The 107,943-nt window shown below is 41.5% G+C and overlaps 2 protein-coding genes and 1 long non-coding RNA gene across 7 annotated transcripts; 1 reads left to right on the top strand and 2 right to left on the bottom strand.

Moving 5' to 3' along the window:
- Positions 1 to 12,913: 12,913 nt before the first annotated feature.
- LOC121854146 lies at positions 12,914 to 17,161 on the bottom strand. Its single transcript, XR_006086488.1, has 2 exons — positions 17,075 to 17,161; positions 12,914 to 12,958 (listed from the first exon to the last, which is right to left on the bottom strand). It is a non-coding gene; the product is annotated as an uncharacterized LOC121854146 (long non-coding RNA).
- Positions 17,162 to 25,454: 8,293 nt separating this feature from the next.
- Positions 25,455 to 78,517, top strand: LOC121854141. Of its 5 annotated transcripts, none has more exons than XM_042348547.1 (14): positions 25,455 to 25,544; positions 31,238 to 31,368; positions 43,301 to 43,348; positions 46,339 to 46,526; positions 53,045 to 53,165; positions 53,564 to 53,817; positions 55,637 to 55,750; positions 55,992 to 56,152; positions 59,532 to 59,737; positions 64,074 to 64,190; positions 68,966 to 69,086; positions 71,292 to 71,508; positions 76,306 to 76,478; positions 77,498 to 78,517. In XM_042348547.1, the coding sequence occupies exons 2-14, from the start codon at positions 31,238 to 31,240 to the stop codon at positions 77,624 to 77,626; spliced, it is 1,980 nt and encodes a 659-aa protein (XP_042204481.1). In that variant the 5' UTR covers positions 25,455 to 25,544; the 3' UTR covers positions 77,627 to 78,517. The 5 variants fall into 5 exon arrangements, with proteins under 5 accessions (XP_042204481.1, XP_042204485.1, XP_042204480.1 ...); XM_042348546.1 differs by lacking the exon at positions 25,455 to 25,544 and adding an exon at positions 25,552 to 25,680; XM_042348551.1 differs by lacking the exons at positions 25,455 to 25,544; positions 76,306 to 76,478; positions 77,498 to 78,517 and adding exons at positions 25,551 to 25,680; positions 74,300 to 75,840.
- A 10,198-nt stretch (positions 78,518 to 88,715) lies between these two features.
- Positions 88,716 to 105,359, bottom strand: LOC121854144 (CD63 antigen-like). The gene is made up of 7 exons (XM_042348571.1): positions 105,250 to 105,359; positions 100,681 to 100,814; positions 97,938 to 98,129; positions 95,837 to 96,016; positions 93,634 to 93,750; positions 91,277 to 91,408; positions 88,716 to 89,632 (listed from the first exon to the last, which is right to left on the bottom strand). The coding sequence occupies exons 2-7, from the start codon at positions 100,807 to 100,809 to the stop codon at positions 89,567 to 89,569; spliced, it is 816 nt and encodes a 271-aa protein (XP_042204505.1). The 5' UTR covers positions 100,810 to 100,814; positions 105,250 to 105,359; the 3' UTR covers positions 88,716 to 89,566.
- Positions 105,360 to 107,943: the final 2,584 nt, after the last annotated feature.

Genomic DNA, 107,943 nt, shown 5'->3' with positions numbered 1-107,943 from the left:
CTTCTCCTCTTAGGTAATGTTTGTTCTATTTGGAATTTTCTTCAAAATAATCCACTCATCCACATTAAACATCTCTGAAAGTTTGTAAGTTGAACGTTCTTAAGTAGAGAAGCACCTGTACTGTATATGCCTTTTGCTATCATATTATTAGCGTTAATCATGGTTATTAAGTTAAATAATTTTACATACTTAAGATCAGACAAAACCAAATGAAGTTACTCCTAGTATGCCAGGTAAGGCAATGTGTGAAGCTGTAAACTTCAATCCAGCAAATATGTGATACACCACTTGTGTTGGCCCTGAAGAGGTTAACTAAAGTAAGAATTGGCCCTCGAAAGGTTTTGGGTTTGACACCACTGGTCTAAGGGGTCATTATACCATTGAGTATATGGAAAAGTATTCCTGATGACGTTATTTTTTACCTATGAGATACATTCAATTGTTTTTATGAAGGGTACAGGTATTAGTAAACACAGATTATTACAGTAAAGTATCTTTACTAATTAATAAATAACAAATAAACAATATTGTATGAAGAATGACAGTCGTTTGATGAATAGTAATCATGATTGTAGTAGAATGAGTGTGAGAGGCAGCGTGTCAGTGAGACCTGGTGGGTGGGTGGCAGTGGATATTATATGGCTCTGCTCTGGCTGAAGCTAATCCATCTCTGGATCACTGAAATTATGATATAGGTGGTGATAATAGAGGTAATGGTGGAATTGTGTGTTAAGTGGTGAGTGTTTTTCATCTATCAGTTTCCTTGGTAACACTGCACTTGCATCACTGCCAGACACTATTGAACCGCTGATCAACATTGTTCTCCTTCAACATTACATAACATTTTAAAATAAGGAGTGAAAAAGCAGAAAGGTCTGGGTGATAAGAGAGATGGGGTGGAATGGAGTGGTAACACGCACCACTGTATCCAAGCGATAAGCTCCCCAACAGCTGATCTTTATCCCGCCACCACACACTTGTGCTTCACCTAACAAAACACTAAACCAGCAACACATCACAAGAGCAGTGTTGTCTCTGACTATGCTTTAACAGTCATCACCCTCACTCTGAATGTACTGGAGGGAGGGTGAGGGGTGTGTGTGTGTGTGTGTGGGAGGGTGATGTGTGTGTGTGTGTGTTGAGGGTGTGTGTGTGTGTGGTGTTCGGTGTGTGTGTGTGTGTGTGTGTGTGGTGTTGGAGGGTGTGTGTGTGTGTGTGGTGTTGGAGGGTGTGTGGGTGGTGTTGGAGAGTGTGTGTGTGGTGTTGGAGGGTGTGTGTGGGGTGTTGGAGGGTGTGTGTGGGTAGTGCTGGAGGGTGTGTGGTGTGTGGGTAGTGCTGGAGGGTGTGTGGTGTGGGCGGTGTTGGAGGTGTGTGGTGTGGTAGTGCTGGAGGGTGTGTGGTGTAGGGGTGGTGTTGGAGGGTGTGGGGGTCTGTGTGAGGGTGGTGGTGGGGATAAGCCGAGAATGCTTGGTGCTGATTGGTCAAGTCAGTAGAAACATGTTGGGAGGGTCCAGACTCAATAATTTTGACTACATTTTTGTTTATTTCTTTATTGTTTGTTATTTCCAAGATGCAAACAAGAGAGCTATAACAAAACAATGCTCTACAGGGTATTACTGTACAGTATACAATATTTTATATACAAAGAATAAGTTCTTCCACATGCAAAGCTCCAACCATCCCATGTGTTATGTCTTTCCTTAAGGTAATGCACCAAAGTTAAACCGTATTTTTATTATTTTTTTTTCAAGTTAGGAGGTAATTTCATGTGTTAGATAATAAATTATAATAGTTGTGTACTATTTATCAGTAGTTAAGTAAGCTTTGTTCACGATTTTAAACTAATTTTGTGTTTAGAGTGATGATATTGGGGTATTTTTGTCATTGAGAACTGACTTATTTTTATGTTCTTTTACTCGAGATGAGAAAATTCACCTAACGATTTATTTTTCACCAAACCCATTTGTATCTCGAGGGATACCGGTCTTAGTTAAATCACAAAGTTCCTACGAGTTGTGAAATATGTGAACCCCTGATTAGCTAAAGTTAGATTGTTTGAAAGAGTAATTGCCAATCTTCAGAATGTAAATAAATACAGGAGCCATTAAAATCATCGTCAAATCATCGTCCTACGGTATAAAGAGTGTATCATAAATATGTTCATGTTATGTAGTCAGTCCTCCTCCTTGCAGGTCTTCCTCCTCTTCCTTCAACTCATTTATGGTAGTTATGTGTGATGTAATGAATTTGTGAACTCATGAAAAATACACCAATTATACCATATTTCTCCCATTTATGATTATATTCTCCTTCTCCCATCTCCACTTCCTACCTACCATCAGTGTGGGTGGGAGGGGGGTCTTGACCACAAAGGGGGGCTAACCAACCACTCTCCTCACACACATTGTTCCTTCATCCTCAGTTAGACAATTTCCTTCTCTCGCACCAGAATAGAAAAAAAAAGAATTCAAATTAAAAAAAAAGGAGTGAGGTGGGGGACTGAGGAGTAAGAGTGAGTGGGGGATGAGGATGGGGGGAAGTAGTGATGGTGGGGAAGTGTGAGGTGGGGAGTGAGGTGGGGGAGTGAGGTGGGGGGAGTGAGGTGGGGATGTGTAGTGACTGCAGGGCTTCAGCTTACAGGAATCTAAACATTTCTAGTTAAGAGATTGTTTAATTGTTATACATTTATCAAAGGACACAAATGTAAACACAACATTATGAAAATATGAATTAATGGTCCCAGGCAATAACAAAATATCTGGTACAGTTGATGACATGATCAATGTTTTTGTTTTGTTTTTAATATTAAGAATATTAAAACCAAACAGTTCAACAGAGCAGTATTTGTGCATTAAATACAATATGCACTGAATAAATATAAATTAGTATTCACCGAAAATGTCTCAAGAGAAAATTGTGAGAAAACGTGGTGTCAGATAATGTCTTCTTGAACAAAATCATGTTTATTTTGTCGTTTTTCTGTTTCATTTGATTGATTTATATAATTGTATCTATTCATATTAGTATACTAGTGGAGTCATGATAATTTGTGGGTTAGGTATCTACTACAAGACATCATGAGGTATCAAATAACAAATTATAGTCAAACTGATTTAAATGGAAATACCGTAAAGCACAGGTACAGTCGGGGTCAAAAGTCTTGAATACTTGACAGTATTTGGCATGAAAATACCTGAAGATCTTAGGTATTTAGGAGAGTTTTACCCCATTTTGTGGTTCAGGCATAATATGTGATGACAAGTAGTGTTATTACTATATCCCAATCATATAACTCACAAGTACATGTCAGATATTGCTAAGTGTTCAAGACTTTTGACTCCGGCTGTACCTGTGCTTACTAATACTCCAGGGGCCAAAAAATACCCATAAAATGTTCCAACACTGCTTTAATAAACACTAAACATCGTACATAATACAATACAGTAACACTTAGATATTGTACAAAAAGTAGTTCTATAATACATAAACAGCTCCTTCCCTTGTTATAGCCATCCTGTGGGGACAACAACATGGAGACAGGCAGGTGCTGGAGGGGGCTGGCTCATCAGTTGTTCACCTATGATGTAAACAAACCACCAGCAATTTAATACAACTCAATAACTCATCGGATGTAGTGTTGTTTTTTGTGGGGTGGGGAGGAATTGATTATTTTACAATAATGTTTTATTAACCCAGTGCCAAATGAACCTAAATAATATGAGAATTATGGTGAAATTGCATACTGTTATTCTAAAGGGATCGTAAAAATTAGGGGGGGGGAACGTAGCTCTCCCGGAGCAGAAGGGAGGGAAGAGGATTTTCCATTGCAGCCACTCACCTTCTACCTCACATATTTTACTTTATAATTTTTTAAGTCACTAAGACTGTAATTGCTCTAAGTCTCAGAGCATTGAAAGATATTTCCAATACTTTTATGGCTTCTTATATAAATAAACATTGAGTTAGTTAGCACTTCGCTGCAAATTATGAATATTTGACAGCAAAATATAAAAAAAGGTAGTAATGGGCGTATTTCATGAACTATCACAACTCCACTGTATTCACCTAAATCTTTCACATAAACTATATCATGCATAGGAGTACAAAAAAATTTGCACCAAGTCGTGACAAGTAAATCGCTGGCGGAGCCGACCTTTTGGTGAAGAATATAAAGGAAAGAAGGCGTGACCGATCTGGCCCGGCTAAAAGATCAGTGGCAAAGAGGATAGTAAAAAAAAAGTAAAAGTAAGCACACCTTTTGTTAAAAGAAACAATAAAAGAGTTATATTTTACATGAAAAATAATAAATTATTAAATGATCAGTTCTATGAAAGAGAGTGATACATAGCTAAACTTTTGGTAAGCCATTCATTACCACATCTTGTGTACTCCACTATACTGCAACTCATTATGCATTCTAGGTGGTGGGGCGAGGTATAACACCTGGAGCAGGGTGATAGTGTGGTGTTGAGGTGCTTTAAAAGTGATAAAGGAAGACCTCGATTTACAGAATGAACCCTATGTTCCCATCAAACCCATTATATAATGAGAGACAAGTCCCTACAGCAGGGGTCGGCAACCTTCTGAACACACTGCTCCAGTTTTTAACATTTCTACTGCCCTGAGTGCCAACTATTATTTTCAGTATGCAAATTATTGTCATGTATACTGTATATTGATAAATAATGCTTTCATACATATTTCAAATACACACAATTACATATGAATGGTAAGATATATAATAAAATACTTTAATATGCTCTCATCATTTTAGTGTGATCCCTGTCCCTGCTTTCCCTTGCTCAGTGTTGCTATGTCGGGAGTATATCTGGACACCTTAAGTTACACACACCCCTCGGAGTGTAAGTCGGCTGTGATGAGGATATTTTTCATGCGTGATAATATCTGCTCACAAGAATTGTGATCCATAGGTTGAAAGCAGTGTGAAGGCAACCTTCTTCCATCAAATTTCTCTGGTAGGGATGCCCAGCAGCTTAGGGTGGAGACCTCATGATCCTCACAGTCGTTTCAATGATTCGGTTCACGGAACTTTACTACCCATAATGAAGATGATGTTCTGGCCACCCCTTCAGGTGCGTGAAGTAGCGGAAAGTTGTAGTTTCAATATCCACCAAGTAAACTGTCAGCTTTATAACAAAAAGTCTTCCAAGTGTCATACAGATCCACACTGTTTGTCCTGCAGGTGAAGATTAAGGTCACTGAGGTGTTTGGTGATGTCTGAGAGAAACATAAGTTTCACTACCCATTGGTCATCTTCCAGTTCGGGGTATTTTTGGCCCTTTTCTTTCAGATAGATCCTGATTTCATCAAAGCATTCCACGAACCATTCTAAAACCTTCCCTCAACTTAACCACCTAACACTGGAGTAAAGGTATATGTCTCCATATGCACTATTCATCTCATCAACAAAAGACTGGAACTGTCTGTAAAAGAGCAGATCGTGGAACCAAAAAATTCAAAATTTTTGTCACAGTGGCCATTACTTTATTGAGATCAGAGTTTGAAATTCTGGCACATAGATTTTCCTACCATAGCAGGAGTGCCATCCGTTGTAACTGCAAATATGTTTTTAATATCAACCCCTCTCTCCTCAAACTAATCAATGAACGTTTTAACAATGTCATCCCCCTTGGTAGTACCATACATAGGTCTTAGGCAGCACAGCTCCTCGTGTACCTCCGTGTCACTGTACCTGGCGACAATAGCCAAATGTTGTATGTCATTTATATCAACACTCTCTCATCAGCAGCAATACTGAACACAGTTACATTTGTTAATGCAACAGTTTGCTTTTTTCTTATATTTACAACCATGCCTGATATGTGCCTCTCTACAGTCCTGGCTGCAACAGGCATGTCTTTATCCATGAGGTGATTGTATATAACCCTTCAATAAATGGTTTTCCATGTTTAGCAATACACAAAGAAACTTTGTAGCTGGCCTCAGTTGGATGATCTTTGTTTGCACTCAGATTCTTCATAACGCTGCTTTGTTTTTCATAGTGGGATACTGCCTTCTTAATTGCTTCAGTCTTGTCTGCATTGTCCTTAAATGTCTTCTCATGCTTCGTTTCATAATGTCTATTTATATTTGATGTCTGACAAACAACATTCTCACATCACAGAGCGCACACAGCTCCCACCATTCTTTAGAATAAATCCAAAGTCTTTTGTTAAGAGGGTTGAAACAATCGAACGTCTAATTTGGCTTTCTTGGCAGCTGCCATTGTGGCTCATTAATTATGAGCAGCTTCTGTCACCATAGCAGAAAGTACACTGACCGTGCCTGACGGTCTGAGTAACCAGTGTTACCGCCTAGAAATAGAAACTCCCGCAAATAAAAAATCTGGTAGATTGAATACTATTAGAAAGATGATAAGTGTAATTTCAATAAAAGTGATGTAGATACATATAATTATACAGGGTACTCCAATTTATTAGATATAAGAAATATCCCAAGAAAAGTGTAGCTAAAATGGCAACATCGTATCTGACGCGACACAGGCTACACCTGAACAGACAGGTGCTGGACGCGTGAGTTGTAGCTCTAGCTCATCACAGTTTGTTTATTTCAAATGGTGCTCTTATTTTTTATTTTGTTATATGTTTTTAAAATCACTTGGCGTGCCATGGTCAACCCTCTCGCGTGCCAGGGGTTGCCGACCCTCGCCCTACGGAATGAAATTTCGACCGAAACTTCATAATATTTATAATTTTTTTATCGTTTTAAACACTTTTAATTAAAAAACAATAATATTTTAATACATTTTATATATCACATGGTACTGAAGGCAATAAACTGCATACAGTAAGTCCTCGCTTAACGTCGGGGTTACGTTCCTAAAATGCGGACGTTATACAAAACAACGTTAAGTGGATCAATTTTCCTCATAAGAAATAGATAAAATACGGGAGTTACGCCCTGAGCCTCCCTTTACCCCATGAAATACATTACATACAAAATCATTGCCATTTCTATAGAAAATAATGCATACCGTACATATACAACTACTAAGTTTGTATTGGTACTCACCGATGGGCGGAGGTGGTGGGGCGTGTGTGTGGTGGAGTGAAGCAGAGGAGGTAGATGGCGGAGGGAGGAGTGTGGTGGGAGCGGAGGAGGGCGGCGAGTTACTAAGACTGTGTCAGCCAGAGAGCATAGAGGAGCCAGACGAGAGCCGGTTATGCACCACAAAATGTAGTCCGTGACGACGCAAAACGACGTAGTATCGGATCACCGGGACGTTAAATGAATTTTTGGTCTCTTAAGTTTACACGTAATCGAAACAACATTAAGCGCGAACTTAATGCATCAGTAATGTCTAGGTTAGCCAGAATACCTCAAACTCGAACTCTAATGACAGTCAGAATTTAAATTTTATCGAGTCGCCATGAATCTACCAAAACGTCAGTTTTTTCTGCTATGTTTTTGAGATGTTTGCATATTTGTGACCCCAAATTTATTGATGAAGAACTGAAACACATTCAGTCCATAGCACAAAAACTTGGGTACCTCTATTGTTTGCTGATCATTGTTTTAAAAGGGCTCGAAAATCCTTTCATTCTACTCAAACCAGGCAAATTCCTACACTTAAGAATATTTTGACTGCCTTATCGCAATGAATTTGTCCCGTTAGTTCAGTCCCTTAAATTATTAAACAATGTAGTTTTTAAGTATGACTCAACTATTACCAATATATTAATTAAAAATAACCCAACCTTGAATGAAAATGTTAGTGTTTACTGTATTCCATGTAGTAACTGTAATGGAAATTATGTAGGACAGATTGGGAAAGCATTACAACTCAGAATTAAACAGCACAAGTACAATATTAGAACAGCATCTAAAAGGAAGTGCACTGTTCGTTCATGTTAGGAACAATAATCATCCCATAGATTGGGAAAACAGTTTAGAAGTGTATAAATCATCATGTGTCACAGAAAGACTTCTGGTTGAAGCAAGTTTGATTAGGGAATGAAATTCTATAAACCTTATTGATGGTCAATACAAAACTGATATGTTACACAAATTTATTTGTCAGTGGCCCAAGAATGAAAATGCTTTGAAAGCATTTGAGTTAGATGTAGGATAGATGATTAGTGGGTCCCATATTTTTGACCTGACTTAACCTGACTAGTTACGCCGCCTTTCTCTCAAGCTCCTTTGTGTGTGGTGGTGTTGGTGTGCGGATTAGTGGAGGTCATGTTTATGACCTGACCTCATGTGTAGTAAGGTCACCCTGTGTACTTAAGCCCCTCTCAGTCCTTGTAATTCAGTTGCCTCTGAAGATGTCTTGAATAAAGACGAAAGCTAAGATACTCCATTGTTTCCTCCCCGGCTTACAACCTACGACTAACTTACGACCTGCCTCAGTCGTATTAAAATTTGGTCAAATTACGCCTTTTTCAAGTCCCAAAGTCAGTACACAAGACAAAATTTTCGTTTGTAATTCACTTTAAAATGGCTGGCAAGCTTAAAAGTGAGAGTTTTGTGCTGCTGAGAAGAAAAAGAGAGACCCATTTTAGATTTTCTATGTACAGTATTATTTAAGCATTTCCGACTTACAACCTGGATTTGGGTCCCTAACCCAGTCGTAAGTTGGGGAGGAGCCGTATTTGGGAAGTAACGTTAACTGTGATGGCAGATGCACGGAAGAAATTAGAACAAGAATATGTCAACCCAAAACAGTATTTAATAATATATAAGAGAAGAATGCTGCTGATAGGCTTTATATGGCAAGGACTGATGTATGGGTCAGAAGCGTGGACACTTTCAACAGATACCAGAAAGAGGTTGGAGGCCTATGAAATGTGGTGTTATAGAAGAATGTTAAGAATAATTTACACTAACAGGAAAACAAAAGTAAAATACTAAGAGTAGCAAAATCTTCAAATTGAGGTAGGAGAGCCAGGGGAAGGTAGAGACTGGGGTGGATGAACGAAATTAAAAACTTGGTCCCCAGAGAGATACAAAACCTTAGAGGATTGGTCAAAACAGCCCGAACGCGTTTAGAGTGGAGGACTGTGGTCGCCAACCCTCAGATATGAGGACCGTACTCTGATTGATATGAAACATTCAACAAATCCCATGTTTAAGAAATAACATGTGTGCTCATCAGTCTTGTAGTTTGTGCAGCTATTATAATAACATTGAATTAATATTCCTATGATGCAATATACAGTAGAACCTCGATAAATCGGACCAATTGGGGCAGACCCCAGTCCGAAAAATGCTTAAGTCCGAGAAAAGCGAATATGGAGGGGTGGGGGGTTAGATAACACTGCTTACCTGAACGGTTTAAAGAAAATCAGTTGTCGTAATGTCATTACTACACTTCAACAACTAAGGTCTTTCAGTATTTAACAAGGTTATTAAAAGAATATTACATCAACAATAGAAAGAAAATAGGAAACAACTCTGTGGGTTGAAAATCAGATATATAAGTCTGGTTGTCACCGAAATGATTGTGATTTACTGTAAAGTGTTATATGTAAGTAACCACAGAATTTGTCCTAGAGAAAACTGTATACGGTACTGTACAGTATTATAAAGATAAAAATAACAACAAATAAGTGTAGAAGTATATTGTACGTGGAAGACAAATGTTCATCTGGGAGCAGCTGGCACAGGTGGGTGGCTCCCAACCCCCAAGATTCCTTTAACATTTCTTTATACAATTTCACCACAATTCTCATATAATTTAGGATCACTTGGTGCCAGGTTGATAAAATATTATCCTAAAAGAATCAACTTTCCTGAAAAAAGAATCCCACACTGAACACCATGAGTCATTGTTTACAAAGAGCAAACAGCTGATTGGCTTACCACAATAAGTACAGTACAGTACTACTATAGTGCATTTATCATCACTTAATAAGTAATATTGTAAAGTATTATGCATCAGCAGACACTTCTGGTTTATTCATTAACCATTTGTCCAAGTCTACTAGTGGCCAAACTGAGTCATCATGCAACACTCAAAGGCAGTAAATAACGTTTTTAAGAAGGCATCTTCCTATCAAATAATATACAGTGTTTTATAGTGACCCTTGTTGTAAGCTGGTCTGTTGAAAGCTCTCACAGGAACACATCTTGAGTAAACAGCCTTATGATGCAGCTTATCCTTTTATTTTCAAGTCATATTACAAATTACATACAGTATTGTATTTTTTCTCAATTACTGAAGATGTTATATTAACCATAAAAGGCCAATCATATGAGATATAATACTGAATTAATCAATAAATAAACCTGATGAATGTGGCAACACCTGATCAGCCCCAGCCTGCTTACATACTCAAGTGTTTTAGTTCTCAGAAGGCCTATGGTATAGCAAATCTTATTAGACCACTGTTCAGTATTCAGTAAGTTGTCTCATTAGATTTTATTTAATCTTCCCCATCTCTTAACACTTTTTCTTTTCCTTTTTTTACTTGGTAACTAGTCCCAAAAAAGCATTTAAATATTGAAGTCCGATTTAAGAAGGTTTTACTGTATTTTATTAAATCTGTACAATGCATAATATAAAATCAATTACTACTTACTAATTTTTGGTACAGTTGAGGTCTAAAGCTGAAACCTCCCACAAAGGAGGACTGATGAGAAGTGTTATAAAAACATTGTCAAGTGCACTGTCCACACTATGTACTGCACGCTGATGTATATCAATTTTATAAAACATTCTGTACATCACTAATGTGTTCTAGGTTGGATGGACCATGAGAAATCAAAACATTCTAGAATGGGACTGGAAACCAGGACTTATGTGGGCAAGATGGAATGTTGATAAATGATTCCTGTGTATTTTTTGCATTATATCCTCTGTCCTCTGAGAGCAAAACAAGTCATCACTAAGATTTTAGGCTCCTACACTGCATGGGATTTAAATAGCATAACTTTTTGCTATATTTACCTAAACCTTCAACACAAGTGTGACATACTTTGGTTATGTGGTTTATCTAAATCACCGGAATCATGTTATTTCGTCGTTGTTTATGCACAACAAAGCACCTGTACATATGTAGTAGAGTCGTTTGGATTTGTTCAAACATCCTGTGAATATTTACAATATAATATATCTTAGTAGAGCAAAACAAGGAGATTTAACACTACATCCATTTGTGTAAAACAACTTGGTTAGGTAGTTCAATAAAAGATTCTTCTTACGACTTGTAATGAGGTTTCAGCATTAATTAGATATTTTTCCTTTCATAATGATCATTCAAGAAATTTACATTGTCTAGAAGAGGGAGAATTCTCACTAATATAAATCACATTCTATCGGGTTCATTGTACCTATTGAATTTACTATTGAACTTAAATAAAAAGAACTGAAGACTTAGTAAATTAAATTAAAACTTAAATGAATATTGTATTATCATTTACTAGCCTCTTATACCACTTATTCACTGGACTGGTATTTAATTATTTCCTTCATTATCTATATTTTATAATATTTATGGGCTCACTGATTTTCACTTCCTGCTAACTCAATTATATTGACTTATTGTCCATTCACATGATACTGTCACCACCAGCCTTGCTCACTCAAGGAATCTCAGAGCATTCTGCGGGAATGCTGCGTATGTTAGGCAAACGATTTCATCTTTACCTAGACTTCACTTTGCTGCTACACGGGTAGTCTTTGCCCCATGTTAGTACCCTTCCGTCATTAGTCTAATTTAACTTTGACATGGACACCCACCTACTCAGTCTGGTGTTTGTTATTGTGGTCGGGTGTGTGCTGGCTCACCCACCAGCACATGGATGTGGGAGTGGTGTACAAACACCCAATATTTTGGGTATAAACTACTATACACTGCAACAGAGTATCTAGGGCAGAATTAATTATCATCACTCCATGGTAAAATTGTCTGTGCACTAAACCAACAACCCTCCCCCATACATGTCAGGCCAGCCACTGTATGCAGAGCGTCTCAACTATTATGGAATCCAATGTCAGTTTATTTTATTTTCATTTACAGTTCAAATTATTTAATGTGAATCTTCCAGGTATCCCAACTTTGGTCCCTGATAAAAATTCTAATTTAGTCCAACAATCTGAAAGGCTGAAGTCATTTATTCGTGTGTCTGACATCTGTAGCGCTATAACCACTCTTTAACAAAAAATTGGTGTGATAAACAATAAATTGATACATAGCACATCATAAAATACAATAACACATATTTGATGTATAAAAAAATAGCTCCTTCCAAACTCAAAGTGATGGCACAGTTTAGCCAGGCAGTCAACCAGCTGACTGATACATGTGTGTGCCGTGATGTCACATGGGAGGGAGGCGGGTGAGTTGGCCACAGTAAGCTCACTTAGTAGCCTTCACATACATTCAGCTCCACCACACACACACACACACACACACCTATACTCTTCATTTGTCTTATTTTATAATTTTATATTATATTTTCTTTATTTCTAAGCTACATTAGAGTATTTTAATTTTTACTCTTTTGTTCTGTAATAAAAATGGTTTCTACTAGGGTGGACTATAATATCCTTAGTGATATAAGTTACATGTTTATTTACATTACCCTGCATCACCACACTGCATCACCACCACCTGTTCATTGAAACCAATTGATAACTTTATATTTACCTTAATTAAGAAAATATAAATAGTTACTAGCTAGTTATTTTTGTTTAATCGACATACAGTATGTAGACTCTGTTAAATGATAGGACTGGATAAATACCTGTATGCCCATGTTTTGCTAATGTTCAAACATAATATCACATGAGAGCTAGTGTATAAATAAGGTGCTTACAAAGTAAATTAAATTTTCTAAGTTTCTAAAAAAGGACAGGAGAAAACTAACCTTTGTGAGCCCACTTGTACTTGGCTCAGACTCCCCATTAACCACTGGACCTTCACTGCCATCTTTGTCTTCTTTAGATTTGTTCATCTTTTTATTCTTCTTCCTGGAAGAAATTAAGGGATTCAATGTTTGAAACAAAAATTGAAACACAGGAAAAGTGACAGTAAATTATAAGTAAGTATGGTGTAGGTGTATAGTCTTAGAGTACCTAGCCAGCTTTGCTTCAACATGCCTGATGATAGACCGGTCAACTATTGTGCCCATCATCTAGTCTCTGCTACACTTTTTGCTTGCCTACACCGAGTGTACCGGGTAAGTGAGTCATAGGTTGGCATTTCTGCTCGATAGCATAGGAGCCTCAACTAATGCCCTGTGAAGATGCTTCAAAATCGTGCACATAAGACCACAGTCAGCTTTAGTGCCATGTTGCACAGGGAAGGGTGTCCCTGAAACTGGTCAGGGTGGGTCACTCCAAGGCCACTGGACTGCTTTTGCTACAGCATGAGACAATGCCTCCACTTGTGGAAGAACAACAACAATAGGCACATGCAGTTCACCTCAAATCCAATGTAACTCAAGACCAAACTCATTCCCTTGTAACATAACCTGTCAATGGTTAATTCATAGACTTACGTACATGAGTGGCCATCTCTGAGCGGTCTATTAGGTAGACCATGGAATGACTTCTCAAAATTCTCTCGGTGTCTAAAATGGCCCAACAAATGGCAATATCTTAGGACGCATCAGCCTGCTTCAGCAAGCTCTGTTCCCCCCCAAAACTCTTTTCTAAGTCATATGATACTGTTATGCAAGGAGTGATAGGGAGATGGAAAGTGAAGCTAGGTGCTCATGAGGGGAAATTGCAGGGCTTTGTTTACTGGGTATTAGCCCCTGTCTAACAGACGGTAATACAGGGGACCCCCAAATTCGCAGACTTTTATTTCGCAGTCCTCTATTATTCGCAGATGACACCCTGGATGTACCTAAGAATGTGTGTGTGTGTGTGGTTTTAAAGTTGCCGGCATTTTCACGGAGGGGACAGGGAGCCATTCGTTCTTTTGACAGTAATTTCCTTTACCTGTACTGTATGTGTGTGTCTACACACACACACACACACACACACACACTGGAATTAGTAGTTTTCAAGGAAATGAGGATTTTACATTTTCCCAGTACCCAGTAACTTAAGATTCCCATGGAAATGAAGGTAAAATTTGCCAGAAACACACCAAATAAAATAGCCAACCATTACTAAACTAAGAAAAAATAATAATGATAATAATAATAACAACACTGCAATAATAATATTATTAGTAATAATAGTAATAATAACAATAATAAAAATAAAAATAATAATAATAATAAAGAACCATAAAGAAATAAAAAATTAAAAAAGATCAAGAGTGAGAAACAATAAAGTCTCTCCTCGACTTACAACATATGCGACTTTCGACAACCCGGACTTAAGATGGTCATTGTCGTTATATTTTATTAAAATATTTTCCATTATTTTCGAGTTCAGACGTTTGGTCGTAATGTCTAACGACTTCGGCTGGCACAGTGCCGCGAGTGTACAGCATCCACGTCGTATCCCACTCAGTTTGTGTATTAAAAAGATAAAAGTCTTAAAATTATTACCTGTACTATGTATTTCTTTCCTAGGTTCGACTTACGACCTGGTAGTCGGAACGGAACCCCGTCGTAAGTGGAGGAGAGACTGTATGTATGTTGTTGTCAATGGTAAGAGAAACAATTGAGGCCCTGCAATTGTGTGTAAATGAGGTCAATAGTCTGATCATCAACCTGGGACTTGGTCACAATATGGCAGCAGGGTCTACCATTAGATAATAAATTATGCTTCCAATATCTTCCCAGGCAGTAGTACCTCCATGTTTGGTAGCTGCCTACTACCTAACTGAATACCGAGTCTTATGGAGAGTTAAAGAAATATAAATAAAAATAATTTATTCTATAACATATCCTTCGAAAATTTTAACTTTTATAATATTTGGCCAATCAGCGTGAGTGTTGATATGACGTAACAGTCGTGCTCCCCAATCAGCACGAGTCCCAATGTGACATAATACTCATGCGCTAATCAGCAGTCGCAGCCAGTTGGAAGATGGCATCTGTGTGAGATGGATGTACAGTCGGGGACAAAATTTCGCTCTCCGTGGTGAAACCGAGTCACGGGAACGAGTCTCCGAACTGACTTACCCTTACTGTTTTATCTCATTTGGGGTCGATGCTGCTTCATTTTGGGCGGGAGCGAACTTTTGACCTCGAATGTACTTTGGCTGGTTGCCGCATTATTCAGCACATTTTAGACAATGAAGCAGCAGCCATTGTCATTTTTAGGGCTCACTGTGTTTATGTAAAGTGTCCAAGATGTAATTCAGAGTGTCAGTACCGTGATAAGACAGACACCACTTCCTCATTCAAGTCACATCATTCTATCCTCCTGTATCTCTTACTTAAGGTAAGTTTCTTTGGGGATGCTCGTTTCGTCATCCCTACTTTACCCATTTCGTCACCCTCGTTCATTCCCATCAATATATAAACGAAAATAACTGTTGCTTGGGATAGAAAATAATAAAAAACACTAATACAATTTATTAAAGACGAAAATAAATAATAAAAACATTATTAATACGCCTGCAATCATCTCACTTAAACAATATGTGAAAGACTAAAATGTACTCATGGAAGCTTGGCAGAAGACAATGACAATTTTTTAGGAAATTAGAAGTGGTGATATTTTTTTTCTTCATATTCATCCCACAGCTTCCAGAGATGGACTTGTTTGTCATGATTTGCTTTTCTTGTGCACAATTTTAGCTTGAGCTCAGCAACTATTTGTAATTGCAAATCAACCATTGAGGCTTCTCTGTGAAGAAGAGGGACAAGGAGATATAGAGCGAGATTGTTCTTTGCTGCTCGGCGCTTTATGCGATGGTGCCATATCACCTTCATATGTTCAGTATTTTGTTTATTTACCAATATTTTAAACGTTTTCTTTATTGAATAATTAATATTCATGTATAATAATAACACAATAATTCTCCAGTCGTCTGTATACATGTGTAATTTCTATTTGTGTAAAATAATAACTTGCAATTTGTCACTAATACCAGCGACTGTTAGTGGTGACGAAACGGATTTGATATTGGTGACGAATTGGGGTTTTGGTGACGAACCGGATTGGTGATGAAATGGGGTGTATCCTTAACTTACACTCTAGGGGTTAGGTTAGTTTTTTTTTTTAGAGGTTTTTACACTGCTTGACTTCCCACTTTTTTTTTTCAATATCTCAACTACTGCTCATTTCCGACGGCAATGAAGATCGTTTTTTGTATTTAACACAATTATTTACACTATAAAAACCCCTTTTCAAAAGTCTGCTCCACCATTACCACCAATTTACCTTGTAAAATTCTTGGTTGACATGTGTGATACCGGTCCGACTAATTACCCAAATGTAGCCGCAATTAAGTCAAATAATGGTCCTACATTAATAAATCGGATTGCCAATCACTTCTCGACTAGTATTTGGTGTCACAAAGTAAAAAAAAATTAGAAAACTTACTTTAATCTGAGTTAATAGATCGCGTGCATGTACCGAGGGAGCGAGGAATTACCCAAATGTAGCCGCAATGAAGTCAAATGATGGTCCTACATTAATAAATCGGGCTGTGAATCACTTCTCGATTATTATTTGGTGTCATAAAGTCACAAAAAATTGGTAAACTTAATTTAATCTCAGTTGTGTTAGGTTAGGTTAAGTTAGGTACATGCACTCGATCTATTAACTCAGATTAAATTAAGATTACCAATTTTTTGTGACTTCCTGACACCAAATAATAATCGAGAAGTAATTAGCAGTCCGATTTATTAATGTAGGACCATTATTTGACTTAATTGCCTCACCTGAAGTTAAACCATCACCAACATTTTAATAACAACTGGTGTCCTTTACCTACAAACTTTATCACACTCATTCCATATAGGTAAATCAACAAATCCCAGGTAACATATATATATACTTAGACATTACTTAAATCATCCTTAATAATAACAACAAACTAGTATCGTCTATAGACCATTTATCCCCATATATCAGACCTACATACACTACAGGATCTATCTCTTTATCATTACAAGTACAAACACACAAATAATAGTTTATAAAAAAATAAAACAAAATGGAAAAATGACTTACGACTTGTTCTGTTGCCCTTGAACAGCATTGAACCCCTGTGAACTGTCGGGAGTCGCCATGTTCACTGACAATATGGAGTGGTGATGGTGAAGTGAGGGCCAGGATGCGCCTCACACCCGGGCCACGGCTACCAGGTCAAACACTTACCTCAGTCTATACCTGGTCAAACACTTACCTCAGTCTATACCTGAAAAGTAGGTTAGTCTCTTATGTTTCTATATTTCATTATATTTTTAGGATTAATGGTCTGGATGTAGGTGTTAGAGCAGTGTGTCAATTGCTTAGCTCATACTTTCTTCTTATTATACTTATACAATTTACATCTTTGGTTATATCTTTTTTTTTTCTTTTATCCTCTTCACCACTGATCGGCTCGTTAGCCGCCCGGGCGATCAGTCACGTCTCTGTTACACACTGTTGGCAAATACTGGGCATGCACCGGCTCCTGAATGTACCTGAACCTGCTCCAGTGTTGGTCAAGTCTTCTCTTGAAAGAGCTCACACTCGGTGCCGTCACAACACTCTGGTAGATTGTTCCAAGAGTTCACAACTCTCACTCCGAAAAAGTTTGCCCTCACAGTTTTCTGGACTTGCGGCTTCTTCAATCTTGAGTTGTGACCCCTTGTGGGGCGAGCGTCCGCCAGCTCCAAGTAAGGACACTCGACTGAGTAGTGCCCCCTGAGATGCTTACACACCTCAACTAGGTCCCCCCTTGCCCGTCTGTAGTATAAGCTAGGCAAGTTCAGGCGCTCCAATCTCTCAGGGTAGCTGAGGTGCCGAAGTGCAGGCACCAGTATGGTGGCCCTCCTTTGAACATTTTCAACCAACTGACAGTCCCTAGCATATCTCGGGGACCAGACGGGGTGACAGTACTCCAGATGGGGAAGCACTTCACTCCTGAAGATCGTCACGAGGGACGGACCGTCTAGATATCTGAACGACCTTCTTATAAGACCCAATAATTTATTTGCCTGATTTACCTTCTTCTCACAATGGCCCGAGAACTTCAGCTCCATAATATTAGAAACCTTCCATATGAAGAAAGACTGAAAAGCTTAGGCGTACATTCATTAGAGAGGCGTAGAGTTAGGGGAGATATGATAGAGGTGTACAAGTGGGTAAGTGGGATTAACAAGGGTAAAATGGAAGATGTTCTGAAGCTCAGTAATAACGAAATAACTAGAACAAATGGCTTTAAATTAGATAAATTCCGATTCAGAAAGGATATAGGCAAGCACTGGTTTGGTAATAGAGTTGTGGATATGTGGAATAGACTACCGAGTGCTATAGTAGGATCGGGGACGCTAGGGAGCTTCAAGACGAAGTTGGATAGGCACATGGAAGTGCTGGGATGGGTGTGAAAGGGATCTGCCCTGTATGGGCCAGTCGGCCTCCTGCAGTATCCCACTTTCTTATGTTCTTATGTTCTTATATGATACGCCTCCTTACCGTTGGTACGCCCCAGGTGCATCCTCTTACACTTCGTGACATTGAATCTCAGCAGCCATTTCTTCGACCATTCCTGGAGCCCACAGAGGTCCTTCTGCAGCTCTTCACAGTACTGTACTGTACTTTTTAATTACCTTTATTCTCTTCACCACTGATCGGCTCGTTAGCCGCCCGGGCGATCGGCCACGTCTCTGTCACTCACTGTTGGCAAGTACTGGGCATGCACCGGCTCCTGAATTTACCTGAACCTGCTCCAGTGTTGGTCAAGTTTTGTCCTGAAAGAGCTCACACTCGGTGCCGTCACACTCTCTGGTAATACATTCAGGAACTGGTGCATGCCCAGTACTTGCCAACAGTGCGTAACAGAGACGTGACCGAGTACCCCAGCGGCTAACGAGCCTATCAGTGGTGAAGAGGATAAAAGTAAGTAAAAGTTCCGACCCTCCTCCATTCACCGCTTACCTAGCTTCTACCACTGGTTACCAGCGGCTAGGGTCGTATGTACAGAGCAGTATATATTTCACAAGTGTTGTCGAATTACCACTGGCTGTCCCGCCAGTCTCCAGTAATTCCCCGACAATCGGTATCAGTGAACAGACAAACAACAGGCAGGTGGATTTCCACCAGGTCACTGTAGTCGTCTTTAATAACAGTAATTCTTCACAACACTGTTAACAGTGAGACTGAATGTGAGAAGGACCAAGGTGTGTATGTTGACGATGAGCTGAAGTTCTCGGGCCATTGCGAGAAGAAGGTAAACCAGGCAAATAAATTATTGGGTCTTATAAGAAGGTCGTTCAGATACCTAGACGGTCCGTCCCTCGTAATGATTTTCAAGAGTGAAGTGCTTCCCCATCTGGAGTACTGTCACTCCGTCTGGTCCTCGAGATATGCTAGGGACTGTCAGTTGGTTGAAATGTTCAAAGGAGGGCCAACAGACTAGTGCCTGCACTTCGGCACCTCAGCTACCCTGAGAGATTGGAGCGCCTTAACTTGCCTAGCTTATACTACAGACGGGCAAGGGGCGACCTAATTCAGGTGTATAAACATCTCAAGTGGCACTACTCAGTAGAGTGTCCTTGGATCTGGCGGACGCTTGCCCCACAAGGGGTCACAGCTCAAGACTGAAGAAGCCGCAAGTCCAGAAAACTGTGAGAGCAAACTTTTTCGGAGTGAAAGTTGTGAACTCTTGGAACAATCTACCAGAAAGTGTTGTGACGGCACCGAGTGTGAGCTCTTTCAAGACCAGACTTGACCAACAATGGAGCAGGTTCAGGTACATTCAGGAACCGGTGCATGCCCAGTACTTGCCAACAGTGTGTAACAGAGACGTGACCGATCGCCCAAGCGGCTAACGAGCCGATCAGTGGTGAAGAGGATAAAAGTAAAAAGTAAATAGGTCATTCTTTATAAGTATCAAAAATAGATCTTCAGTTATCATTTACAACACTCAATAATTATACCTCCTAAGGGTATTATTACACAACAGTGACAATAGTGATGACCAGTAGCACAAAGTGATGGTATTGTAGTGGATACCTCCCCTACAAACGCTGTTTGTCGCTGAGTAGCCGACCTCGCGAATTCCCCAGTGTAAGCCTCAGGGTCTGGGTCAACCAGCGCCGCCTTACGTGACGGAGGTCGACTACTAAGCCGCGCCTACCTCCGCTATTTAAGACCTGACCTCGTGGTGACCGCTTTCTGTTCTACCTCCACCAACCAGCCAGCAACACCTCCTCCTCCTCCGCCGCTGCCTGGCGGCCCTCGCTCCCGCCGGCGAGCATGGCGACCCACAAGCTGGTCCTCCTCTGAGCATCCTCACCAACCAGCTCTCTCTACATCACGCTTGTAACCGTGCTGCCACTTCCCAGCACCAAGCTGCATTCTACATCCAATACAACATGTATACAGAGAGCACATTGTGAGTTTCCTGTATTACTTAGAACACCATGCTATTCCTTGATTAACATGGAAACATATACCATCACATCTCAGCTGTGAGTACAGTTGGTTAACACTCATATACATCACAAACAATAAGACTGGTGATACTAATATTTATGGTCACAATTTCATAGTCACAATAGCATGGCTAGTCTGTTTTATACTTAATTATTCATATTATGCTACATCGTCCACAAAACATGTGAACCTTTTGAGTCCCCCAGTTAAAGCGTTCGTTCTCTAATCATTTCAGGACGTCCTAGTTCCTCCGTTTTCTATATTTTAGTCTATCAGGGACTAAGGCATTTTTGAATACCTCATAGGGTGTTCACGAATTTGAAATTGAGAGATAACAGTAAAACACCATTGTTTTGCGTCAAATTAAATATGTCTCATTAGAGATGAAACATTCAAGATCCCTTGTGAGTGATGTTGAAAGCTTCAACTGTATTTACTGTTAGTGAAATTGTCAATATAAGCCAGGGTAGAGTCTACTATAAGAATGAGGTATCATCGTCGTCGTTCCTAGCAAAGACTATACGAAAGAGTGAAAGACGGAAAGCTACCATCTGTATCGATAAAAAAATGAGCTTTTTGATCTGCCTAGAAGCGCCATCAGTTCAGCCGACCTGTTACTGCACTAGAAATGTTTTAAATATGGTATTAGGCTTTTGATTTGATCAGAATTATTTAAAACACAATTTATATACATATATATATATATATATATATATATATATAAATTGATAATTAAAATTGTGGGCAGATAATCTGAGGTTCAAATGCGTGGATGCAGCAAGGAGGAGCACTTGTGGTGGTTTCCTGTGCTCAGTAGCCGACCCCACCAATTCCCCAGTGTATGCCTCGTGGCCTAGGTCAACCAGTGCCGCCATACATCACGGAGCGGGGGTCAACTACTAAGCCACGCCTACCCCCGCTATTTAAGACCTGACCTCGTGGTGACCTGTCTCTTTCTACCCACACCAACCAGCCAGTAACACCTCCTCCTCCAACGCTGCCTGGCTGCCCTCGCTCCTCCTCCGCCTGCCTGGTGGTCCTCTCTCCCGCCGGCGAGCATGGCAACCCACAAGCTGTCCTTCTCTGAGCGTCCTCACCAACCAGCTCTCTCTACATCACGCTTGTAACCACGCTGCCTTCCCAGCACCAAGCTGCATTGTACATCCAATACAACATGTATATAGAGAGCACATTGTGAGTTTCCTTTCTCCATCCCATCCTGAGTGAACACCAAACATCCCATTACCCCACAAATGGTGACCCCCGGAGATTCGCACTCACACAGGATGGAGGAGAAACCGATCACTCTCCCAGTCTTCAAGCAACATGGAAAACTGGCTTATCCCCACAGAAGCAGCTCTCATCGGTTCTACAACTACTGTCTCTACACCGCTGGTTAGACACCCTAGAGCAGCACTGCTTCTCTAAGCAGACACCAGCTCCTCTTCCTGCCCCAAGCACCATGTCCTACCGACCCCAGCACACCCGTCCTGCCTCAGACGCCGCCCCCGGCCCAACAGTAACCCCTGCCGCCGCGGCCCTGTTCCTGAGTGCGGACCCACACACCCCTCTTTTATCCCTCAGGTACTCCCTGCTAATGTCCTGCACCCTGCTGCTGTCGTGGGCCCAGCTGCTGTCACGAGCCCTCATCTGCTTCTGCTGACGCAGCCCCTGCTCCTGACCCAGGCCCACACACCCCAGCAGGCGCATCTGACGACTCTGTACCTGCCGTGAGGGAAGCACAACATTCATCGCCTCCACACACCCTTTTTCGCCCTCTCTACTCCCACGGATATTGCGTATCTAGACAGTTGTCTCCAGCGACCGGCTTACAAGTACCCCTAGGTCTCTTTCACAAGTCGACTTCTCTAGGTTGATGTTGTTAAGGCTGTATACATTATAAGTATTTGTTCTTCCAATATTAAGTACGCTGCACTTGCTGGTGTTGAATTTCATTTGCCATTTTTCAGACCACCCCTGCAGTTTATTTAGATCCTCCTGTAATGCATTTGCATCCTGCCCTGAATTAATTTGCCGCCCTATTTTGTGTCATCCGCAAACTTGCTTATGTCACTGCTGATCCCAGTATCTAAATCGTTTATGTAGATTATGAACAAAGTGGGCCTAGTACTGACCCTGGGGAACCCCACTGGTTACACGGCCCCACTCAGATTTAACACCATCTACGCTGACCCTCTGTGTTCTATCGGTGAGCCATGATTTTATCCAATTTAAGACTTTCCCCTCGATACCATGAGCCTTAATTTTTCTCAGAAGCCTCTGATGCGGTACTCTGTCAAATGCTTTGCTAAAGTCTAAGTAAATAACATCGTAATTTTCGTCATTATCTACTGCCTCGAAGACTTTCCTAAAAAACGTTAGCAGATTTGTTAGACAAGATTTTCCCTTTGTAAACCCATGTTGAGAGTCGTAGATTAATTTGCTTTTCTCTAGATGCGATCGGATGCTATCTGCTATAATTGATTCAAGAAATTTCCCCACTACTGATGTCAAACTGATCGGCCGGTAATTTGACGCTGATGCTCTGTCTCCCTTTTTGAATATGGGTACTACATTTGCCTGTTTCCACAACTCTGGCACAACTCCAGTGTCTAATGATTTTGTAAATAAGTTTACGAGGGGTCCGCTAATCTGTTCCCTACACTCTTTTAAGACTCGAGGAAAAATTTCATCCGGCCCTGGGGATTTTGTATTCTTTAGTTTACTTATCTTCTTAAGAACATCCTCTTTTCTGATAGTGATATTCTTTAATTTCTCTTCTTCCTTTCCCTTAAATATCAGTTCTACCTCCGGAATTTCATCACAAATTTCTTCTGTGAAAACAGATAAGAAGTAGCTGTTCAATGCTTTGCTTATTTCTTCACTGCCATTTATCACTTCTCCCCTCCCTGACTTTAAAGGCCCAACTTTGTCCTTGAACTTTGTCCTATATACCTGGAAAAATCCCTTGGGATTCGCCTTGGATTCTCTTGCCATTTTGATTTCATAGTCTCTCTTTGCTTTCCTTACATTTATCTTAACATTCCTAGATAGTTCATTATACCTGTTTCTGAGCTGCTCCTCCCCTCCCTTTAATTTCTTATATATTCCTTTCTTTATTCCTATGTCATGTTTAAGTTTTCTGGTCATCCACCTTGGCTCATTCTTATTTGACCTAATTTTTCTGTGTGGTATATTTTGTTCTTGTGCTTTATGTAGTATACTAGTGAATATATTATAGTCAAGATCAATTGTTGTGTCATCTATGACCTCACCCCTTCCTACTGGGAACTGACGTGACTGTTCCCAGCTGACCTCACCAAGGTACCTTCTTAACCCCTGATAATCCGCCAACCGAAAGTTTCGGACTCTGACCATATTGTCATTGTTTTTCGTTTCCCAATTTAAGGTGAACCTGATTTCTCTGATCACTGTTACCTAGTTCTTCCCCTACTGTGATATCTCTGATAATATTTTCTTTATTTGTTAATACTAGGTCTAATATATTGTCACCTCTAGTAGGTTCTGTAATTAGTTGTTTCAAAAAATTGTCCTGTACTGCGTCTAGGAAGTCTTCAGATTCATAGTCGCCTACAATGTTGTCCCAGTCAATATTTCTGAAGTTGAAATCCCCATAATGCATAGGTTGTTATATTTTGCTGCCCTACTCATTTCCTGCCCTACTTCTTTGCCAAGACTTGGGGGCCTGTAAATCACTCCCATAATTAGTTTTTCTCTTCCTTCCGTGATTTCTACCCACACAGACTCGGTTCCTATTTCACCCTTTATTGAATTATTAGTACAACATTTTAATGTATCCTTGACGAAGAGTGCGACCCCTCCCCCTTCCTACCTTCCCTGTCCTTGTGAAAAAGGTTGTACCCTTCTATGTGGTACTCTGATAAAAAAATTTTGCTCGCCAGATTCATCCAAGTTTCGGTGATTGCTATGACGTCTACATTCTCGGTACATACAACCGCTCTCAGCAAGTCTATTTTATTTCTAACGCTCCTACTGTTTGTATAGTATACATTTAAACCTACTCTTCCCTGGTCCTGTTTTACCCCTTGTCCTGAGCAACTAATTTTACTTCCCAGGACCTGCTTGTTTTTTGACTCCCACTTTCCCCGACCCCTCTCTACTGGCGAAACCCCCCCTTCGGAGTGACAATTTCACGCTCCAGGGATGCAGACAACGTCTTTACCCCCTCACGAGACAAGTGTACTCCGTCGCGACAGTACAGGTAGTCGTTGCCATAGAATCGTTGCCAGTTATCAATGAATGCCCAACCATTGTTTGCACAATGTTTTTCCAGTCGGCAATTTATAGCAATTGCCCTGGACAGCCATTCACGACCAACCCCTCTTCTAGGCAAGACACCACATACTATCGGGATCCCTCCCCTATCTCTAATCTTCCCCAGCGCCTCCCTATACCTCTTGAAAAGTTCCTCACTCCTAACCTTACCTATGTCGTTTCCTCCCACTCTAAGACACACTACTGGATTGGTACCCTCCCCTGACAAAACCCTGTCTAACCTCTCGGCTACATGCCCTATCCCAGCCCCAGGAAAACACACCCTAGTCCTACGTTTCCTATCTCTCGCACAAAAAGCCCTGTCTATAAACCTCACACTTGCAGAGCAGTTCACCATCGTATGTTATCTTCCTACACAACTATTTTGTTTTAGAATAACTGGTCTCATTACAGTATTCAGGGAAGAAAAAATAATATTAAGTTTTAAAGAGACCGTCAGGTAGCGGCTTAAAGTAGAACATAAATTGATTTCAAGAGGGCGATGAATTTTCGAACAAGTTGCTAAATGAAACAATTCGTTTTCGTCTCGCTGTAAATGAGTGGAACGCAAAGTCTGTCAATATATCTAATCTAATCTAATCTTTCTTCAAAACACAGCACTCTTCGATTGGGAATGGTAAAGCTCAGAATCTAGTCTTTGTGTGTAGTCTGAGTAAGATCCAATGAGAAGGCAGGGAGGCAGGTGTAGGAGGACAAACGAGGTTGAGCGTGCGCATCCTACTGTGCGAGAGAGGTTGCGCTGGTGAGTACTGAGTCGTCCACGCCAGTCTGATATTGATTCTCATAGGAGGTGAAAGATTGGTGGTGCGTCCCGTGCTAGGGAGTCGACACTCCTCTAACTCAGCCCACACGCTTTAAGCGGACAGTAACACAAACAGGTAAGGTTTTATTTATTGGAACTGAGTTAAGCTTGACGTTGTTAGCGATTTCAAATTGGCAATTCCAGTCCCCCAAGTTGTCACCTACACAAATTTTCTGGTATTTTACTCGTTTTTGTAACCCAGCACCGGCTACCTATCTGCGTGATGTGCTATTATTCAGTATATTTCGGCTTTGTTAATTGTCTTGACACAAACGTTAGCTGTCGTGTAAGTATTATAAGCATTTACACTGCACAACGCCGCCATGACTGTTAAGAGACATTCTGACGCATGACTCCAGCACGAACAAATATTTCCTATGGATTTACGGCCCAGTTACCTCTCAAGTACACGAACTTACTGCACTTCAAGTCCGCTACGTGGTCACTGTTTATAGAACCAGGTTTGAAGATACGATGTGCGAAGCTTTTATCCTTCAATGTGCAACGTCTGCGAAACTAGGCAACTTTACCAATGAGCTTTCCGTCTCCTCCGGAGCAATAAATTAAGAGCTTAAGAGATAAATTAACATCTTCGTGAAACATAATAACTACAGTATCAACACAAAACAGTTTAGTACATACTGAATTTTAGTCTATTTATACAGACATTGGTTAAAGATTACAAAAAGATAAAAAAGTGTTCATGTACGATCTGGTTTCATTAAAATGTAAATCGGCTTCAGAATATAAACCACCACCAGCTGATGTAATAGTGTAAAATATGAGTTTTTATCGTTCAGGTGGGCAGAATAATAATGAATGTATGTACACACATTAGTAGGTTTCCTATAAATACTGAACTTAGAGGTGTTACCTATTCTGTGGATCAGACAGTCTAGGAAAGGCAATTTACAGTCATGCTTTAATTCCACAGTGAATTTGATCGAGGGGGCTAAGTTAATAAGTTGTGGCAGGAAAGCTTTTAGGTCCTCATTACATGGCCAGAGACAAAATACATCATCTACATATCGAAACAATTATTATTCTGCCCACCATAATAGAGTCAAACAGTCAGTATTTTCATCAATGTTTTTACGTGTTTTGAGAATTTGCAGTCCTGAATTCATTGATGAGGAATATAAATATATCTATAATATTGGCTTGAACCTTAAGTACCCTAGATCTTTTATAGACAAATGCCTTAACATTACTAAGAAATTTTTATAGAACCGATCCCAAGCCCACCCATGACCATAAGAATCTCTTAGTATTACCATTTCACAAAAATTTCTCTCAAATTCCTTTACAACTAAATACCTGGAACGTCAATGTGGCAATTAAAAACTCATGCACTGTTAAACAAATGTTAATCAAGAACTCCCCCAACAATGCAGGCTGCTGCATTTACAAGGTTCCTTGTAAGGAATGTAATATGTTTTACTTAGGCCAGACAGGTAAAGATCTTGTAACTAGACTTAAACAACATATAGTGTTAGGACAGGCCAGGAATCCAATGCTCTGTTTGTTCATTTGAGGGAAAATAAGCATTGCATTGACTGGGACAATGCCTCCTCAATATTACCTTGTAATTCAATTGACAGTAGGAACATTATAGAATCCAGTCTCATTAAACATACCGAATCCGTTAACATGAATTTGAGTAATGGTATGTACAAACTGGATAATTTCGTAATTAAGAAGATTTGTAACCAGGTGAGAAGGTTGGGTCATCTTACCCTCTGACCTGACTACAGACTGTTGCTGTGCTTATGAAGATTAGTAGGGTCACCGCCTAGTGACCGGACCGGTGGCGGCTCGTGACAAATTCATTGGGGTGCTACTTCAAAACATTTTTAAGAATTGTTTTAATATTGTGTAAGATACACACACAGAAACACAGTAGGTATATATATATATATATATATATATATATATATATATATATATATATATATATATATATATATATATATATATATATATATATACACACAAGTAAATCACTGTAGGTGCGCGTGATCTAGGTATATGCTGATAACCACAAGGAAAGAAGAAAACACGAAGTTCCCAAGCGCTTTCGTGTAATTCACATCTTCAGGGGTGAGTACAGACTAGAGAGAGAAATACAAACCAAGGTGTATATATACAGAGGAGGGTGAGACCAGGTCCAGATAAAAATAATAATAATAACAACAGCACTAATAATAATAATATTTATAATAATAATGTAAGAGCCTTCCCGGCGTTTAAAGGTTAATCAGACTCTTCACGTTAAACTCGAACGTCATAATTGGGTCAAACCTGTTGAATACAATTCATTTTAGTATTTCAAATAAATCATACATGGGCAATCATACATAAATGTTTAATCCAATATATATTTACATAACAATCATAGCTATGTAATTAGTCTAATCTTAACACTTACAATGAGTACTTAATTTGCCATATTTTTATGTTGTCACAATGATAAACGATGCAATGGACACAGTCTACCCGTGTAAACAACAAGTACAAATTAAACTTACGTGTTGAAAGTCTCAGGAGAAACAGGTTAGGTGTTGGCTCTATGATGGGGATAGCCGGACTGGCGGTATCCCTGCCTGGCATCACATGTCCAGCCCGGCTGGCCAAACTCGCTGGTCAGGCGTGTTATACGCAAACAAGCTCCCCTTACACCACCCAACACCTCAACCCACTCTGGGTCTCTCCATCTCCACCATCTCAACACTGTATACCCATTACTGCTTGCGGTAACAAATAACAACAATATTAATAATAATGGAAGACATACATAATTGAAAAGGGCCCTCCTTTGAACATTTTCAACCAACTGACAGTCCCTAGCATATCTCGGGGACCAGACGGGGTGACAGTACTCCAGATGGGGAAGCACTTCACTCTTGAAGATCGTTACGAGGGACGGATCGTCTAGATATCTGAACGACCTTCTTATAAGACCTAATAATTTATTTGCCTGATTTACCTTCATCTCCCAATGGCCCGAGAACTTCAGCTCATTGTCAACATACACACCTAGGTCCTTCTCACATTGTCATAAATAGTGCATTTTCTTCAACCAGTTGGGACATGATACGCCTCCTTAACACTAGTACACCCCAGGTGCATCCTCTTACACTTCGTGATATTGAATCTCAGCAGCCATTTCTTCGACCATTCTTGGAGCTCACAGAGATCCTTCTGCAGCTCTCCACAGTTCGCTTGGTTCTTGATTTCCCGAAATAACTTGGCGTCATCGGCAAACATTTGAATGGAGGAGTGTACAGTACAACGTCTGGCATGTCATTTATGAAACAAACAAACAACAGCGAGCCCAATACACTGCCCTGTGGTACCCAGCTTGTGACAGGTACGGATGATGATTTCGTGCTATTAATCACCACACACTGCTTGCGGTCATGTAGAAAGTCTTCTATCCACGCTAGGACATTTCCCAGAATTCCGTACCCTTCCAGTTTAATTTTAGCCTTTCGTGGGGTACACTGTCGAAAGCCTTAGCAAAATCTAGAGACGTATTGTCGATATTACCATCCCGTTCCAGAGTATAGCTGCCTACTACCTACTACCCAACAACAACTCTTAGGAAATATAAGATCACAGTTTAACATAAGACTTCAAGCTTATCAAAAGAAAAGGACTAGTAACAACTGTAGCACCATCACATAATGGGAACACCACAGCCGATTACAATGGCAACACGTGGTAACAATACGTTATATCCACAATAATATTAAATCACGACATTGAGGATTTACAGTTTGTATATGAAGGCTATTTCTCTGTTTTCTTAATAAAATTCACCTTAGAAAAGGACGCTTTGCATCAACATTGGACATCAGAAGTGACAATACTCCCATTGCAAATGTCCAAAACATTCATATTTTGCATCTCTCTCTTCATTTAAAATGCTCATAACATATTTATAAAATTGCTGGCTCCTTTGGGGTGTAAATATGCCGCCAGTCTCCACAAGATAAGTCACATCCGTCTGTCCGGAAGTTCGTATCCTGTACTGGATATCGAGTCCGATTCTACCACACTCACGATTGTAATTTAATAAATTATCATAATGGCAGCACGAATGATGATAATCCTTCCCATCTCCGTTTTTCACCCAGTCTTAATATTCAAAGTTCACTAAAGGGGTTCAGGGGTTCGAAGCTTTAAATATGGCCAGTAAACCTTCTCAATATCCTCTGATTGCAGCCCACCAAAGCCTGCCTGTCTAGCCAAGCTGAGGATATCCCTATTCACAGCTGGGACTAAGTCCGTGAATCCCGTAAAGCTGTTGACCCACTCGGGCCACAGTTTACGCCACACACCATTCAGGCAACTTTCTGGAACCTCTTCCCTTGCCTTGCCAATGTTGTCAATTGCATGAAGAATGTTTAAGCCTCGCCAATATTCTCGGATCGTTGGTTTATTTTCTCTGTAGCTTTGAACATCTGGGCCATGGTACGGCATAAATAATAAGCCTTGATTGTGGAGATGACGCCTTGGTCCATAGGCTGCATCAGTGCTGTTATGTTGGGAGGCAGGAACACAACTTTTACACTGTTGCGCAAGTCGTCGAGATTGGGAGGATGAGCTGGAGCATTGTCAAGGATCAAAAGAATTTTGAAGTTAAGGTTCTCCTTGGCACAGTATTCCTTCAGTGCAGGGACGGTGTACATGTTCAGCCACTGGCTAAATATGGCGCAGGTTATCCATGCCTTCTTATTTGCCTTGTAGATGACAGGAAGGTGATCCTTTGAGTAACCTTCCAGGGCCCGTGGGTTGTCAGTGTGCGAAATCGGCATAGGCTTCAGCTTGAAGTCACCTGCAGCGTTCGCGCCAAGTAGCAGCTCGCTGAGCCGAGAGAGCGTAGCGTTGCCAGACAAGATCTGGTGATGAGCCGTAAAAAGTAGTCAGTGACGACGCAAAACGACTTAGTATCGGATCCCTGGGACGTTAAACGAATTTTTGGTCTCTGAAGTTCAGGACGTAGTAACGAACAATGTTAAGTGGGGCGACGTTAACCAAGGACTTGCTGTACAACACACATCTTAATATATTAATGGTATATAACGATACAAATATACCCATAATGTCATGATATATTTTGTTGATGTGTGGAAGTCATATGTAGTTATTAGCAACCGCCTTAATATACTTTTGGTTTGATCACTTTAGTGAAATTGGTTTTCACTCTGACCTTTTCCTTTCATAGTTTTATCATCCTTTACTATTGATCTTCTGTTCATTTTATTCCCAGAGTCACTTTATGCTGTTGCTTTACCTAGAGTCATTTAACCTCTAGTGCTGTCACAGAGCTAGTTTACCATTACTGCTATTTCCAGAGACCACTTCAATTGTTACTGCTTTTTTCAGAGGAAGAAAAACCAATAGTGCTGTTCCACAAGGCAATTAAATCTTTACTGTTAAGTGCCTCTGGGAACAGCAGTGGTGGTTTAACTGGCTCTGGAAAAAAAATTCCCAGAGCCAGGAAAACCACTACTGTTGTTCCTCGTTAATTAACCACTGTCTTTGTTCTAACATGTTAACATCTCTAACATTACCTCCGTCCCCATTCAACTCTCGACTACTTCAGGTGATTTTCTCTTTTTTTTCAGATGATGGTGGCCGTGAGGTTCCACGGGCGGCGGGTGGTGGTGTGTCTGTTGCTAGTGGTGGCCGCGTTAGGTGTCTACCATCTCCTGGCCATCAACTCCCTTGCAGACGTCAGCAACCGTTTTCTACTCAGGTGAGACCAAATTATGATCAGATGGGACTAGGTTCTGCTCAGGTGAGACCAGGTTCTACTAAATTTAGTTCTGTCAAACAGAGAAAACCTCATTAGTAATGCCGACGTAAGGAGCGAACCAGCTAACAGCTATCACAAGGAAGTGAGATTTAAAATAGGACAATGTCAGTTGCAAGGAAAATGCCAATAACGTCCAAGATTTCAGAAAAGACAGCTGAGGTAAGAATTGTCACGTTTGGGGGTGATTATGTGACCTCACAAGAGGGTGTAAATAACGGGACCTCGCATAATGTGACTGATGATAATGAGGTAAAGTGGCAAATGACTTTGCCGTGAAAGAGGGGAGGAAAGAGAGAAATAAAGAATAAAATTGGGAAGTAAAGTAATAGGGAGTAATACCAGGTGGGCTCCACCTACAAGTAGCTTAGTTGAACTGAATGGGTGTTGGGGGGGGGGGGGGCGCACGCAGCACGCGCCTGCTCGCTCAAGGGAGGGGAATCCAAACTATCTAGGAATTCAGTAGTTTAATGTATGTTAATTTATGCTAGTTAAGTGGTGGTGTTATTATTCATATATATGAATAAAGTGGGTATTGTTCTTGGGCCACCAGCTGTGTGTTCTTGTGGTTTCTTTGGGAGAAGATTGGGTCCTCCAACTCTTCAAGGTTTGCTCCAACTCTCCGAGCTTGGCTGTGTGTACGTGTGTTTAGTGGTTCGATATTCTTTAGTTCATGAAGTTCTTGTATTTTATTAGTGTGTTTGGGGGAAGTTGCTTTTGATGCTCTACATATAGCATTGTTTTGTACTGCTTGAAGTTTAAGTTGACTGGTTCTGCTGATCGTGCTGAATGGTATTGGTGGGTATTCCAGGTGGGGACGGACAAGTGCTTTGAAGAGGTCTCCATTTTGGTGAATCTTTGAAGTTTTGTGAGTTGTGATTGGGCGAGCATCTTACGTTTTGTAATGCCTGTTCTTGCTATTGAGGTCCAGTACTTTGCCTTCCTTGGAGTATTGTCTATGTTCGTTGTTATCTGTGATTGGTGATGTTGTTGTTGTTTTGGCAGTGTGAATGATCTTTAGTTTCTGCACATTAGTTTGAATTTTCCACTTTTTTTTCTTTATAATTGTTTATTTTCTCGATGGCGTGGGCTGTTTTTCGTGCCATCATCTGTGTAAAAGCCTTAGTTAAGGACGTTCAGGTGACGGGCAAGTCGAAGGGAATGATTGAAACCCGTCTTTTGACGCATTCAATATTTATTGATGTGGTGAAAACCTGCAGACAAAAAGACGTTCCTTAGTATTACAGGGTGATCTATCTGATACATAGTTAGTCTCACACCATTTATCTAAATTATAATTGATTATTGAGCATAATGACATGATACAAAGTTCATAACTCTAACCCTCCCAGCCGCCACATCTGTCGAGGTAACAGGTCGCGTGGTGGGAGGGGCGGGGCATCACACTAGAGGGCGATCTGCGTCATGAGAGCCACGCCACCCTGTCAGCGCTCATTACCAGTGGTGAGGAAACTCCCGGTGGAAAACACCGTCCCCCCCTTCCAGCCGTCACATCTGGCGTGGTAACAGGCCACGTGGTGGGGGGGGGGGGCATGTTTTGTTCGGGTAAGGCAGCAAAACGTCAGCACTGACACCAGTGAAATAATAAGCTAGGGACGATAACAATCTGTTTGGCCTTGCCTGGATGTCAGATGATGTGGGTAACGTCATCGGCATAGACTATGTATTCTCCGCATGTTCTCTATTCTCCTTAATTTCATTTGTCCTGTTTGTACAAAGTTTATTCTTGGTCGAAGTGTCTTTTGCTAGTTACAGCTTTCAAGCTCAACACACACATAGAACCTAGTGCCTTTCACTTCGAGCATGTTTTTCAAATAATTCTGAACAGTCCTTCCATTTAGAAAATCCCACATGAATCTCGCCTCCTTGGAGAGCAAGACAGCCCTTGGGAAGGGCAAGCTAGGTTCTGGAGGGGGCAAGACAGTTATTGGGAGGGGGAGTGCCTCCTCCCTCCCAAATGACGCCCTGCTTTGTAGATGCTGGAGTATGAATTTGTTTATTTTACTGATGCCTGGAGCTTTGTTCTTAAACTGTTTATTGTTCTGTGCATGTCGTCTGCGGTGATAGTTTGATCAGTGGGGATAGATCGTCCAGAGTGTTTGTCTATATTGGGACTCGGTTGCCAGATGTGGGTCGTGTGTGTGTCATGTGATTGGTTACTTGTCGCTCGGTGTTCATACAGAAGTTCAGGTTTTCTTGGTGACTTATTTGAAATATTTTGCTCCAGTATTTCCTGAATTCAGGTTCTTGGTCTTTGGGTTCGGTTAATTTGATTTGGTTGCTGTTTAGAATGTAGTTTGATTCGTTGCTGGAGGTTCCCATTAAGTGTTTAATTTTCCTCCAGAATTGTTTCGGGTTGTGGTAATTTGCTTCTGTTATTAGTTTCTCCCAGTTATTCAAATATGTTTCTTTGGACATGTTTCTTGGTTGTTCGTGTATGGTGTTATTTTGATGGCCAGAAAGTTTTCTTGAAATGAGTCGTGTATCTTGTGTTGTATGTTTCGTTTGATGGCTATGGCAATTCCATCATGTAGTGTGTCTTGACTGTTTTTTTTTATGTAGACTGTGCAGTTAAATATTGTCCATCTTTGCTGACCGGTGTTCCCCTGAAACCCTCCTGTCAGGCAGTAGACCCAAGCGGATTTGTTATAATCATTTATTCACAGATGTCCATCGTGACTTAGGTTGTAACAAAGAGGGGGTTTCACTTCAAATTCATTCTCATTAATACAACATCTTAAATATATTGCAACATGGAAACTATGCAGAATTTGACATTTTACCATAGAGACATTGTGGTTTAGAATTATTCAAGGATTCCATCCTCCAATTTAATGTACTCTTTGCTGAATCACCCTGTATAGTAATGCATATCTAAAATATACATACTGTATAAAAAATATATAATTGAAGTGTAAATACAGTAGGATATATCTAAAGTATGCATATAAAAAGGTAGATGTAAAATATACAGCATTATATAGAAGTAAATATCTGAAGTGTACTGTACATCAACCACAAAAGTCCTGTCACGAACCATGAACCCCGAGATTCAGACTTGAATCCGAAGCATTTATGGACAGAATAATGTATCAGTGTCTACTGCTTCGGGTTCACGAGTCTGATCCTCGGGGTTCGTGGTTCGCGACAGGACTTTTTTTGGGTGACTATATATAAAGAAGTCCACATTTAGGGGGTACTGTATAATTTGTGTACAGTCCCGCCAAAAAGTATCGTTACTCAAGGGGTCGAGATGAGTCGTGGTTTTGTGAGTAGTGTTAGTCCATTACTTTCGGAACGGTTGGTGCAGTCGACCACAGGTTTTGGTATACAGTTTCTCTATGTAGAAGAATCTTCTGGTAAGAATTTTGTCAAAGAACTGACAATTTTAGAATGACCAGTAATTTGTTTAATTCCTGCAGGTATTTTATAAATGCATATGTTGTGTATATTTGAATACTGTAACTGATATGTGGAACATGCATACCAACATATGATGTTGAACTGGAGAATATATCGAACCAAAATCCAGTGTTTCAACTTGTAAAGACAAAACCAGTAACGATATTTTTTTCTTTTTTTGGGGGGGGGGACTGGACATGGAATAGTATATATTGTATCTGAAATGTAAATACAGCACAACTGTCCATCAACGGTCAGCATGACAATTTCTTATCAAAAGTCAGCATGATTCAACTTTTTCTAAGAATCAGTATGACATAACTTCTTATAAAAATCAGCATGCCACAATTTATCAAAAGTCAGCATGATACAACTTCTAAAAGTCAGCATGACGAAAGGTACCGCCAAAGGTTAGCATGTCTGTTTCTAAGTTACTCTTGTATTAGTCATTTCACTGTAAATGAGAAAAAAGCTTGTAATATTTTCCAAAGTGCCGTGTACTGTAGTCCTTGATCTTGTTACTTCACTTCCCCCAAACACTATTAAATGACTTTCCTATTACTGGGATTGCCCGCATGACAGAAGCTGGCATCAAGGTGTCAGGAACAACGTCTAATTTATTTATTGTGATGAACGACTTCCACAATAAACTGATAAGTGTGTTTATACCGTCCCTAAAGTCTCGAGCCAATATTGGGGTCTGGGGATTTATTTGTTTTGTAGTCAAATATTTTCTTTGTTACTAGTCACTTTACATAACTTCCCTCTAAAAACAGTAGCTGCCTCGGGAACCACATCTATATCTTCTCTGGAGAAAACTGAACATAAGCACTTATTTAAAACATCGTTCATTTCTCTTCGTTATCAGTAAGCTGATCTGACACTGTAGTTTTTTTTCACAGGCATTTGTTTGAGATATTTTGGAGAAATATTTAGGAATTGTCTTGGCTCCCCAGCTCCTCTAACCTTAGTTCATTTTTGCTTTACTTATGTTTTTTGACACTTCTGCTTGATTCATCAAAACTAATTTGTTGTTGAAAGTTTCTTAGATTGATTTTACTTTGTTTTCAAGTATTGTGTGAATCGTTTTTTGAAATATTTTGTTATTCATCTACTGTGTACTCTGGCATCAAGTTCGTGACTTAACCACCATTTAAAAAAACCGATAACACATTTGTTGTCCCTCAGGATTGTTTGAAAACGTCATTCAGTGTACAAAAACTCGTCTGCCTCTCTGACGACCAGTGTTGTGGACGTCGCAGATTAACCAAGGGTACTTAAGCTTTGCCTAGCAATTTCCTGGCTGACTATTCATTGACTGAAAGCTTGGGTAACGGACAAGACTCACTTGAATTCTCATCAAGTGAGGGGATCGTTACATTATCCCCAGCGTCCACCTCAAGGCAAGCATCACTAGCATACAGGCGATGGTTAGCTGATGTTAATTATGCTGGGCTGGTCTTTGTGTACGGAAGTCTGATGACCAACTGCTAAAACATATCCTATATTTCCAATTCGGTAAGGACCTTAAAACTCGTGGAGGAAGAAGAAACTTTGCTGCCACCCTCTAAGCCAACATTTAGAGTATAATATTAATACACAAACCTGATAACAGATTCAAGAGACCACAATGAGATGCCACTACTAAGTTCGAGACGGATCGGTACGTCCGTGAAACGCATAAATTACAATGCAAAAAGAGAGAGAACTCGACTAAAAACTTGGCAGACCGAACCTTCCTACACGAGATCTGTCAACATTAATTGCATTTAATGGCACGAGTGTCAGAACTTACACAAGCATCCTGTATGATTTCTTCTTTACATTATAAGAATTTTTGTCATTCTTGGAGAGATGCTGGTGTATCACAATATAATTTTGCAATATTCATTTTGTGAAAACGAATCAAATATTGGAAGCATAATGTGTTGTCTAATGGTAGACCCTGCTGCCATATGTGACCAAGTCCCAGGTTGTTGATCTGACTTACTGCCTCTATACACACAATTGCAGGGTCTCAATTGTTTCTTACTATTGACAACACATACATTATATTGTTTCTCACTTTTGATCTTTTTTTTTAATTTAGGGTCTATTTTTATTATTACGCATATATTTTTATTTAATATTTTTCCTATTTTTGTATTATTTTTTATTAAACTTATTTAATTATTATTATTATATTTTTGCCCCCAGGCTCTGGTGTGGGTCAATGACCTATGGCCTGATCCAGTTAAAAAAAAAGTAAAACAAATAATAATTAAATAAAAAAAAACTGGAGGCAGTGCGATGTTCACGTCAGATCTAATGTGATAAATGCTACCTGGCAGCAACTCTCGTTCACACACCTCATATCCATAATGTAACCCGGATGTTGGGCACTTCCGGGGGATGCCACTGGTAAAATGTATCAACATACCAGGACTGACTCATGACAATGAATAGGTAGTGTATTCACATTGGTGTTATCGACTCAAAATTGACAAAATCTGGATTTACTACGTCGGTCGACACAGTTTTAAGGTAAGAAACACCATGTTATATCTGTTGCAAGCTTAAATTTCTTGATGTTGCATTCACCATATGACTACATTATTTCTGTTTAGCATCAGTGTCAACAGCTTTTGACCGGTTTATTATGCTTTATGTTAAGTTTGCTAAAAATCTAGCAAGGTTACGAACTGCAAGTGAGCTTTATCTCTCTCTCTCTCTAACAATTTTATTTTCATGTAGTTTGTGATCATTCTTCCCACATACCAGTGATGACCTTTAACATTGGTAAAATTATTTGGAAAATTTATACGAGTGTTAGCGAATGAGAATGCCTGAATATATGTATAACGTTCATTATGACTACTTTGTGTACAGTTTCAGTAATTATAACAGTAAATTAAATACAGTTATGAATCTTGCACCATGTTAAATTATCATGGTGGGTAGTGGCTAAGTTACGATGACTGAAGTGTAGAGAACGAAAAATGTTGAAAACCATCGATATATTGAGACCAACGACAGATATTAGGAAGCTGGATACTGAACAGGGTTTATCATGTTGTATCTCCCAGGCATATATTTCCTCTTGTATTCAAAATGAACAGTCTGTAGGGCACATAACACATTAATACTATGGGAGACAGTGTAAATTGGCCCAAAAGGTTTATAAATGATGCAATGAATTGGGCCCAAAAAAGATGGATGCTTTCGAGCAACGTAGTATGGGGAGGGGGGGGGGGAGGGGGTCGTGTGTGTGTGCGCGCGCATATATCTTTCATCCCATGGAACAAGTTGTTTTGTAATTACAGTTTTTAAGGTTCTGTTTGAAATTCCAGATTGTATTCAACATTGTCATTGTTGGACGCGAGTTTAGCTTAAGCATCAACTGCATCATGTTCACTAATGCCTATGTGAGAAGGGATCCACACAGTTTGATCCTGATACCCTCGTCAAAAAGACGCATATACCTGTGTCCAGTAGCTTCAGAGATAAGCGGGTGACACTCTGAGTTTAGGGTATCAAGAGCAAGTAGTGAGGATAAGGAGTCAGTGATGATGAGACTGGCAGTGTCTTCAACAAGTTTCAGGGCTGAGTATGGCAAATAGTTCAGTGTGTAGAGTGGATGACCTGTTACTAATTCTAGCTCCTGTCTCTATTACATTACCGTTAGGCTGGGTCACAACGACAATTCTTCCAGCCCTCCCACAGACAGTGTTAAGAGAGCCGTCAGTGTATGTGGTCAAGAGCTCTCACTTTGGCAGTGTGTTGGAGATGAGGATTACTGTATGGGTGGTCAGTCTTGACTTAAAGGCTAGTGACAGGGGGGAAGGATAAAGAGATGATTGAAGTGAATTTTAGAAGGAGATGAAAGGTGCAGTGGCTTAACACCGCTTGCGTGATGTGGGGTTTTAAGTTTGAGGCAGCAGCAATTTGCCTGGACGTGGCGAACAGTGGGGCAGAACCCTGAGTCAGGTGAGTGCCAGATCAAACGTCAGGTGCGTGTCGGGTTGGGCAATGGTTTCTCAGTACTTGGTCGGCTTGATTGGGTGTAGTGTTTCCTTGTTTGGTGGAAATATCTTGGTGTTTAGGCGGTGTATCGATGTATCGGTATCAGTAGTAACAGCATGTTTTTGGAGTATCGGTGGAATTTCGGCCGATACTGTCGATACTTTGTTATATTTGCCTACTGTATATATGGTAAAAGGCGATCACAATGAACCGAGTGAAATCAGTGTTTCTACTTTCAAGGAAATTACCTTATTTTAAGGAAATTTGGTGCTCACAAGTAACTTTTTTTTAAGGAAATGCTCTAGATCCAAGGAAATTTAAAGGAAATCAGGAGTTGGGAATAAAATAAGACTGGGTTTATTTTATTTTCTAATCGAAATATATGGAATTATGGAATTAAATAAATAAATAAAACCTGAAGAAAATATTATAATTCTGGCCAAGTTCTTCCTGTTTCAAAGCCTAAACTGTGCTTACGATTACTACATATTCAGGTTACAGTCTCACCCAAAGCTCGTTAACTCTCCCAGCCAGCTATTGATGCACTGCTTTCAGTCTGAGTGATAAGAGTTGACCTCCATATGTAACAAAATACATTTCCTCATCTCCACAGCATTCCAGATACGTGACTGATCACTCGGCATGCAGTTCACCATTTTATAGAATGAATTTATTTTGTTAATGTCACTTTAAAAGGACTTGATATTAGTTCTGAACGGTGTTGGGCAGTCTTTATGATACTGGGCATTGCCTGCGTGGTGACTAACAGCTGTTTGGACGCTGTCTGACTATATCTACTCACTCGTCATTGCGCTCTACATAAACTTGGGTGGCAAAGACTCCACTCTAGGCAATTCTCCCTACAGAAGATACAATGTTCCTAGTGCTTGGATGTTGTTTCTTCAGAGCGACGACTTCTTTTCACTATTGGTTCAACACTGGTGTCACTCGTTTGGAAAGGGAGCGTTTGCTGTGGTGCTTGGAGGTGTATGACGAGACAGTTTTGTGACCTCTACATTATAACTAGTAGCGGAGTCATGTGGCAATTGTTTCTGTAAAGTATCACCTCTTTGTGTACTAGCTGACCTTACATGTTCTACAACTATCACTACAGTCATGCCCATTCGCTTTTAAAAATGACATGTAAGTTGTAATTAGAAGAAACATGCACTTATTGGACCCATCATCATGCATATTGATCAAATGAATTACTACATGCATCAAATTCTTCCACCACACAAGATATTGGAAGCATAATGTGTTGTCTAATGGTAGACCCTGCTGCCATATGTGACCAAGACCCAGGTTGATGATCTGACTTTCTGCCTCATGTACACACAGTTGCAGGGTCTCAATTGTTTCTCTTACTTGACAATACAACATACATATATTGGTTCTCACTATTGATCTTTTCTTTCATTTCTATATTTCTTTGTGATTCTTTATTATTATTATTATTGTTGTTATCATTAGTATCAGTGTTGTTGGTAGCATTGTTAGTATTTTATTTTTAATTTTGTATTTTTTATTGAAAATTTTATTTACTATGAACTAATTAATATTTTTTATTATTATATTTTCACCCCCCAGGCCCCGATGTGGGTCAGTGACCTGTGCCCGGGTGGGTTAATCCCTGTAAAAAAATCCTTCTTAGGCCTTGGAACAAGCATTATTAGTATATCGAGTTAAATGTGTATAACCTCTTTGTTTCATTGATAAAACTGATTAACTAGTGAAAGTATATTTTCTAAATACATATCACATTTTTTTGAAAAATTGCATATAGTTGATGTATTAAATTTACATGCGTTCCAACAGGTTCTTCAACTACAAATGTGTATTCGCGAGTTGGTGGTGACGACCATTTTGAATTTGGTCAATAAAACATTTCCCCATCCGGCTGATTTATGATTTGTAGGACGTAATTTACCAGAAACAACAACAAAACAATGTACTGTATATATCTCAAAACAGGGTTTCGTGGTCTGCCACCGGACGAGTAAGACAATTTAAAGACGGCTACACACCTACTGTTGCTCTTAAGTCTATACTACCATAGCTCTTATACATGAATCCATAGAATCCAACAAAGAAACGTACCCGGGTTTACATTAGACCATTATATACACGGTAGGAATATTATTGGTGAATATAAACTACATTAGTGGGAAATCCAGTGATTCTTACGGATAAAAGGAGGCAGAAGACTGTTATACTGAACCAGGGGCCTTTGTTATGCTCGACCAGGGCCTTTGTTATACTTGATGAGGGGTGGGCAGGGCAGGGTAGTGAGAGGTGATGGGCAGGGCATGGAAGGGTTTTTTTTTTAAGAGAAAGAAGATTAGAGGTGGGGAAAGGAAGTTATAGTTCGGAAATTGAAGAAATTTAGAAGGTAGGAGAGGGCGGGCTGACCGCCTAGCTAGGCTAATGGTGTGTTAGGGTTGTGTCATGGGTTAGTTATTGTCTGTCGACAAGGGCACTAGACAGCCTACCCTATCCCATACATGGGTGTTTTGAGGGCCTTATTTCATATTCCGCCGACCCTACTGGCGGATGCTGATTTTGGGAGGTTGTCTATTGCCTGGCCGTATAGATCGGGGGGTGGTAATGGACCTTTTGGGAACCATGTATGGTTGTTGTCGTTATCTGGTGGGAGTCTTTGAAAGAGTTCCTGCTCTGATCGTTCTATCTTTTGCCAGACTCTGCTGGCCAAGGTGTGCAGCTGCTGGTTGATGGGTTTTATTCTCAGGCCTCTGTATCTCGGCTGTGGTTCTGGTGAAGGGGTATCTTTCACCTGTGACGAATCTTAGGGCTTCATTTTGGACCACCTGTAATTTTAATATTTGAGTGGTGCTCATAGTATGAAGAGGTACTGCTGGGTAAGTTAATATCGGAATGATAAATGATGTCACCAGGCGGAGTTTTATTTTCTCAGGAAGCGCTTTAAAGCGGTATAGTTTTCTCAGCTCTCTTCTTGCCTTTTCCTTACTGGTGAGGACATGATGGGAGTAACCTGTCGTGGATATATGCAGGCCCAGGATTGTGCCTCTGCCTTTGTATTCTATCTGGGTATTATTGGTTACTAATGGATGGGTTTTTATTCTGCATAAGGGTATCACTGAATTTCGGGAGACTGGTTTGGATTTTCCATTGTTTTTCGTAATTATTTACCCTTTCTAATTCCCGCCTGGTGTTGTCGGCTTGTAACGCTCGCGATTTTCCTTGATGTGTTGTTATACGAGTGATGTCATCTGCATACATTATATCTTCGTTACCTATTCTAGTGGGAGGCGGGGTGTCACTTGTGTAGATGATATATAGGGTGGAGGAGAGGACGCTGCCCTGAGGGACTCCGCTCATGAGTGGGAAGGTCTCTCCTGTGTGTTGTCCTACCCTCAGTCTGGCATTTCTGCCGTCAAGAAAGTTGCAAAGCAGCTTTTCAGTGTTGGTGGGAAGTCCGAGTTGGAGGATCTTATATTTTGTGACTGAGGATCTCCTTGGTGATGCGTGTGGGGGGCAGTGCTGGGTGGTGGGCAGGGCTGCTTGTGGGCAAGGCTGGGTGGTGGGGGGTGCTAGGTAGGGCAGTGAGGTAAACTGTAAGCAGGGTAGGTAGACTGTGGGTGGTGGGCAAGATAGAAGTAAACTGTGGGCAGTGGGCAAGATAGAAGTAAACTGTGGGCAATGGGCAAGATGGAACTAAACTGTGGGTAGTGGGCAAGGTAGAGGTAGACTGTGGGTAGTGGGCAAGGTAGAGGTAGACTGTGGGTAGTGGGCAAGATAGAAGTAAACTGTGGATTTGTTTAGGAATACATTATATTTTTATTGTGTGTTGTCATAGTTATTGGTATTTATAATGATGACACAGGAACCATAGGACCAGTTTGGTGACCTGAAGCATTTTGGGATATATTGCTGTGTATGAATTCCGTGGTGAGTAAATGTTCAGCAGAAGATCAAAGTTTCCCGGGTAAGACTGGTGATCCAACCACGATGTGTGAGAAGAGCCTCTGATGTGTTGTGGTGGCAGGGCAGGACACCTCGGGTTCTAATTTATTGGAAGGTGTTATTTTGGGGATTTTGTTGATGAAGAAAACGGGTAGAGATGTATGTACAAGGTGAACGAAGAAGTGGAATGCTGGCCCGGTAACTTAGTGTATTTGAGAAAGTAAGTGGCCAGAATCGTGACATGGAGGAGGGAGGAGGAACCTGGCCTCCTAAGCCACGATACTAATTCTTCTTTGGATGGCTCCAGTCTGTAGGTTGTAGAATCACCTTTGCATAAGTATATTTTTAATTGGTATATCTTTTCATTACTGTATCTTTGGATAATCCCTGCATGTGTGTTTGTAGTTTATATATACGTATAAAACTTTGACTTTTGTGTAGCATTTTGTGCCTATGTTTGACCTTTACCTGTGCATGACCTTCAAGAACACATACTTCCCAACAGAGCCCTAGTGGAGCATGGAGTGAAATCCGGGATTAACACCAATGTCAAGTAAGTGTTACATACTACTATCATAATCCTATATATTATTGTCATCTCCACTTTTAATATTCCTGATCCACGAAAACAACTGTATGTTCTACCGCGAGGTGTTGGTTCACGGAGCTAATCACAAGGTAGCTGTTTCAGTGAATCGCTGAGAACTGCTGAGCATTGCATAAAATATTTAAAAGTTTGCGTAAAGTAGCCCATACACGATTAATAAAATGTACTTAATATATTGACCAATAATTCGTCAAAATCCGTCTGCCACTAACGGCGCATGAGGTTCTGCATTACCAACCATGAATATTGACAGTGACACTTGTATATATCTTGCTCGCACAGTTTCGATAGGCAAGAATAAGATAATAAGGCGCAAACGGAGATGTTGGGCAAAAAATGACTGAGGAAGCTGAATCATTACACTCATGAGAATCTTGTATCTGAACTCCGATGCAATGAGCCAGCCGACTACAAGTATTTCCTGCGTATAGATGGAGAATGTTTCGACAAGTTAATGCAGATGGTTACACCACTTAATGAAAAACAAAATCCAGTGATGCGAGAAACTATTCCCCCAAGTCAGCGGCTATCAATAACTTTGCGGTACCTGGCCTTTGGAAACACATATTATGAGGACCTGAAATTCATAAATGCTATATCGCCACAATCGATAGGCCAAATTGAAATAGGAACCTGTGAAATATAATACAGTGTCTCAAAGATTATATACAGGTAAGGATAGAAATATTACTTAAATAAAAAAAAGATGTAAGGGTGCGTACATTATGGAAATGTATACAGTAGGTGTTGCACACGTCACATTAATAATTTCCTAAGATCAATGATGAAGTAAATTAGTATAACAACGGGAAGTGATAAGACATCTTCCACAGCGCAGGGAGTTCACGATATTGCTGTGTATATTCCAAGATGAACCTCCTGTTGTTGTTTGTGGAACCCGACATGATTACTGATTGACCTCCTGACACAGACTGACGAAATATTGAGCAATATAATCGTGATTTTCACCAACCACTTAATATTATTGAGATCCCGTTTATGAAAATCAAATCCCTTTTGATTTCTTCAATATATTGCGCAAACATTCAATATCACCCACACGCAATCAATAATATTGTCAATATCAAATACTGAATCGGTAATATTGAACCTGGCGAGAGGAGTTGACATGTTAAACTTATTTACTCCCCTAAATGCGGAAATTATCAGAGATCATTACAGGATCGGCAGGGGAGAATGACAGGTTTGAATGTCAGGGAGAGACTGATACGGAACCCCGGGTTTAGGATAGACTTCACCTGCCCTCGAGGGCGCTCACAACAGCTGGTGATGTGTAACCACCAATAGGCAGCCATCTCCGACGCGTGCCTGCCTTCACTTGGTCACTAGCAGTTAGTGGTAAGGTGTAGTGTACCGAGTAGGTAGAGGCGACATTACAGTGTACTGTATATACAATATTATATATGAGGGACTGACCCTTTTATGTTACAAAACCGCGGGATCTGCGGCCATCAATCCACAATAATCTTATTCTACAGTAATTGTCCTTTCAAGATTTCTTTGTCCGTTTCAAACTTGTCCATAAATATATTTTTTAAATAAATTATAATGTAGTCATTTTAAACGTAAGCGTTGGTTTTATAAGATTTTTCTTAGTACGAAGTTTAATTAAAATTAGGCAGGTTATTATTTAAATATAAAGTTAAAGTGACATAAAGCAGATTTATTTAATAAAAATAATTATCTTTAAACCACTTAATCATTATAGAACGTTTACCTCACATTAGCATCTTTATGATGAGAAAAAATATTATGTTTAGACTGGCCATTACTTGTGATATATTATCAAACTTTACGGCATGTTGAGTAGGCGACAGTCTTCGGGAAGTTTAAGAATGTTATTTTTATGAATTTGCTAACGCAATGCCAATTTTTTTCAATTGTCATTCCTTCATACATAGATGTAAGTAGAGGTCATTTTTCATCATTACTTCGTGATGACAGTGACTGACTGTTACATACATACATATATATATATTTCCTTAGCCCAATAAAGCACGCGGACTTCTACGTACAATCAACACCTCAACCTGCCAGGATTCGAACCCACGGCCCACAAGCCTATGACTGTGACCGGGGAACACTAGCCGCTGGACCACCAGGATACTAAAAGCAGTCCTAGACTGTTATATTTCACACAAAGCCTGTTCAACGAGCTTATGGCTCCGTGAACTTCTAATGGGGACTACCCGTATCACGTAGGTGGTCAGAGTAACGTTTTACCACATACGGCTTCGAAACACGAGGATCCATATATCCTTAGCCCAATAAAGTACGCGGACTTCTACATACAATCAACACCTCAACCCGCCAGGATTCGAACCCACGGCCCACGAGCCTATGACTGTGACCGGGTTCACGGCGCCATAAGCTCTTTGAACAGGCTTTGTGCGAAAAATAACAGTCTAGGACTGCTTTTAGTACCCTGGTGGTCCAGCGGCTAGTGTTTCACAGTCATAGGCTCGTGGGCCGTGGGTTCGAATCCTGGCGGGTTGAGGTGATGATCGTATATATATATATATATATATATATATATATATATATATATATATATATATATATATATATATATATATATATATATATGTATGTTGGTTTAATTTTAAGTTTTACGTTCTCGATAATTTTGAAATGCTTATAAAGTACAACACACACACTGCAATTAATTATTAACGAGTTATTTATTTTATCGCTAATATATCACCGGTCACGTCACACAGTCCACCATTTCCCTAGCCTTTATGTCCACAGTCTCGAGCACCAAACACAGCCCACATATCCTGCCATAGACCCAGTAACTAATCAACCTTACTCTTACGTTCTTACACACAATCATGACCTTGTTTTCTTAATTTGAGCAATAGTTAAACTCAGCCTTTTATAATTGACCAATAATTGACCACCTCTCCCTACAGTCCTGCTCACATGGCTTGCCAACACCCGATTCTGGATGTGAAGAATCCAGAGATCTACAGGTTCTTCCACCACCTTGACCCGATCCAGTGTAGTGAAGAACCAAATTGGGTGTTGGTGAAGGGATCCCAGGCGACTATCACCCCACAGGCCCGTGCTGCCCACGGTGACGTAGAGTGTTCCTTCACAGGTAGGGCGCTGCCTTTAACTTTTTTACTTCTAGTCTCTTCACCACTGATCGGCTGTAGTATAAGCTAGACAAGTTCAGGGGCTCCAATCTCTCAGGGTAGCTGAGGTGCCGAAGTGCAGGCACCAGTCTGGTAGCCCTCCTTTGAACATTTTCAACCAACTGACAGTCCCAAGCATATCTCGGAGTGACAGTACTCCAGATGGGGAAGCACTTCACTCCTGAAGATCGTTACGAGGAATGGACCATCTAGATATCTGACCACAAACCACAAGGGTTTCAGTAAACGAGACAGCTGCAGAGAATGGAGGGGGGCCGGAGTCGATATCAAGACCAGGGACATTACCGAGGACAATTTCCAGCTTGAAAGTCATGTGCACTAATACTGCCACATTCCTTGACAAGAGAGAGAAGTTTGAAACTCTATTCGTGGTACATCAATCCGATTTAGTAAGTGTTGTAGAACTGTTGTACGAAAATAGTAGAATTGAACCGGAGGAATGCGAGTTCAATATAGATGGATATAACTCATTTACGAACTTTCCAAAGAAACTTGCAATGCGGGTGTGGTTATCTATGGTAAGCAAGAGCCAGGTGCAGGTGCGGGAAGAGGATGTTTTTGAAGAATCAGAGAGGTGTAAGATTAAAATGAAGGGGAGAGACTTACTTATTGTGGGATGTGTCTACAGATCAACAAACTTCACTTATTAAACTAAAGGAACTTAAGAGCCTTTATTGACATCTTAATGGCGCTAAACCCTTGCCACCTTCTTGTCAAGGGGGACTTTAACTATGGTGACATCAACTGGAGAAAGTAATCCCCGCCAAACGACCTAAATAATCCCTCCACTTCTTTTTTTGAGAAACTCTGAGAGACAATCTTCTTTTCAAACATGTTAAAGATCCAACTCATTACAGAGGGGAGCAAACATCCAAACCGCTGGACCACATCATAACTAACGAGGAGGGTATAGTGGCCAAGCTGGAACACTTGATACCAGCCACCATGTAATGTTTGTCCTTCAGATTTAACTGTTACTCCATGACAAAAAAAAAGTTTCGGTTCAAATATTACAAAGGAATTTACGACAGGATGAAGAAGGAGATAGGAATATACATTGGCCTGACTTAGTAAGATATAAGAACGCAGACACTACGCTCAGTATCATACCAACTAAAGTTAACCATTTGATCGATAAATATATACCCAAGACCAAACCCAGTGCCTCCAGGAGTACCAGAAGACCGTTACACATTAAAACCCTGCGGCGGTTGACAAAGTTAAGAAGAAAACTCAGGATTTCGAGTCGTGGGTTAGGATAAATGATGTGCATGTCTAGAGGATATATGCCATGTCCAGGAACCAAGTAAACACACTGTAGAAGGGCTGAAAAAAGTTACAGAAGCGGATTGCGAGCAAGGTCAAGTCAAACTCAAAGGCGTTTTATCGTTACGCAAAGTCGAAATTAAAAACGCGAGTAGGTGTATCGGACCTGAGGCTACCGCAGATTTTGGCCAGGACAAGGCGGAGGCGTTGAATAAGTTATTTTCTTATGCGTTCAAAAGAGAGGATGTGAACGATCTTCCTGCGTTTGAGAAAAGACGATTTGACATTGTGTTTTCAGAAGAGGGTATAAGAAATAAATTGTCAAAGCTAAAGATTCATAAGAATCCCGGCCCTGACATGGTGCATCCCAAAGTGTTAAAAAAAAAACTGTCTAGCGAGCTTACTGAGCCCCTTAAGATCCTGTTTTGCAAATACCTGGATGAGCAAAAGGTCCCCGATGACTGCAAAATGGCTTATGCGAGTCCTATAATCAAGAAAGGCGATGGCCACTCCACGAATAATTTTAGACCAGTGAACCTGATCAGCATAGAGTATAAAATACTACAGCGCATCATAAGAGATTCCACGATGGAACATCTACTACGAAATAACCTTGTAAAGGAATGTTAACACAGTTTTAGTGCGGGACTATCCTGCTTAACACAATATATCAAGGTTCTGGATGTTGGACTCAAATTCTTAAACAAGGCGAAAATATCGACATTGTATACCTAGATTTTGCCGAGGCTTTCGACAGTGTACCCCATGAAAGGCTAAGAATTAAACTGGAAGGGTACGGGATTCTGGGAAATGTCCTAACGTGGATCGGAGACTTTCTTCACGACTGCAAGTAGTGTGTGGTGATTAATGACACGAAATCGTCATGTGTACCCGTGACAAGCCGGGGTACCACAGGGCAGTGTATTGGACCCGCTGTTTGTTTGTTTGCTTTATAAATGATATATCAGAAGCTATACACTCCTCCATACTAATGTTTGCAGACGATGCCAAGCTATTTTGGGAAATTAAGAACCAAACAGACTGTGAAGAGACTGTGAGCTTCAAGAATGGTCGAAGAAATGGCTGCTAATATTCGGATTTCCATTCCGAATTTTATCGTTGCGAACCCCAACCACCAAGACGCTCACTTATATCAAATAATTTAGAGCTTGACTGGGTAAATTGTTTCGTGAATTTATTAAAAAACAACAACAACAAAAAACAGTGACATCCTTTCCCAGTCCTTATTGAGAAATGGAAGTATCGGAGCTATATCTTGAATGCTTGAAAGAAAATGTTTAAAATCTAAGTAATTTGGCTCACCTGGGGCCATGATTCCCAAATTTCGCACCTCAAAACAACGCCAATCTTCTTTTTTTTTAATTTCGAAAGAAATGTTAAATCTATTTTCTTAGTTTCTTTGGTGTATAGGCAATAATTAAAATCAATTACTGAGGCGGCTACACTAAACTATCACTACAGAACAACAGATTTAATTACTTAGATATTAAGTAAAATCTCTGCGTTTGTAATACTGGTGCGGAGTGTCGATTTTTATTTGTTTATCTATTATTTTCATGTATATCTTATATATTTGTGAATTTTGTATAATTATATTGATTAGATTTAAAATAATTGCAATTGGATATAATTTTGTCATACCTTGAAATATTGTTTAGCTATCTGGAAAGATTCAGACACAAGCCTTGTAAACTTTGTTTTTTCACGAGCGGTATAACTGACAATGTACTGTATTAAGTAGGCCACATTTATGGTTACCTCTGCTAGTATGACTAATAATATAATATGGTCATGCTTCTTTTATCCTATTTCTCCATCAAACGCTTATCAATCGGTGTTGTGACCTACTTCTTGTGACATTTTTATATTAATTGTGTCGCTCGTAAGGCAGTCCTACTCCCATCATGTCATTCATTGAAGGGACCAAGCTAATGTTACAGGCAGTAGACCCCATGATAAGATCATTATCACGGAGGGTAATAACACATTATCTTATGAACCACATTTATGCTTAGTTATCTGGCCACCATTCTGAGGGACAATACAACTTGGAGGATTCTGATTTTTTGTGAACCCCAGTCACCAAAACACACACTGCACTAAGTCATGATTATCTAATTATGATGTAACCTATTATGTCAATGTAAAACTTGAGTAAATTGTTTCGTCAATTTATTAACAAAACCATGATATCCTTCCCTAGTCTTTATTGGGAAATGGAAGTATCTGAGTTGGATTGTTGAACTGCGAGGATGCTTGCGTGTGTGTGTGTGTGTGTGTGTGTATATGTGTGTGTATATGTGTGTGTGTGTGTGTGTGTGTGTGTGTTTGTGTGTAATAGTCGAATTTTGGAAGAAATGCACTATGTATACACTAAGTTAATATCTGATAATTTTTCTTTAATATTTCATCATATTTCTAACAGCATTGATAGTATAAATTTGTTCAAGTACATCCTGAAGGCCCGATCCTGCCATTATGTTACCTATGCATCCTTCGAAACTCACTTCCGTGTAGAAATGACCAAGCTTTAGTTCAATGAAGCGAAAGTCACTCTCTTCTGGTTCACTCTCCGTTACCTGAAAGGCCTTCCACCAGATTGGCGAGTCAAAGGTTACAATGGGTGTGATAATGTGCTTCTTGGTATGGGAAGACACAAACTTGAGGATGGAATAAACACAGCTGAAGTCACTTGGGTTCATATCAATCGCGGGCGCTACAGCATCGATAACTGCCCTGAATGGCTACCTTTCTGTACCATTTGCATTAGACCCGACCATCCAGGCTTCTTAGGACGCACTGTGGAGAAGCTTTCCGAAGGATATCAATACCTGGAGGTGGGTCTTCTGTCTGGAAAGTCAGTCGGTGATGTGACAATGATCTGATGCCCTCAAACATTGATGTAAAGTACTGAATGTTGACTTGTCCAATGGAATATGCCGGTATGTCTTCTGTAGCACTGTGACACGAGAAACTCGACAACTGCTCTTGATGCCAGGCGTTATTGTAGCAATTATTTCCTTGGCATAGAAGGTGTTCTTGCCGCCAGTGGTTAATCACCATTGGCTATTGTGTTCTGATCAACATTGTCGTTTACACTCTGAACAAACTGGTCTGGGGTGAAATTTGGAATGTCTGTACCCTGACTAACAGAGAAACTTCGTTGGAAGTCATAAATCTCAGAGTAGGAATAAAAGAATCCATGTTCATTCAGTGATCCTATGAGGAATCTTCATGCAAAATGATGAAGTTGCACACCAAGTCCTAGCTGTAGTGGACGTAAGATAACTATTGGGCGTGTTGCTTGAATAATTGCCTGCCCCAGTGAAGCCACTTTTACATCAAACATTGTCCATGAGAATAGAAACGCAAGAAAAAGTGCTGAGAAACTCTGGGAAAAATTCAGTTGCCATTTCATTACCCATATCTTCCGATGTTGGATAAGTCTCTTTGGACTATGTAATGATTTGATTCGATTTTTGACCAATGTGGCTGCTGCTTGTATTAATCTTAACTTTTCTTGCATGCAGTCTTACTTCTTTGACCATTGAAGGGAATAATGAAGAATTTTAAAATCTGTACTGGTGACTGTCGCAATTTCCATTAATTTCTGTTATCAATATGTTGTTACCACAAGGATCCTTGTTTTTTTTTCATTTATGTAAATCCATAGAGTGAACTTTCTGAGTCACTTAAATAGACTGATGATGGTCTGCCCCTCACCATTTTCTTCTAGGTTCAGTCATGACTTGAAGGAAGGCCTCTTTCTGGGATGTATCCCTTTGTCTTCAACACTTTCTAGTCACAGGAAGGTCATCCAAAGACAGAAGCACATGTGGAAAATCTTTTGCTTCTCCGAAAGTTAATGCTGCATATCCGATGATACACTGCAGCTGGGAGGTCATGTACAGGGGGGGTACATTTTTGGTCTTAGCCATCACTTTCTCTGATCATCTATCATTCCCACTATGGCATTGATGTGTAATAGTATTATGGAAATCAAACGATTTCGCTAGTATCAGCATGTCTTCTCTAATGCCTATCGTCAACACTGTCGAGGAGTCCACAAAAACGGTTTTCCTTGAATTGAATGGAAGTTGTGATGATGAGTGAAACCTGAGCCTCTTCACTAGCAGATACTGCATCATGTGATCTCTTTAAGCTTGGTACGATTATCATTTTGTTACAGCGCTCATAACGGCATTCAGTGAGAGCACACTTCGGAAACTGTAGTTATGCTGCTGCTCGTGCTTCACTAACCTGTGCTATTCCTTGACATACTTCGAGTCCAGTGCGACAACTGCTCACCCATCGTCCAGGAAAATTTAACAAAACACACATGTATCCATTATTGACCGTGTTCAGATTGGAAAAAAATATATATACCTCTTAAACAGTGTTCGACATTACAACTATTGCCTTAGCCTAGGTTAGAAAACTTGTAGTTACCTTATAAATGATTCTTTCACTTTACTTGGACACCAGCTCCAGAAATAAAGGAAATATTATCTTGTGGCAACTATAGTTTTCTTACGTCTGTAAGAGATTACCAAAACAAGAATATTTTATATATACATAATGCATTTCTTCCAAAGAAAGTATTACAGGCTTTAAAATGAATCAAAACGCTTACTTAAAAGCCATTATGTGACAATATTTGTCCATATCACTCCACAACGTTACTTACAGTAGGAGCTGCTACATGGCAAAACAGGTTTCCAAAGAGCATTGTAGCAACCATGCTAAATTAATGCAGATTAATATGCTATACATTCAAGTTGTGGCTGTTTCTAATAGATTTCCTTCCTCAAACACCGTATTGTAAGCTTTTAAACAACTTAAAAAGCTTATTTTGAAAATGGCATTTGACCAAATAAGTTGTCTCGGTATTTTGGCTGTCATTGGTTTCATGCGAATGAGGCATATTTCCCCGAGGTGGATTTCGGTGCATTTTTAATATGCTGTTCTATGAACCTCTTTGAAGTGTAAAATGAAGACAAGAATTCTGTTGCAATTTGTGGTGGGTTAGGCCAAGTATTTTCAGGTATACTTGAGAATATGTTCATCAGTACCGAGACTCCATGTACACCATGTTATTTCTTATATTATAGGTGGGGGGTGAATTGTGACCAGGGAACCGTATAAGTGAAACTAATATTCTAATTATGTTCAGAGCTGTTGAGGGCAGGAGATGACAACAACCGCCGCGGCCTTACCACCACCACCCACGATACCTTCACCCTCACCAACACCGATTTTTATACTGTCTTCTGCACGGCTAAGGATGGCAAACAGTATGTGTTTTTTATACTGATGATGTACTCTTTCTGTCACTGAATCCTTTGTCAAGAAATCAGCAGTAATGTACAGTCCCCTTTAGTAGCGCATTTACAGAGTTCGTCTGGTTTTGTGCAGTGTGGCATTATATGGAATCCAATTAAAATAGTTTTAAAACAAATATCTCAAAGATAATGACTTGTGGAATGGTTTTATGACGAGCCCCAATAAACGCATGAGTGAAGGGGACTGTACTTTTTAGTTCTTTATTATGTGGTATTAAGTTAACAAAGAGGATGTTCTCTTCCCCCCTCCTCCCCCCTTCTTTACTCCCGATAAGTTTCTCTGTTTTAACTCTTCCCTTTCTCTTGTGTTGAAAAAAAAATATATCTCATGCCATCTATGTGTTGTACAGGTGGGAAAACACGATAGCTGGCATCCGTCATGATGAAGATCTGCGTTCAATGGTTACCTGGAACAAAGTACCTGACGACGCCCTCAAACTCAACTTCCTTATGCTCGGGTTCGACTCCCTCTCACACAACACTTTTATACGTACTCTGCCCAAGACCTACGCCTTCCTGACGGACACCCTAGGATCACATGTTATGGAGGGTTACAATATTGTTGGTGACGGTACACCTCAGCAGCTTATCCCCATCCTGACCGGTAAGACTTGCAGCTCCCTGTGGCGTTAAGGGCATACCAATGTTTTATATATTGTAGAAGATTACCTTTGCTCTATTAAAATTTTGCGAGATCTTGCACATCTGGTTTACATACTGCCTAGTTGATCCTCTTATTTTCCTATTAACTGGCTAGTAGGTCCCTATCATATCTAACGACTATCTGCTTGATCCCCCTTATCATACCTACTGTAGTCTCCAGTTGATTACCTTATCATACCTTAAAACTGTGAAGTGTATCCATTAACATGCCTATAATTTGTCTAGTTGAACCCTTACCATAACCATATTGCCAGTTGCTAAGCTTCTTGAGACACACTTCCTGTGGTCAACTCCCTATATCATAGTATCGTTATGAGGTTCCAAGTGTCAAACTCCTATTCACATGCTCCTAACATCTTACTCCTGATGTCATACTCCTGATGTCATACTCCTGATGTCATACTCCTGATGTCATGCTCCTCAAGTAGATGCTACTTTTTTTAGGATTGGCTGTTGCTACTTTATTCTAATTATGTAACCTTCTTGGTTATATCTCTTGTATTTTATTTTATTTTTAATTTAATTTTCTCCAAGTATTTATTGTAATTCTTTTAGTATTGTTACTTATTTGTTTATTTCCTCTTACTTAATTTTATTCTCAGGTTTACTTGGTTATATTCTGTTTTGTGGGTTAACCTGGGAGAACCATATTCTTACACATTCTTGTAATTACTATACTTGCATCTTTGACCTGCCGCCTCCAGGTTCTTCTTTAGAATATAACTTCTACCATTAACCTCTCAATTAAATTGGCAGCGTGGTATGCACTCGAGGTTAGGCACACGAGCCATCAAGTGTAATTTCAAGGATGGCAATTGTTAGAAAGAATGAGTGGTGATACACACACATTCTAGTTAATCAACATTTATTAAAATCAAATCTAAATACTGTGGCAATTTTAACCTTCACTCGCAACAATAAAACTTAGGTTCAGTTACCAATTAATTTACTATAACAATTACACAAAACAGAACTGACCACTAGGTCTTACTTTATGAGTAGCACAAATAGACTGCCATTATCAGTTACAATATTATAAGTATACCTCCTGGAGTGGGTACTTTCAACCGAGGACAGCGGCCCACTGCCAGATAAGGGTGCAACGGGCTGTGTACCCTTCAGTGTACCTTGAATTTGTGTGTTGAACTGTATCCCATTATATTACAAAAATGTGTGCCTAGCTAAGCAGATGTGTGTACAAATTGTTTTTGGACCCCCCCTTTATTTTAAGAAAGCATTCATTATTTTGAGAACAGGTGACGGAAACACAAAGACGCATGAACATGTTATAAAGAAATGAGCGGTACAGTCATGTCTTTCGGGGACCTTAAACATATCGAGGAAAATTTCAAGCGTGTCTTGAGTCGACAGGCCATATTGGTGTAGGAAAGACGTGGAACAATGCTTCAAAACCATGTAACATGCCAACGTCCCCAGACTTCAGTGGATTTTAGGATCAATTCTCCTTTCAGGTTGGTAATTTTGTCCTACGAGTTTAGTTTTTATCACCATGGTCTATAAACAGGCGCCATTCGTGAGCAAATTAGTGGCATGCTTAACTTGGCCATTATTTACATATCCGTATGTCAAGTAATGTTGATCTGTTGGAAGGGCAACACTGATAAACATTACTGATCTTTACGATAAGACAAGATATTATTTTATGACCATACAACTTACGCTTGTTAGGTTGTAAAGCTGAAGAATTAAGCACATGGAAGCTGCAATGTCTGTCAGTAACTGTAATTTTCATCTGACAGGGAAAACGGAGTTAGAATTACCAGAGACGAGGCGGCGAATGGGAGAGCAAGCTCAATACGTCAACACATACCCTTTTATCTGGAACGACTTCAAGAAGAATGGTTATGTCACTTGTAAGTCATAAAAAATTACAATCCATAAGTGTGCTAATTTCCCATCACGAAAATATTATGTTTGTCTTGGTAAAGAAATAAAACTTTTTGGGGTATAATTTTACATTCGATAGTTAATACCTTTGACACAATAAATCTCATTCCGTAAAACCGTTCAGCAATAATTAGACCATATGTGTATGATTACTTAGTGCCTTCGTTGTCATAAATATTGTAGATCAATGTTTTTTATATCCGACAGTGTACGCAGAGGATTTGCCTCACGTAGGAACCTTCCAGTATAGGCTGCGAGGGTTCGACAGTCCTCCGACCGACCACTACATGAGGCCCTTCTATGTCACTACTTACCCGGAGTTCCATAACCACCCCAAGCTCTGCCTCAAGGCTACACCTCGCCACAAGGTAAGTCTCATCCTAACTCTCGTACCTTCTGCTGCCAGGTAGAATAAACCCACTGGTGACAGTGGTAGAAACATTGATGCTAGATATATTGCCTTGCCTCCTGCTTCCTCCTCTCTTGCCTCCCCTCTTGCCTCGCCTCCTGCCTCCTCTCTTCCCTTGCCTCCTGCCTCCTCTCTTGCCTCGCCTCCTGCCTCCTCTCTGTCTGCCTCCTCTCTGTCTCTGCTCCTCTCTTTGGTCTCTGCCTCCCTCTCTTGCCTCGCCCGCCTCCTGCCTCCCCTGCTCCCGCCCTCCTGCCCCTGGCTCCTCTTGGCTCCCGCCTCCTCCTGCTCCTCCTCCCTCTGCCCTGCCTCCCTGCCTCCCTCTCTCTTGCCCCTGCCTCCTGCTCCCTCTCTGTCTCTGGGCCTCCCGCCTCCCTCCCTTGCCTCCCTCTTGGCCCCGCCTCCTGCCTCCCTCCTCCTTGCCCTGCCCTCCTGCCTCCTCCTCTCTCTTGCCCTGCCCTCCTGCCCTCCTCTCCTCTTGCCTCTGCCTCCTGCTCCCTCTTCTTTGTTCCCTCGGGCCTCCCGTCTCGCCTCCTGCCTCGCCTGCCTTGGCTCTCCTGGCCTCCTCTCTCTCTTCCCTGCTCCTGGCTCCTCTCTTGGTCTCGCTCCTCCTGCTCCTCTGGCTCCTGGCCTCCTGCCTCCCTCCCTCCTTTGCCTCCTTGCTCCTGCCTCCCTCTCTGCCCTCTTCTGCCTCCTGCCCTCCTCTCTGTCTCGCTCCTGCTCCTCAGCCTCCTGCTCCTCTTGGCTCCCTTCACTCCTGCCCGCCTCCTGGGCTCTCCTCTTGTCTTGGCTCCTGCCTCCTCCTCTTGCCCTGCCTCCCGGCTCCTCCCGGGCTTGCCCTGGCCTCCTGCCCTCTCTGCCCCTGCTCCCTCTCCCTCTTGTCTGCCTCCCTGCCTCGCTCCTGCCTCCCTCTTGCCCTCGGCCTCCTGGGCTCCTCCTCTCCTTGCCCTGCCTCCTGGCCTCCTCCTCCCTCTTGCCCTGCCTCCCGCCTCCTCCTCTTGGGTTCCCCCGCTTCCCGCCCTCCTCCTTGCCCTCTCGGTTCTGCTCCTCCTCTGTCTCGGCTCCCTGCCCTCCCTCCTCTTTGGCCCTCCCTGCCTCCTGCTCCTCCCTCTCTCTCAGGTTCTCGCCTCCCACCCCTGGCCTCCTCCTGCCCTCCCTCTCCCTCTTGCCCCGCCTCCTGCTCCTTTGCTCCTCCCTCAGCTCCTCCTGCTCCCTCTCCTTGCCCTCCCCGCTCCTGCCCTCCCCCTCTGCCCTGTCTCCCGTCCTCCCTTGCCTCGCCTCCTGGGCTCCCTCCTCCTTGCCTCCCCTGCCTCCTGCCCTCCTCTTGCCTTGCCTCCCTGCTCCCCTCTTGCCCTGGCCTCCCGCTCCTCCTCCTTGCCCTGGCTCCCCGCCTCCCTCTCTTGCCCCTGCCTCCTGCTCCTCCTCTCTTGCTCCCCGCTCCTCCTGCCTCCTCTCTTGCTCCTCCCGCCTCCTGCCTCCCTCTCCTCTTGCTCCTGCCTCCTGCTCCCTCTCTGTCTCTGCCTCCTGCCCCGCCTCCTGCTCCTCCCTCTTCTTTGTCTGCCTCCTGCCTCCCCTTGCCCTGCCTCCCGCTCCTCCCTCTTGCCCTCCTGGCTCCTCCTTGCTCCCTCTCTCGCTCCCTGCCTCCCTGCTGCCTCCTCTCCTCTTGGCTCCTGCCTCCCTGCTCCTCCCTCTTGCCTCCCTGCCTCCCGCTCCTGTTTTGCCTGCCTGCCTCCTCTGCTCCTGCCTCCTGCTCCTCCTCTTTGCCCTGCCTCCCGCTCCTCCCTCCTCTTGGCTCCCTGCCTCCTGCCTCCCTCTCTTGCCTCCCTCACCTCCTGCCTCCTCTCTTGCTCCACCCTCCTGGCCTCCTCTCTGCCCTGCCCTCCCAGTCTCCCTCTCTTGCTCCCCGCCTCCTGCCTCCTCCCTCTTTGCCTCCTGCTGGCCTCCTGCTCCCTCTCCCTCTTGCCCTGCCTCCTGCCTCCTCTCTCTTGCTCCTGCCTCCCGTCTCCTCCTTTGCTCCCCGGCTCCTGCCTCCCCTCTTGCCTCGCTGCCTCCCGCCTCCCTCTTGGCTCCCCGCCTCCTGCTCCTCCCTCTTGCCTCGGGCTCTCCTGCCCTTCTTTTGCCTCCTGCCTCCTGCTCCTCCCTCTTGCCTCGCCTCCTGCTCCTCCCTCTTCTTGCCTCGCCTCCTGCCTCTCTCTTGCCCCTGCCTCCTGCTCCTCCCCCCTCTTGCCCTGCCTCCTGCTCCTCCTCTCTTGCCCTGCCTCCTGCCTCCCTCTCTTGGCTCCCCTGCTTCCCTGTTCTCCCTCCCTCTTGCCCTGCCTCCTGCTCCTCCTCTTTGCTTGCCTCCTGCCTCCCTCTCTCTGCTCCCTGCCTCCTGCCTCCTCTTGCCCTCGGCTCCCTGTGTGTGTCCCTCCCTGCCTTCCTCCTCTTACCTTCCTCCTGCCTTCCTCCCCACTCCCTCTCCCACCTTCCCTCCTTACTCCCTCTCCTGCCTTCCCTCCCCTTACTCCCTCCTCCTGCCTTTTTCTCCTTCACTTCCTCTCCTGCCTTCCCCTCCTCACTTTCTCCTGCCTTCCTCCTACTCCTCTCCTGCCTTCCCTCCCCATCTCTCCTGCTTCCTTCCCCTCCCACTCTCCTGCCTTCCCTCTTTGTTTCTCTCCTGGCTCTCCACTCCCTCTCCTGCTCTCCCTCCCACTCTTTCTCCTGCCTCCCTCCTTACTCCCTCTCCTGCCTTCCCCCTCCTTACTTCCTTCTCCCCTGCCTTCCCTCCTTACTCTTTCTCTCCTGCCTTCCCTCCCTTACCACCTTCTCCTCCTGCCTCCCTTTCTCCTCCCTCTCCTCTCCTCCCACCTCTCCTGCCTCCCTTCAGCTTTTCCTTGTCTCCCCCCCCCTACCCCTTCTGCCTCGCCTCCTGCCCATTTCCTTTTTTCTTTTTGTCCCTTTCTATCTTGCTTATTGTCCCACCTAGGCCTCTCCTGCCTTTCCTCGAACTTCCCCTTCTTCACCTGCTGCCCTTCGTTTCACTCCCCTTCTTTCTCCCATCATACTCTCTGCTGTCCCCATCTTGCCTCCTTCTTCTTCTTCTTCTTCTCCTCCCCCCTCCTTCATAACCCCCTCCTTTTCCCCTTCCTGTCTTCAAACTACTTCTCTGTATGTCCGAAAATCACCAGTTATTTTTTCTCCCTGATTTTCCTTTATAAGAACATAAGATCTGGTTACGGTTAAAGAATGTATCACTGGAGCCACATGTAGGACGTGTTATAAAATATACGCCTGAACACAAAAAATTATTGCCACACATAAACAAATTTTATTATCTAACTTATAAACATTACGACTTTCAGGTGTTTTTCAACTATGTGTACGATTTCATGAACGAATACAAGAAAGATCCCAAGTTTGCCTTTGCTTTCCACGGGGAGTTGTCTCACGATGATTACAACTTAGTGTCCGTCGCTGACCAGGACCTGGTCGAGATGCTCACGTCGCTGTGGAATGATGGCCACCTGAATAACACCATCCTCGTCCTGATGAGCGACCATGGGCACAGGTACATGAACTACCGGTACTAATGATTACTATTACAAAATCAGAGAACAGAAGTAAACCGTTGAACAAAAATCATCTAAACACTGTACGAATAGTGGAAGTTTGAATGTTGGTAGTATGCGGGAAAGAACAGATGACATTGTTGAGAGAGAGCCGCAGAAAGTTTGATGTCTACCGTGTACTGTAGAGGAAACTAGATGGAAAAGTGAATCAAGAAAGCTGGTCACTTGTAGGAATGACAGTACAAAATCTACTGGAAGGGTAGTGATTCTGGGTCAACTGGATTATGATTGCTGAAAAGTGAGTGGAGAAAGAACTAGAGGTGAATGCGAAACTTATGGTTTTCAAGAGAAGGACGAGTTCTGGTATAAGTTGCTGTATGTATTGTTGGAGCCGCATGCAAGGGAAAAGGCCATCTTGAACACACATGAGGGTTATGAAGGCGTGCATGGTGGTAAAGGATATTTTAAGTTTGCAGTTACACGGATTATGGTTGTATGCAATATGTTAATATGTTGGTTAAGAAGAGGGCAAGTAGGCTGATCACGTACGAGTCAGGTGGCACAAAACCCAAATTGACTATATATTTATTTGAGGAATTCAGATAGGCATCTTGTTAATGATGTAATGGTTATAGCAGAAGAATGTGCCTTGCAGCACATATTGCTTGTATGTGACAAGTTGCTTAAAAAGCGCAGGGGAGGGATAAAGGTGTATGTTCCAAGAAGGAGGAAGTGAAAATTTAGGGATCAGAATATAAGGGAAGCATTTTATGCCGAGTAGAGAAGAGTGGAATTAGCCAGCACAATGTGAGGTGCAAGACGTTCTGCTTAGTGTGGCTGACAAAATGAGTGAATGGACAAAGGGCCCAGCAAGCATACAGTAATATGATGGTGGACAAGTGCTGGGCCAGAAGTGAGGTTTACAGGAATAAGAATCATAAACAGGACGAATTTGCATATACTGTATACTGAATAGTGTGGATGGTAGAGGCGAGGTGTACAGAGTAGCATGCAAATAGTGGGTAGAAACAAGAATGTTGTTGGTGAAATGACTATGGTTATTTAAATTCTACGATCGACACTAGAATGTCGAGTTTAAATAGGACATGGACAGAGAAGGAGCAACAGAAGCAGTACAAGGAACATACCTAAAGGTTGAAAGAGAATAGGAGAAGGGAGCGGGTGACAAAATGATGACCAGACAGGCTGCCATTAACTCTGTAAGATCAGCTATGAAAGTTGTGGAAAGAGATGACGAACGATATGCAGAGGAGAATCATGCCAGGTACGAGGACTACAGAGGCAATATTTCGGGAATGAGAGAAAGTTGTACTTTGTATGCGTAGAAGTAGAGAATGCATTTAACAAGGTATCATTTGTAGTTGGTATTGATAAAGTTAAGAGGCTAGGAGTAATTTGTTCGAGTGGTTATAACATTGCATGGAGGCTCAAAAACTTTCATGAGAGTAAATGGCGAGGAAGGAGAGCGAGGGATTCGAGGTAAAATTATTCTATTGATCATGGTGCTGGAGGTAATATCACGGGACTTCAGAACTGACCTGCCCTGCCCTGCCCTGCGAGTTACATACTAATAACTTAGAGCTGATAGCAGGTAGTATTGAAGAAGCAGTGGAGAAATTGAAGAGGTGGGTGGTAGGAAAAAGGGGCAATGGACTTAAGAATGGCAAAGAGTTGAAATGGCCCTGTGCTGCTTGTAAAAAAAAAAGTGTAGCGAGTGTAGAAGGTGGGTATACAAGAGGTACAGTGGTGTAAATGGAACACTGAGGGGGGGAGGGACAGCCGGGAGTATAGTGTACACTTTCGTTGCCTCTTGTGTAAATACTAATGCAAAGTAATCATTTAGGGGCATCTTCTGTATGCCTATCATCCTTTCGAGAGCAAACAGTATCTTCGGTTTTCATTTTGCTCTTGGTATATGCAAAAAAAAAAAGAAAAAAAAAAAGATATTTCTTAATATTTGGGGGTAATATAATTTCGAAGTGCCGATTGACTGATCTAATTTCCTGATTGACCACATATAGGGGTATTTTTTTGTATACCACATAGCATGAGGTTTGTGCACTGATAGTTATTCCTCAGGTGGCATTTTCTTTAGCAGGCTATCTGGATTTGTGAGTCATCCACTTGGTCTTATTCCCTCTTTCTCGATTTCCGGAAATATATTCTTCTACTGTTATCTTATGGATTTCCTTAGTCTTACAATAATTCGTTTATGTCTGAGTCCTCTTTAACGACACCCCATACTTAATTTTCTGTAGTTTGTCTCTCATGAACTTGCAATCTCCATGGTTGAAGTCCTCGTATTCCTCCTTAACTACTCTCCCGAATTTCAGAGATTATATTACATCTTCGTATGTCGTGGCTACTTGCCCCAGATAGTTTTCCCCCCGAAGTGGATCTCGCCCACCATTACCCTCTAAAATCGTTAAGACTAAATCCAGAATGCTGTCTCTCCATGTGGATTCAGTAAAAAAATATCTAGTTTCCCTCGGCTTTTATGGCAAACTTCATCCAGTCTGTCGTCCCGTGATTAAAATCCCCTTCTGATGCAGAGGTGCTCTATAACACACTCCTATTGTCAGCTTGCTTCTGTTTTGTAATTTTAAATCACACCAAATAGATTCAGATGATTCCCTTTTTAGTTAGCTCGTCTTTACTGGCTACTGTCAGGTGCTCTTTGACATACAGTAGCACACCACTACCTCTTGTATCCCTGTCCCTTCTGAATAGTGGTTGATGTCCTGGTAAATAAAAGTTATCCTGTCATACGTCATCTCGTCCCCACGACTCGCTGATCCTAATGATAATTGGTTGATGTTGTGTCCCCATATGAAGTCAGTATTTCAAACTTATTAACTAGATTTCTGGCATTCATGTTAATTGCTTGAGGTTTCGTGTCTTCAAGATATTCCTCTTTTGCTCGTGTTAGGGAAGGTGTTTTGCATTTGTTTATTTCTAATTGTTCATTCAACTCGTCTTGAAGATCGTGAATTGCATTCTCACCAGCTGCCACTTTATCAGTCTGAACCGCCGTGAGAGTTGATTTAATCATGAGATATTGTTAATTCTTTCATCCTTCCCGCATTGATAGTTGGGGTTCTGTTTTTGTTGCTTTGTTCTTTATCTGACTTATATATTTTGGTGTTAGTTTTGAAGAGGTGAATTCAAATTATTGCATCACCTGTCAAATGCTACCTTGGGCGCCTCAGATGATGGCGTGATCACTCGATTATCTGAATTTGATAAGTCTCAAGTGGCTTCATAGAGTTGGAAACACTCATATCATTCTTGAATTGCAGGATAATATCGCCTAGAACCCGAGTCTCTGACCTTTAGATAAAACAAATATATATGGTCAAGGTCTCGTACTATACACCTGTAATTCAAATTATTCTTTGTCTCCTTAAAGCTCGCTGACACCTGCTGCTCAAACTGCACGACGGGAAAAACAGGTAAATGCCGGGGTAGTAGAACACGATTTCCACATCAGGTGTGTCCTCTCAGGGGCAACATTATGATTCCATTTAGACATTTTCCCGATCTTTTGGGTCCGAGGATCTGGGGTTCCTTGTAGTCTGGATATCAGGCGTTGGTGAGGCTTTTATTGATGATGCCTTCGACTTCATTGCCTCATGCGTGCCATCCAATGAACTCGTATAAGACCCACAGTTGAAGATCGTGTTGGTCTGCTCACACTGTTTTAGTTACTCATGTACTCGTTGTGGACAGAGGCTATACTGTACATTGATGACACATTTCGCTTCACATCAGTCCGAAACTTCTCAGAGTTTGGATATAAAAGTGTTAATAATTTGGGTATTTGACGACACTAAAAGATCGGTCTCATATTGGTGAATGTATTTTTTAAACTGAATATTTTTAGACTTAACATCTGAAAGAAAATGTTCTCCCTTGTGGTTTATCTCATTATCTTGTAGAAGTTTAAAAAGGTGAATCTGCTCTTTATTTTATCAATATTTTGTTCCACGTGTGAAAAGGACGGATATTTGTGAGTAAAATGATAATTAGCTACTGTAAATTATGCAACATTCTAGTCGCTAGTGTTTATTCGATCCTCATCTCCACTTTTATTATACTTATTTTTTTATCAGAAACTCGAGGGTGCTGTAAAAGTTGCAAGAAATTTAAGAACGAGGTACAAATTGCAAAATAAAGGTGAAGGTACAAAAAGTAAGGGAAAGGAACAAAAAGAAAATATACTGTAGTCCAATAAAAGTAATGCAATAATACATAAGGAAGTACCTGTACAGTACTATACAGTGAATATGCAAACTCCAATTCATTTCTACCTAGGTTCACCACCATCCGAGGGACGCAACAGGGTAAGCAGGAGGAGCGACTACCCTTCATGTCGTTTTACCTTCCTCCAGCCCTTAAGACCACCTACCCTTCTGCTGCTGATAACGTCAGGTCAGTGCTGCTAACACTTCTGAATTTGAATCTATGAAATCAGCGAAATTTACCTGGGATTCTAAGGTCGGCATTATGTCTGTGCAGGTCATCTACCATCATGTCTGTGCAGGTCATCTACCATCATGTTTGTGCAGGTCATCTACCATCATGTTTGTTCAAGTCATCTACCATCATGTTTGTGCAGGTCATCTACCATCATGTCTGTGCAGGTCATCTACCATCATGTCTGTGCAGGTCATCTACCATCATGTCTGTGCAGGTCATCTACCATCATGTCTGTGCAGGTCATCTACCATCATGTCTGTGGGGGTCATCTACCATCATGTCTGTGCAGGCCATCTACCATCATGTCTGTGCAGGTCATCTACCATCATGTTTGTGCAGGTCATATACCATCATGTCTGTGCAGGTCATATACCATCATGTCTGTGCAGGTCATCTACCATCATGTCTGTGCAGGTCATCTACCATCATGTTTGTGCAGGTCATATACCATCATGTCTGTGCAGGTCATATACCATCATGTCTGTGCAGGTCATATACCATCATGTCTGTGCAGGTCATCTACCATCATGTCTGTGCAGGTCATCTACCATCATGTCTGTGCAGGTCATCTACCATCATGTCTGTGCAGGTCATCTACCATCATGTCTGTGCAGGTCATCTACCATCATGTTTGTGCAGGTCATCTACCATCATGTCTGTGCAGGTCATCTACCATCATGTTTGTGCAGGTCATCTACCATCATGTTTGTGAAGGCCATATTGTAGTTCTAACGTCACCATTATATCTGTGCAGGTCACCTTCCAAGGTTAAATTTATTATATCAATACAGGTCAACATATGGTACTGAGGCCACCATTAAGTTAAATTTGGTTACCTTCTAGGAATGTCGTCACCATTAGATTATCAAGGTGAACTGAGCGAGGAACAAGGTATACTGTATATACTGTAATTTATTAATCGAATTGTCATCAGCTTGAGCAATACTTGTCTACAGCTTAAAAAATAATCAGATCAAGTTTATATCAAGATTACTAGAACCTGTCTTGTGGAGCAATGGCATACAACCCAGCACAAGGGGTACTGACGAGGGTATAAAGAACACAGCCATGAACTGTGAATCCAAGACAAACGCATTGTTGGGCCCATGGATGGCGTAATGTGTGATGTCTCGGGTTCACAAGTTCACGAGTCTCGGGTTTTATGGTTTGGACGGAGGACTGACAGGACTTTTCCCGTGACTGTACACTGGCTTTCGTTTCATCAGCTCGACAAGACCAACGAGTTTGTCATCTTATTTGGGGCATATACAACAGTGTTTCTCCTGGGACAACTTTTGCTTCAGAGCCGCATAACGTGCTGCAGATGCTGTGAAAAATGCATATTGATGTATGAAATCGAAGTAGCGTACAGCTGCCACTTTCCCAAGTACTGTAATGAAGAGAATGTCCGCAATGTGGTACAAATACTGAAACGCTATTATGTTCTCTTATGAGGACTTGAATCCCACGGTAGTTTGCACTCATTTTTACAGCCTTGGCATATGACTGCCCTTGACAGTCATTTCATCGATAACCAATATTGTGACAGGCCAAGAACGCAAGCCCTGCATTAACCATACCCCCACCCCCAGTGTTCCCATAATTGGATGTGAAGGTCAGAAACCTTTCCTTTAGAGATGTGCACTGTAGCGTATTTAGGGAGGAAGACCAGGCAGGGGAGGCATAGGTGAGCTTGGGAAGTAAGAATGTTGAGTAAACCTTGAGGAGCTCGGGGGCAGGAACTCAGAGGGACTTGAGTCGGCGGAGGAGGTGAAGAATGAAACTGGAGGATTTGACAACTTCACTGACGTGTGTTTTCCACTTTAGTTTATCTGTAGTGACGCTGAGAAGCTTAGTGGAGTCTACAACCTTGAGTGTGTAATGAAAGGTGTGTGGGACAACGTCGGAGGAGAGGTTGATGTGCATAACCATGGTCTTGGTATAGTTCATGGTGACGTGGTTGTTGATGGCCCAATCTTGGAGACTGTTCAGTAAATCCTGGGGGGCGGTGTAGTCGGGAGCAGAATTGTTGGCACTGATCCCAATGGAGGAGTCGTCGACATATTTTCAGCGAGCAGAGGTTTCTCTTAGGGCAGTATTGATAAGCATAAGGAAGCAGAGCGGTCTCCCATCTTGGTGCCTTGGGGGACGCCACAGTCGAGTGACAGCCCCTTGGAAGCGTATGGCTTGGCGTCGGTCACTAAGGAAGTCTTTTAGCTTTGGTATAAGACTTCTTCGAAACCCGAGGTCGATAACTTTGTTGATGATTAAATTGTAGTCGACTAGGTCAAATGCTTTGGTGAAGTCAATGAAGGCGACAGCTACAGACGTTTTTCATTTTTCCAGATGGCGGTATAAGTACATGGGAGAAAGCTGACAAGACAGTGAGTGGTGGAGGAAGTTTTCATAATGACAAATTGCTGAGGATCTATGGCGCCTGCAATATCAGCATAGGCCCAGTCAAACACGAAATTTTCACATATTAAGCTGGGTATTGGGGTGATTGTAATGGATCGTAGCTCATTTTAGGATTGTGGGCTGGTTAACTTGGGCACTGGTGACACATATGAGGTCTTACCGTCAGCTGGGTATTTTGCTTGGCTGACGGAAGCATTAATGATTAAGCAGAGGGATTTATCTAGTTCCGGGGAGAACCCCTTGTAGAGTTACATTGGTAAGTCGATGGGAGGGGGGGTGGAGCGCTTTAACTTCAGTTTGTCCAGACGTTTTGCTACTTCAAATTCTTCTACTAAGTCAGTGGGTAAGGGGGCTGGTAGGTAAGCAGGGAGACTGGTTGTGTCAAGCCGGGGGAGCGTCTGGCATGCATGTAGTTGTGAAATGGTAGTTTGATTGCTCAGCTGCGTCACCATTAGTAAGATGGCTAACGAAGGGGGGGGGGTGTCCTATTGTTTAGTCCACAGAGCTCTTTAAACTGACCATACAGCTGACTGTTGTTGGTCTGCTTCAGGTGTTGCAACTTGGTTGGGTAGTGGGACTTCTTTGCAGTGCGTATTTCACGGATGACTTGGTTGCAAAGGGACCTGTAGCGGATGTGGTCATTGAGATGAAAGGTTCTGTCTCTCTGTTGCATAAGTCTTTTGATCCGAGGTGTGATCCAGGGCAAGTCAGCTGGGTGTGATCTGACGGACTTCTCGGGGAAGAAGTGGTGGTGAGCTTCCGTGGTGGTGTTGGTATAATTTAACCATTTGGTGTCCACGTCATCCACACTAAGTACTTCAGTCCAGGGATGGTGAACTATCCACTGCCCGAAGAGGCGCACTGCAGAGTCAGTAATCGGCCTGTAGGTCTTGATGTAGGGTCTCTGTACTTGGCTGGTAGTGGCAGCTGGGGACCAGAGCACTGATAGGTGTGTGCTACACCCGATAGGAGGCATTGGTTGAGGTGGTTGGTACTGGTCCACTAAGTTATTTAAGATAAGGTCAAGGGTATTTTGACCGTGTGTGGGGAAGTTCACAGCTTATGATAGTAGCAGCTGGTCCAGGATATCAGTGGTGTCAATTTCGTTATAATCCACTTGCTTGGCACATGGGTACCTAACTCTGAGGTGGTAAAGAGGTGATTGATAAGAGTGTGTCTGGTGGGTGAGTGAGGTGGACGGTATGTCACACTGTGGTGTGGATGGACCCGTGACACGACCCGTGGGTGCATGTGCACGTGTGCATGCGTGTCACCGTATCGTTTTTGGGTACCCAGATCTCTATCTGCTCTAGCTCTGGTTTCCCTCCTTTAATCTGGCACGACTACCAGAGTCAGAGCCTCTTGGCGTTGCTCCGCACAGCCAGACTGTTGGCCCCTTCCCTCCTCCCTATCTCCTCCTTCTCACCAGTATATATCAACATCCTCCCACCAACAGTGCAGTCAAAAGATATACAAAGGTGACCATATCAATTGGAAAAGAATGGAAATAATTGTTAGACAGTGACAAGTCCGTGCCCCGCGGTCAGTGGACACGGCCCATGAAGCCCTTACTACCCACCATCCCATCAACACCCGATGAGAAATGAAGAGTCCCAGCTGCACCAGGAGGAAAGTGAGGACTCCTAACTCCACCAAGTGAGAAATGAGTATTTCCAACTACATCAAATGAGAAACAAGAACTCGCCCTAATACCCTGTGTGAGCCGAGAGACCTACCAGGACCATGTGGTGTATATAAAAACATAGGCAAATTGTGACTACCAGGAGGTTGAGAGTGGCCCTTGGCACCTAGGTGCACGTCCTTCTGTCCCGAGGAAACGACCCTGCTGGTGCCACTATCAACTCAACAGACAGTTCACTAGACCGGCTGAACTATAGCGAATGAGATTATTTAAATTTACCAGATCTGTTGTTCGTTTGTTTGTTCACTCCATGTTTCTTCTCTTTTTGTATTGAAAGCTCTCGTAAGCTATCATCTCTGATTATCGTATGCTTTCAGCTCTTTGGCTGTCATGCTCTTTCAATAAACCATTAATTATCATTATTATTATTATTATTATTATTATTAAACACAAAAAACAATATTCTTAAATAATATCATTAGACTTCGCAATGTTGCCATGATTGGTAGTACAGTATGCTGTTGAAGGAAACTCGTCTGTGAGGAGGAGCTTTATTCCTATGAATAAACCTCCTTCTCATACTACTACCATCTGTTCACTGCAAACAATATTCAAAGCCGTGGATATTTTTCATTTTGTTTTCCCCTAATCGATGTTTTACTAACAGAATGAATATCCATCGTCTCACAACCCCTTTCGACCTGTACCCCACCATGCAAGACATTCTCCACTTCTCAGGGGCAAGGTTGGGCCAGGCTACAGAGCGATCCATTTCCCTATTCAGTCAGGTTAGTCTTTAACATTTTTCTCTGGTTTATATCGAGAAGTTCTCTGGATTATTTCAGTGTAAAACCCACGTCACGGTTGAGTCAGGTCATTGTAGAGTATTACGTACTCGGAAACGGTGTTGTACAGTACAAGGCGTCAAGTACAGGCCACGGAGCATACAACCTTGCCATCCTCCCTCCGTCGCCCCCCTTTATTTATAAGGACTCTCTAAATAGCATAAATTACGGCAGCAACTGTCTGGAACTTACAATATGTATAAAAAGGTAGATAAAGTATCAAGAAATATTTGTTAAATCTATATAATAAAAACATATATTAATCCGAGTTATTATTTCAGTAATTTTGACTATATCAAGCTTATAAACAGGAATCCAATGCTCTGTTCATTCATATGAGAGATAATAAATTGCATTGACTGGGATAATGCCTCCTCAATATTACCTTGTAATTGAATTGTCAGTAGGAACATTATAGAATCCAGTCTCATTAAACATACTGAATCTGTCAACATGAATTTGAGTAATGGTATGTACAAACTGGATAATTTTGTTAAGAAGATTTGTAACCAGGTGAGAAGGTTGGGTCATCTTACCCTATGACCTGACTACGGACAGCTGCTGTGCTCAGAGATGGCATGGTCAATTTTTTTGATTAAGGAGATTAGTAGAGTTACTGCCTTATGACCGGAACATTGTGGACTCCTGCTATCCCCTAGGGACTTGATCTCACTCTCCTCTACTGTATATATTAGCCTTGTCAAGTATAACTCCTTAGTCTGTACTCACCCCTGAAGATGTGAATTACACGAAAGCGCTTGGGAACTTCGTAAACAATGCAGCACCTTGGCTTTCGTCTTTATTCAAGACATCTTCAGAGGCAACTGAATTTCATGGACGGGGGGGTGGTGTGATTATATAAAGCTGGAGCCTAAAGGTGCAGTGTGTCCTTCACAGCAGCAAACATTTCAGTACCAAATCACTGAATTATTTCCTGATTACAGTATTGTTTTTAAATTTTTTGTAAAGCTTCCGTGAATATGATATACAAATAAAGCACTAAGCATTATAATTTTACTATTAAATTAATTTGAGGTCAACATTTATTTGCGGGCTTTAATAGCATAAAAATTGTACACCTTTGTTAAGGCCACCTCTAACGTCAGTGTTCCCAAACTTGTCAGTTGATATTGATAAAAACTGGTTAACAGTTTAGTGGCTAAAGGTGACGAATGTGGGTTAAAGAGTTAATGCTATAAAGACAAAGTAATGGCTGTTTCCAAATTGGAAATAAATCCAAATATTGAAATTATGGAAGCCAACAGGGAACTTAAATGAATTTTTTTTTGTGCACAGGTATTTGAGAAGTACAGTACATTAATGTTAAAGTGATGGTAAATGTGCAAAAGAAATCATAACAGGAATAGGTCAAGCATAAACAGCATTTGATAATCTAAAAGACCTAATAAAAAGGGACTTTAACTACAATTTGCAAAAAAAAAAAATAGCTGCTAAAAGGTCATAAATGGCAAGGGCTGATGTACAGGGTATAGGCCAGAAGCGTGGACACTTTCAGCAGTCACCAGAAAGAGGTTGGCGGCCTTTTCAATGTGGTGTTATAGGTGAATGTTAAGAGTAATTTACACTGACAGGAAAACAAGTGTAAAATACTAAGAGTAGCAAAAACTTAATAGAAACAATTGGTCTTATAATTAGGGATGATGGAATAATAACAAATATTAATGGGTAAAATTTATGGTAGGAAGGCCAGGGGGAGGCAGAGAGTGAGGTGGGTGAATGAAATTAACAAAATAAAAAATGAATCCCCGAGTCCCCAGAGAGATACAAAATATTGGAGGATTGGTAAAAACAACCTCAAAACTTTTAGAGTGGAGGACTGTGGTCACCATCCCTTAGAAATGAGGACGATACTCTGATTGACTGACTGTGGATATTGCGTTTATAATGAACGTTTTATTGATGCGTTTTTTGTTTCCCTTTATATATTAGTATTCATGTATAGTTACAGAAGAATGAAAACTTGATTCCGTTTTATTAAAAAAGAAATTCAAGGTCCACAATTCAGAAAACAAATTAGTCATAAGAAAATGACCATCAATTGTTCTCAAAACACAAGAGCGATGCTGTATCGACTTTCTTGCTGCCTGTATATCTGTTTTTGTTTTGTGTTCTCTCTAACCCGTACAGGTTCCTGCCTCGCGTACGTGTGCTGATGCATTCATTGAGCCTCACTGGTGTGCCTGCCTCACTTGGGAGGCGGTAAGCATAAAGGAAGATCGAGTGCAGAGGGCTGCCCATGCGCTAGTCCATTATATCAACACCTACACCGCTCCACAACGTTCTCTTTGTCACGAGCTTATTATTCACAAGATCACATGGGCCGGGAAGCTCCTCCCAACTAAAGGTATGTTACCCACATCTAAAACTTATGCCACACTTCCCTCGACAATCCACATTTGTACATCCACCATGACACACCCGCACCCACCATGACACACCCGCACCCACCATGACACACCCACCATGACACACTCGCACCCACCATGACACACCCGCACCCACCATGTTACACCCACACCTACCTTGATAAAGCCACACTCACCATGATACACACGCACCCACCATGTTACACCCACACCCACCATGTTACACCCACACCCACCATGATACACCCTGTAACAAAAGCTTTTATTTTACCTTTCTTATTTTATTTCATTATTTCTTCTTAATCTTAATTCTTTATCGCCCTCTTTATTTCATTCTCTGTATACTCGTGAGATGGGGAAGGCTAATAGGTGGAAGGGGTGGACTGTGTGTGTGAGAGAGAGAGAGTGAGAGAGAGAGAGAGAGAGAGATGGCTTGTTTATGGATGAGGGAGGTGGGGGTTTACCTGTGGTCACTCTTCCCACCAGAGGGTAACAGACATGAGGGAAGGACGAGTGGGGAGGGAGAGATGAGGATAACTGGGGGGTATAGGAGTAATATGTCATACTGAGACACTAGGGGAAACAGGTGATAGGTGTGTTGTCACCCAGGACTCAATGTATCACTGAATAACACCAGACAGGATTAAGTCTGAAGCAGCAGTTCTTTGTAAACTGTTAATTCGTGATCGCCCTTATAGTTGTGTATATTGGTATTTCGTTTGATATATATATACACAGTGTACAAAGTACATTTTTTCCCCGCTTGGAGTTCCTCCCCTGGCTAAAATTCCTCCCCTTGGATTTGAAATTCCTCCCCTGGGAGCCAAGTGCCTCCCGTTTGAGAATCACTGCTCTATATGAAACATTATGAGACCACGGATGATAGATATTGAGACGTATTTAATTTGGTATAAGTCTAACATAAGTAATGCAATGTGTATTTATTTCGGCAGAATTAATATGATGTTTGGTTACCAAATGTAGTAAGATCAGTATGCCACAGAGCCACGCCTACCAACCCTCCCGGGACATCACGAGTTGCATGTCGGAAGTCATCTGACCCATCCTGGCAGATTGTTTTTTGAGATACTGTACAGTTGGGGTCTTTCCAATTGTAACAGTCAGCGTTGTCAATCTACACTCCCAGTGAGGTGTGAACCTCGGGAGTTGATGGCCTGGAGTCTCTAAATATTGTGTCCTTTACGACTTTCATGACCCAAAAAAATAACTGATGCATTTAATTATATTGAACATTAGCATCAATAATACAGGAATGCGTGTTTCTTGTCTGCCTGTAACACACCGTGACAGCTCCTCGTGAAATATATTACCATACTATTGAGTAAAGTTGGGTCTGGGAAGAGTAGGTCGGGCATGAAAATCGTTGGTGTTAATTCTACAAATATAAAATTGTTACACGAATGGGATTTGTGCATTTAGCTTCTTTATACCCTACAAAACACCCGGAAATGAGAGCTAGATAACTTTTTTGGCATCTGAGAATGTCGAATGCAACATTATTGTTTTAATTATGGGCTACTTGATTAAAACAAACAAAAAGTGGTTACAAACACTTGAGGGATCCCACATGGTGTTGTCATCAAGTTTCATAAAACTCGGTAAAGCAGTTTCCTGGCCTCCTTACGGGCGTGTGCTTTGGAACATACTGCTAACGCTGGCAATACAAAAGGCTCCATGGCACATTATTGTTATTATTATTTTTTGGAGGGGAGGGGTAGCACGTCATGCTAAAAATCAAAATGTGATTTTTTTTCATGATAAGTGACCTCTATTACTCCTAGGTTAAAACAAATTAGTATTGTATCATGGCTGTATCTAATATACTATAGGACTAGGTGTGTGTTTGTCTGTCTGTCTGTCTGTCTGTCTGTCTGTCTGTTCTGGGCAACCGAAACGGCACAATCGTTTTTCATCAAACTTGGTGGAAAAATCGCAAAAAATTGGTAGAGTGGAACAAACCTGGTCCCATGTCGATGGTTTCTTTAGGAAGGCATTAATTAACCATATTATTTAAGCTGGAAAATGATGCAAGTCTACGGACTTGGCGCACCCTCATTCGCTGTACGCTAGCCAAGCACGAGCATTCAAACTTTCACCGGGCACGAAGGGCCCGCGATCACTTGTCATAGCTAAAATCTTGAGGAGTCACTCGATCGCAACCAACTGTATATAATACTTAATCTTAACTTTCCTTACATCATCCTATATCATACATGGTGCTCATGGGTATGTGGTCTGGGGTATGGGGGCTACAGGTGAAGGTCGGAAGGGTCTGGGGGTGGGGGTCGGGGAATTCGTGGAAGTTCCACGGGTTCCAGCTACTATATAGCAATTTGCCTTAAAACATTCTCAGAAAGTTGGCAAACACATTATAAATAACACTAATGTGTATTCACCATCTCTTCGTTCCACCATGAACAGGTGTAGTACATCCACACAACCTGAAGTTGATTGACAGTTGGCGTATTAAACGTGGAGGTAAACTACAAAAAATAGGTTATAATTCTTTATCTAGTATCATTGCAAATTCATCCGGAAGTAAGATATATATTGTTGAAAACATTTTGATTTGGCAACCCTGAAGGCGGGAACACATTGCTATCTAACATGAGCTCACGTGACCATGATAAGTATGCAGGCCAATAACGTGTATTATTGTATTGCTTGGAGACAATGCTGTCACGGCTGCTGGTCACGTGATATCATGTGAGCTCCCTATCAGCTCATCTCTCACATTTTCTGTTCCAGCACACATTCGTGGGACGCGTGATAGAGTGAGGTTCTATTTACAGTGCTTCTCTTGACAAGGAAGAACTACTCAGAGAAATTGTTCGAGCACACGAAGTTCTGTATTATACGAAGTCACCTAATTACAGGGACCATAGGTAATAGGTATTTGACTGGTTTCATCCATTTCAAATTGTGAACATATTTAATTTTTTTGTTTTTAATAAAGTGCAATAAATTATATTATAAACTTTAAGTGACTAACATAACATTCAATTCTGTATTAGTAAGCACATTAAAATTTATTAAGTACTATTAGCTATTATTCTCGTGTTCATGACTAAGCTGAAAATTTTTTTTCTTTGTAAAATCACGTGAAGTGACGTGACAAGCGTGAATCCTATTGCCGATTTCACGGTTGTAAGGCCTCGTGAGCTCACATGATCTCACGTGACGTGATAAGCGTGTGTTCCCGCCATGAGTTACTGGAGAGATGTGAGGTGCACGGGGCAGCCTGGAACGAGGAGAATATTTTAAAACAACTGGTTATAATTTTACTCATTACATGGTCTGGCAACGTTGATGATTCACATGCTGTCCTTTCAAACCATCAAGTTTTAGCCTAGAAAAATCTGGAACTTTAATGGGAATTTCCCTTCGACTGACATTGTGTTATTTTGATTATCGCTTCCTTGTGATCGCTGTTTGCTAGTTCACTCTCTACGTCAACATTATGAATGAAGTTTTCTCTGTTCGACAGCTAAATATGTATATTATTCTCCCAACACGATAACTAGGCACTTTCTTGAGATATATCCTCATGCACTTATGCTCCCTTAGCAATTTAAACACTTCAACATCCTTTCAACTGCCCTCTCGAGAGAGCTCCTCTAGATAAATGTACCCCATGCCTTGCATACAGGTCCCTTCTGCCGTAGAGGCTATCCCAGTTGGCAACGAATTGAAATAATATTGTCAAGCGATATTTGTCAAGTCCGCTGTTGATGCCAACTGTCTTTGACAACCAAACACTGCCAATTCTTGCTATGCAGATCACCACTTATGATAGGAATACCGCTGTTAATCCTAATATATTCGATAGCTGCCTTGAATTTACCTAGGAGGGCTTCACTCCTACACCAGCCAATGTCGTTGCCTCTTTCATTGAGGTTTGTTCCCATTACCAGACATGATATTGTCCATCATATCTACTACGTCACACACCCCAGCTCCTGGAAAACACGCCCTTATCCTACTACTCCTGTCCCTGCCACAGAAGGCACAATCTCCAACAATTTCAGTTTCCTTTCCTTCTATGTCCGCTTTATCCTTAAATTTCTTAACATCCATTTCGTCCTTCAGAGGAATAAATGACTTTAAACATTTAGCTGCTATATTTATCTTCCTCAGTACCCGTCTAGTTGCCCTTTTCTTCACTACTTTCCACTGGTCAGTGTTTTTGTGTTTAACAGTACCCACTACCTTTCTCAGTATTCCTCACCTTCCCCGGTACCCCTCACCTTCCTCGGTACCCCTCACCTTCCCCGGTACCCCTCACCTTCCTCGGTACCCCTCACCTTCCTCGGTACCCATCACCTTCCTCGGTACCCCTCACCTTCCTCCTCAGTACCCCTCACCTTCCCCCCCTCACCTTCCCCGGTACCCCTCACCTTCCCCGTACCCCTCACCTTCCTCGGTACCCCTCACCTTCCCCAGTACCCCTCACCTTCCTCGGTACCCCACCTTCCTCGGTACCCCTCACCTTCCCCGGTACCCCTCACCTTCCCCGGTACCCATCACCTTCCCCGGTACCCCTCACCTTCCCCGGTACCCCTCACCTTCCTCGGTACCCATCACCTTCCTCGGTACCCATCACCTTCCCCGGTACCCCTCACCTTCCTCGGTACCCCTCACCTTCCTCGGCATTCCCCAACTTCCTCGGCATTCCCCACCTTCCTCGGCATCCCCCACCTTTCTCACTATCCCTTACCTGTATCGCCTCATCTTAATCCTGGTCATCTTGATAGGATTGCTGTCCTTCAAGAAGAACGCCGACGTGGACGGTTTCGTGCCCGACATGACTGACGAGACACAGGTAACTGAGGTGGTGTATCAGGTACACGTTCTCACCGTCCCTGGACAAGCCCACTTCGAGGCCTCTCTCTCCTACAACATCAGACAGGACACCTTCTCTGTCAAGGTAGGTTATCTTTCCCACGGGTTAAGGCTAGACACGTTCTCTGTCAAGATGGGTTCTCTTGCTTACATTTTTAGTTGATCAACTTCTCCATTAATGGGATCTTTTGCAGTCTTTTTCAAGGAGAGATTTTCCTTCCACGTTAAGGTACAATAAGTTCCCATACTTGCTCAGGCAGATAAATAAAAATATACGAGAGAAATTCTCCTGTAGGGAGAAATGAGGAGAGGTAACAAGGAAGTTCTCAACAGGTTTGTATACTGTTGGCCTGGACGCCACTATAGACAAATCCGGCAGAGATGTTTTTCTCAAGGGATTATGCTCAGATTTTCAATATTGGTAATAGTTTAAACAATTATTAAATCAGACATGTGTATAAACACATTTTGAAGGTTAACAAAAATGGTGGATATAATAAAGAGCTAACAGTTAATAAGTTTTAGATAAACAATTTATTTAATATGAATGATAAGATGTCAACTTCATTATGAAAACAGTGCCACATAGTGCCGGATTTATACTTGTGGAGGCCCATGGGCAGCCTCTTTGTGGAGGCCCCCCTCATTATAACTACCCAAGAGGGTGGGGTGGCGAGTGAAGCGAGCCTAAACATCTGGGAGTTCCGGGGGGCGCTGTAAGCCCCCCGGGAAAATTTTGAAATTTGAACACTTCTTTGGAGAATTTTGAAGCCATATGCAGTTATATTGAGGAAATTAGAACATTGGGAAATTTTTAATTAACTGTATATTTATTGATAGTGTACAACTTCCCAACACACACACAAAAGTGAGACATGACTGGAGCCATTCATGTGGTTTCAAGTCGACCAGCCCTGATATAGCTACTACCGCACATGTGGAGGCCCCCAGATTGTGGAGGCCCCTGGGCAGCTGTCCACTTTGCCCACTCCTGAATCCGGCCCTGGTGCCAAGTCTTATTTACAAGAGACCCATGCGGACTCTTGAATTTTAAGAAATGAGTGAAGAATGTGGAAAATATTAACAACAAAGTGTAATTTACAGATAGAGGACGTGAGCCGCACCAACAAGTATGGAGAACAGGCCCATTGTATCATGAACACTTTCCCAAACCTGCGTAAGTTTTGCTTTTGTCGAGAACCTCCGCCACCTCCACCCCCAGAGAAGACCTGAGACCCCATACTCTATCACCCACTTGTTCAAACATATAGCCAGTGTGTGTTACCTATGGTCATTAGTTTGTACAGATACTTTCATCAGAAATAGTTTGTTGATTTTTTAATATTTCATGGTAATAAAACTTAAAACAAGACAACATAACTGAAAATCGCTAACCACAAAAATTATCATGGAAATTAATCAGTGTAATGCCTACACTGACTATTATTGTTTGTACGACTTAAATATAACGTTTCTAATGAAAAACGATATATATTCATATGTGCAACTTGTATGATTAATGATTATGTACAACATGTATTATCGAATGATATGTTGAAAATGTTTGGTTTATTGATATGTACAATGTGTATTACTTTACTTAATGACATGTACAATGTGTATCATCTATTGATATATACAAGATGTATTATCTATGCACACTCTCCCCAAAAAGAATCGGCTTCCCCGGCTCGATGTATTTGGAAATGAACACAGTAACACCTGCACAACAGTCGAGGTTCGGTTGGTATTTCTGGTTGCGAGTTACACCTTTCGTTTTTTCTTCTTTCACCTGATAATATCTATGACATCTGCTGTATACCACCTACAGCACGTATTATCTACATAATGTAATGAAATAGGATGAATTGTGATACCATTTACAAAACCAATAACGTCTCGAGTAACTCCGCTGATTTATGAACCTTCGATACTATTTCAGCTCCAGGGGATTAGTTGCCAAATAGGAATATAACGTTACTATATACGTATTCATGAACCAAGGTTACAATAGAATCGCTTCGAACGAAATATGAAACACTGTGATCCGATATTACATTCATTTGCAAATCTAGTAATTACAGGTGTATTATGATGCCATATCCAATTACAATGACATTATGATTTGCTGTATTTAAATATTCCTGCATTTCTACCTCAATTGATGATGTAACAATTATGAATATAACGTATCATCTCCTTGATTCGTGCTAGCAACGGAACATTATCTGATACACACTACGAGACGATAGCGCCAAGTCCTCCCATAGGATTGACAGTCACTATGGAGACATCACAGGCAACACGAGGCCTAAGCAACAAGAAGATAGCTAACAAACATTGATTTATAGCTACAGTATACAGTACTGTTATTCGGAAAATTACGTTTCTCCATGTCTGTCGGTGCAATCTGTGTTTTCCAAGGAGTCATGGGTACTGGTGTTGGTCATGGATTTCCAGCAGAAAACACCCACTATTTGACTGCCGTCGACATATTTGCACTACATTAATATCATTATATTATTCTACTAAAGATGGAGCACGGTGATTCACCATAATTACAACAAATGCCAGAAATAATAACTGGCAACCTCAGAGACACTTTTTTAGTTTATTGGGCACCCCCCTACATCCTGTGCAAAGTGAAGCGCTTACAGCGCCCATCTGGGAAGCAAGTTATTGGAAGCTCCAACAACTTTCCCAGAATACGAATTCGCAACTTTCCAATTTACAACAGGTGCCTACTTTACTGCTAGGTGAACAGGGACCAAGGGGGGGCTAGGAAGTGTGTCCAAACAACTTTCCACCGGCCCAGGAATCGAACCCGTGACATCTTGCTTGCGAGGCAAGAGCGGTACCGCTCTACCACCGACGCCCCCTCCCCTCAGAGATACTAGGAAGGCAACATATTGCACGAATCACAATTAGTGACCGGAAATATTCGTCCAATGTGACACATTGTATCGATGAGAAAAGGGCCCGATAGTTTTTTGGGAGAGAGTACGTGTAATTTCTGAGATATTAAATATTAACCCGTCATATTATGTAAAAATTAGTTTTCTACTATATCCATCTATGTAAAAGCATAATTGTAAATTGTTGTATGATGGTCTTTGCGCGCGCGAACACACACACACACACACACACACACACACACACACACACACACACAATCATACATACACACATACACACACTGTTACGCCGTCTCTTAAAAATATCCAGGTTCTAGACGTAACCAGACAAAAAAAGTGAAGTAAATTAAAATAAATAAAAATAAATAAAGTAAATCTTTAAGAATTTAATTAATTAAATATTAACACAAAAAAGAGCCTCCTTGGCCGTCACAACAAATTGATTCACCATCGAAACTTTTAAGACACAAATGATACTAAACAATGAAACATCAAAAGAATAAAAATAAGGCATTGGATTACGTTAACACTGCATAAACATAAAAACTAACACTGAAATTAACTAACGTGAAACAACACTGAATTACTTATATGTAACTAAACAAATACTGATGGACATAAATGAAGACATAAATAGGTACTCACATAGATATACCACATTGGTGGCGACAGGAACAACACAAATAAATTAGGTATAAATAACAGGTGACGAGTGTCACTCAAAGGATGTGAACTGTATGACAAGAGGACTCAACTAACTCCGGCAGTTGGTGGGTCCTATATATAAGGTCGGCTCCCGCCACACGACCAGCCGGTGGGTCGTTTAACGATGCAGATGGTCGTAGAGAAACAAAGAATGCTTGTTACAATACTAAATGGGTTTGAACAAATAATAACAGTTAAAACCTTAACAGCACAGGGTTAAGGTGACTAGATTATATAATAGTAAATACAACACATCATTACAGGATGAATATGGAACCATGTTATATAAAAAAAAATAGAAAAATACGACACGGTTGTAACAACACACACACGCATACACACGCGTACACACACACACACACACACACACGCATGCACACACACACACACTCACACACATACACCACATATTTTGATATATAAATTCAAACAAACCTTCATCAAACCCTGAACATCAGTGAAACCAATGGACTCACAACACACGCACCGCCTCTCTCAAATATAATGTACATACATACAACCAACAAAGAAAATAAATATTTCTTCCTCTCTAAAACACTAATTTTCCTTGCTATCAGTCATAGCCTTTCACAACATCTCCAATTCGTCCATATTTTTTCTCACCCGTGCTGATCTCATAATTGCCACCACAACTCAAAATAAAACCAGTACTAGATTATGTGTTTACCTGATATACAACTTTTGAACCTGGTAACAATGCCTCTCCAGTACTTGCCTTAAATTCACCCCCACCCTTTCTTGTAACCATTCATACCTAAAAGTGTTTTATGTTGAAGTATATCTAGCATCAACCACCCAAAGGCTTCGAGCTTGACGGTATTCCACCCTTCATCCAAAAAAAATTATTCTCTCATTTTGAATATTTACTACGTCTTAAACCATTTCTCCAGCTGTCGTCCCTCTATAGACCTCAACTCGATCACCACCAGAGTCGTTTATTGATCTGTTATAAACTAACAATTATTGAAACCCCCTGAAGAACATTAATATGGTTTCCATCACAGACATTCCACAAACTTTTGCTTCTCTTAATGTCCATGTCCAGTTAAGTCTCTCGGTAAATCACCCACCTTCAGCCACATCTCTGGACCATAGCATAGAGGAACAAATAACCCCTAAAAGGTGAATCTTATAGCCTCTAACAAACCTGATCATTAACACGATTTTTCAGTTACATAGAAAATTATTCTTTCCAGTAATCTCCCTTGGAACCATTAAATACCTAGCACTGTATTTGACACATTAAAAAACTAGGCTCACTCTTTTCGACTCATTCACACCTCTATTATATTTCTTTCATCAGCCAAGTTCGCTTTCTTCTTACTTGTTGAGATGCACTCCACACTCCCACTTATAACTATTAATTAAATACCCATCATCAACCAGTTCCTAGTCTCACCTCAGCCTCCCTCTCATATTAGACGATTCATCCGTTCACTTCTCTCTTTTCTCCTGTAATTTCCATGATTAATGTTTAAATTACATCCCATCTATCCTTCCTCCCAGTCTCAAAAACCTTGCCATTAGTCACCTCCTTCATTTCTTGCACTTCTTGGCTATGACACATCCTTCATTACTTCTTCTTTCCATCCACCTACAAGTAACAGCTCTTTATATGGAGGACGTATAACCGCTTCTTATTACACAACTAGACATATATTTTCATATGTTATATACATTGTACTAAGCAAATTTTCCTCTGGAGACCGACCTTTTCTGGTCTGCGGTTTTGATAACACACTAGGCAGCGATAAAGAGTGGATCCAACTTCCGCTCACAGTACTGCTGGATCCTCCCCTCACAGTACTGCTGGATCCTCCCCTCACAGTAGTGGATCCTCCCCTCACAGTACTCCTGGAACTTCCGCTCACAGTACTGCTGGATCCTCCCCTCACAGTACTGCTGGATCCTCCCCTCACAGTACTGCTGGATCCTCCCCTCACAGTACTCCTGGATCCTCCCCCCTCACATTTCACCTGGATCCTCCCCTCACAGTACTCCTGGATCCTCCCCCCTCACATTTCACCTGGATCCTCCCCTCACAGTACTCCTGGATCCTCCCCCCTCACATTTCACCTGGATCCTCCCCTCACAGTACTGCTGGATCCTCCCCCCTCACATTTCTCCTACACAGAGTACTTCCAGGTGAGGGATGATCCAGTATATCACTGGATCCTTCCTTGAACACTGCAGCCTTGTAGATTTTGTATTTCCTAAAAGTTTTTTGTGAAATTATATTTTTGTAAATAGATAATGAGGTGACATGCGAGAGGAAGGTGAACCATGGCAGTGCCGTAGTGTATAGTGTCTCTTGCTCCCGGGTTGTGTTTGTTTGTGGATGTTTTGTATTTTAATGTCTTGAGGGGTCACACTTTATCTGGGAGTTAAAGGTGTTTAATATATTGTTAATTGTGAAGGATGGCATTCATGGCTCTTATCTTAATTAAGTTCTTAAGAACATCAGGAATTAAATGCTGTAGCCCACATCTTCTGGTTGATTGATATACTATATGACACATTAACTATATTTATATATGCTAAGTCAATATCTCTGTCAAAAATATTTATAGGCAGAGTAGCTGACAGATTCACAGTGCCCGAGTCCTTAACAATAAGACTAAAGTTTTACAACTTTGGAAACAGAAGTATGATATCAACTTTCCCCAAGTCAAGGTCGATGTTACACGAGATATTTGAGATTAATGACAACTACTGTTAAAACTCAGGGTCAAGGTAAGTTTGCAGTGACAACGTGTTCCATATCTGTGTGACCCGTGGAAATTAATATTAACTTTAAGTTGTTTTATTAGAAAATTTTCTTAATCTGGAAAACTACATTTTATTACCTAGCAAGTCTCGGATACAAGGCTGATAGGTCGTTGTTATAATGTTCTTACTGTACTTCAACAATGTGTAACAAGCTTAGTAATTACGCTTTTCTAACAACATTTAAAAATATTATGAGAGTAAACTCGGGGGTTTTCAGGAAGGTAATGTGAAATTATAAAATACTTAAACAGTACATGTTATGTTTTATTATATGTAAAATACTCGTAAAACATCAATGTGCTGTCATATGAACTGTGTTGTAGTTTCACCAGTTATGATGAGGTCTAGGATTCTGTGGTGTTGCCCAGGAGGCTATGGGATGCCTAAAAAGTTCTGGTGTAACCTAAATGGTTTTCAGGGAGCCTAGGAAGCTTTGATATAGCCTTGGAGGTTATGAGGAGACCAGTGATACTTTGGTGTAGGTTATGAGGTGGCCTAGGGAGCTTTGATGTAGCCCAGGAGGTTGTGAGAAGGCTGAAAAGATTTGGTGTAGCCTAGGAGGTTGTGAGAAAGCCTGAGAAGCTGTAATTTTATTTTATTTTTTCATCCTCTTCAACACTGATAAGCTCGTTAGCCGCTTGAGCGATCGGTCATGTCTCCGTTACGCACTGTTGGCAAGTACTGGGCTTGCACTGGCTCCTGAATGTATCTGAACCTGCTCCAGTGTTGGTCAAGTCTGGTCTTGAAACAGCTCACACTCGGTTCCGTCACAAAATTCTGGCAGACTGTTCCAAGAGTTCACAATTCTCACTCCGAAAAAGTTTGCACTCACTGTTTTCTAGACTTGTGGCTTCTTCTACCTTGAGCTGCGACCCCTTGTGTGGCCGGCGTCCGCCACCTCTAGGTATGGTCACTCGACTGAGTAGTGCCCTTTGAGATGTTAATACACCTCAATTAGGTCACCTCTTGCCCGACTGTAATATAAGCTTGGCAGTTGCAGGCGCTCTAATCTCTCTGGATAACCGAGGTACCGAAGTGGCAGGTACCAGTCTGGTGGCTCTCTTTGGACATAGACATAAATGTAAGGAATAATCTGGTACAGTAAGCCATGAAATGGAGTAAACAAATTGGACTCGCATTATTTCATCTAAGAAATTAACACCTGAGATTATAACCGTAGACACAAATATTAACGTTCAACACTATGGGTAGAAAATAAAACATTACTACCAGTTCTTGGTTATAGTATTGCATCAGTGGTCTTCTTTACAACAGATAACAGTAAACTTACTTATATCATTAAATACTCGCATTTTTTATCATTGTAAAGCCACTAATCATACTATATAGCCACAAACCAAATTGTAAAGCACATGAGAAGTACTTTTGATGGTTACAGAGGCTCGGTATTTATTAATTTAGACTACATTATCCTAACCAACTAAAATAATGTTTTTATTGTTCTAAATATGTAGCGGCTGTCCCACATACATCATGATGATATTAATGTGTTGCCATATACCGCCTCAAATTAGTTTCCTTTGAAGCTACTGTTGGCTTATCATCAGCTTCTGAAGAAACTGTAAGGGTTTACATTACGCTGATTGTGTTAATGACAGACAATGTTAAATATATTTTCAAGAAAGTGTGTATGTTGTGTGTATATGTTAGTAGGTATGTATGAATGTGTATGTATAACAAAATTTATCGTATTTATGCACGTGTGTGAGTGAGCACAATCATAATCTATATTTGTACGTAATTTATATATTGCATATTATAATTCCTTAGTCTTTGTAAATTTTATACAGAATTTGTACTTATCATTTTGGCATCAGTTTAGTATCCCAAACGAATAAAGGTTGGAAGGTTAGCACAGGACCTGCAATATTCATTCCACATGATGTCCGCTGCTTTCAAGCGTTGGCTCTTCCAAATGTTTCATTCCCTCCTTACTTGTATTCCTTGGCACTACCTTCTGGGCATCTTATCTCTCTCTCTCTCTTTTATTTATTCACCTATCTCTTCCTTTAAGTGTCAAGGTTACAGAATCATCCGTTTGTCACAGATAAATGTTAAGATTATTTTTATGAGAAAAGTTAGTAATGTAAGGTGACGTGTACTAAGACATCCAAATGAGTTTAATATCTCGTCAGTAAGTTCCCTTGACTTTGGTCGCATTAAATTCGTCTTTAGTTTAATGGTCACTAATAAGGTTTGGTCTCTACAGGCCACTGAAAGTTAATATCATACCATCTCTGAAATTTGACTGGATAGCATGGGAGATTTGGAAACCTGGATGATGTGGCAACTCTCAAGTCTTCATTCACTATAGAAGAAGAATGATGTAGACGTTATGTGATCACAAGCATTATTGTACTGTACCAATAACGTCTGTATTTTACATGACAAATATTTCTTACCTTTTGTATTTTAATGTATCAGTAGGACCTTCAGAATGGTTTTAGAATCCGGGACCACTAAATCCAATTTCCGTTGTTTGTATAATTAAATGATGCAATATTACATGCACTCTGTATACTCCAATAAATGTTTGTATATTTAAGTTTGTTTTTTATTATATATAGTTAAGAGCCTTATAATAGTTATTTTTGTTTGATCTCAAGAAATTCAACTTTTCCGTAATGAGTAATATTAACAAAGTAACTACTGTTGGCAAACATGACCCACTCAGTAGAAACCTTTATAAGCGGAAAATATTATAAAACTTTGTGTAGTCACTGGCGACAGCACAACAGCAGTTTATTACCTAATTATCTTGATCTTATGATGAACAAAGATATTTCTTCTGCCACACTCGGTACAGTGTATTCATTACTCTTGATTACAGCTGAATGTTCTTAACTGGAGACACGTCAGGTTTACTGTTGAGCGAGATCAAAGACATATAATGTCAAAAAAAATAAAAATATTGATTTATACCGGAGTTCTAAATAATTTCACCACTAACAAATTCGAAATAATTATTAACCGAGAATAGTCTATGCATTGATTCAATGGAATACCCTGGTATAAGCAAATGACAAAAGGTCTACTATTGTGATGTATCCGTGTTGCTAACCTTTTTTTCTGTACAAGTATACTCGTATCGAATGATGTTGAATTGCAGCCCTACATCTCTGTTAGACTGTAAGGATATTTTTTGCTACCTGAAATTTATGGTCAAAATGACTAACCCAACTAAATTGCTCCTGTAGATTAGCACTGAAGACAATATTAAATTAGGATTAGAAAGTTTAATTTAAAATTTTACCAATACAATAAAACAAGGATATTTTATCTTAATTGCAGCGAGTGTGCCTCCATGGTTAGCCGGAATGGTGAGGTTTTACTTGCCCGTTTTGCAATTGGTTTTCATAAGTAAGGTTTCTTTTCCTCCCTGATGTATTTATTTCTGCAGCGGTCGGCAGACACGTTACGCAGTCATTTTGTTGCATCTTTACAGGGACCTCACCACCCTGGTAATGTTGTGATCGAGATTAGCGTATGTCTTTTGCATCACCGTATGGCTCCCGCTTTATACCACGAGATCGGTCGGTGTTCGTAAGGTATGCTCTCCCAATAGATTCTTCCAAGCGTGCATTTATTTGGCTATCGTCCTCGTGCCTTTTACGCTTGTACCCCATGAGTGTCTTGCCTAGCACTTCCCCGATTAAAGTCTGCGAGTAACTGTTTTGACGTGTCGCTAAAATGCAACATCCGTCAAAGTTACATTGGAAACCCGTTCTATACTCCACGACCATGTGTGAACCCTTTAGAAAGATGAAGCTTTACCGTTTCGATTCTTGTCGGTAAAGTCTGAGCCAGAAACTTGAAACATCCAGTTAGGTGGTGGGTTCCAGGACAGAGGGGACACACACATGGGAGGATACCAGCCCTTTTCCGACTCTGTCCCATCCACAGTAAAAGTGGTCGAGGAACAACGTAGTCAGGTGTGGCCTTGTTACAGCCAGTCTTGACAAGGCCATCTGCTGTCTCATTCCCCAAGATATCGACATGACTGGGTATCCATAGGAATGTCACAGGACGGCCTGCATCCTGAAGTGTGGATGTTAACCCTCGTATTCGGAGAATGAGATCCTTATTTCCCCCCTGATCCAATGAGATCCCGTCGAGAGCAGACCTGGAATCGCAGCAGACAAGCAGGGGGCAGAAACCATCGGCTTCTTCCTCGGCGAGAAGGGCAGCAAGGAGGGCTATTAGTTCCGCCTGAATGGAGGATGCCCCGTGAGAAACTCTTGAGACAGTTTGATAGGCTCAGGGGCATCAGGACGGGAGATGTAGACACCAGCCCCGGCCCGACCTGTAGCGGGGTCAACAGAACCATCAGTGTAGAGGACGACCCTACCTGGGGACCAGTGGGTGATCCTGGAGAGGTGGGATTTGCAGAGAATAACAGGGTTTACGTGGGATTTCGGGAGCGGTCCACCGAGGGCAATCACTTCAGGTTGAAAATCCAGCCAGGGAGGAGACTAACCAACAGCAGGGGTGACAATATCAGGCAGGAGGTCGTGTTCCTGAAGGGCTCGGATGAGTGACCCTCGCCACTGTCTTCTGGATGGAGGTCGGCCTCGGACAGCTTGGACATAGTTGCCCCGAGGATCCAGTAGAATGGAAACGGTAGTTTTTAGCTAAAACTCCTGGACACAATCCTGTAAGGGAGAAAAACCAAGTTTGGTATATAGAGAAGTAGAGCGTGTCCACTGAAGAGCCCCAAGGATGATACGAGCAGCTTTCCTCTGGATAACTTCGAGACGGTCGACAGCAGTCCGACTAATGTTGACGAGGGCAGGGACGGCGTAATCAACACAGGAATGGACAAATGACTTGTACATGGTGATAAGTACAGAGATGGTGGCACCAAGGGAACCCTTGCACATGGTAGTGTGTGGAGCGAGACGCCGAAAGCATGTCTCGAAGATAGCGGACTCCAGGGATCTGACAACGTGTGAGAGTTACATACTCACCCAGGTATTTTTTCTCATTAACCCAGTCCAGGGGCTTCCCTGATAAGAGAAGGGAGGTACAACACGACCGTGCCACATGGCTTTTGTTTTCGCAGCTGAAAGAAGGAAACCAAGTGACTCACACTCTGGAAACCAGATCAATGGCTTCCTGCATGCTGAGGTAGTCAGGGGCTTGGAGGACATCGTCGGCATATCCCGAGTGGTCAACTTCTGTCGGCCACGGGAGAGATGCAATGAAGTGCATGAGTGTTAAACAACGTAGGACTCAGGACTCCACCTTGAGGGATGCCGAGGTTCATTTCTTGAACAAGAGATATAGAGCCTTCAACGCGAACCCGGGCCTGTATAATTCCTCAAATTACGAGGAATTTTCATTGGAGACAATCTAGACTCTGGACTTTTGCTCTGTCATTTGACTTTCATGCGATATTTTCATAAATTTTAATCCTTTCATTAAATATTATGCTTTAATATTAAGGAAAGTTATAATTGCTACCTATTAATTTTAGTCTCGAGTACAGTACAATGACAACCACTTGAGCATGGTGGCAAACTTTAGTACGAGGACTTAAAATTTTATTTATAACATTTCATAAAAAACTAAATTATTAACTACTGTAGAGTACTGGTAAAAGCCTGTCAGGAGCTGTTTATTTAATAACTGACCCAATACTTATCTATAATGCATAAGGTGCATTAAACTATGAAAATACTTTGATGAAACAGATACTTACATTTATTGCTTACGCTGAAGTATGCACCTGCTCTTTTATAATGTGGACAGATAAGCCAGAGGGCACAACACTCGATCTATTCCTACAGTATGTTTACAATGGACTTATCTTTCATAGAAAAGCAATGGATGATTTAGATAAAAAAAACCGTATTGGAGAAAATTTTTAATTATAAAAGAAAACACTACACAATAGCTTGAGACAAAGAACATGACTGCAGCACCAAGCCAATGATTAGTTATCGAAGCATATGATGGGCAGTTAAATATCCCCAATGTGAGGACAATCATTATACAAATACTAATACCCACCTGGTAGTACAATACAGGTCATGGGGAGGGAAATATACTAGGCACTTTTCAACTATTGTAAATAATAATAAATAAAATCCAGCCATAAATAATTATTAGTGTTGTTCACTGAAGTACTACAACATGACTATTATAAATAAATTTGGACAGTCATGCCCTCTAACAATGACGGCAATGATCCCGACTCGCTTTTCGTTGTAGAATTTTTTTAAATAACCATTAAAACATTTTTAATGTGGAAGTCTTCAGTTTTATTTAAAAAATAATGTTCTGGACTGATAAGTCAAACTGTTGATTCTAATTTATTTCCTTAAACATTCAAAACTGTACAACTGTGTAGATGAAAAACACTCACAAGTTCAATGAGAATCGGAAAGGAACAAGGTTACTAAAATTTACAAATGAAAACCAGATATTAGTTTGCAAAAGTACACTTTACGCCATATGGCCTGGACTATCTGGTAGTTATTTACATGTAAAACGCTCCTTTTCACAATAAAATTTTAAAATAATAAAAAGCATACAATAAAATCTGAATAACTAGATGCTTCGTTCTCAAGTCTTCCTCAGCCTGAATCCAGTGCAAAACTTCTCCAAGTGCTGTTGAATATATCCACCAGGAAAAAATGTCAACCCGAATTATTTTCTCACTCCATTTAATGTTTTTTTTAACTATTCGTTAAAATAAGTACTGTGTACTATTGGAGCAGAAACAAATGGAGTCAATATTTTAGACCGAGTCGTATCTAGAGTCGATCATCTTGACCAGAGCAAGAGACGAGAAGAGTCCAAAAATCTGAAATACAATGAAGAAATTTAGTTTCCTGTTAAATATTGTGATGTTATTGTGTAATGCAGTAATATTTAAATAAATCCTTTTAAGTAAATATTAAAAAGCGTTTCCTTTATTATGGAGGTATTCTTAAAGTTCAATATACTGTGTTGTATGTTATTTGCTTATTCAAATGCAGAATTTAGAAGAAAAAAGCTATATAAAAAAAGGATGGTGTATAAAAAACGTCAGTAAATGATGTACCGTGAAGGGAAGGGTCAAATTTAAGGATATTGATCTACAAAAAAAATAGTTCGCAATACCCCGTCAAGTCCCTGATATTTGCTAAGCCGTCATGCCATCGTGGAGTTGCCTCACAATGGCGATGAATTTTGTTGGACAGCCTTAGTAAGGTCAATGAAGGCCACGAACAAGTCACAACGTTATTATCTGCACTTTCCCTGTATCACGCACCCCACTCCAAACTTGGACAGAGTTAGCACACCCCTATCACTTGTCATTGTAACAATTATATAAACACTGCACTATAAATGAACATTTCAAACAACCAATGTTATGACGTCTTCGGAACATGAATATTGGTATATTGCTACTTACCTATTCATGTGAAGAATGTGCCTGCATTTCAGCACAAAGGTTAGTGAAGCTGGGAGCAATTGAGCCCAGTTTCACTAAGTCTTTCTCAGCATCTGACCTCTGACGATACTTCGTCTTCACTGCTGCCAGCGCAGAAAAACCGACCTCACACAAGTACGTAGTAGCAAAGGGCATCAATACACTCGAGGCTCTCGATGGATACTCTTCCGTGACTCCTGCCCAGAAATCCACAAGTGGTTTTTGCACGAATTGTATTTGTAGTCCTTCATCGGACGATAACTCCAGCAGTTGCTCCTGTTCGTGATATGACAGATGTGGGACTGGGGGGGACTACAAATGGATTGCGTATCCACTTCGGAGACGTGTCCCTGATGACATGGTAACTTCCTAGCTGCTAGCTCAGTTGCTTGAAGTGTTGTTATTAAGCCTTTCACATGCGAATCTAGGACATTCATGGATTTCAATTGTCTTGTAGCGTTGAAAAGCAGTGAAGGGAATTTACATTCACGCAGCTTGACCAGAATGTCAGTTCTTTAATCATTGCTTCAACCTTGTCTTGTGTTGAACACTGGCATTGGTGACAAATTAAATTCGTTCAAAGCCGAAAAAATATTTGACAAGGTTGCTAGTTTCTGCAACCAGTCCTTTTCATGCAGGCAAGACGGTTTCTCACATGAATTATCCCCCAAAAAAAAAAAAATTGCTGAACTACGCATCTCAATTCATAAAGCCTCGTCAGAACTCAGCCCGCGTTTTTTTTTACGGGGAATAGCCCACCCAGACACAGGTAAAAAAAAAATTAAAGATTACATTAATATACACAAAAAGATGCCGGAAACCAAGCTTTTTGAAGTGAGATAGATTATATGAGTGTGGAAAAACGGAAGAAGGCAGAGCATTCCTAAGTTTGGCTGTGTGAAGAAAGAAGGATGTACTATAACGGGTTAATCTAGTGCGACACAGGATACCAAATCCACCGAACACTGTCCGTTAAAGTACCTGCGACTTGTTGTGTGACCCTCAGAATTATATAAAAAAAGTCTTACTTACCAAGATCATTGCGATACTGACACCAACGCTCCCTATGATGCGTGAGTGTTTCGTGACAAAACTAATAGCTTTCGAAAAACAGCCTTCAATGTGTGAGTTCTCCTCATTTGGGTTTTGCTGGCATTCCTCCACCTGAAAACAACAAAATATTATCAACTTAAGATTATCACAGGTATTATTGGTAAACAGCCAATTGATTAATTTTGCGTTGTAATTAGGGAGGAAGGGGGGGGGGGGGCATGACCCAGGCCCTACGCCAGAAGGGACCCCCGCAAGTCTAATAAAAAAATTTAGAGAAAAAAAAGTAAAAAAATATTAGTTGAATGAAGTAGGAAATTTTAACATACACCGCCATTTGCACTGACTAGCAAAACAGCAAAATACACCAAGCGACATACAGTAGACCACAAGACAACACAGTAAAGTGGTTTCACATCTTAATTTTTAATCAATGGCATAGCGCTCTACTACGAGAACACCAAGACGTTAATTGCAATGCCCTTCTGCTAATTATCCAATTTTAATTTTTCTAGTCTTAATTTTTACAATACCACACGGTTCAAATGCAACATAAACATTGGTACAGAAAGTAAAAAGTTGGTTACCACCGTCAGAAGAAATACGAGGATAGAGGAAGCAGACAATGGAGCAGGAATTGGTAACTATTTTGCAGCTTGTTATGTATGATGTTCACTGAATTTGTTTGTATGTAATGTATGGGAATTCATTAATTTTTTTTGGTTCTTTTTCTGCTTGCTTTGTACAGTGCTATGCCAGTATTAATTAATAACTTGTATCATTTCTCTTTAGCTATGCTGAATTTAATTTTATTTTTCATCCAAGGTGGCAGATTATTACCTAACCTGAACTTACCATTACCTACTGTATACCGGTATACAAGGCATTTATATGTAGTCAAAAAATATATTGTGCACCTTTATGGTGTTATACAATATGACACCGGACCAAGAATTCTGAACAGCACTCATTTACGCGGGTGATTCCTGTTAATTTCTCTGTATTAACTACACGTGGCATAAGAAATACACCATACTGGTTATACAATGCATCACACAACCAGAATTACCAACCTTACAAAATTAACATGGCTCAGTCAGTGATCGTTGCAGAGGCCATCAGACCAAGGGACGCAGAAATTTTTTTTTGCCGACTGTACACATTTCATGTTTTCCCCTAAATATCACTACAGCCACTTTCAGTATGTGTACTGTATTAAGATTTTTAATTCTTCGTGAGATTGTCTAATACGCCAAAAATCTTTAAAGGGTTGCAAGTGTTTCTTTGCCTTTAGAATCTCAAAATGCAAGTTTTTAAGTAAATAAATAATTAAAAAATTTTGTTTGGCGTAAAAAAAAATCTCTTAAAATTAGTTTAGTTTTTGACCAGTGTGAACAGTAGTTGCTAACTGTCACTTGGTAATTGCAACCCCCAAAACTCAAACAATACAGGTGTCCCTCTATTTATGATAGGGTTGCATCCCTGAAAACGCTAACCGAATTAATGTAAACAGGGATCATTTCAACATGGTCTCAATAAGATACATTCTTGGCCTGTCCAACACACGTGTAACAAAAAAAAGATCCACCTATTAAATAAAAACAAAATAATTCAATAGTCGCCACGATAATAAGCCTACAGCTTAACAATGCATAACTTTCGTCTCCTGACACAGTCTTCTTCGAAGCCTTGCCTTTACCAGAGGCGGAAGTCGGCGTGCTTGCCTCTGCACTAGTTCAGCCTCCCGGGCTTATGTAATCCGAGTACTCTGCTTCCAACGATACGAACACTGAACGATGACCATAGAAAAGTAACAAAGGCCTCGACCGCTTACCCGCTACCCGAGTTGGGACAGGTTGACCACAAAACAGTGTTAGAGATTTCCTATGTTCTTTAATGTTCTTGAGCAGTGTTTTATATTATGCACCGAGTATTGCAATACAGTATAGTGAATTTCCAATGCAATTTGCTTTATTGCACAATGCCATTTTTAACATTATCCTGAGCTCCGGGGAAATCTCTGCTGGCGAGTCTGGGTGATAAGCACCTCAGCATCTACCCAAGAACTGGCCCTAACCTGACCTATAACTACGCTGTCGTGTCGGTATATTATTGTGATTGGTCTATTTTTACGGTCTGTCTTGGAATGCAGGTCTGCCTCTATCTCAGTCTCTACTGCGTCACTGACCTACACATCCTGAAGATTCAGAAATCTAATGCTTTGTAGATTAACTTCTCTTTAATTGGGAGGAAAAAATTAGAAAAGTCATAGGAATACAGGTCATGATATCCATTCGGTACCTGAAGGAAAGTAACAGCTAGGTTGGTACTGTACTCACCAAACTATACGAGGTTATATCCTTACAGCAAGACTTTGGAATTTTATAGCCAGTTTCATTAAATTCAGAGGCGAATTTTTCCCAATCATGTTGACCTTCAATGCCACAACATTGCATCTGAAAAAAAATTATATACATTATTTTACATACATACATACATACATACATACATACATACCTACCTACCTACCTGGAGAAACGTAAGACATCACTAGCCATTGCCCTTGTTGACTTCAGAAAGGCTTTTGACCTTGTTTATCACTGCACTGTTATCAACAAGGCCTTTGCACAAGGGCTGCCCACCAACCTGGTCTCATGGCTCACTGATTTCTTGAGTGAACGTCGTCAGGCAGTCAGGTACCAGGGTTGTGTCTCCACATTCCAACACCTCACCTGCGGTGTTCCCCAGGGGACCAAGATGGGACCACTGTGCTTCCTCATCCTGATCAACGACGCTCTATCGGACACTCCTCACAGGTGGAAGTACGTGGATGACTGCACTATGGAGGTTACAGTGGACAACACCTCACCGGACTACTCATCGCTACAAAACACCCTGGACAGGCTACAGGCATCGACTACGGAGCACAAGGTCACCATCAATCACACCAAAACCATAGTCATGCACATCAATACCACCACCACTCCAGTGCAAGCTCCAGCAGTTACAGTGGGTGCCCATCCTCTCCAGTTAATGCAATTTGCCAAACACCTGGGTGTAACGATAGACCACAAACTGGACGAAGGCCCATGTAAACAACACAATCAAGGCAGCCTCGGACCGACTCTACATGCTACGACGACTCGGGTCACCTGGGGCACCCACGCCAGAGCGTAGGACTATCTACAATGCATTTATTATCCCAAAATTAACGTATGTGTCACCAGCCTCGTCATCTTCTCTCAACAACGTCAGCTAGAGAAGGTACATTAGAGGGCCTTCAGAATCATGCTCGGCACAGACTAATCCGGCTACAACAAAGCTCTTTCAACCCTGGAAATACCATCCCTCAGTGATCTCCACCACCATGCACTAGCAGTTTGGAAGTGGACTACTGCACCATCCTCATCATCACCACCTACTGCCACCTGCAGTCCTCCACCCACCTCGCCTAAACAAGGTATTGGTGATAGTGAGGTCGTGTTCAGTCCATTTCTTCCTATGATTCCCTGCCAAATGTCAGCATCTCTGCCAACTCTGGCAATGAATTCACCAAGGAGCACAACCTCATCTTCTCTGGGGGATATGGGTTAGCACTGTCGAGGTCAGCGTAAAAGGCTTCCTTGATTATCATCCTCTGCATCCAGTGTTGGGGCGTATGCACTGATGAAAAATGCATGACGAGTGATTCTGTGGGACTGAGCGTCATGAGGCGCTCGTTGATCACAATAGGCATTTCAGTTAGCCTGTGTAGGATGCGTTGGCGGATGGCAAAGCCTAGTCCATAAATGTGGTTTCTCTGCAGCAGGATTACCCTTCCAGAAGAAGGTATAGCGAGACCCCTGTACTGCAAGTTGACTTTCGTCTGGGAGCCGGGACTAGCTAATGGCTGCTGTGTCGAAGTTATACCTAGCCAACTCTTGCCAAAAGGGCAGTTCTTACAGGATGGTGATTTGTGCCAGTATACAGAAGGGTTCCAACATTCGATGCATTGACCATAAGAGGTTGTATAGTTTGTTTTTGTTTTCGACCGCACAAGGATAACCTTACTGGGTACGGTTGCCCAGTCAGGTTGGTTTTTAGGCAGGCTATGTTTAGGGCACCTTTTCTAGCCCTCTCCCCATGTGGGGTGAGCAGAGTGGCTCCTCGAAAGGGCTGCTCAGTCGCACAAACGGTCAGATTGCACTACTGCCTAGATCCCAGTGCATAAACGACCATCTTATCTGTGCCGCCCATATGCAGAGTCGTGACTAGAGACTCACGGCAGTCATCTCTGCCTGCTCCCGTCTCCATAGGGCTTTTGGGGGTATAGGGGTTTTGATAAGTAGAGTCTCTCTCTCTCTCTCTCTCTCTCTCTCTCTCTCTCTCTCATTTGAACAGAGGTGAAATTACAGCTTTTACCTTCACCTAACATATCTGGCATGTGACGGGGCGGTAATTCGGATACTGGCTCTGAAAGGCTCCTACCTACCTGATTATCGTCCTCATTTCAACACACAATATTACATCTAGAAATTAAGTAAAACACATGTAGGGACGTACCTTATGTTGCAACAGGTCCAAGGCTAAGGTGAAGCTGGAGTTTGTGGAGTCTGGTTCGTAATCCCTGAGAGCATCCTCCATGACGGAGATCACTCTGGCTTTCGCCTTGCTCATGAAAATCAATCCGATGACGCCCCCGGCCAATAGAATCATAAATAACAGCGCCACGAAGATGAAATACTGTGTGTGGAAAATAAAGGCCGTATTTCGCGTTTGATTACTCTACCATTTATTTTAGAACTCTTCTCACACACCATCGTGTTTCTCATATGGCATATCCATGAGAACTTTTCGAGGTAAATATTGGAATTCTATTTTGTTTTTAGTAAACAGGAACTAAAGATAAGCTAGCCATGAATGAAATGTTTATAGGGTTAAATAATTGAATGTATAAATATTTCGATATATGATCAACATTCAGCCTTCCTTTAATTTAAATTCCATTATAATGTATTCCCCCATACTTTTGGGGGGATGGTTTTGTAGTGCAAGCAAACTATAATGGGGACAATATTTTCAGTTTATGTACTTTGAATGATTGTGAACACAAAGGAGCCATTAGTAATAATAACTGAAAACAACCATACGAAATGTTGCCCCATGTAAACAAGTCCCTTATCTATGTATAGTATATGGGGGTAAAGTAACACTACAATACCTACATATGCAAGTCATTTACGTGAGCTTGCATTGCCTGTATTGATTGATTTCCAGCATACCATATTGTATAGTACATAATGAATTGAACTATTCTAAGAACATTAACTAATTGAGTATTATAATAAATGAAAAGTCTCCGACTGAAGGCAGTATAGAGGTATAGGCGAGGAATATGATCGCGAGTTTTAAAGCAGTTACTCCTGAAACGATTTATATTTTAGTACTGTGCTCGGGCACTAGATGGCGGGGTTTACCCGGGGTAAAAATCGTATTGATAACTAATCAAGGGTTAACATCAACACTTCTGGATGCAGGCCGTCCTGTGACATTCCTATGGATACCCAGTCATGTCGGTATCAATTGGGGAATGAGGCAGCAGATGGCCTTGCCAAGACTGGCTGCAACAAGGCCACTCCTGACTACGTTGTTCCTCGAACACTTTTACAGATTAGGACCCAAATTCGCCGCAAACAGAGAGAAGCTCGAGAAGCAGCCATCCCCCTGGACTCCCCGCCCACCTGGTACGATGTCCTCCGTAAACTTCCTGACCTCTCGTACGTCTACGGGAAAGGGTCGCGGAAAGGGGACGTGATTGCTGCCCGTATCATCATTGGGTATGACTTCGCTTGGGAGATTGGTATCCCCGCATCCCCTGAGCAACGCTCTTGTGCATTATGCAGAAGACCCGACAGCAGCACCCTTATCCACTACCTCCTAAGATGTCCCCACACACAACGCTTCCGTGACGCCTACTAGACCACCACTCCACGACCCCCTGACGGAGACACGATGATCCTCCCCATACTGGCCAGATATTATGTAAATAACATTGATTATGTGTTAAAGGAATATCCTTCCTTCCTTCCTTCCTTAGGCTTTAGTAAGCCCCTTTATAATATTTATACTGTATATACTTGTCACACTTGCCAGATGCTTCTGGTGTTATTGTATAGGGGTACCTAGTGACAGCACTAGGATCCCGCTTCCTCTATCAAGGAATACACAATTGAAATTGAAAATTGAAATAACTAATCAGAGGACGCACGGGCTACCCTTGAAGAGCGCCGCGCTTTTCTCTCATTCTTTAACCCTCATCGAACAAGACTTCTTCGGGGTAATAGGCACCCTAGAGCTCAGGCTCTCAATTGGCTCAGCTATGTCAATAGTACTATTATCCACTATATTCTTCTGCCTGAATAAACTTTAAATATCAATTTTTACCGTCATCACATAAATTCTGATTTAAGCCATCTACCCATTGGAATCCCTGGTCGTGAACTAGCAATCCTTAGGATAAAGCCTTGTAATCTCTACCTGCACACCCGTCTTAACCGTAGTACCCCCAAAAAGGATAAAATGTATTCACTATACAGTAACACATCACAAAGGTCAAAATGTTTGTTATACTGCAACATCATGAATGATTAAGAAAATGCCTTACCAACATCAACATGAACTTTATTTCCTTGAGTGCACCACAACACCCGAGGAAGGAAACTACGAAGATGAAGCTGCCGGAAGCCATCATGATTTTCGCCGCCATCGAGAACATATCTTGGCCCATCATTTGTGCCAGGTAGGGGTGGTTCATCATGATCATGGTGCCCAGCACCAAGATGCATAAACTGCCCATCTGTCATGAACGTTATTAGGTTACATAGGTTTGTCACAATTATTACCTACTGCATACTCAGCAGGATGAGTTCATGGCTCACTGACGCATATAACCTGTCACACCCTAGGTGTCACGTAAAAATTACGGTCTTAAAAAGTATCAAGTTCTGGTGCAGTTAAAAAATTTTATAACTTAAGGTTCTATACGAGATATAAACTATCTGCAAAATGCATTGGAGATAATTCATTCATGTTTTTAAGACCAAAGAAAATTATTTATTCTAAATTTTTTCCTTCTGTTTTTCGAGATAATCTGCCCCAACACCATACTGAATAGTTTCAATATAAGAGAAGGTGAATCGTGTCCTCTGATTAGCCGAGTTAAAGTCTGTAACAGCGGTTAGAATAAAATTTACGACTCGCTACAAGAAGGAAGCACCGCACAAACTCAGTTTAAAGAGACTGGTTCCGTTATTGACAAGCCATGAACTGGGAGTATGGAGTAAACGAGACTGTAGAGCAAGCTTATCAAAATACTCTTAGTCCACGGAAATGACTAAACCGGGCTCCTCTGGAACTAGATGTAGCTAAAACACAACAAAATTATCAGTGAAAATGCATAAGAGACCTGCAAGATTCAGTTAAGTCCATCAAATGTTGTTGGAAAATTGGCTTTGTCACAATTTTAATGAAGTTGAAAATAACGTCTCATTTCTTGACAATTTAATGTTTAGTGATGAAGCAATGTTTCTAACCGTTGTTACAGACTAACTCGGCGAACCAGAGGAGGACAATAATTAATTCTTCTATTAAAGCCATTCAGTAGTGTTGGGGCAGATTAACTGGAAAAACAAAAAAAAAGATTAGAAGAAATTTCTTGTCACAAGAAAATTTAATTATCTATCCAATTCATAATACAGATTGTTTTTGTCTCCTATAGAACCTGCGTTACTAATATTTTAAATGCACCAGGACTTTAACGATACCCTTTATGTAGCAAACCCGTAGCAAACCAGACCCATACTTTAGTAAGTAATTTAGGATTAAGATATATAATTATAAGGAATAAGATCAGAATAGATAGGAAAGTGTATATGTGAGAACCAGAATAATGTCAGTGAAAATTAAGGATTGGAAACTGTAGGCCTAGTTCAGTGTGAGACGCCAGGCATCGCCCTCAGTGATGCCCGGCTTCTCACCAAAACAGGTCAGTGAACTCCATCGTGCTTCATCAGCACTCAAGAGACTTGTCTAGCAGTTTTACATCTTAAAACCTTGTCTAATGTTATAAAGTGAAGTAATAGAGTTGTAATAGTGTGGTGATAATAGCCCCTCAGTCATTATTCTCAGTGACGCCCGACTTCTCACCAAAACAAGTGTACACCCAGAGCGTAGGCCTAACAACCACTACTGCTCCACTGTGAGGAACCCACCGGGTGTGGTGTGTACTGCTTATGGCCGTTATGCAACCTCCACTGTGAAGACCCTACATATCAACACCCAGGATAGGAGAACATGATTGTGTTTGAGAAGCTTTTCCGTCGCCACGTGGAGCGACCTAAGGATACCAGGCATGGAACCAGTACTGGTATGATTACCTGGGAAGTATCCTATCTACTTAGCAAGAGTAGAGTGTGAGCGAGGTACCTGGTATGTGTACCTGAAGAATTACCGAGGAGTTCCATACTTGTAGGTGTGAGGTGTACCCGAGATGTGGTGCCATAACATGATTCTATAATCTAACAGGTGGTGCAGTCTGATGTGTTGGGTGTTACGGTAAGAAGGAATGACCGAGGTAAGGAGGTCAATGGTTTTTACGAAGAATGAAGATAACAGTAGTTATTTGATGAAGGACGTGTATGACTAATGAACATAGTAGTAATTTTGATGAAGGCCAACTATTTTTGTATTGTGACGGGATGCAATATGTTTTGGTTAAGAAATAAATTAGTTAAGTTATGATTGAGGTTTCACCCTTCCTCCCACTCTCAATTTGGTCAATGAAAAACCCAACCCAATCCCTGGCTTACTCTGCCAGCTACCTTAACAAGCTACATACTGTCCAGGGGGTCTGGTTGCAGTGACCTTAAAATAAAGAGTAGATTTAAGTTATCGCCTTATGATTAGTGACCCCAAAATGGGTAGTATATGTGGCTGGCTGAGGGAAAGAACCGTTGTCCACCATAGTACGTATTAAGTAGGCTGGGTAAAGCAATATATGGAAAGATCCTTGGGAAGCGTTCGGTCGTTCTTTGGGAAACATTTGTCGACATATCAAGTTCCACAAATGGCATCTGTTGTATTTGGATAGAGCGTCTATCATCTATAACTACAGAAAAATATATGAAAATAGTAATTACACCCCATTTCTGGTGATTTTCTTTGTAAGAATTAGTTGGCTACAATAGAAAAATAATTTCAATTCACTGGTTAAACTGCACAAGCGCCCAAAATATTAGCTTAACTGTCTCGCTCAAGTAAACAACTATTTCATACAAAACAGGCGAGACAAGTGAATATTTACTAGGTAAGGTACAACAAATGTTTACTGGGTACACTACAAGACTCACCAATGCTATTAAGTTGATAATAACTAGGAGTAAGCGAATAAACTGGTTACAAAACGTGGGCCCCGGATCCTCAGGTTCAGACTCCTCACGTGGCATCGCCGTCATCACCATAGCTGGTTGCACCCACATCCTGCCTTAACCCAACAAGATAAAAAAAATATTCACAAATATTACAAATACCTAACTTACATAATGTAGGTATACAATACTACTTACTATCTATAAGAGGACAATATATTACAAATACTACACCGACCTAACTTATTGACTAAGGAAATTAAAGTAGCTAGCATCCCATCTTGTGTAAAACGGCCTCCACTTATATATAAGAAAGCAGACACTACGCTGAACATCATAGCCAGTATATTGAACCATTTATCGATAAATATATACCCAAGACCAATCCCAGTGCCTCCAGGAATACCATGCAGCGATCGAAAAAGTTAAGAAAAAAATCAGAAATTAGAGACGTAGGTTGGGACAGATTATGAGCAGGACAGAAGATGTGTACCAGATCCAGGAACCAAGCAAAGTCAAGAGTGTAGAAGGGCTGAAAAAAATAAAGTTTCAGGGGCGGATTGTGAGCGAGGTCAAGTCAAAACCTAAGGCGTTTTACCGCTAGGCAAAGTCGAAATTAAAAACGCGAGTAGGTGTATCGGACCTGAGGCTTGAAGATGGTAGTTAAGCATATTCTAACCAGGACAAGGTGGAGCGTTGAACAGCTGCTTTTCTTCGGTGTTCACGAGAGGATGTGAACAATCTTCTTGTGTTTGAGGACAGACGGGTTCGACACAGCGCTGGCCCACATTATGTTCTCAGATAGTTATGAATAAATAAATTGTCAAAGCTAAAGGATCATAGTGTCCCGGCCCTGGTGTATCCCAGAGTGCTACGAGTTGAGCAACGAGCTTGCCGAGCCCCCGAAGATCCTGTTCTATAAATGCCTGGATGAACAAAAGGTCCCCAGTGACTGGAAAATGGCTTGCGAGTCCTATACTAAACGGCGATCGTCCCTCCACGAATAATTATAGACCAGTGAGCCTGAACAGCATTGCAGCAGTACTTGAGAGCATTACAAGATGCCATGATTGAACATCTACAACGAAACAACCTCGTAATTGATTGCCAACAATTGCTAAACAATTACTCGAGGTACCGGATATTTGGACCCAAATTCTAGGTAAGGGTGGTAATAATATTTACCTAGATTTTACAAAGGCTTTTGACAATGTACCCCATGAAAGGCTGAAATTAAACTGGAAGAGTACGGGATTCGGGGAAATGTCCTGGCGTGGGTAGAGGAATTTCTACATGACCGCAATCATTGTATGGTGGTTAATGGCACAAAATGATTCTGTGTCCGTAACAAGCGGGGTACCACAGGGCAGTGTATTGGGCCCTCTACTGTTCATTTGCTTCATGAATGACATGCCTGAAGTTGTACATTCCTCCATACAAATGTTTGCAGACGACGCCAAGTCATTTCGGGAAATTAAGAACCAAGCGGACTGTGAAGAGCTGCAGAAAGATCTGAGCTTCAAGAATAGTCAAAGAAACGGCTGCTGAGATTCAATGTCACGAAGTGTAAGAGGATGCACCTGGGACGTACCAACGGTAAGGAGGCATCTCGTATGTCCCAACGGGACGAAGAGAATGCATTAATTGAGACGGCATATGAAAAGGACCTAGGTGTTTACGTTGACAATGAACTTAAGTTCTCGGGTCATTGCGAAAATGTAAACCAGGCATCTAAGTTATTAGGTCTTCTAAGAAGTTTGTTCAGATATCTAGATGGTCCGTCCCTCGTAACGATCTTCAAGAGTGAAGTGCTTCCCCACCTGGAGTACTATCAGCCCGCCTGGACCCCAAGGTATGCTAGGGACCCCGCTGAATGAAAATGTGCAAAGGAGGGCCACCAGATTGGTGCCTTGACTGCGACACCTCAATTACCCGGAGAAATTGGAGCGCCTGAACTTGCCTAGCTTGTACTACAGACGGGCAAGGGGAGATCTGATTGAGGTGTACAAGCGTCTCAGAGGGCACTACTCAGTCGAGTGTCCTTACCTGGAGCTGGCGGACGCTCGCCCTACAAGGGGACACAGCTCAAGGTTCAAGCAGCCGCAAGTCCGGATAACTGTGAGGGGTAACTTTTTCGGAGTGGGAGTTGTGAACTCTTGGGACAATCTACCAAAGAGTATGGTGACGACACCGAGTGTGAGCTCTTTCAAGACCAGACTTGATCAACACTGGAGCAAGTTCAGATACATTCAGGAGCTGGTGCATGCCCAGTACTTGCCAACAGTGCGTAACAGACGTAACCGATCGCCAAAGCGGCTAACGAGCCGATCAGTGGTGATGAGCATAAACGTAAAGTAAAAAGTAAGGATTGCCAACTCATTTATGCTGGGACGCTCCAGCTTAACACAAATACTCAAGGTACTTTGCTTGGACCCAAATTCTGTAACGGAGGCAATGTCGACAATATATATACCTAAATTTTGCCTAAGCTTTCAGCAGCGTACCCCACGAAATGCCGAGAATTAAAACTTTGAGTGTACGGGATGTAGGTAAGTGTTCTAACGTGGATCGCAGGCTTTTTGCATAATCGCAAGAAAGTGTGTGATGATTAATGGTACGAAATCGTCATGTGTACCCGTGACAAGCTGGGTACCACAGAGCAGTAACTGGGCCAGTTGTTTGTTTCATAAATGACATACCGGAAGCTATACACTCCTCCATACAAATGTTTCCGGACGATGCCAAGTTATTTAGGGAAATTAGGAACCAAACAGACTGCGAGAGCTGCAAAAAGATCTGAGCCTCAAGAGTGGTAGAAGAAATGACTTCTAAGATTCAAATTCACGAAGTGTAAGAGGATGCACCTGGAACGTACCAACGGAAAGGATGTGTATCATGTCCCAACAGGAAGAAACTGCATTAATAGAGACCGAATGCGAAAAGGACCTAGGTGTGCATGTTGACAATGAATTAAGCTATCGGGCCATTATATGAAGGTGAAACGAGCATGTAAACTTTGTCAAACCTTTAAAGCATACACTTGAACACTATTATTGAATGTGACACTGTCAAAGACTTCAGGCCACCTGGCTTATTGTATCATGAACTTTGTAATCCCTATATTGAATCGGGTGTGCTTGGGGACATTCTTGCGGTTTATCCCAAATTTGCTAGCCCACACTAATTAGTCTTCAATTAGAATATGACGTCCAATGTATATGAACCACTGTCTTGCATGGCAGTGAACAGTGACATCACCCACATGACTCTGACCTATATATACTGCTAATGAATATGATGCATTTCTTTGTGTACGAACCTCTGTCCTGCATGGCAGTGAACAGTTACATCACCCACATGTCTTTGTGTATGAACCTCTGTCCTGCATGGCAGTGAACAGTTACATCACCCACATGTCTTTGTGTATGAACCTGTCCTGCGTGGCAGTGAGAAGTGATACCACCCTCAGTGTCAAGACCTGACTGAAATATTCAATAGGCAAACTGTACTCCAAGCTTTGTCAATAAATTTGTTAAACTTAAAAATTTAGTAAACAGGAACTAAAGATATTTTATCGATTAATAAAATGTTAGGTCTGGGAGGAACACTGATAATTTACATCCACAGATACAGAAACCCCTCCATAGTAACAGACCCACCACACAACACCCACCTCCCCGATATTAGAAGTTGTTCCTCGTCAGTTAAAGCAACGTCGATGAGATTGCATCATACCCCACCAGCCTACCCACGCCACTACCACTAACTACAACAATTCTCAACGACTTCTGTATGACGTCATTATGTTCTTTTCAGGTCGTTTAATCAACCCCTTAGATGAGGCATTATACTCCACAAGCCCAACAACATTCACCTCACTAAAACTCAAGTCGCCACTTTTCTTCTTAATCTCTCCCAATCACATCCAACTATACCATCGTCTTTCTCAGTTGATCAAATAATCTGACCTTCACAATCCCTCATCGGTATTATTGCAGTTTCGGCCAATACACGGCCAACTGTTTTAACCATCACCAACGTTTATATCTCCTCATTTGGAGTATTTCTAACACCAATTCAACCAGGTGGCAGAGAATAATAACGTCAAACGAATTTTTAAGTTTCCCAAACTTTTTTTTTGGGGGGGGGGATAACTAAAACGGCTACTTGCCCCGGAACTAAAGGTCAAATTTCGATTAACTAATTTCAAAACATAACCTTGGGGGCGCGATCCCCAGCCCCCCCCCCCCCCCGGACCCCCAGGTTTTGCCATCAGACCCTAACCTAACCGTTGTTTCCGACGAAAATGTCAAAAAAGAGAAAAGTGGTCGGGCAATTAAAAAAAAATACCCTTATCTGCTCAGTCACTCCAGGACAGGACCTAAGACCACGGGCTCCCCTATATAGAACGGGCATGGTCTCGCCCCACGATGCAGTATAAGCCGGCGCCAACAATCGTCTGCCCGTCGCCTCAACAAGCTAATGCTACTCTGGATCATTAACACACTAACACAACAGTTCAGCACAAAACAAATATAAATTATTTCATACTTGCTAAAATATTAATAAGAAATAAGGAGGAGGTGCTGCTCTGCTTGTCGCTGGTCAGATCGGGGATCGGAGCTCACCGCCCAGTACAGACGTTAAACTAGTCACTGGTGATGATGGACTGAAGGTAAATTGGCTGCTGCCCTCACAACACGGCCGCCGTTGACAAGAGAAGACCAAATTGCGCAGGTGGACTTGTTGTCTGAAAATGTTTGTATTTCAGCATAACGGCAACAGATAGATGGACAAATACATGTACACACACATATATAGTGAATCAACATTTCAAACACCCTTATAATTTGAAACAAAATATTAACCCAGATAGCTGACAACTCGTATACTGTCCAAGACCAAAGACATTTCCAAGACAATATACTGGAAATAGGAAAGAGACCCCTTGACGTGTGATTGAAGTTTTGTTGGAATCTCGATAGAGACTCTACCAAGGTTTGTCGTCTGATAGTGGACGCTTGCAAAATTCAATTTATTGTGACTGGCAGATGCAAAAGTGTCAATATAATGTAAAGAAATGTATTTACATGTACACGTTTGAAATTTATACTTGAATATAAATAAGAAAGAAAAAAAGGTATACGGTAAATATGTATAATGGAAACTAATAAGAAATATGCAGAAAGGAGCGAAAAATTACCTAAGACGTTTAGTATTTGAATATTTATCTAAAGATAAAACTTATTTTCCGATGTTATGGAATACAGCTGATAAACATGTATTTTAGTTTTGTTCAATCAGTTAATCCGGCATTTTTAACACATGCAATAGATATATCTCATCATTCTGAGAGTGTGAAATGGTCGGGGCTTGTCTTTCTTCTTAGGTGTATTGTGGCATCCGACAGTAACATTTCACCATTATCTATAACTTACGTTTACAAAGTAGGTGTGTTTGTTTATGATGGCGATCATTTTACCGTGTAGCGTCTATACCTACAAGACGGCGGACTGCGCAAAGGATATGAAAGTTGTGACGGCAATGCAAACTAAGAACTGTCTAGGTTTTAAAATTTAAATGACAATATTATTATTCATATGCGACGCAAGTGTATAAAATGAAAGTTATATTCCTGCTGTCATTATTAATCAAGGAGATAAAACAGGAATTGTCTAGAAAGAGGAGAGATTTGTGGATCTAGGGTAAACAGAAATGGGTAGTTGCCTTCCAAACATTCCAAAGTATGTTCCATTTCATTAAAGGTAGTGTAGTGGATTCCTCCCCTACAAACGCCTTTTGTCGCTGACTAGCCGACCCTCGAATTTCCCAGTGTATGCCTCGTGGTCTAGGTCAGCAACCAGCGCCGCCTTACATGACTGAGGTCAACTATTAAGCCACGCCTACCTCCGCTATATAAGACCTCACCTCGTGGTGACCTACTTCTTCTAGCTACAGCCGCAGCAAGCAACACCTCCTCTGAGCACCCTCACCAACCAGCTCTCCCTACTCACGCTTGTAACCACGCTGCCTCCTCCCAGTACCAGCCACCAAGCTGCATTGTACATCCAATATAATATGTATACAGAGAGCACATTGTAAGTTTCCTTTCTCCATCCCATCCTGAGTGCAAACCAAATATCACGTACCCCACAAATGGTGATCCCCGGATATTCGTACTCACACAGGATGGAGGAGAAGCCGATCACTCTCCCAGTCTTCAAGCAACATGGAAGACTGGCTTATCCACACAGAGGCAGCTCTCATCGGCTCTACAGCTACTGTCTCTACACCGCAGGTTAGACACCCTAGAGCAGCTCTGCTACTCTAAGCAGACAGCCGCTCCTCTTCCTGCCCCAAGCACCACGTCCTACCGACCCCAACACACCCGTCCTGCCTCAGACGCCGTCCCCGGCCCAGCAGCACCCCCTGCCACTGTCCTGGACCCTGCTCCTGACGTGGACCCTCCTCCACTCCTGCCTGGCAGCCCCTGCTCCTGACGCGGCTCATGCACCTGAGGCGGCCCCACACACCCTTTTTTTTCCCTCAGGTACTCCCTGCTACTGTCCTGCACCCTGCTGCTGTCGTGGACCCTGCTGCTGTCATGCACCCTGCTGCTGTCATAGACCCTCTTCCTGATGCAGCCCTTGCTCCTGACCCAGACCCACACACCCCAGCAGGCGCATCTGAGGACTCTGTACCTGCCGCGAGGGAAGCACAACATTCATCGCCCCCCACACACCTTTTTTTTTCCCTCAGGTACTTCCTGCTACTGCCCTGCACCCTGCTACTGCCCTGCACCCTGCTGCTGTCATAGACCCTCTTCCTGACGCAGCCCCTGCTCCTGACCCAGACCCACACACCCCAGCAGGCGCATCTGAGGACTCTGTACCTGCCGCGAGGGAAGCACACCATTCATCGCCTCCACAACCCTCCTTCTCCCTCTCTGCTCCCACAGATCTCATGTATCTAGACAGTCGTCTCCCGTAGCGGCCGGCTCATCCACGCCCTCGCCGTTATGTCTCGCATGTGGCATACAACCCAGCCAACAACAAGTCTCCTGCACCGCCCGTTCTGCATCACATGTGGGATGCAACCCTGCAGACAACAAGTCTCCTACACCTCCTGGAGGGAAGGGGGAGCATTGTAGTGGATTCCTCCCCTACAAACGATGTTTGTCGCTGACTAGCCGACCCTCGAATTCCCCAGTGTATGCCTCGTGGTCTAGGTCAGCAACCAGTGCCG

This window comes from Homarus americanus, unplaced genomic scaffold (genome assembly GCF_018991925.1).
Source record: "Homarus americanus isolate GMGI-L3 unplaced genomic scaffold, GMGI_Hamer_2.0 scaffold24277, whole genome shotgun sequence".
Classification (NCBI taxonomy): domain Eukaryota; kingdom Metazoa; phylum Arthropoda; class Malacostraca; order Decapoda; family Nephropidae; genus Homarus; species Homarus americanus.
Note: the sequence above shows the minus strand (reverse complement) of the source record. Positions and strands in the feature narration are given on the sequence as shown.

What these genes read in the sequence shown, in the direction of transcription:
- LOC121854141 (XM_042348547.1), top strand. Translation starts at nt 31,238, where the DNA reads ATGATGGTGGCCGTGAGGTTCCACGGGCGGCGGGTGGTGGTGTGTCTG. An exon ending in GAAGAATGGTTATGTCACTT is followed by an intron (nt 55,751 to 55,991) that starts GTAAGTCATAAA and finishes TATATCCGACAG; the next exon opens with TGTACGCAGAGGATTTGCCT. An exon ending in AGGCTACACCTCGCCACAAG is followed by an intron (nt 56,153 to 59,531) that starts GTAAGTCTCATC and finishes TACGACTTTCAG; the next exon opens with GTGTTTTTCAACTATGTGTA.
- LOC121854144 (XM_042348571.1), bottom strand. Translation starts at nt 100,809, where the DNA reads ATGTGGGTGCAACCAGCTATGGTGATGACGGCGATGCCACGTGAGGAG. An exon ending in TTATCAACTTAATAGCATTG is followed by an intron (nt 98,130 to 100,680) that starts GTGAGTCTTGTA and finishes CGTTCATGACAG; the next exon opens with ATGGGCAGTTTATGCATCTT. An exon ending in TAAAGTTCATGTTGATGTTG is followed by an intron (nt 96,017 to 97,937) that starts GTAAGGCATTTT and finishes TTCCACACACAG; the next exon opens with TATTTCATCTTCGTGGCGCT.